At 43.4% G+C, this 121,896-nt stretch overlaps 2 long non-coding RNA genes across 2 annotated transcripts; one reads left to right on the top strand and one right to left on the bottom strand.

The window, feature by feature from the left end:
• Nucleotides 1-23,825: 23,825 nt before the first annotated feature.
• LOC115479307 lies at nucleotides 23,826-43,925 on the bottom strand. The gene is made up of 3 exons (XR_003943648.1): nucleotides 43,849-43,925; nucleotides 27,361-27,372; nucleotides 23,826-23,836 (listed from the first exon to the last, which is right to left on the bottom strand). It is a non-coding gene; the product is annotated as an uncharacterized LOC115479307 (long non-coding RNA).
• Nucleotides 43,848-60,958, top strand: LOC115479308. Its single transcript, XR_003943649.1, has 3 exons — nucleotides 43,848-43,926; nucleotides 57,181-57,191; nucleotides 60,948-60,958. It is a non-coding gene; the product is annotated as an uncharacterized LOC115479308 (long non-coding RNA).
• Nucleotides 60,959-121,896: the final 60,938 nt, after the last annotated feature.

The following is a 121,896-nucleotide window of genomic DNA, read 5'->3' as shown; positions in this document are numbered from 1 at the left end:
GAGTTTGCTCCGCGATCCCGTATGGCCGCATTGGCTGGCATCGCCCTGCAGAATTCATGTGCGGTTCCTGTAGCGGGGAAGCGGCCTAGTGGACAGGGGAGGAGACTCAATTCCAGGGGAACCGGGGGAACCAAGCCCGACCCTCACCCCATGCGCAGAGAGATCCACGAGTCTCCAAGAAAGTCACCCAATCTTCCACAGCCCCAGAACTGGGCATTTACTAATTCAATGGTTACATAATAACGCCCTGGGATCCCTGGAACTCGTAAGCTGCGCGGGCAACGTGGAGGAGCTCAACACAAACCCGAAAAGAGTACAAACGTGGCAGGCCCCGCTCCCGCTCTTGGTGACGTTCTAATTGTAGCTATTGATACGTCGGCAGGAAGACCCAACACGCACACTGTAACACGCTGAATTTAAGCGGGAGCCGCCAAAATGGCTTGGTCGACGCGGCAGCTAGGGCAGGATATAACATTAGCATCGATTTCGCTCGCCATTTAAAATAGCGCGTGCAGACTGGCAAAGGGGCAAAGACACACAGGAGTAGAAAGGAGAGAGATAATGCAGAGGCCCCCCCCCCACCCCGGAAGCTTGAGGGAGAAAGGGAACTCTCCCTTGGAATGAGGAGGAGCAGCGGCTCGGCGCGCGGCACCGGAAGGCACAGAAAGCCTGCATTGCTTCCGCTGGGCTCGGGGCATCGGGAAGATAGCAGAGCATCGGGCGGACGCCGCGTATATTCAAGCAGAGCTTGCAAGCAACGCAAGCTCCTTGAGCGGGGCTATCGCGGATGCAAAGGCGACGAAGTTCGGAGATCTACTCACGCTGCTGAAGGTTTCTTTCTGAATGTCCGCAGATGCACCGCGAAACCCTGACGCCGAAAGCCGGAGAAATGAAGGAAACCCGTGCGCTGCCTGCCCGCCGCCGAGAGACTCCCTCCGTCTCGTCGGCAAGCATTTAAACAGCGCACGGAGCCCGCCCGCTGTGGTCCCGCCCACTTCCGGTCTCCCCGCCAATGACGCTGGGGACTTCCCTCTGCGTCAACTGAGAGAGCGGGGAAGCCAGAAGCGGGTTAGATTCGTGCCGGGAGCTAACCCACGAGGCAGCCGCCATGTTATGTTCGGCTGCTTCGTAATTACATCGCCGGCCTCCTTTTACCGCCCGGTTAGTGGCGAGTGCCAGAAAATAAAAAATAATTTCCGACGTGCGTATCAGATGCGCTTAAAAATTAGAATTACCACCTGGGTCACTCAGTAGCCGGGCAGTAGTTCTAATTTGATGCGCATTGTACGGGCATAGGTGCCTATGCAGATGGGCCTGGGTGGGCCAGGGCCCACCCACTTAGGACACAGGCCCACCCAACAGTAGCACACGTTTAGCGGTAGCTGGTGGGGATCCCAAGCTTTGCCAGCTGAAGACTTCCCCGATAGTAACAAAAACGCTACTCTCCACAACACCAGCACCTATAGATGCTCGGTTTTCAGTGCATGCCTGCTGCAGACTGCCAAGCTGGAAAGAAGCGTTTTTCAGCCAGCTGAGATATTTTTTTTGGTGGGGGGGGGGGGGGGGGGGGGGTGGGGGGGGGGGAGAGAATGCTTGGTGCCCACCCACTTCTTGCCTAGGCCCACCCAAAATCTGTTGTCTGGCTACGCCCCTGGCCTATGCGCCTTAGTAAAGGGCCCCTCAGTGACTTGCTTAAGATTACAAGAAGCAGCTATGAGACCTGGTTTTCAGCCTTCTGCTCGAACCATTACGCAATTCCCCCACTTCACAAACTAAACACAACAAATGAAATAACAGGAACGGGTGAATAAAACGAAATAATGAAACATAATGAAAAATAAAAAAAAGTATGCCCAGCTGGGTGAATGTGTTTTTGTGGGCCTATCTGCGGTCAGAGTGGAGGGTGTAAGTTTTGCCCTATAGCGGCTCCTTTTCCTGTACCTCTCAAACATTCTTTGTATGGCCGTTTCAGCTATCTTTTTACTTGCCTAATATCATCTGAATATCTGCCTTTACAATGATTAGTTAGCTTTTTCCTTCTGATGTATGTCAACTGAGATTCAGAAGGATTTGAGTGAACCAAGTCAATTGAGTGTTTATGTTCAGTTGAGTGTCTCTGTCTGAGCAAATGCTGACTTTTCCCATCTTTGGGCAAAACTTAATCAAAAACAGAGGGAGGTACCCACATTAACTATTATGGGAGGATTGCTTGAAATGCATCTGCTATAAAGGGCTGCTGTGATCAAGGCATTATCCTTTGTGGCGCCCAGACAAAAGAATGATGTTCCCCAGCTACATTCCAATGAGTTTGAGCATTCCAGGTGGCAGCACAAACATAATAGGGCTTTTGGGATTTTTTTTTTCCTAGCTGGAAGCCTGAACCTCTCTATTTTTGACATTGTTTATACACTTTTAAAGAACTCATTTAGTTAACCCTCAGTTATTTTCTAGCATAAGTAAAATTACTTTTATAGCATGGCAGTAAAACTACCAATTAAAAAGAAATATTTCTTCTTAAACTGCTAACTGTGCAGCTCAAAGGAGCTTATCATGCCAAGAAGATGATTGCTGGTTTGTGTTCACTATATAGGAATGCAAAAAATTGCAGCAGACTATGTAGTTGGATATTAATGACTATTTACTGAATGTTCTTTTAAATTATCTGAAAATGAGAGAGAGAGAGAGAGAGAGAGAATACACATGGGGCTCAGTTTCAAAGCACTTAGGGGTCCTTTTACTAAGCTTTGGGAAAAGGGGCCCAGCGCTAGTGGTGGGGGCCGTTCTTCCTGCGTGTCAGGGCCATGTTTTCTGCAGCCGATAAAACCCCCCTCCAAAATTGGCCACATGGTGAAATAACTCTTACCGCGTGGCCATGCAGCAGGGAGCTCTTACTGTCATCCATTGACGTGGCGATAAGGGCTCCTGTGTTAATCTGGTGGTAACCAGGCAGTGCACGGCAATGCCCGATTACCACCAGGTTATCACCGTGCAAGCCGTTTCCACACTTGGGGCAGGACTACCACTGGCAGCCGCGTTTGCCTAGCGGTAGTCCTGGAAGAGCGAGCGATAAGCCAGTGTTCAGCTTACCGCCGCTCTGTAAATGGGCCTCATAGACTTATAAAGTTCCATAGTTTAATATGGAACTTTGTAAGCCTAAGTGCTTTGAAAATACGCCTCGCACATATAGGAGTTTGTACAGCTTTCTATACTGTGGATTTCTAGTACGTTTATTGTTTCTAAAGAGAACTGGATTCCTTGCAGGGTGTGGTGGCATTTTATTCGCTCATCTAATTGTTTGGCGAGAGCTCTGGTACATTCCTTAACAATATTCATTTATATATATATTTTCCCCATGGGTATCCCATGATATACATATAGATATCTATTGATTTGCAGATGTTTCTGATTAGCTATTTAACTTTCTATTATTATTATTATTATTATTATTAATTAGGATTTATTTACCAAATTTTTGAATTACATTATTTGATATGCCAGTTACGTTTTTGTTTTAAATTTGCTGTTCAATTGTTGTTTTTTTTAGGTTTTTCATTGGCATCTCTATATTATTTATAGTTGTACAGTACAGGTTTTGTTTTATGTGTCTAATTTATTAACTTTATTTGTAATTGACATCTTGTGGACACTTTTCATCAAAATCTTATCCCCCCATTATTCAGCACTATTTAACCAGCCAGAATGGCTGTTGACTAGTTAAATAGCTCTTAACTGGCTATCCGCCAATATTCAGCAGAGGATAACCAGTTATCCCCCACTGAATATTCGGGGTTAGCAGCTAGTAGGTAGCCGGTTATATTGGCCGATATAACTGGCTATCCGCTGATTTTTAAACCTGGTCTAGCAGCGATATTTGGCCACATGAAAGCATGGAATCCCATCTTTGGCCGATTTAAAGATAACTGGCTAAGTCTGAATATCAATGTAACTGGTTATATTTAAACCGGCCAAAAATAAGCCGGAAATTCAATGCTGGTCACCAGAAACTGCCCGGCATTGAATATCCGGGTTCAGCGCCAACTGCGGGAGTTAGTTTGTCTGACTCCCGCGGTCTGAATATCGGCCTTTATGTATACTCACTTGCCTTTTTAAATAGCATTTTCATAACTATGTGTGATACCACAAGCGAGGGTTGAGGGTGGGCCCTCACAATAACACCGCTGACAAAGGTGTAAAACAGAAAATAGTGCTTTATTAACAGAAAACCTAGAGCCTGTTACGTCACAGGACCAGGAACAAGAAGTGAAAAGTCTCTTTAGTTCAACAAATACAGTCTTAACCAAGGCCTGTGGCTGACAGGGCCCAAACACAGTCTGAGGATGTCGGCCATGCCCCAAACACCGCCTGTAAGCTCTTCTCTTCTCTCTCTGAGTTCCAGGCCTGGCTTTAGCCAGAGCTCAGGGCAAGGTTTACATGTCTCAAATCAAAAGTGGCTTACTTCAGCCAAGTCACGGTTACTAGATATAAGTTGTAGATGTATATGGTGGGGCTTCAATTCTTCCTTCCCTGGGCCTCCTTAATCCCAGTCTGGCCCCGCCTTACATTTTATATTTCCTCCTTCCTGTATGTTTGGCTTCACCTCTCCTGTCTCATTCCTCCCTGGGTGGGACCAATAGGTTTCAGGTGGCTCAGGCTATCTGAGGGACTATCCTTAAGGGTGAGGGGCAGTATTCTGTATACCCCCCTCACACTATGACTATATGTTTTTATTATATTTGTTTGTGTGCTATTTTTTTTTACAATTAATAACTGTTACTTTCTAGATGTTTCTATTTAATTTTATTTCAGTGCTGTTGCAGTTAATACTTTTTATTTATTATTTATTTTGTTTTTATGTATATTGTTTTTTAGTCTCCTGATGAAGGCCTAGGTGCCAAAACACGAGTTGTATTGAGTTTTGTTTGACAAAACTGTAAAATATTGACAATAACTCTTTGATTTCCTAGTCATTGTGTGCTCGTCTCCTTCGCTATTTCTCATTTTGGCATTTTTGGATCAACAGAAGCTTCCCAGCCTGATAGTCTAAAAACAGTGTGCAGCTAGATGTTTGAGTCTAATACCTAGACCTAGCTTCTGCTTATGAAGCTGTAGGTACATGCATGGAAAAATTTTCAGTACATTTTCAATGTATTGTTAAGTTTTAATTGATCTGATTGCCCACCTGTCAATACTTACATCATGGTGATATACAGAGGTTTCTATCCCCCCCTTCTCTTTCCTGAAAGTGAAACCAGAAGGGGATACAAGACTCTATGAAAGCTTCAGGTATTATAGGCATTCTTAACAGAGCAGGAAACAGGTCTGAGGGGTAGCCTAGTGGTTAGTACAGTGGTCTGTAAACTTAGGGATCCAGGTTCAAAAATACCTACGGTAGCTAAATATATAAGACGCCTGAAAGCCTGAAGACTACTGAAGTGGTGTACATTCAGGTACAGTAGGCATGTTGCTGTTCTTGGAGAGCTCACGATTACAAAATAAAGAGTTAAAGTGGGATTTGAACCCTGGTCGTTGGTTTCAGTCTACTACACTAAACACTAGGCTGCCCCTCTTCTCTACATGGATGTCTGTTTGGCCATTTTCTTAGAATGCTGCTATACATCCTTGTCCCTTAAGTACATAACTACATAAGTATTGCCATACTGGGAAAGACCAAAGGTCCATCAAGCCCAGCATCCTGTTTCCAACAGTGGCCAATCCAGATCACAAATACCTGGCAAGATCCCAAAAAGTACAAAAACATTTTATACTGCTTAACCCAGAAATAGTGGATTTTCTCCAAGTCCATTTAATAACGGTCTATGGACTTTTCCTTTAGGAAGCCGTCCAAACCTTTTTAAAACTCTGCTTAGCTAACCGCCTTTACCACATTCTCTGGCAACGAATTCCAGAGTTTAATTACACGTTGAGTGAAGAAAAAGTTTCTCTGATTTGTTTTAAATTTACTACATTGTAGCTTCATCGCATGCCCCCTAGTCCTAGTATTTTTGGAAAGCGTGAACAGACGCTTCACATCTACCCGTTCAACTCCACTCATTATTTAGTAGACCTTGTTTTCCTCCCGTTCAAAATTTGGACATTTCAGTTTGTAAAATTGATGTTTATGCTTGACATTTCCAGTGCATGTATTTTCAAACAACTACATGGGAGATGGACATTCCTTTAGGACCTTCTGACTTGCATATCTTTTGAAAATGAGTGGCGGTAAGGGCTCCCTCTGAAATGGCCACCTGGCAAGTGCTTGACTTGCCGCATGGCCATTTCCTGCAGGAAAGAGAGACTTCCCTTTTATCCATTGCGGTAAAAAGGGGCCTCAGCGTGTGAAAAACATGCACCGAGATCAGCGCAGGTTCCGTTTTGCCGCAGCTTGGTAAAAGGGGCCTTACTGAATTAAAAAAAGAGAAAAATTAAGACCAAAAAGTCAAAGCTACTAGATTTAAAAGAGTCTTGACAAATTTTGACAGTAAAATGAAAAGTTTTACCATGTAAGATTTTAATCAAAATTTTTCTATTCTTTTTAAACAAAGGGAAAAGACCTCAGAAGCCACAGCTGTAGAAATGTTTTAATTTTGTCATCTATCAGCTATAATGTAGCTCAAATCTCTTTCACTGGTCCAGAAAACCCTCTGTATTTTTCAAAATTATTTGAAGTGATATTTCCCAAAAGTGCTTTTGTCAAACGCAAACATCCACTAGCACTTATCTTTAAAGATCCGACAGGTCCCGTTTCACCTGCACAACAGGCTTTTTCAAGGATCTTGTCATTGCAAGTGTGTATAATTTGTCTCAAACAATGACTTTTCTACACCTTTACAGTGCTCATCTATAAAAACAAACATTAATATGTTAAAAAATTAAATTAGGTTATTTGAACTTCTTAAAATAATCTTACTTAATGCCAAACTGTGTTCAGCCCAGATTGTGTTAACTAACCACAAAATGGCGCCAGCTTTCATCTAGGACACCCACACATGTGCGTTATGTATTCAAAATACAAAAAAAAAAATGTATATATCACCTCATCAATATATTTCTCTTTGAAAAATGCAAAAAAAAATACCCAAAATAACCCCCCCCCCCCCAAATTCTACTCTGTCTTATATGGTAAAAGGTTTCCTTTTACTGTCAACATTTTTCAAGACTCCTTTATTTCTAGTAGATATTGCTTCCTCTCCTCACAACAGACTTTGGTGGGATATTTCCTTTCCACCAGGCACAAGCAGGACACTGCTCCCTCTCTCCCCCACCCGAAAGGGATGATTCTATGTTCCCCTGCCCTTATCCAGTTTAAGCAGGACCTTATTGCTTCTCTCTCCCTCACCAGGCCCTGGTGAAACACCACTGACTCTTCCCTCCAAATCAGAATAGGCTGCAAATAAAAAATGAGGTAGGTTTTGGAAACTATTTATTCATACATTTCCATCTTATATTCAGGCCTCTATATAACACAGTATATCACAGCGAAAATATGTACAAACAAAAGGGAAGGGCCAATATAGAAACAGAGAAATGAGAAAAGGGTGAATGACGGTTAAAGACTTCTGGAAACAGAGCTCAGTCCTGAATCCTAATTTCAGAGCTCCTTCTCCTTTTTACCATGCACTGTCTCTCTAAGATGCGGAGCGCTTACTTTACAGTGATCTTGATCGGAATATAATGAGTGAAAACAGATTCACTTTCTAATGCATATCCCATCAGCAGCAGAAGGGAATTAAAAGACGAAAGACTCCGTGCAAAATATCAATTTAATGGAAGATATTGTGGCCATTCCATTCATCTCATGCTGCAGAAATCAACAAATGCTGCATCGAGTAATAAACATGAATGCCTTGGCAAACAAGACATGTACAGTTTCAGTAATGACATTATGGTGCTGGGCATTGGAGAAAGGAGGAAAGACATTATCTTCTAGATTTAAGATTTGCTGGAGCTTTAAATCTATTTGTCTTCTGCAGGCATGTTTATGATTAAATCTACTTTTAAGAACTATTTTCTTCTAGTTTCTTATTGTATTAAAACTTGTGTAAGTTATCACCAGTTGATCAAATTTTAACCTTAGCTACAGATTGGCACAGTCTTTCATATGTTTTATTTTCTATGGGGGAAATTCTATATATGACGCCTTAAAAATCGGTGCTGTAAAACCACGCAGTTTGTGCGATTCTATAAACTACTCCTAAAGTTAGGCGTAGTTTATAGAATACACTTATGTGCCGTTCTTGCGCCTAAAATTTAGGCATACTTATCTAGGCCACCTAAAATCAGTCCTAAATACCTGTGCCTGATCGGGTGTGTTCTATAATAGTGTGCATAAATTTTTTTGAAAAGCCCACAACCTGCCAATTCCACACCCGTGACCACACCCCCTTTTAACTGTGCACATTAGAATTTATGCGCACCATGTTATAGAATACGCCTAGAAAGTTGTGCACATAAATTCTAATTAAAGCCAATTTGTGCCACTAATTGGTAAAGTACCAATTATTGGCATCGATTAGCTTATTAATTAATTAAATTGTGCATGCAATTTGGCTGCGCAGCTAAATTAGCATGCGCAACTTAAGGCACCGTATATTGAATTTGGGGGTATGAAGCTGTGGCAAAGGGGGCCTGTGCTGGCATCGGTGCGTGTTTTTGATGCTTGATACTTTATCGCAGCGGGTAAAAGGCAGTGAAGCACTTGCCACACAGCCATTTCAGGAGGAGCACTTACCGCCACCCATTGAGGTGGTGGTAAGGTCTCCAGCACTAACCCAGTGGTAATCGGGCAGCACACGGCACTGCCCAATTACCAGGGGGTACACACTAGTGCTAAAAAAATTGAAATATTTTTGCAGCACCAGAAATGGCGTACGCTGGGGGAAGGAACTGTTGCTGTGATAGCCCGGCAGTACTTCCCTTTTAGTGAGTGGTAACCCGTGTTGGGCTTGGTGCCACTTCATAAAAGGGCCCCTATGTTTGCAAAATATGTACATGAACATTTTATTTGAGAAACCATTAGGTATCCATGAGGGTTAAGAGAAGGAACACTCCAATTTATTAAATAGTTTTATAGCCTGGCAAAGTGATTTCTAAAATATAGGAAAAAAGTTTTAGTGAGTAGCAGATGGGCATTCACAGGCCTCTTCTGTTAAGTACATGCAAGCAGTTTTGTGTTAATTACACCATGGCCCTCATTTTACAAGCCCTATTCGCGTTTGAGACGTGCATTAACTGGCACTTATAAAGTTATCTTTCATAAATGTCTAAGCCCCCCATTTTATGAAGCTGGATATGTACATCTCAAACGCAATTGCGTGCAAATGGCAAGGGGACAAGGTCTAGGCATGTTTTGGGTGGGGCCAGGACTTGGCAGGTAAATACACATTTATTCCCCATTTCAGAAGGGGACTAAACATGGCTGTCCTAAAAGACCAATGTAGAGAGTTTTACCTGCTACCAAGAAAGTTTAGGATTTGGTAAACAGCTACTATTGAACAGCACTCCACTAGAGGGATTAGGGCAGTGGTTTTTTTTTTGTCCCCTCCCCTCCTCCCAATGCCAAACTAGTAAGGGAAACTGATCTCAATGATAGCATCAGGATAATACACAGTTATATTTCTAAAGTTGCAGGGATAAACATGTATGTGCTGGCACATACCTATTTTTAATGTTATGCAATATACGTGTGTCTATGCCGGCACATTCCTGTTTATGTGCTGGCTTTCAACCCTTTGCTATTTTCTCTGTTTATTTTTCTAAAATGAATGTTTACACTGCATGCACCCATAAACATCCATTTATGATGTATTTTAGGTAACAAATAGTAATAAAACAAAGCAAATAAAATAAAATAAAACCATTTTTGGTACAGGCAGATCTCTTACATATTCTTCCATAAAGACTGAAGCAAAGAATTCATTCAGTTTCTCCACTATGGCCTTATCCTTCCTGAGTGCCCCTTTTGCTCCTTTGTGATCTAATGGTCCCACGGATTCCTTTGCAGGCTTTCTGCTTCTGATGTACCTGAAAAAGTTGTTACTGTGAGTTTTTGCCTCTGTGGCAAGTTTCTCTTCATATTCTCTTTTAGCCTTCTTTATTAATGCTTTGCATCTGACTTGCCAGTGCTTATGTTGCTTCTTATTTTCTTTATTTGGATCCTTTTTCCATTCTTAGAAGGACAATCTTTTGGCTGGAATAGCCTCTTTTCATTGGGACTACATGGAATTACATCTTCACCTCATCTCTTTTGTAGAAGTCTATATTTTAAATACACAAATGGATTATTCTGTTTTGAGCATGTTTCAGGGACAAGTGGTTTTATAAGTCAAAATAATAAAAATAAATATTTTGTTTTATGCAGATCTCTCATTTGTTGAAACATAACCAAAATGGGATATAAGCCCTAACGCAGTCTATTGGTTTTCTTATATTTTGTTTTTGTGATGACCTATACTGTGCCAAAACTAAGAGCCCTTCTATCTATCTGGTTGATAATAAAAGAAGCTCATTGTGAACACTATCCACCCTAAAAGGTTGTCTTGTTGTACATGAGGAATTGTGATATTGCATAAATAAGTGTGTTTTTGTTCCTAGTCATGCATCCAAAGGTTATATAATGCTTTCAAGAAAGCCAGTTAATCATTTAACTTATGAGTGGAACATAACCACAAAGGCATGGTATGGAGCCCAGCTACGGAACAGGTTATTTTAAGTTAGTCTTCACTGGTCCAAACTTGCTTTCCTTGTGCCATCACCATTCAGTTGGATAGGCAGTGCCTTAAAAAGTGGAGGATAAAGGATTTTTTTAAAAAAAACTTGATATTTATGTCCCACATTATCCCGGGCAAACTCGGGTTCAATGTGGCTTAAATTTGGAAATAGTGAGACAGAATAATAGAATTCAGTGACATCGTGGGAGCAGGTAGATGGATATGTCTGAAACATTTAACAAAGTTGAGATGAGCATTAATACCCAACTGGGCATTTAAAAGTCTCGCCTTTAATGATGCTGCATGTTGAGAAATCATAGCCATAAGTGTAGACAGTTATTCAAAGATTATCACATGCACACACTAGAACAGGCATCCATACACACATTGCAAAAGTAAACAGCAACTTCTACAGAGTACATCCAAAACTTTATTTTTATGTTTTAATCACTTTTATTCAAACCACAACATGTTGGTAGATAAGCTTCATACAGAACAACAACAACAAAAAAATAGTGAACCATCCAATATGGCACAATATAAATACCCCAAGAACTCCGGCGCTGGGCCCCCCCTTCGCTCGCTTCTACCGCTGTGCCGAGCAGCAGCTTTTCCCCCTCAGGCGCATGCTCGGTTTTGAAACCGAGCATGCGCGACGAGAGAAAAAAATCAGCTGCAGGGGCAGGGCAGGCATGGAATGAAGAGCAGTGCTGGATTCTGCTGCTGGCAGGGCTTCGGGATCCCCGCCAGCCCCAAGGTACCTCAGTTGTGGAAGCGGTGATCCTGGAGGGAGAGGGGCAGGAGCGGCGATGATCCAGGGGACGGTGGTGATCGGGGAGGGGCAGCAGCACAGTCAATCTGGAACTACTTCCAGGTTACTGCATGAGTCCAATGGTAGTTCCCACCCCCAGCGTGCACCATTTCTGGTGCTACAAAAAAGTTTCTGTTTTTGTAGCGCTGGTGCTTACCTGGTGGTAATTGGGCAGCATTGCACGTTGCCCAGTTACCGCTGGGTTAGCACGGGAGACCTTACTGCCACTTCAATGGGTGCCGGTAAGTGCTCCCCCTGAAATGGCTGTGCAGCAATTGGTTCACTTACTGAACAGCCATTTCTTGTCCTCAGAAGAAGATAGCCTTTTACCCACTGCAGCAAAAGGGGGCATCATTGCGCATCAAAAACACACATTGATGCTAGCATAGGCCCCCTTTTATCACGATTTCGTCAAAGGACCACTTGGTGCACAAAGTTATACAAGCAAGTTACATAATATTGTCTGAATGGGAACATGTGGAAGAAGTTGGAAAGCAATGGGCAAAACTGAAAGGAGTGATTGTAAGGACAGCAAACCTTTTTGAAAGGAAAGCAAATAAAAATAAGAGGAAAAAGAGGCTGCTTTGGTTCTAAAAGTAGTAGCTGAAAAGGTAAGGAAAAAAGAGGTTAGCCTTTATAAAATACAAGAGATCACAGAAAGAGGAAGACAGGCGACAATATCTGGAAAAGCTAAGAGAAGCTGGTAAAGTAGTCAGGAAAGCAAAATTGCAAATGAAAAAAAAAAATAGCCAATACGGTCAATGGGGGGACAGTCCCTGAATAATTTTCAGAGGATTGTGCTCATGAGGAGCTAGCTAAACTAAAGGTGGACAAAAAAATGGGGCCGGATGGTATACATCTGAGTACTGATGGAACTTAGATAAGTTCTAGTGACTCTGCTGGCTGACCTTTTTCGATGCTTTAGAGGCATAAGTGGTCCTGAAGGACTGAAGAGCAGCAGATGTGGTCTCTCTCCACAAAAGCGGAAGTAAAGAAGAAGTTGGGAACTATAGGCCAGTAAGTCTGATTTCCGTGATAAATAAATTAATGGAAATGCTTTTAAAACAAAGAATACTAAAGTTTTTGGAGTCCATTGGATTACAGGACCTGAGGCAACAGGGTTTCAGTAAAGGCAGGTCTTGTCAGACAAATCTGATTGACTGGGTGATCAGAGAGTTGAATTGAGGGAGAACGCTAGATGTGGTGCATTTAGATTTTAGCAAAATCTTTGACACAGTTCCACATAGATGACTAATAAATGAACTGAGTGCCCTCATTATGGGTCCTAAATGACTGACTGGGTTAGGAACTGGATGAATGGAAGGTGAGAGAGAAAAAGGATGTTACCAGTTGTATGCCTCAAGGTTTGGTTCTTGAGCTGGTTCTTTTTAACATTTTTGTAAACGATATTGCTCAAGGGCTATCTGATAAGGTTTGCCTCTACGAATGATACCAAAATCTGCAATAGGGTAGACACCCCTGATGGTGTGTATAATATGAGGAAGGACTTATCGAAACTAGAGGAATGGTCTGGAATTTGACAGCTAAGATTTAATGCTAAAAAATGCAGGTCATGCATTTGGGCTGCAAAAACCTGAGGAGCTGAAGAACTTTTGTGCATGAAAGAAGAGTGGGACTTAGGTGTGATCATAGGTGATGACCTTAAGGTGGCCAAACAGGTAGAAAAGATGACAGCGAAAGCTAGAAGGATGCTTGGGTGCATAGAGAGAAGAATGGCCAGTAGGGAAAAGGAGGTGATGATGCCCCTGTATAAGACTCTGGTTAGATCTCATTTAGAATATTGTGCACATTTCTGGAGACTGCACCTTCAAAGATATAAACAAGATGGAGTTGGTCCACAGGGCAGCTACTAAAATGGTCAGTGGTCTTCATCATAAAGCATATGGGGACAGGCTTATAGGGGTTGATATTCAGACTGTGGGAGGCAACCTGGCTAACACAGGGCTATTTCCTGTCACTGGCATTGAATATCCAGTTTATTTTTGGCTGCTATAAACCTAGGGGGCCTTTTACTAAGACGCGCAGGCGCCTATGTGCATACAACGTGCGCCAAATTAGAACTACCACCCAGCTACCGTGTGCCCCCGGCAGTAATTCTAATTTCTACTCGCATCCAAAAAACCACATGGCACTAACCGGGCAGTAATCGGCAGTGTACGTGTGCTGACGATTACCGCCCGGTTAATGTGTGAGACCTTACCGCTAAGTCAATGGGTGGTGGTAAGATCTCAGGCCCAAAATGGATGCGTGCTGATTTTTATTTTGCCGCAAGTCCATTTTCGGCAGGAAAAAAAGGCCTTATTTGCAGCCATGCTGAAAAATGGACCTGCATGTGTCCAATACACTTGTCTACACCAGCGTAGGCCATTTTTAGCGCACCTTAGTATAAGGACCCTCTAGCCGGCTAAGTCAATATTCAGCACTGGCCAGCTAAGTTCATTATGACCAAAGATAGGTTTGCCATTTATGCAGCCCGATTTGGCTGCAAAACATAGCTGGCCAGCGTTAGAACATTCGTAGCTAGCCAGTTTTATTGCATGATACAGCTGGTTAGCAGCTATGTGCTGACCGCAAATATTCAGCGGGAGATAGCCACACCCCCTGCATTTACCAATTAGGCTTTGCAATTACCACACTTTAAGTTTTGCACTTAAAGTGGATAAAAAAACTACCACATTTTAGTAAGCAGGACCTAAATATTTAGAACAGCTATAACATAAAACTACAAGTCAGCATAACTTTTGAAAATATTTCCTATAGCATTTCACTTATTAATTTTGTTCTGCAAGTCATTTGCTAGGCTAAGGAGAATGCCTAGGTATGGGGAGTGATACTATTTCTTTTTTTTTTTTCATTTTTGTGATGAAATTAAAAAACTTATAAAATCAGACAGATTACAGCAGCCTTGATGAATGGCTCTGTCTGGATTTCTTGTCTGGAGACCAAAGCAGTCAGCATCTGAGGTGCAACAAAAGGCAGTCGAAGCAGAGGGAGAAAGGGAACATCCTTCTAGCAGATGGATTACATATGGCTGCTCCTATTATTAATAGTGATCTGTATCAACAGTGATGAATACCAGCTAGCATGCAGAAATACTAATGCGTTCATCCTTTAAGCACTAATTTCTACCTTTCTTTTACCGTTAAGATTAAGGAGGCTCTCTGATCTTGCAAGTGATGGAAATGGTTCTAATAAAGAGTCAGCGCTCCTGGGAGTAAAGACTATGTAAGATTTAATAGGAAAAATTAAAATTGACTTTATAACAGAAATTTGTGCATTGAATGCATAGACACTAACAAAGAATCAGTGTATGATAAAGAATGTCAGCATTTTCTTTCTTTCTTTCTCTTTCTTTATTTCTTTGTTGCATTTGTATCCCACATTTTCCCACCAATTTGCAGGCCCAATGTGGCTTACAATATTCCGCCCTGGCTATTGCCATAGCTGAGTAAAGATATAATTAATAATTACAAGAATATGAGTAACATAGTGAGATAAAGCATTGGGTATAACAAATCAATAGAACAAAAAGAACAATAACAAGGAATTGTATAGAAATTAACAGAAATATCTCCACTGACAAAACAAAACAAAAAAAATGTTATCCACTGATAGACAAAGAAATAGAATTATAAATAATCAAGTACATGACATTGTGGGGATGAATTCAATAAGAAAATGCAAAAGAAAATCTCTAAGGGCCCTGTTTACTAAGCTGCGCTTAGGGTGCGCTAGCGTTTTTAGCGCGTGCTAATGATTGGCATGTTCTAAATGCTAAGGGCCCCTTTTACTAAGCTGCATAGGTGCCTACACCCCCCCCCCCCAATATGCGCCAATTCAGAACTATTGCCCGGCTACCACGTGGCTGGGGCAGTAATTTCATTTTTTACGCATGTCGGCTACGCGATCCAGAAAATATATTTTATTTTCAGGCGTGCGGCGTTAACCAGGCGATAATTGGCATTGTACGTGTGAGACCTTCCAGTTCATTTTCAAAAGTGATCGCCGCCCAGCTTCCGACACAAATCGGGAGATGGGCGGCGATCTCCTGAATCCGCCCAAATCGGCATAATCGCAAGCCGATTTTGGGCGGCTTCAACTATGTTCCGTCGCGGGGCCGGTGAATGTTGAAAGGGGGCGTGTCAGCATGGTAGCGAAGGCGGGACATTGGCGGGACGGGGGCATGCGTTGAGATGGCTGGCTTCGCCCGAAAATGGAAAAAAGAAAGCTGGCTGTCAGGAGAATTACCACCAGGAGGACATGCTGGACTGCGGTAGTCTCATTTGGGCGTGTGCTGCATGTGCATAGAGCCTACCACGGCTTAGTAAATGGGCCCCAGCATGAGCCAACGGCAGTGCTGCTCTCATTGCGCATCATTTCCAGCGTATCGGAAATTACTTTTCATTTTTTTTCCTCTGGGGACTTACCCAGCAGAAATTGGGCAGTGCCATGCGCTGCCCGGTTACTACCGGGTTAGCGCGGGAGCCCCTAACACCTCCTAAATAGGAAGGAGGTGGTAAGGGATCCCCCAGGATATGGCTGCATGGCAAGTATATATTTATTTATTTATTTATTTTTATTTTTGTTTCATTTGTACCCCGCACTTTCCCACTCATGGCAGGCTCAATGCGGCTTACATATACAGGTACTTATTTGTACCTGGGGCAATGGAGGGTTAAGTGACTTGCCCAGAGTCACAAGGAGCTGCCCGTGCCTGAAGTGGGAATCAAACTCAGTTCCCCAGGACCAGAGTCCACCACCCTAACCACTAGGCCACTGTGAGTAGTCTATGACCTCTACATATTTATTATAGATATATGCATACACTGGTGATAAAGATCTACTTGGGTTCAGCTGTATGTACATACACAAATATTACATACGCACAGCCATTTCCTTTTTTTCACAAACCCCCTACTGTGGTAAAAGGTCCCTTGGCACGTGGCAAATCCACACACTGAGGACACCACAGAGTCCCTTTTACCACAGTATAGTAAAAGGGCCCCTAAGTCTCTTTTTAGTTAGATCAGGAAAACTCTTGATCTTAGATCCCAGGAATGGAATGTCTCTTTTCTTGAGAAACAACTTTAACAGTCAGTCACAGTCTGCAGGTAAAGAAAACGAAACCGTCTCCAATGGTTCAAGAATCTCGGAGATATTCAATGCATCCATCTGTAACACCAGGCCCCAAAGCCTATCTACATGCTATACCTTTTTCAACTTGAGGCAGGCTTGGGGACCCCTGTGGTATGAAAGCCTAGGGCAGATGCACAGTTTGCTACTCCCTAACACCAACCCTCTGTATAACGTGTATTTTTTTACAAGAAGCTTGAAACTAAGTTCCACATATTTTTTGAAGTTTGTTAAACCATGCAAGATGAATCATTCTCTAAAAGCAGTTATCTCCCTTTCAAGAAGTTTAATGTATTGAACAAAGTCCTTGAATTAAAGATGGAATAAGTTTGAAGGAAGGACATGATTTTAATGCACTACAGAGGTCATTAGTTGACATGAAAGTTTTCACACAGTAAAACTGATATGGGCAGAATCTGTTTTAATGTTATCTTGATAAAATATGATGCATGCTTTTTCTTAGGAGATGACATGTATTTTTACAGCTTCAGTTGGCATCAGTATGTTTTCTAATTTGCTAGTGAATTCTTTGAATTAACAGAATAAACATTTTTCTACGCCTTTTAATATGGTCATCTGAAAACATTATACTTAATCCACCCAATATTCAGCCGGTGGCGGTCAGCATTTTTATAAACGTTGATCGTTGCTGGGTAAATTATCCCCCGATACTCAGTACTAGGCCATGTCCGGGCACCGAAATTGAATATCGGAGAATAATTTGGGGCAGGCAGGCTACCGGAACTTATGCTGTGAGAAGTTGCAGCAGCCATTTTCCTTCACTGAAGGCAGTTGGGCACGAGTATTTACACCAGGTTTCCAGCAGGCATAAGTCCTCATACTCAAAGTTGGTCGCTGGAATCTGCTTTAAGTGCTATTTTATAAACGTTGATTAGTGTTTTTGGGTACCATTTACTGAAGCTGGCCTTATCCCCCGGTTTCTACATACAGCGCCTAGAGATCCATGCTGAAATCTAGGTGGATTCTATAACAACATGCATAACTTAATTGGCTTAACAAGCTAATCAGCATTGATAACAGCACTTAACAAGCAATAATGAGCATTAATTGGCAAAAATTAGAATTTACATGTACAACTTAAGTGTATTCGGTAACGCACTGCACCTAACTTCTAACATTCACAGACAAAAAGGGGTGTGGTTATAGGCAGGGAAATAGGCATTTTGTGGGCGTTCTGAAATTTGCGAGCATAGTTATAGAATATGGCCTAGTGAGCCTAAATCTACATGCCAGGATTTACGCCATGTTTTCGTTGGTGTAAATGGATGCGCAGTTTTAGGTGCTGGGATATCAAGCATATTCTATATACTGTGCCTAAATCTAGGTGCTGCTTATAGAATACACTATGGCTAAAATGTTTTCTACGTGGATTTTTTAGGCACCGTATATAGAATCCCCCTCTATATGCAGAAAATGGCTCTTATGCAGGTATATACACATTCATGAGTATGAATACAACAAGAACATAAGCACTGTTACATGTTCAGGGCATAACTGTGAAATATACACATAGGGCATGATATTCAAAGTGATTTAACTAGGCAGAAGAGCCTCTTGCCTGGTTAAATCACTTGTGCCTGCCTATCCACTGATATTCAGTGGCACTTAACCAGACAGTGCCGCTGAATATCAGTACTAATTGTTCCTAAGCTGTCTGCTTAGTGCCAGGGTAGTCTGTGGGCAGAACTTAGGTGGAGCTGGTACTTAGCAGTTAGCAGCGATATTAAGACCACTAGCTGGTTAAGTAAGCAGCTAAAGTTAAGACAGCAAAAAGGCAGTTCTAACTTTGTCACTGAGCTAACTGGGCACCGGTCTGAATATTGGCAGCTACCTGGTTAACTTCTGGGCAACGGCAGGAGGGGTTTCAGTGCCCCTTCCTCCCTCCAATCCTGATTCCCTGCTCCCAAGACAAGTACATTCCCTCACCAGTTTTCCCCACAACACACTGTAGCAGGAGCGTAGCTAGGTGGGTCACGGGGGCATGGGCCCCCACAGATTAAACCTTGGCCCCCTCTACATTTGACCCCCCCACTGCTGATCCTCCCCGCCGCTGCTGACCCTCCCCCGTCACCGCTGAACCTCCACCATCGTCACCGCCAGGTAACTTTGCTGGCGGGGATCCCCAACCCCTGCCAGCCAAAGAGTCTTCTTCAGCGCAGGTCGACTCCGGGCGCCTTCGCTGATGATCTCTTTCTGACTCCTTACGTCCTGCGTGCACCCCCGTGCAAGACGTGCATACAAGACCTAAGGAGTCAGAAAGAGATCATCAGCAAAGGTGCTGGAGTTGACCGGCACTGAAGAAGACTCTTCGGCTGGGGGGGGGGGTTGGGGACCCCCGCCAGCTAAGGTACTTGGTGGTGGCGATGGGGGAGGGTCAGTGGTGGCGGGGGGGGGGGGGGTCAGCGGCTGGGGGAGGCGGGCTAAACAATGCCTCCTACCTTGGGCTGTGGACCCCCTCCTGCTGAGGTCTGGCTACGCCCCTGCTTGTAGGTCCCCTCGGGCCTATATTTGATATCCCTGGGTGGTCTAGGGGGTCCTAAGGACATACACAATGCCTGTTCACTTCTGCCCAATGTGACTCTGGCTTCAAAATGGCTGCCACAACCTCTAGCGGCAGTCTTGCTCTACTCACTAATACTGCGAGGCTGCCGCTAGAGGTCATGTAAATATCAAGGGGCTGTGGTTTGAACATGGATTTGGCAGATCAAAAATCTTCAATAAATCCACAAGTGCATTCCTTATTTTATAAAGGGAATGCACATGTATGACCTGTTTATTACAATTTTTACAGCTACTCCCTTCCACATATATGTTTGTCAAAAGTACTTGTTTGGGCTAGCTCTTTACATGAAGGATTAAGAGAAGCACCCCTTAATCTTTCCTTGCATAAGACCCTCCTTCAAATAGAAAATTAAAAAAACAACAACATTGTGGCCTCTGTTGGCAGTTGGTGTCTTGTATACTTGTAGTTTGCAAATTGAGAGGTATACACATGTAATGTGGATCCTTACACAGGTAAATTGTGAAATAGTAACTTACATGTGTGTTGGCACTTGCAGGTATAACTTGCTGAGTTTCCTTCGTTCAATATTTCAACATGCATCATTATGAAATGGTTGCTCCTGCTGCACGTACATGCAGATACCCATGCACTCCTGTGTGTAGTTTAGTAAAGGCTCAGTATTATTAGATTGTTTTCTAAAAAATACCAGAATTGTACACATCCTGGCTTAGACATGTCAACAACCAAAGCAAAGTAGAGATAGTCCAGGGAAGGAGAAATCTGACGTTCAGCCACAAATAGATTTATTGGAAAATGACCCGACTCGGTCAGGTTTCGGCAATCATACCTTCGTCAGGGGTCTGTGAACATACATAAAACAATAAATAAATAAATAAAATATTACGAATAAGGCATACAAAATAAAAAAAAATGATTACAAAATATGAAAACATAAACATCATGTCAAGTCTGATTCCTATGTTCCATCTAAAATGGGCTTCAAATGCGCACACATTGAGTAAACACACACATTTATATCTGCATATATACTTGAAAATACACATATATTTTCTCACAAGTACCATAACACTCACCTTATGTAATGTTCTATCTGGTTTAGCCCAAAAACAGGTCCGGCATTAGGGGGTGGTAAACAGGGCAATTGCTTTGGGCCTCCATATCATAGGGGGCCCCAAGCCTGCCTCAAGCTAAAGGAGGCATAGGTTGAATGCCAATTTGGGCTCCCTCCACAATGCACTGCACCCACTACTAGGCTATTCCAGGGACCTTCTTGCCACTGTAATAGGACTGGCCATAATACCTGAAGCTGTTATAGAAGTTGGTATGTACTGTTTCATTTATATCTTTGCAGGGTGGGAGGGGGGTCAGTGACCACTGAAGGAGTAAGAGGGTGCCATTCCTTTATTTCTGCGGTATTCACTGGTCATTTAGGGTACTTGTTTGTGACTCATTTGTTAATAAAACAGGTCTAGACCAAAACGTCCAACTCATAGCCCTGGATGTTTTGTTTTATTTCATTATGGCAGAAAAAAGTCCGAGTGTTAGGAACGTCCAGATCACACCCTTAACATGCTCTCTAGTGATTTGAACACACTTCTGACGGATGTCATGGAAAAACATCTACAAATTGGTTTTGAAAAATACCAATTTGGACATTTTTGTGAGACATGCAGATTTATTCCACTTTTTGGATGTTTTTCTCTTTTGAAAATGAGCCCCAAAGTGTCCTGAAAGCAAGACACTGTAGCTAAATTACCTGTTTTGGTGAAACAGCTAAAACTTCACAAATTTCATTAGTAAAATATGCAAGGAGATTTCCAATGCTATTATATTAGCACACATTACCTTGCTCTTATTTTCTTAGCAGCTGTATTGCATAGCAAGGAGGATCAATCCAGTCACTAATATATCAGTTTTCCACAGTTTGGAAGTGTCTGATCCCCCACCTCCTAGAATATATGATGTACAGACAGCTCAGAATTTAAATATACAAACTAATCTGCTATAGGACAGCTTGGGGGGGGGGGGGGGGGTGGATATAGACAGCTCATTTGGCTCAAACAATAATGTAAACATCAACCTTCAACAGTCTACAAACTGAAACACACAATACAGGGCCAAGGCTGATCAGGCAGTTACTGTGACCTTGCACTGTGTCACATGTTAGGCACCCATGGATGCCTGTCTCCCCTTGAACATCTCAGCTGTATGATGAAATCAAAGCTAAAAGACAACAAAGATATTTACTTTTTTACTAGAAAAATAAAATACTCGAAGGAAGATGATCTCTGTGATGCTGCAGGGGAAGAAAGAGCTAATCTCATCCTGATGGGCTGAGTGGAGTAAACAGACTGAGGAACAGCTGCAGGGGCTCTACACATGGGACAGGCTGTACATGCTGTACATCACCCCCCACCTGTATGGTTAATGCATCCTGCTTATCCACAGACAATACACTGTTACCCATGATCCTGAAGAAGAGCTTACAAGCAACCAAGCAGCCAAGAGTTTTTGTTTAGGAAATATTTCCCTGTAAATATCTATGTTCCAGCTTGCATATTTATTTATTTATTCTTTTGATTTTTAATCCGCTTCTCCCCAGAGGCTATAAAGCAGCTCATAAAAATTAAAATTTTATAACATTACATAGGGAATATTACAATAATAACAGATTAAAATAACACAACCATCCAGTTAAAATTACATCATAAAATATTATTAAAAGCAATATCAAAGAGCCGTGCTTCTTATGCATTCCTAAAACAATATCTGTAATTAATTTAAGATCAAAACCAAATCGAAACTGTGCATGAGAAAGATCTTCTTTTAGTTTCATATAGGCAGCTTTGTTGGAACATCAACACTCACTCAGGCTTGTATTGTTTTTGTGTTACTTTTTGTTTACTATGCCGGTGATTCCCAACCTTTCTTATGCTGTTGAATTCCCACCCCATTCATTCCCTGGCATCACCTCCCCTCTCCTCTCCCCAGCTTTATCTTCCATCTTGTGTCCCACGCCTCACTGGCAACATCACTTTCTTTCCCTCTCCCACCCTCTGGCATCATCATCAACATCCCTTCCATTTGTCCTCCCACTCCCTAGCCAGGGCCGTGCCGATGCGGTAAGCGAGGTAAGCATGGCAGGAGGGCGCCATCCTCTGGGGGGCGCCCCGCCGCACCATGCTTACCTCGCCCTCTTCTCCCCAGATCCTTTTTTTTTTGGTTTAAATTTACCTCTCCGGCGCGCGGCAGCGTAAGTGAGAAGGAGGCGGCGCTCCCCCGGCCGCCCCGACGTGTCTTCCCTTCGCTCGGTTCCGCCTTCTTCTGATGTCATTTCTGATGTCAGAAGAAGGCGGGACACAGCGAAGGCAAGACACGTCGGGGCGGGGGAGCGCCGCCTCCTTCTCATTAACGCTGCCTACGCTGCAAGCGCCGGAGAGGTAAATTTAAACAAAAAAATGGATCTGGGGAGAAGAGCGCTAGTAGTGTAGCGCTCGTTTTCGGGGGGGGGGGCGCCGGAGAGGCGGAATGAGGGGGGGGGGGGCGCTGGAGAGGCCAACTGCAGGGGGGCGCCGGAGACCCTAGGCACGGCCCTGTCCCTAGCATTACCATCTTTCCTTTGTAATACCCCATGATATGGGTATTACTAGAGCCTACTTGAGGCCCTGTGTGTGTGTGTGGGGGGGGGGGGGGGGGGGGGGGGGGAGGGGGGGATATCCCTGCCAGCGTCAAATTTGCTCCCAGAGGAAATAATGGAAGTTACACAGCTGTGGCAAGCCAGCAACAGTACATATTATCTTGATCTCTTGCAAGAAGAAAATTGGTCTGGGTCTGCATTGCAACCTCCTCAAAGGAACTGAAAGATGAGTTTTGGTTAAAAGGTTTATTTGGCCATGTAATCAGGTAGAGTAGAAGGCAGATAAAATATCAATACTGACTCCTACTCCTGTTGGTCTCAAATACATTTCTTTCTTTTAGCTAATTATCTCATAAATGTCACCGTGAGGGGGTATACAGAATACTGTCCCTCACCCTTAAGAAGGATCCCTCAGAGCCTGAGCCACCTTAAGGTCACTAGTCCCACCTGGGAGGAAGTGAACCCAGAAGGGTAGAGTAAAAACCAGTTCCAGGGCCAGGGCAGGGCCAGACTGAGGTTAAGGAGGCCCAGGGAAGGAAGAACTGAAGCCTCAGCAAATGCTGCTACAACTTATGTTTAATGATCATGACACAGGTGACGCAAGCCACCCTTTTTTCTTATATGAGACTTGCGAGACTTAATGAACTCGGAGAAGGACAGAGAAGAGCTTACAGGCTGTGTTTGGGGCGTGGCAGTCCCACCAACCAGAGACTGTGTTTTGGCCCTGCAAACCAGAGGCCAGCTTCAGACTGTATTTACTGAACTGCAGAGGCGATTCACCTTGTGTTCCTGATCCTGTGACATAACAGGCCTCAGGATTCAATTAATAAAGCACTTGTTTTTGTTTATATACCTTTGCCTACTGTGTTATTTCGCAGGCCCACTATCAACCCTCGCTCGAGGTATCACACTCACTTTTCCTGACATTTGCCATTTGGAAAATTTCAACTCTTCTTTGCTGCTTTTCATTCAACACATGGATCCTCTTTAGATAAGTGGTGATAAAGACAATATAGGGTTTCTTATACCAAACTGCACTAGCGATTCATGGAGTAGCAATGTAGTCAAAGCCCATTCACTTTGAATGGGCTTCGTTGGCATTGCTGCACGGGAATCGCTAGCACAGCTTGGTAAAAGAGGCCCATAATTATGCTACCATTTTTACTCATTGTTCTAGTCAGGATTATTCTCCTTGATTTTTATAATCACTATGGAGCTCTTTTACTAAGCTGTGTAAGGCGCTAATACATGCCTAATATAGCAAAAATTGCCTAACGCAGGAAGTGCTAAAGTGGTCCATGTTAGTTTTGCCATCTGTGCATGCTAGCCACATGGTAATCATTTTTTTGTATTTTTTTTGGTGGAAGTGTGTCAGGGGTGGAGAATGGTCATGGATGTACTAAACAGCTGGTACCTGCACATCATTGCCACGGTAACAGGGTAGTGCATCTATAATGTAGGAGTCCTTAACGCCACCTAAATAGGAGACAGTAAGTGCTCCCGCAGTAACTTTTTTAAATGGCCACATGTTAATGCTAACATTAGTGTACAGTCATTAATGAAACAAACTGAAAAAGCCCTTTTGATGGCTAGGCTACAAATGGGCTTAATGTGCGGGAAAGGCCCCCACCATTGTGAGTATGTTTATTGATTCCTTGATATACCACCTTTTGTAATCAAATCAAACAATGTTGATCAAAGTAAGAACAGAACTCCATGTATGATAGGAAAACCTAGACATAAAAAGAAAAATTAGAGGGGGCTAGGAAAATAGGGGTCACTGAAGAGAAGGCCAATCAGAGAGTTGGGTTAGTTCCAAATAGGGGAAAAAATAGAGATATGCTGTCCATGGGAGAAACTAGCAGATGATGATCCAGGGAATGCCATGTTATCTGAAGTAAAACACACAGAGTTGAATCAGGGATGGAATTTGTGCACAATCAGTCTCCAAGGGTCATTTCCATCATGCACATTTAAGAATACTTCAGTGTGGGTGGAATATTACTTTATGCATATCCTTTGTCTCAACCCCTGTTCCTTCTACTAGCTAAATTTTGAAAAGGAGACTTTACGATGATTTTCCTTTAAAAATATCCTTGCAATCTCTTGCGTATGTTGCAGGGCAATTCTATAAAGTATGTGTTAACAGTTACATGTCAATTGAATGTGTAATTCATTAGAAGAATGGTATATGGGTGCATATGTGTGCACATCAATGTATAAATGCCACAAATTTGCCTAAGCCCTATTCTTTAAATACACGTATATTACATAACTTGTGTCTTACAGGGAGGCATTGCAGCCCTTATATGGAAACCTGCCCCCCTAGTGGTAGTACCCACGACTACTGCCAGACATTGTTTACTCCATATTGGATTAAAGTGCCAGTGACAGCAGGAGTGACTGGGCATTGCTCCTGCCCAGGACACTATGATACCAGGGATTATATTTCGGAAGGCCTAGAAGGCCGTCAAGAGGGTGAGGAAGGGGTTGGTGAGGGTTTCATGCTTTTGGGTGCCCTGGTGGGAGAGGGGTATTTCTGGGATGCACTACCACTTGATGGGATGATTTTACTGCCTGGAAGAATTGGGATGAGGAGACTGGTTGAGAGTTTATTTTATGGCATGGCCTTGTTGAGAAGGGCATCCTTGCAGGCTATTCAGCTTTGGGGAAAGGTGAGGCCCAATGCCCACATCTATTTGATCCAGTTCCAGCCCCTTCACAATGTGGCCCAGAAGGATCAGGCTATGGCTTGATTGTCCAATTCTTCCAGGCAGTAAAATCAACCCAGCAAGCCACAGTATAGTATTTACATAGTAATGAGCTGCTTTACATGCATTTGCATGTTTTGCATCTCATTACTGTATACCCAGTGTTGACTTAAATAATGCTGTGTTAGAGAAAGTCAACTTGCAGTAGTACCCTTTATGTTATGTTAAGGGGTAAATAACATGAGTTTTAAATATTTTATCTAGTACTTGGGACCCTTTTACAAATAATGTTATTGTAGTAGAACATTTGTCAGGATACAGAACATACAAGATGGACAGACAAAGCCTCAGGAAATACCATTCAATCCAATCAGACATTGCCCCCGTTTTCAGGGCAAGGCTTTTATCCCAAACGGAAATAGCGAGTGTTGTGCTAGTTACTCTTTGAAAGTAATAAATTAAGTTTCTAGTTACTTTTCAGCTTAATGTAATTAGTACAGTAATTAAATTACTCATTTAGGAAAGTAATTGAGTACTGATTACAGTTAATGCTTAGAGTAACTAATTGCTTTTCCTTTACTGATAGCACATCCAAGAATACTTATGGTAAAAGCCTTATGGTACGTGAAGAGGTAAAATATCCATCTTATACACAGCCCCAATGTGACTATTGCATAGCTTCATTGCTTGATGCTTATTTCAGTGAGGTTTGACCAACTCATGCCAACCATATCCTCTGTCATTTCATGTCATGTTGTGCTAGTTACTCTTCAAAAGTAATTAATTACAGTTACTGGGATAGTGAATAAGTAGCTGAGGGGTCCTTTTACAAAAGCGTGCTGAAAAATTCCTTGCAGTAGTGTAGGTGCGGGTTTTGGGTGTGCGCCAATCCATTTTTCAGCGCTCCTGTAAAAAAGGCCTCTTTTTTTTTGTTGAAAATGGACATGCGGCAAAATGAAAATTGCCGCGCGTCCATTTTGGGTCTGAGACCTTACTGCCAGTCATTGACATAGCAGTAAAGAATCCGGGCGGTAATGACCTACGCGCATGAAATGCCACTTGGTGCACGTCCATTATGCAAATCCGAAAATAAAAAATAATTTTCAGACGCGCGCCAAAATGAAATTACTGCAAGACCCACACAGTAGTCGGGCAGTAACTCCATTTTGGCGTGCGTTGGGTGCTCGTAGATGCTTATACGGCTTAGTAAAAGGGGCCCTAAGTATTTTATTGATTACTGCAAGAAAGTAATTAATTACAGTAACTAATTACTAGTAACTCAATATCGCACAACACTGGAAATAGCAAACATAACATGATAAAGTTTCTGCACTGACTGTACTGCAGGCATTTTGTGAAATAAGATCTCCAGTGCACACTTTTCATTAAGTAAAACTCAGTTTCTTCCTTTGTTATGTTATGTTATGTTATGAGGGACTTATCCCTAGCCAACTCTCTAATATAAGATTCAAGGCTAGTTACATTCAATTTAAAATAAATAAGCTGACAACAAATGTCAGAAATTACTCGATTTCAAAAATAATAAAAAGCAAATATTAAAACCCCCAGGCCTAACAAATAAATATGTTTTTAAGGCTTTGCGAAATAGAAGGTAACTCCCCAGCAAGCGTAATTTAAAAGGAAGATTGAGAAAAAGCAGCTTTAAACCACACATTTTTTGTTGAAGGAAAAGCTAACAGTAAGTAATTAAACCTTCTAGAGATTGTCCTAGATTTTAACACTGTAGCCAACTGAGATCCACCTTCAGGGCAAGTACCTTCCAAAAACTTAAATACTAAACAAAGTGCCTTAAAAATGACCTGCGTCCTTACAGGCAACCAATGCAATGTTTCTAACAAGACATACATGATCCAACTGAGTTTTCCAAAAGATAAGCCTAGTGGCTGAATTATGAATCATTTGAATTCTAGAAAGTTGCTTGGAGGACAGACCCAAATATATGAGTTTCCATAACCTAAAAGTGATAATAGTTAGTTGTACAATGATCTTAAAGTGATCTTCTAAAAAGTAAGATCTTAGCATAGCTGTTTTAACTTGACATAGGCTTTTCTAATTAAACATTAATCTGTGCCTCCATTGTTAAAGATGAATCCAGTATCACTCCCAAAATCCATCATCACCCAAGATTACCTATGTACAGATGCACTAAAGGGTAAGAGGCCACTATATATATATATATATATATATATATATATATATATATATATATATATACAGTATATATATATATATATATATATATATATATATATATATATATATATATATATATATATCTCAAAGTATGGATGGCAATAACTAACAATTAACGAATTAACGCATGGAGCAGAGTAAGAAAATCAAAAGAACTATTCCAATCTGAATTGCCTTGAATATCTGCCATAGACATTAAAAACCGAGGGGCCTTTATACTAAAGGGTTGGCGTGCAGCAATGGGCTTGCCTCATGCCAATCCGGAAGTACTACCAGGCTACCACAGGAGCTCGGCATTAGTTCCCACCCCCAGCACGCGCCATTTCCGGTTCTACAAAAATATTTTCTATTTTTATAGTGCCGGTGCTTACCTGGGAGGTGGGGATAGTGCTGGGCAGACTTATACGGTCTGTGCCAGAGCCGGTGGTGGGTGGCGGGGCGGGTGGTTGGGAGGTGGGAATAGTGCTGGGCAGACTTGTGCGGTTTGTGCCCTGAAAAAGACAGGTACAGATCAAGGTAAGGTATACACAAAAAATGACACATGTGAGTTTGTCTTGTTGGGCAGACTGGGTGGACCGTGCAGGTCTTTTTCTGCCATCATCTACTATGTTACTATGTTACCACAGGAGCCTGGCGTTAGTTCCCACCCCCAGCACGTGCCATTTCTGGTTCTACAAAAATATTTTCTATTTTTGTAGTGCCGGTGTTTACCTGGCAGTAATCAGGCAGTGCCATGTGCTGCCTGGCTACTGCCGAGTTAGCGTCTGAGCCCTTACCGCCACCTCAATGAATGACGGTAAGAGCTCCCCCCAAAATGGCCACAGGGTAAGTGGTTCATGTACCGCACGGCCATTTTTTTGTCAAGAAGAAAACACAGCCATTTATCCACTGCGGTAAAAGGGGACTCAGTGCATGCTAAGCGCAGGCCCCCTTTTACTGCAGCTTAGTAAAAGGACCCCTGAATTTTAGATACAACATAGAAATAGGACTTGAGAATTCTCAGTTGGGACTTGTCAATTTCCACTAGTATTTTAGAAAAGGATCAGCCAATATAGAGCCTTTACTAAAAACTATGAAGGAATGAATGCGTATGTGCCAGCTACATGCAGTAGGGGTATCCATTTTACAAATCTCAACTTCTAAAATATCAACAGGGCCAACATAATAACATACACATCTTGGTATCAGCACTTAAAAGTGTATGTTGGTATTTCAGAACATACTCATGAACGTGCTGATATATAGATACACCACCTTGGGTGAAACACTTTCATAAAGGCAGTTAATAAATCCCAATAAATAAAATAAATTAAAAAGATGTGTATCTGTGTCATTTTAGAAACCTCCACATCTGTATGCTCTCAGTTAAGAATAAAGTCTGCAATCATTAGGCAGAATCGACTGGGGGGGGGGGGGGGTAGGGATAGAACAAGGGGATTAAGGGGACAACCTTCCCTAATTGCTTCTGTAGAGCGTGCCGAAAACAAGCACTTTCAAAAATCCTAAATGTGCTCGGGAGCAGCTATAAATCCAGATGTTCAGAATGATGAGCATGGGCTTTCATTTTTTTTGTTACATTTGTACCCCGCGCTTTCCCACTCATGGCAGGCTCAATGTGGCTATAGAGGGTTAAGTGACTTGCCCAGAATCACAAGGAGCTGCCTGTGCCTGAAGTGGGAATTGAACTCAGTTCCTCAGGACCAAAGTCCACCACCCTAACCACTAGGCCACTCCTTTCTAAAATGAGGAATACATATGTTTATTTTGGCCCCTCCTTAGTCCCACCCTAACCGTGCCTCCTTGCCATATATGAGACACAATTGTATGCTATGCCATTATTTAGCTTTGTGGTTAAAATTTTATTTTATTTTTTTGTTACATTTGTACCCCACACTTTCTGTGCCTGAAGTGGGAATCAAACTCAGTTACTCAGGACCAAAGTTCACCACCCTAAACACTAGGCCACTCCTCCATGCTGAAAGGCATGGGGCAACTATATGACCACTGATGCATGTAATAGATATGAAATACTTAATTTTTCATTCTTCAAATGCACATGGACTCACACTGAACATACATGTTCTATGTAAGCATTTATTGATTTTTAAATTATTGTTTTTATATTTATTTATATTTTATATACTGCATTGCATAATTATTCATGTAATGAGATACTTTTTATGTATATATTCTTTGTTTTAGTTTTACCCTGATGCAACCCGTGGGTGAAATGTGGCCACGTCGGGTAATTGTTTAATAAACCACTTCTCTTTTTATTATTTTTGATCTGCTTTACTTGTTTGTTTGTGATCTGTGGGCAGATCTCATCCTTTTTGTTGGATTGTCCCCTTGCCATGTATACATATTTGCAATTTATACATGTATATCCCAGCTTTCTAAAAATGGGGATTCTCTGTTTATTTGATATGCACATGTAAATGCCAGTATTTACACATACAAATTGCAAATAGGGCTTAAAAAAACCACCTAAACATTGATTTCACCCCCCCCACCCCCCACAAAGAAGAGGAATCAAAGCAATACAGCTTTAGAGAAGGAGGGGAAAAGATGCTTTTAAAGTTTGCATATCATTATGTAAGATTGAGCTGGTAAGGTTGCAAGATCCACATGCAAGTGGAATCCCACAGATTTGCTTACCAAATTTACATTGTTGATATAGTACACCAAGAATGTGGCCTGCTGTGTTCTTAAAATATGTCTAAATGGGTTCTTTTGTCTAAGCTGTAGGTGGGAAATGGGTATGTCCTCTAGGTTTTCCATTTCAGTTGATGAAAGAGAAATAAACATGCTTCATTGCTAGCTCTGTCAAGCTGCTTTATCTTGATGCCCTTTTATTGCTCCCTGTCTTCTGACAGCATGCTTTAGAAACAAATATCTGATCTGGAGAAGGGGACCTTCCCCATGTGCCTACTGAAGCCAAAAGTTTATGATGGTAATGAACTGGGGAAAGCAGTCTTGCATAATCTCCATCACATATGCATTGCCAGGGAGGGCTGCATCCATATCAAGGACTTAAAGACAGAAAGAGCGGACATGCAAAAAGGCTGAGCTATCCCCTGGATTCTATATATGGTGCGCCGAGTAGTACGTGTAATTTTGTGTGTGCAGCCAATTTATGTGTGCTAAATTGCTTAGGGTTCCTTTTACAAAGGCACACTGAAAAGTGGCTTGTGGTAGTGTAGGCATGGGTTTTGGGCATGCGTAGAAACATTTTTCATCGCACCTGTAAAAAGGCCTCTTTTTTTTCCTGAAAATGGACCTGCGGCAAAATCAAAATTGCCGCGCGCCCATTTTAGGTCTCTGACCTTACCGCCAGCCATAGACCTAGAGGTAAAGAATTTGGGTGGTAAAGACCTACAGACGTTAGATGCCACTTGACATGCGTCTACTACATGTGTCCAAAAATAAAGATTATTTTTCATACACACGCCAAAAATGAAATTACCGCAAGAGCCATGTGGTAGTTGGGCGGTAAGTCCATTTTGGCATGTGTCGGGTGCGTGTAGGCACCTATACGGCTTAGTAAAAGGGGCCCTTAATGAGCCACTTAGTCATGATAATTGGGTGATCAACACTCAGTTATCAACACTAATTGGAATTAATTGGAATTTACGTGCGCTTCTTTCTAGGAGTATTCTATAAAGAGGCATGCGTAAATTCCCACATGTGCAGTCAAAAAAAGGGGTGTGGTCATAGGAGGAGTATGGGTGGGTCGGGTCCATTAATCAGATGTATGTGCATGGATACTGAATTCGGGTCTATGCACCTAGATTTAGGTTCAGGCCAGCTTTTCACTGGCGTAAATGGCTGCGCCTAAATCTAGGTGCACCCACTTGGCCTAAGCATATTCTATCAACTACATCTGAATGTAGGTACAGCTTATAGAATACGCCTAGATTTTAGGTGCCATATATAGAATCAGGTCCTATGTATACCTGTGTCTGTGTGTCTGGGGGGGGGGGTCAAGGATTTACCCACTGAGGTAGCTGAAATCCAGTTAAACTCCCTAATGCTTCAAGTAGAGAGTGACAAGAAGGAATAGAAACTAAATATAGGGGTCCTTTTACCAAGCTATGTTAAGAAATGGGTTTAGTGTGCCCTTAAGTGGGGATGGGTGAGAAGTTAATTAGCTCATGATTTTACATTGGCAAACATGACTTTGCTCTGCAAATCATCATGATTATTATCATCAGAACTTTTAATGGGATTCATGCTTACAGGTTTTTATGAAATTAACCAGCCCTTTGCCTGCAGATTAGTTGACTTCTAATTTTTGGAGCACGTTTGAATGTTTTTACAACATGACATAATTTATGGTATTCTTTTGTGGCTATATTTTCACAAAGTACCTTCCATTCTACACTCGTTATTAAAAACTGATTAAAATATTCCCCTGAGTCAATCATGAGATTGATCATGAGTAGTGCTGTAAGATATGCTGTTGATAATTTTTATAACCACCCTAAAACTGACAGTTAAAAGAGAGCGTTTCCTCTCAGAATGAAATTCCTCAGAATCATCAGTTTTGAGCCAACACCATAACGCCTCATTAAGATTGTTCAGAAAAGTAAATTAGTCGTAGCTACAACACTGAGCAGAGGATACTTCTAGCATATAGGTATTAACAGCAAAAACTGGCCCGAGGCTACAATCAGAGTGGGATCAAAGAAAGTAAAAGAAAAAAAGATGGATAGAAACCGACAGCTTAACTATTATAAAAATGCTTCCTGGGATGTCAACACCTATAAATCTGTACATCTGAGTTATAAGATTGGGTTGTATTTATCAAAGCAATATAGCATGAAGTATAGTGTGAAACAGAAAATATGTAATACTATGATGGGAGGAAAATAACTTGCACCAGTGTCACATCACTTACTTATTCATGAAACTTGGCTAAAATTCATCTTTAGGAAAAACTACTTCTGTATTGTACTATCAGACCTGGTTCCTTGTCAGCAATATCTATTTACAATTAATCCTGAATGTTGAAAGCCACGTGTAATGAAAGTTGCGCAATATAAATCCCACTGACATTATTATATGCATGAGAACAGGGCTCTGTCGTGTTGGCTAAGTAATTTCTTTATATTGGGTTACCTGAATAAACTCAGAAGCAAGGATGTAATGAATTTCAATTGAATATTGAGCAGTTCTGTGAAGTCTCTGCGTAGCATGCTTTACCAGCTATTTCCTTCACACTTTCAATGTCTTCTGATTCATTTTGATCATCTTGTTTAGAATAAGCCCAAGCGCATGAAAGAAACCACTTTCCTATGAAAATGTTAATAAAAGATTAACGTAGCCCTTCAAGTTTTCATGTAAATGCAATGCAAAAGTAACAATGTTAATTCTAATGAAGTTCTTTGAACCCCAAATTATCATATTTTCCACTGTATTAAGGAAATCTTTCATAGCTCCTGAGTAACAGAATTAATTTAACATGAGCAACCATGGGAAACAATATGCTGAATTAGAAATGGTCATACTACACTAGTAATAGTTTAATGTATGTCATTGAAATTGGCCCCAGCACTGGGCTTAAGTGGTCATATTATTTATTCAAGTGCCTGGTTTAAATCTATGTTTTTACTTCTAAGATGTTAAAATTTTGAAAATTGGAATGCATACAGCAGATCACATTGGACTATGACCTCTGTAGATTCACTACAATATGTAAAAGCCTTGTTTATCATCCAAACATTAATAATACTCCCCCTGATATTCAATATGCAATGGACAGTGTATTTTTCAAATGCTAGCTGCTGTATAATTCTCAGATATTTAGCATTGGTATCTGGGTGACACGATTTTCCAGGTAGAAGTTGGCTGGGAGAAGGGGGAGAAAATAGAAGAACCTTTGCAGAAACTCACAGTCAGCACAGCCAGTAAAAGGTGATCCAGAGAGCGAAGAACATGCAAAGGTTCAACCAATCAAATTTTATTGAGGAAAGACCCAACCTGGCCAAGTTTGGCTTTGCCTTCATCAAATTCGTTCAAAATAAATACTGAAAGGTTGAGTAAAAAGCACATCTTTGACAGAATATCAAGTCTTCACTTGCTTGTTGTGTGTCTTCAATGCACTACTTATTTGGGCGGTCTATTGCTCATGCTTGATTTATTCTTATTGTACACCGCCTTGAGTGAATTCTTTCGAAAAGGCGGTAAATAAGTCCTAATAAATAAACCAACACTCAGATATGTAAATAGGTAAAGGAGCCCTTTTACTAAAGGGTGTTAAGCCCTAACATGATTAGCATTGTGAAAAACATGCAACTGTAAAATTTGCACTATTTTTGCCTGTTAGTGCACGTTACTATTTACAAATTATTTTTTAGAGAGAGTATGTCATGAGCATGGAAGTGTTATGCTAGCATGTTTGCATTAGCTTGTGTGAACTGGTGTCACAACTGTCAGGAATGGTGAGCCCTTGGACCAAAGCTGGAGCTTTGGCAGACAAATCACCTGGGATGGCACAGGCAGGAATCAGAACAGACTGAACTAGGATAAACTAACAGACTCAACAAGGCAGGACAGAGGTAACTAAACACAATGGACAATGCAAGAACAGGATCCAGACAAGACAAGGGAAAGGGAAATGGGACTTAATATACTGCCTTTCTGTGGTATTTTGCAACTACATTCAAAGTGGTTTACATATATACAGGTACTTATTTTGTACCTGGGGCAATGGAGGGTTAAGTGACTTGCCCAGAGTCACAAGGAGCTGCAGTGGGAATTGAACCTAGTTCCCCAGGACCAAAGTCTGCTGCACTAACCACTAGGCTACTCCTCAAAGGGCCAGAAGTGGAACCCAGACAGGACAAGGCAAGACTTGGAACTGGATTAAAACTGGGACTGGGACCCAGAAATACAAGACAAGGCATGGAGGAGTGGCCTAGTGGTTAGAACACTGGTCTTGCAATCCAGAGGTGGCCGGTTCAAATCCCAGACAAAACACAGAAGTAGATTAAAATTGGGTCCAGAAAAGGTCAAGACAAGGACAATGCAAGGACTGAATCCGGACAGGACTAGACTGAAAAAGACAAGACAAAGCACAACTAGACAGGCAAGACAGGGTAGGAGCTAGGCAACAAGAATAACAGAAGCAAGACAATAAACAAGTAAGGGACAGGATTCAGGCTTCTCAAACAAGCTGGGCTGGAACAGGATTCAGGATTCTCAAACAGGATTCAGGATTCTAGAACAAGCTTGGCTGGAACAGGATTCTGGAACGGACTTAGCTTGGCTGGAACAGGAGGATTTAGGATACTCAAGCAGGCTTCAGGATTTTCAAACAAGCTTGGCAGGAACAGAAGCTGAAAGCAAACGGGCCGAAACAAGCAGGAAGGGGACTGGAGCTAAAGACAAACAGGGCAGACACAAGCAGGACACAAAGCTGACCCACACAGACAAACAACAGAACTAAGGCTGAAGCTAAGGTAGAGGGGACTAGAACAAGCAAGGCAGACTAGGCAGGACACAAAGCTGACCCACACAAACAAACAACAGAACTAAGGCTGAAGCTAAGGTAGAGGGGACTAGAACAAGCAAGGCAGACTAGGCAGGACACAAAGCTGACCCACACAGACAAACAACAGAACAATGGCTGAAGGCAGAACCTAGCACACAAATAGACCAAGAAGAACAGAAGCAGAAGTGTACACAGGCACCCTAAACAAGGAACAAGACAGAAGTGCCCACAGGCACACAGGCAAAGAACAAAGCAACAAGAAATCAAGGCAGAAGTGCCCACAGGCACACAGACTAGAACAAGGCAGAAGTGCTACACTGCACATGGACTAACCTGGAGACCTTTGGCATTACAAAGGCCCTGAATGAAAGTGCACCACTTCCTTATAAACAGGACAGAGGCAGGAAATACACAGAACCCAAAGTGAGGCTTGAAACACACAGGAAAGAAACAACCATGCAGAGAGTAGCCAGCTCAGCAGCTGACCAGCAGAAATAAGGTGAGTCAGAGAGGGATCACGACCACAGTCGTGACACTTCTATAGACTCAGAATAAACAGACAAGAACCACACACATAGGAAAGAGAACAGTGAATACAGAAACAGAGCTTGGCTACACACAGAGGTTGGCTTAAGCACAGAGCTTAACTATATCAAGAATCAAAAGCAGGGCTAGACTAAAAGCAGGAGCCAAGGGTAGAATCAAATAGATACACCAAGGGCAGGGTGTGGCTCTACAGTCAGGCTTTCAGGAAACAAGATTCAAAAGCAAACTCACAGAAACAAAGGAAAGCATTGAAACACAAGACTCAGAGAAACACAGCACAGACCTTCAGGAGCAAAACACTCAGGAACAAAGCCAAACATGGATATAATCTAAACAGGTAACACAAGATTAAGAGACCTCTTGTAAAGGCAACGTAGGAAAGCTCCCTGGGTCCTTATAAAGGATGTCACGAGTAGGAAAAGAAGCAGAAGCAGGGACACCAAAGCGAGGCTTGGCTAACAGGAAGAAGAACAGCAGGAAATGAAGCAGAAGCAGGGAGACCAAAGCGAGGCTTGGCTTACAGGAAGAACAACAATAGGAAATGAAGCAGACTGGAGAGGTCACAGAGCTAGATACAGAGAAACAGTAGGTCTGAACATAAGGGCATGGCCACAACCGTGACAACTGGCTAATGTTGAGTTAATGTGGGAGCACTTCCTGCCTTAGGAGGAGCTAAGTGCTCATGTGTTAATTTTTTTTGCAAGTCCTGTACACTAGCACAAATATTAGCTTGGAACCTGCAAAATAAAAAAACAAATAAAAGCCCTAAATACTGCCATGTTGAATCTGGGCTCAGCATGTAGGAAAGTCCCAGCATTAAGATCTGCTAAGCTCAGATTCTAATACCCTTTAGTGTTAGTAATTTTTTCTGTCCTAATTTTATGTGGCAGTTGCATAGCCAGAAGTGAATTTCTGGGTGGACTGAGCGAGTCCACGCAGTTCCTCCTGGATCCCCCCTTATGTTAAAAATTAATACCTGGGCGGTAGGGATCCACAAGTCGTATCAGCTGAAGACATTCTCTGCTGGAAGCCCCATGCCATGCACACACTGGTGACGTTGGAGGTGTACTTCCTGCCACCCAGAAGAACAAAATGAGGAGAACTCAAGGAGGATGTTCAATATGTCTTTAATTCCGACAAGCATACAAACGACCCAACACGGCTGTGTTTCGGCACTAGGGCCTGCCTCGGGGGTCAATATAGCTCTTATATTCTTGGCAATAGGACTGTATAAGAGAATAAAACAAGGTCCTTGCTGTGAAACCGCTGTACAAACTTTAAGGAAAAAGCTGCTGTGTAAGACCGCTGAACAACCGGTGATTGTCAATGACATACTCACGTTGTTCTTCTGTGCTCACATTTATGTGAGGGACTTTTCTTCCTCCTTTGTTTTGTCTGTACTTCCAGCCACCAACACCGGGGGTGCCAGCTTCAGTGTCTGGGAGTGTGCTGCCAACATCACCAGTGTTCAGATGACCTTGGGTTTCCAGTCAGCTACCTTGAGGATATTCATCACTGCTGGGTGGACCTGAACCTAAAGTGAGTGGGCCTCTGTCCACCCAGGCCCACCTAGGGCTATGGCACTGTTATGTGATCAGTTACCCAGTTAGTGGAATGAATATTGTCGCCCACCAGGTAATGTCCAACTCTGCCCACATTCAGCCACTGGACTGCTCCAGCAGTACCTGGTAGTTACTTTTTTTTTTTTTTTTTAATTTATCAATATTTCTAATTTACAACCAAGCAAAATACTTGTACAGAAAAGTAAGATTCCTAGCAATAACAAAATAATGGAAAAGAATAAAAAAAGAAGAAAATAAGAATATACATTGGGAATCAAACTCAAGTCCACATTATATGATCCAAGATTACTAACAATAGAGAATCTAAAAGGAGAAAGAAAAAAAAAAAAAGAGGAAAATATACACCTGATGTGTAACAGGGTTCCCAAATGCTCAATATAAAGTGAGCCTAGCATGAGTTAGAATTATACCCCTGTGATACGTTTAGATTACCTGGTAGTTCTGAGCTGGTCTGAGTGCATTTTCAATGATACTTTTGGAAAATACTGCTGAAAATCTGTGTATGGAACTGATCAGTGAGATTTATCTGTTAGACGCTGATGCTACCCAGTTAAGTCCAGCTGAGTATTGGCTCCATTATTTTTACTTTACTGCCTAGCCATGACAAAGGATTTGGGCAGTGCCCAGGAAGATTTAATGTAACATAGTAAGGGCCCCTTTTACCAAGCTGCAGCAAAAGGAGGGGGGCCTGCACTGGTGTCGGCATGCTTTTTTGATGCACACCAAGGCCCCCTTGTACCGCAGTGGGTAAAAGGTAGGTCTTTCTTTTTTTTTTAGGAAATGGCCGCGTAGCAAGTGAAGCACTTGCCGCGTGGTCATTTCATGGGGAGCCTTACCGCCACCCATTGAGGTGGCAGTTAAGGGCTCATGCACTAACCCGGTGGTAACCGGGCAGCGCACAACACTACCAAATTACCGCCAAGTACACACAGTGCTACAAAAATATATATTTCTGTAGCACCAGTGTGTACCCGGTGGTAATCGGGCAGTGCTGTGCATCATATCTGGCACTACAAAAATAAATATATTTTTTGTAGTGCCGGATATGATGGTGTGCTGGGGGGTGGGAAGTACCACCAGGCTGCTGCAGTAGCCCAGTGGTACTTCCTTTTTAGTGAGTGGTATGCCCGCATTGGGCTTACTGTCGCTTTGTAGAAAAGGTTCTAAATGATGGTAGATAAAGACCTGAATGGTCCATCCAGTCTTCCCAACAGTCACATTCATTCTCTATTTTAGATTAAATCAACAATGAACGTGATATTGATCATGGTCTTTCTTCGTTGTTTCTGGGACATAGACCGTAGAAATCTGCCTGGCTCTGTCCTTATGTTCTAACTGCTGGAGTTACTGACTATCCGAATCTGACTTGTCATTTGCAGGACACAGACCGTAAAAGTCTGCCCGACACTTTCCTCATGTTCCAAATTACTGGAGTTTCCATTGAAGCTCTCTCTACAACCCATCCTAAACCAGATTGCCATATCTGGATCACGGGACACAGACCATACAAGCCAGCCCAGCTCCAGTCTTAGTTGATATAGCCAGTGTTGCCATCTAAGCACCACTTGAAATGCAAACACATATGCAAACCTTTACATTTTTTATACCATTCATTTTCTAATTAGAGATCCTCTGTGTTTGTCCCGTGCCATTTTGAATTATGTCACAGTTTTTTTTCTCCACCACCTACCTTGGGAGGGCATTCCAGGCATCAACCACCCTTTCCGTGAAAAAGAATTTCCTGACATTACTCCTAAGTCTACCAAACCCGCAACCTCAATTCATTTTCTCTTCTCTGGAAAATATTTGTGTCTATATTAATACTTTTCAAGTATATAAATGTCTGTATCATTTCTCCCCCGTCCTTCCTCTCCTCTAGGGTACACATTTTCAGGTCTTCCAGTCTCTTTTCATATGTCTTTTGGTGCAATCCCCATATCATTTTTGTCGCCTTCTCTGGACCGCTTCAAGTCTACTTACATCTTTAGCAAGATACGGCCTCCAAAACTGAATATAATACTCCAGGTGGGGCCTTACCAACAACTTGTACAGGGGCATCAACACTTCCTTTCTTCTGCTGGTTACACCTCTCTGTATACAGCCTAGAATCCTTCTGGCTACAGCCACCACCTTGTCAGATACTGAGCAGAGATATCACTTGATCTAATTATATAAGATTTATTTATGCTTGAAGATTTCTGATCCACCCTTCAGGATTTACAACCCAGAAAAAAACATTGGGATTTCTTTTTAGGTTAGTCCCCACTCCCAACACCTGCTAAGCTCACCCTTCCCCACTGACACTTATGGATTAAACATATTATTTATTGTGAAACAAAATTGCCAAATTCCTGTCTTACTGTTCAGCCTTGCAACATCCATCATAATAAACTATTTGATTGTCTGTTGAAATAGGATTATATAATTTACTGTAGCAACAGAGGACTGAAGATCTTTAATTATGTGGTTGGATTTCTGCAAATAAAATGAATGCAGGTTTTTGTTATTTTTGGTGTGATGTTGATTTAATACAATTTATGTGCAGTAATGTCCATTGCCAAGGCCTGGTTCTCCTGCCTACGAGTTTCAATTGTCTGCCATTTTAGTACCTTTGTGTGTCTTTTATCCTGCCACTAATATGTGCTCATGCTGTTCTCTTGAACGTAAAGAATATGTAAAGGAAATGGCTACTGTAATTTACTGTATATTATCCATTAATAAAAATAACGCTCAGTGTTGCACTCTTCATTAACGATCAACAATGTGATCAGCATCTTTTGCAAGGATACTCTGGGGTACTATTTAGTAGAATAACAGCACACTAGCTAAATTAAACACAATTACATTTTACCTCTGATCCTTCTGTTTTATGGCCTGGTAATAGATCACAGCTAATAATAATATCTCCCTATGGAGCCTTGTTTACATAATCAAAATGGCCTTTGCAATGATCATGAAGAGTATCATTCGGTGTAATACACCGGTGTAATGCCAACAAATAAGAGATTGTACTATACCCCTTACAAATATAAGATTAAGAAATAAATACATAAATTTCTCTTAACAAATTTCAGCAAAAGTTGGGCAGAGTCACTGTACTCTTCAATGGGACTAAAGTTAATACTAGAGAACTGAACTTGCAAAAGAGGGGAGGGGAAGAAAGGTATATAACAGATATTTAAATTTCTGAAAGGTATAATTAATATACATTAGGCAAACATTTTTCAGGAAGTTTCAGAACAAGGGATCATGGCAGGAAAGATGCCCTAAATACTGGTCGTGGTAAGAGATTAAATGGGGTAGACATAAGGACTTAAGAATTGTCTTATTGGGTCAGATCAAAGGCTCATCAGTATCAATATCCTGTTTCCAATAGTGGCCAATCCACTATAATGGAATCTGAGCACCCTGATGCTACGATAGACTAGGTTCTCCCCATATGGCACTGGTAAATCTATAAGGGGGCACCCACTTATAGAATGGTGGTCCCTTCAATATCACACAACCCTTGCCCAACTGCAACTCCTTAGTCCAAAAAAGATTTTAACAAATAGAATGGCAAATATGGATATTTTTTTGTATTGAAAATGCAACAGGAAATTTCCTTTTTTGTTTCCTTTCATTTTTAGAACAAACATCATTTCATTTTCTTGATCCCACCCACTGTTCCCTATAAGTTGAGAAGGACTCCTCCAACTGCATTGCTTCCAGTGGAGGGTGCTACTTCAATATTCTGTTTTTAATTGCTAGGGATAGGCAGGTTATCTGGAGTCCCTCAGAGCTTGACTGTCCCTCACTATTGAAAAGGTGATAGCGAAACAGCACCCTCCACTGGCAGGACTGTAGGTGGAGGACTCCTGTTCAGCTTAGAGGGAACAGTGATCCCACCTCGCCATGAAAACAAACAAACAAAACAAAACAAAAAATACCTGCACACACATAAAAAGATTCCAGGGGCCTGTTTTCATAAATTTTTATGTACTTTGTAAAGGCAAACACAACTGTATTATAAAAATCACCTTGCAATTAAAGGCTAAATGCCAAAAAGAAATAGGAACAGAAACATAAATGGCTAGTGACTTGCATGTTTCAGAAGGCTGAAGTAGAGGAGTTATTATTATTATTAGCATTTGTAAAGCGCTACCAGACGCACGCAGAGCTGAACACCTGACACAGAGAGAGACAGTCCCTGCTCAAAAGAGCTTACAATCTAAAAAATACAGACAGACAAGACAATTAAGGGCAAAGGAAGTATTGGGTGAGAAGGAACAAGGGGAGGGCAATTGAGAAGTGGCTAGGAGCCAAAAGCAGTGGTGAAAAGGTGGGTTTTCAGCATAGATTTGAAGACAGGTAGAGATGGAGATAGACATACAGGCTCAGGAAGTCTATTCCAGGCATAAGGTGCCGCGAGGGAAAAGGAACAAAGCCTGGAGTTAGCAGTGGAGGAGAAGGGGGACGACAAGAGAGATTTGTCCAGTGAGTGGCGTTCACGGGGAGGAATGTAGGGAGAGATGAGAGTGGAGAGGTAATGGGGGGCTGCAGAATGGATGCATTTAAAGGTCAGTAAGAGAAGTTTGAACTGTATGCGGAAGCGGACAGGGAGCCAGTGAAGTGACTTGAGGAGTGGGCTAGTGTGGGTATAACGATTTTGGCGGAAAATAAGTTGTGCTGCAGGAGTTGGGAGTTGTGGTGGTAGTACTGGCCCTAGGAATGTACTTAGAACATTGTATAGTCCCAAACTGTATCCTATTATATGAGCAGTATAAAGTAGTGTTTTTCAGTGTAAGACCCACAAGCCAGTGGTGAATCTGCAGACTCTATGTGCATCTGCCATTGACATTAGGCTATGGATATTTTCACTGAAGGCGGCAACAAGATTTTCTGCATTTGAGCTTTTATGAATGGTTCTAATCTTTGTACTATTAGAAAATATGAAGAATCTGCAGCTTTTAAATTTCATCAATTGGCTACATTTAAGAAGTATTGGGCTCCTTTTGATCATTACATCAAAAATACAGCATCTCCTAGAGATTAGATTTTTATGGTTATACTTAAATTGTCACATTTATCTGTATGTAATGCCTTTGGGGGTTTTTTTTTCCATTTGTTCTTTGTTGTTGTATGTTATATTGGTTTAAATTTTCTTGAAAATTTAATATAAATGATTAAAAAAAACCCAAACATTTTCTGCTTGTATGAAAATAAGACTGAATAAGGAAAGGGGCAGAGTCAAGCCAAAGACATCCATACATGTACACAGAGCTTCTGCTTTCCTTCTTAATCCTGCATTCTTCCCTGTTCTATACCTCTTAATGCTAATCCGCACCTTCTTTCTCTGGGCACACACCGAAGAACAGAGTCCAGCATACAGCACTGCATAAGCCATGTACACAAGGAGAGAGATGAGGAATGGACATCTCACAGGTTAACCCCATATGAAGAAGGGAAACGGCTGCAGATGAATCATCCTTCAGGCACTGAAAATAAACAAATTCATAGAAACAGAGAAAATGATGATGAAAAGTCTAGATGGCCTAATTAGTCTGCTTATGCATATCACCTATTAAGCTCTACAATTCCTTCCTCTCCCTCAGATATCCTCTTTGATTTTCCCATGCCTTCTTGAATTCAGATACATTCCACATCTCCACCAGCTTCATTTGGAGGCTATTCAATACCTCTACCATCTTTTCTGTAAACAGATGTTTGCAGTAAGGTTTGAGGGAATGGTGTTGTACCAGAGACAGAAGCAGTGCATCTCGTATATTGGGGATATCATAAAAACCAAACTGGCTGGATGGTCCCTGAGGATTAGGTTAACTGGATCTGATGGTTACCAAAATAGCAGTCAATGAATTTTATTCTTAAATGATTTTCTCCCATTCTGTGATTTGGAAAAAAAATATTGATTAAGGCCCAATATGTTTTAGGGTTTCTCAATGCTCATACTCAAATGCCACAAACGGGCTTGGCTTAAAGCACATCCACAACAAATATCTGTTTGATAGATGTGTATTCACGTGAGTCTAGGTGCCATGCTCATTTGCACATTTTGGTTAACTTGTAAACCCGACCTGACTGTGGCCCTTGAGCATGACAATTGAAAATGTAGGGCTTTCTACTAACTACTTTTTAAGGCATGAGGAAATTTTGGATCACATGATCTAACTCTAACCTAATTATTTTCATGAAGTAATAAATATTATGAAGTCAATTTTCAAAAGCATTTATGCAATTGGCATCAGGTACCAATAGCATAAATACTTTTGTTTCACATTTGTTGCTCCTGAAACTGATACATTTTGACTATGTAAATCACATATATGGCCAAAACTTATTCATTTTGTGAAAGAATGGGGTCAGGAATAGATATATATATGCTATCTACAGAATAGTGATATTCAGCCATTAAAGGGTGAATTCTATATAGGGCACCAAATAAGCACTATTCTATAAGCCGTGCTTAAATTTAGGCATGGTTTTATAGAATGCTGCTTACGCTCGGGAATCATGCCTGAGTTTATGTGCGGACATTTTCACCAACTGAAACGAGGTACAAATCATTGTGTCTAAATTAGGCGCATTTCCCCTTTATTCTATAACTACATATATTAATTTTAGGAACACCCCAGTTCTGCTCATGATCCACCCATTGCTTCAGCACATTTTTGAACTTGCACGTAAACTTTTTACGTGCATATGTCCCAATTAAATCTAATTAGTGCCAATAATTGCTTGTTAAAAAGTCAATTATTGGTGCTAATTAGCTCATTATTCAATTACATTATGTGTGCAAATTGGGCATTCTGAAATCTATGTCCCTACTTATAGAATATGACCCGGTGTGCCTAAATCTACACGCTGAGTTTTATGCCACATTTTCATTGGTGTAAATGGATGCACTAGATTTAGGCACTGAAATATCAACTAAGCAAATTCTATTTACTACTACTACTACTACTTATCACTTCTATAGCGCTACAAGGCATGCGCAGCACAATGCACCATACATGAAAAGACAGTCCCTGCTCAAAAAGCTTACAATCTAAATAGGACAGACAAACAGACAGAACAACTAAGAGGTAAGGGAATTAAAGAGGTGGGGATAAAAGGGTACTGGGCAAGTGAGTAGTGGTTAGGAGTCAAAAGCAGCGTTAAAGAGGTGGGCTTTTAGCCTGGATTTGAAAAGGGCCAAAGACGGGGCTAGACGTACAGGCTCAGCAAGTAAATGGATGCCAATTATTATTTAGGTGCCAATTAAAGAATACGCTTTGTTGGCATTGATTTCAGCGCCAAAGTTTTAGGCGCCATATATAGAATCTCCCCCTTGATATGTAAACCACTTTGGTTATACCACAGAAAGGCGGTATATAAAATGCTTGAACCTTACCCTTACATATGCACTTAAATGCTGGTATTCTGGACATTTTTGGCACCTAAAAATATATGCAGTGCTGCAGAATTACTCTTACTGATTCACTGAATATTTGGCTTTGTATTTTATTAGAATACATCTCTAAATGTTCCCAAGACAGACTTCTTGACAATGGAACTTTTACTAAGCTGCATTAAGCAGCTAGCATGGGTTTTACTACATGATGTAGTAATTCAAGAAAGGTTGGTTGAAGTTAGGTGCCAAATATTGGCCTACTGATACTGAAAACTATTTAACCAGCCAGGAACGGCACTTGGCCGGTTAAATGGCACTTAACCAGGTACCCAGTAATATTCAGTGATGGATAGCTGGCTATCCCCTGCGCTACATTCCTGGGTAGCGGCTAGGAGATAACCAACTATATCGCACGATATAGCTGGCTATCCCATAATATGGCTGGTTCAAAGCCAGTCACTGGAAACAGACCGACTGCAAGAGTTAATTAGGCTCCCTCCTGTGGTCTGAATATTGGTGCCTTGGGCTCTAAGTAGTAATTCAATAACAGCAGTTCCACGTGGAACTGCCTTTATTGAATATTACCGTGTCTGTATCTTTGCATCTAACTTTAAGTACTTAAGCCAGCTCAAATGCTGATGTAAATGCTAGCCCCTAAGTACTGTCAGTTAGATGAATAAATTACATTATTTTATAACATTGGACACAATTTCCTGGCACGTTCCTGACCCACTCATGCTCTTCCCAGGTCCTCGCCCCGCTTGAAGTTGCGCGCTATAGAAATTAAGTGCTCAATTTATAGAATAACCGACCAGTATTCAACATGCAGGAGGCAGGCCAGATAAGTCCTGCAACCTGCGCTGAGCCTGGATATATAATGTTGGGCCATTTCTGGTGACCGGTATTGAATATCTGGTTTTTTTTTTGGCCAGTTTAAACTTAACCGGCCAAGTCAAGTGCTGGTCAGTTAAGTTTATAGTGACCAAAGATAAGCCTGCTATTTGGATGGCCCCATTTCACCACCAAGCTTAGCCGGCAATGAGCTGAATATTCGTTGCTAGCCAGTTAGCTGCTATGCACTAAGCACTAATATTTAGCAGAGATAATAGCTATCACGCATTGAATATTAGCTCTTAGACAGATAAGCAGCGGTGTACTGAGGGTGGGGCAGTGGGGGTGGTCTGCCCTGGGTGCACGCTGCAGGGGAGGTGCAGGGAGCAGTCACACATCTGTCGGCTCCGCCATTTCCCTGCTCTCTCTGATGTTACTTTCTGTTTTGGGGCAGAGGGAGCAGGGAACCTGTGGAGCCGACAGCCGCGTGGCTGCTCCCTGCACCCCGGGAGGTAAGAGCAATGCACTGGGGGGGGGGGATGACACTGCACCCGGGGGGGGGGGGGTTTAGACACTTAACTTACTTACTTATGCCCCTACCAGCCAATATTCAGTGCTATTTAACAGGCCAGGAATGGCTAATGGCTGGTTAAATACCACTTATCTGCAGTGGTGTACCATGGTCGACTGTCACCCAGGGCGGATCGTCACTGCGCACCCCCGCAGAATGCAGCGTCATCCCCTCCCCGGGTGACAGTCGACCATGGGACACCACTGCAGATAGAATTCTCCTGACCTTCGGGTTGGGTGGGCAGTGTTTGCCCTACTGTGGTCTAAGGGCTCACCCTTTGAGGTATTGTTAACTTTGCATGAAAATCACAGATTGTTTATTCACCTGCATATGAAACAGCTTGTTTTTTTCACAATATGTTTTGGGCCAGGTTTTCACAAATGACAAAATGACATACATTAGGCACAATTAATGTGTGTTATCAGCTTTTAATGCACAATACTTGCTCTTTAACATGTGTTACTGCCATGATATGGTTTAGTAAATAGGCCCCAAAGTTTGTGTACAGCAGGTCTTGTTTGCTTCTCCGTTCGGTTTTATAAGGAAGCAGACAAATATTCCCTCGAGAGTAGTACAATATATGTTGCCAAGAAAAATGTTTAGAATATAAAACAGATCATTTACTGTGGCCCATCTATTACTTTTATAATTTTATAGCTGATGCTGAAGGGAGTTTGCATAATTTATTATACACCATTTTTCTTGCTGTGCTACTGTGTGATAGTAATTGTCTTTTCAGGATAGCATCACAGGCTTAATCATACTTTCCCTCATAAATGTTGGATCCACTCTAGGACCACCTGCTTTTTCTTTGTCTATGCCTCATAAACTTGCCTGAGGTATACTACACTTCGAACATTAGCACAGCTGAATACAGATTTTGTTTGTCAGGCTAACATTTGGTTTTAGGATAATTTGTAGTCATTTGTTTTTACAATGGTATAATGTAACGTGACAGAGAGACATGTATTCATTCCTGCCACATTGCAAGAGGTCAATCACTCATGATAAATTAACGGACAAGGGCAATTATGAAAGGGAAATACTAGCATATTGTTATAGTGATAAGTGAAACATCATTTGAATTTAAGCAAACCATAGGAATATAGCCATAGAAGGACATTATTTTCTAATGATGAAAAGAAAGTATTGTAGTAGCAATCAAAAATTTCAATTAGTCAATGAGAACCAACAAAATAGCTGAGTTGGCAAAATATCTTCTTAGGCTAAAAATATGATTAAAGATGCATGCTTTTGGAATTATGGAGGTACGATGCTCGGTTAATATAATTTTGTTGCCTCGGTTTCTCATCGTTTAATGAAAGGGTCTTTAATCCTGAAAATGCATACCTTTAAACACCTGCTATCCGTATAAATCTGTGGTTCAAAACTCAGTACTTGGGGCACATCCAATCTGTCAGGTTTTTAGGATAGCCTCAGTAAATATGCATAAGATGGATTTGCTTGCACTGCAAATATACATATTCATTATAGATATCACAGTCTGGATGTGTCTTGAGGACTGGGTTGACAACCACTGTAATATGTACAGTAGCATCTACATTCAATTCTGCTGTTGCCTTTTTAAACTGTTATTATAGAATTACCCCCATTCCCCCTAATTCTATATAAATTGCTATAAGTTAGGTACCAATTAAACCCGTAACATTCTGCACTGAAATGGCATGGGGGCTCAGGGCAATTGCCCTGTTTTCACACCCCTAACGCTAGCCCTGATCTAAATGTGGCATGTATACGCGTAACTTACAGTATTCTGTAAGTTGCATGTGTAAGTGAGAGCTCTGCCTGTATTCCACCTATGCTTTGATCAAACAAAAAGTGGGAAGGGGATCAGGCTCTCCAAAACAGACCAAGGACTTTCGATATGTTGTTAAAAACATTTATTGATGACTTGACACGGTACCATGTTTCAGCACATTTGTGCCTGCCTCAGGAGTCTTTATGGAAATATTAAATAATCATAGCTATTTCTGTTGATGTATCTTTAAAAAGTGAGCATAGCTGGTCTTTATAAAGACCGTTGATGTATTGAAGAAAATGTGTCACTTATGGACACCACTGAAGTGCAAGAAAGTTACACTGTGTGCCAAGAGAATTTAAAGAAGATAAAAAAAGTGCCAAAATGAGAAATGCATTCACGCTGGTGAATAATCGGTATACAGCTTTGCCCATGTGTATACCCCCTGGGAAATATTTGCTATGCAAGATAGTTACGTATTTAAAAAATAGCACTTAGGTGGCATAGAGGGGCGTAATCGAATGGCGCCAGCCATCTATATGGCCGGCCGTCTTCAGGGCTGGCTCCGCAAAGGGACAGTGCCAACCGTATTATCGAAAAAGATGGCCGGCCATCTTTCTTTCAATAATATGGTTGGGGCCGGCTAAATCTCAACATTTAAGTCAAATGTTGAGATCGCCAGGTTTACAGATGGCCGGCTTCAAAAAAGTGGAAAAAAACCCAAGTGCTTGCTTGGCTTTTTCAGTAATATCAGTGGGATTGAAACTGGCCACCTCAGGATTACAAGACTGGTGCTCTAACCACTTGGCCATAGTGCCACTTATTTGGCTGTCCCTCCCTTTTGATTATGCCCCTTCAGGTCTCTCTCAGCCAATCATAGACAGGGGTCTCTCTCAGCCACTCACAGACAGCTAAATACACTGTGATTGGCTGAGAGAGACCCCTGTCTGTGACTGGCTGAGAGAGACCTGAAGGGACATAATCAAAAGGGAGGGACATCCAAGTAAGAGGAGCTGTGGCCAAGTGGTTAGAGTACCGGTCTTGTAATCCAAAGGTGGCTGGTTCAAATCCCACTGGTACTACTGAAAAAGCCAAGCAAAAATGCACTTGGATGCTTTTTTGGGTGGGAGGGGATTGGTGATAACTGGGGGAGTAAGGGGAGGTCACCCCCTGATTCCCTCAGATGGTCAGTTGGGGCTCCTTTTTGAAGTTTGGTCATGAAAAAAAAGGGACCAAGTAAAGCTGGTGAAATGCTCGTCAAGCCTGGCTTTTTTTCCCATTATTGGGTGAAGCCGGCCATCTCGTGAGCACGCCCTGTCCCGCCCCGTCTCACCTTCACTACCCTACTGACACGGCCCCTTGAAATTTCGCCGGCTCCATGACGGAAAGCAGTTGAAGCCGGCCAAAATCAGCTTTCGATTATACCGATTTGGCCGGTTTCAGGAGATCGCCGGCCATCTTCCGATTTGTGTCGGAAGCCAGCAATCACTTTCGAAAATGAGCTGGATACTGACATGTACACATGTGTGTACCTACATGCGTATGTGCTAGTATTTATATTCACAATGGCACATAAATGTTAGCATCCAGTTTATAGAACTGCCCTTTTACTGTACTCTGGTTTTTGAACATTAGTAGCCACTAGAGCCCCACTCATTTAGTTGGGTTTACTACTGCTACTACTACTACTTAACATTTCTAAAGCACTACTAGGGTTACACAGCGCTGTACAGTTTAACATAGAAGGACAGTCCCTGCTCAAGGAGCTTACAATCTAAAGGACAAATGTACAGTCAGTCAAATAGGGGCAATCAAATTGGGGCAGTCTTGTTTTCCTGAATAGGTTAGGTGCCGAAGGCGACATTGAAGAGGCGGGCTTTGAGCAAGGATTTGAAGATGGGCAGGGAGGGGACTTGGCGTAAGGGCTCAGGAAGTTTATTCCAAGCATAGGGTGAGGCGAGGCAGAAAGGGCGGAGCCTGGAGTTGGTGGTGGTGGAGAAGGGTACTGAGAGGAGGGATTTGTCCTGTGAGCGGAGGTTACGGGTGGGAACGTAAGGGGAGATGAGGGTAGAGAGGTAATGAGGGGCTGCAGACTGAGTGCATTTGTAGGTTAGAAGGAGAAGCTTGAACTGTATGCGGTACCTGATCGGAAGCAAGTGAAGTGTCTTGAGGAGAGGGGTGATATGAGCATATTGGTCCAGGCGGAATATAAGATGTGCTGCAGAGTTCTGAACGGATTGAAGGGGGGATAGATGGTTAAGTGGGAGGCCAGTGAGGAGTAGGTTGCAGTAGTCGAGGCGAGAGGTAATGAGAGAGTGGACGAGAGTTTGGGTGGTGTGCTTGTCTTGAGGATCACCTGACTTTTTCCTTAAATGTTTGCATTAGTCTACACTGTTCTACATTAACTTGGACTTGAATCAACTAACATGGAAAATATGCTAATGAGCAGCGTAGCATGCACATCTTTGCTAAGCAAACTCATTCATTATTCATAAGAGATGAGGTAAATCATATAAAATAATGTGATTTATGCTAATGTGACACTACTGTTTGAAATTTTAGGTCTACTTCTCAAGAACTCAAAGACAACCTTTTTGTAGCATCTTGCTATGACTTGAGTTAAATAGCTAGAGTACTATTCAAGAAACACATGCTTTTCTTTAGAGGTAAGGAATCTCTAAAACATCTCTTGAGCTAATACATAAATGTTTATCTTTGCAGAAATAGGTGAAGCAACTACAACTCTCCCTTTCCTATTAAACCAAAAATCCTTCACAGTGGAGAATCAACAGAACTAACAAAAGAAGGATTAGCTAGTCTTCATTTAAGACCTGATAGAGTGCAGGACATTTATACAGACCACTGAATTCTATAAAAAATATGTGCTAACTTGAGAAAAGAAGGAAAACAGATCAATATATTTGAAGCAGGGCTAAAAAGTATGAAGTATACAATATACTGTAAGCTTAGCCTAAGGGAAGTAATTCAGAAGGGGCTTCTAGCATGTATATACAAGAAACAGTTTGGTAATCACAAATAGCACCATTTATTTTTTTAAGTCACACAAAACACCATGTTGTACAGAAAAGCTCAGAAAACATATTTTTTTCTCTCTAGATAGAATAGGTAGATGTCAAAGAAGTTTTGTCTAAGCCATAATTTCAGTGTAGCGGAGAATCACTTATAGAATCCTTGTCACCCATGTATGTATGTAGGGTAGGGTTATCAATTTGCAATCCTGGAAGGCCACAAATCTGTCAGAATTTCAGGACATCCCTAATGAACATGCAAGGGGTATATTTGCATACAGTAGAAGTAGTGTATGCAAACTTATCTCATGAATATTCAACAGGGTAATCAATCACAAAAATCAACAATAATAATTACAGCATATATCAAACGTTGATCTAAACTTCAGATACACAATTTCAAATATAATATTATTTTATTTTATTCATATATCACAACTTCTCTTACAAAAACATAAAACCAAATAAATATCCCTCAGAACCCCCAGAGTGTACTAATTAGTTGATTACTATCTTCCCAGTTCATTAATGTTGATGAAAGAGTATCTTGCATAAATGATTTCTTCACTTTCAATAAGGCTTTATAGAATTTTCAAAATTTCGCAGTACTTTTCTCAGTGGAGATCCACTATCACACGCACTCACTCCTAACAGGTTCTGCAGGATTTGTTACAAAGTTTAAAAACTTCGATGATAAATTCTCTGTTCCCTCTCACTTGTGTGCGAAACGCAATAAGAACCTGGTCTCAACATGGCTCATGTTTCAAATACTTTCTTAAGAGACCAGAACCCGAAAAGCAAAAATTTCTTGTAATATCCTCAATTGCACGAGCTGTCCTATGACTATAAGATCCAAATGTCAAAGTGAATATAAATATAAAAATATATTGTCTGCATTGACTGAGCATGAACCAACAGACCATTCCACAATGGCGTTCCAATGTAAAGAACACTAACACATGCGCATTGTACTCTCAAGCGGATATATAAAAGCAAGCAGCCTCCCCTCCCTAAAAGGGGGCAGTATCAAATCCTCCCCGCTGGCAGTGCTGACCGATCAACCTCTCTATTAAGCCCATTATGCTCTACTGTGTCCCACAAAAAAAATACATTTTTGTTCCTTTAAACACACTTTTTGAGTAATGTTCCAACTTGTATTTGGGGGTAATTGTAAAAGTACTACAAATTGTAAATCATCCACTGAATGACTCTCAATCTGGTGTACAACCAATGGAGCTTCCCTGTTCTGTAATCATATATTACTAAGGTGTTGTGCCACCCGGATCTTAATTTTGCGAATAGTTTCCCTGATATACCATAAGTTTCAAGGACACTTAACCGCATGAACCATTCTGAAGGACTCACAGTCCATGGTATTGTGCAAAAAGAAGTATTTCCCCAGTTTAGGCACCCAAACCAGATCTACCAATAGGGCATATTTGCAATATACCCAATGACCACATGCTCTATATCCTGCTCTGTCTTGACATGTACTATTAACACTAATTCGCCTATATAACAGTTTGCCTATATTAGAACCCTTTGTGTAAGCAAATTGTGGAACCTCTTCAAACCCTTTAAAAAGTGCCAATATAGAGCAATGGCGAAGAACAGATCGCTGAATCAATTGCATTAGAGCATAAAAAGGTAAAATACATGTCATACGAGAAGTGGGACATAATAACCGCTCTCTCTGGATGTTACAGACTCTTTTCAGAGCTCTCCTGACTGTCTTCTTAGGATAACCCCTATCTCTGAAACATGCGTACAATTGAGAAGCCTGTGTTTTAAATTGTTTATCCTGAGTGCATAAGCGTTTCAGCCTCATAAATTATATTTGAAATTGTGTACCTGGAGTTTAGATCAACATTTCTTATATGCTGTAATGAATACTCATTAAGGGTATACTAAAAACCTTGTTGGTTTGTGATCCTTCAAGATTGCAGTTTGACACTTCTGATTAAGGGGCTTTAAGGAAGTGTATAGGAAGTTTCCAGTTACCCTTAACAACATTCCCTCACAGAATCAAATAAAAAAAAAAATTATTATATTCACAAAAAAGTACAATCAAGCACTTCCAAAAAAACATTCTAGTCCACATCATGGGAGAAGGAAAGAACAATAAAGGAAAGAAAAAAAATACATCTAGAAATCAAGACTAATAGTACCAGTCAGGATGGCTGCTGACCAGTTAAATAGTGCCTAACCGGCTATCCAACGATATTCATCGGGGGATAACCCACTATATCTGCTGAATATCCTGGTAAGCAGCTATCCACCTATTTTTAAAGCTGGTTTAGTGGCTATATTTGGCCACGTGAAAAGGTGGGATATTTTTGGCCAGTTTAAAGATAAACGGATGAAAATAAACTGGATATTCAATATTGGTCACCGGAAATGGCCCATCATTGAATACCCGGACTCACTGCCGACTATGGGAGTTACTTCCATGGTATGAATATTGGCCCCATAGTCTTTATCAACCTGGATATCAAGAAGGATGATAATTCTTACCACTCATGATAACTTTATTTAGCTTCCCTATCTAATATCAGTCCACCCAATATTCAAGTTATTTAACCGGCCAGACATGGCTGTTGACCACTTAAATAGCATATCGATGACTGTTAATATTCAGTTATCTCTGCTGAAGATTGCTAGTGAGTGCCTAGCATAGAACTGGCTATATCATGTGATTTATCCAGTGAGGCACCGATATTCAGCACCTATCTGGATACGTTTCGTGGTCAAATAGGACCGCATAAGTAGCTGTCTTATCTTTAACCGCTAAAAAGTTAACCGGTTAGAGATGAGTATTGACATAACCAGTTAACGTTATAGTGGTTAAATCCCCCAAGATATTCAATGCTAGTTGCTGGAAATGACCCGGCATTGAATATCTGGGTTTAATGCCAGTAGTGGACAATAAAAATGCTGCCCGCCGCCAGCAGAATATCGGGCTCACTCTTTCTAAATACTCTGGTTCAAAGAAGACATATTCAACATCTGATAGAGTAATTCAGAAAGAAAATAGCTGCAAGTGCTAAAGCCCTTGCTTTTAACTGAAGAAATTGTTTACGTCTCAACTGAGTAATCCTAGACACATCTGGAAAAATCTGAATTTCTACCCCCCCCCCCCAAAATAGGAAATCTTTCTTTCTAAAGCAATTCTTCAAAACTGCAACCTTATCTACCTCTGAAGAGAAAGAAACCAGGAGAGTGGAACATATTGTTATATCATCCTGAGAAGTTTTAAAAAAGGCAGTCAAATTTTCCATCTCATTAACCCCAGTGGTTAATACATCTGGTGACAACTCATCCTGGGCTTCCTTCAGAACTTTCTTAGGCAAGTAATAACATTTAGTAACAACCATAGTATCTGCATTAGGCAGAACCAAAACTTCTTTGAAATATTTTCTCAGTAATATCTCAGCAGACAATAATGGACAACTGGAAAATGTAAAAATCTCAACTAGGTAGCTCTAAACTGATTTCCCCTCCTCTCTACCTGTCTATGCAAATACAAACTATCTTTATTCCCAGATGTTCCTGCTTGTTTTATCACTCCAATTTGGGATTCAAATTTCTTACAAGCAATATCAAACTGTTTAATTCTAGAGTCCAAACTGTCCACCTTTGAAACAACTTGTTTAGAAAATTCATAGAGTTGTACTGGACCTTTTAACATTGCTTCAGTTCATACTGTTTGGTGGTGGGAGGGGGGGGGGGAATGAGGGTGGGAATAGGATTATTATAAGCAAATGTCATCTGTTGCTCTGTAGTTATGTTGGAGTTTGTTTTATATATTATTGTACTACATTAATATAATCTGTTCTCAGTGTAGTTGATGATGCAATACAAATATTTTGGCATAACATTGACAGAACAATCTACTCAAGCAGCCCATTCGGTGGATACTTTTTTACAACCCCCACAAGAAGAGATGAATTCATCGGTGACCCATAATGCTCAACCCAGATCTACAAACAGAAGTCACAGACCAACCAGAATGAAATATTAAATTCTAATATTTTAAACCTTTGTTCACCAGTGGTGACACCAAGCCAGATATCTTTGTTAGAGTTTGGGTTATCTTATGTTCCTACTACACAATATGATTAATTTGATACAAGAGTTGATCTATATAGATTTTTTTGGACAGTTAAAATTAAAAGTTTATTTTCAGGATACTCCAAAGGAGGGAGATTATCATATGGCCCATTAAAAAATGCATTCAGCTTGGAATCCATCAGGACCTCCAGATTTAATTATTCAAGCATTTGAAAAAAATTGATATTGAGGGAACTAGATATGTTAGAACACATTAAAATCCCATATCAACACAATTTATCTAAAGTTCAGAGTCAAGCATTGAAGATATTAGCTCATGATGAATCTATAGAGATAAGAAGAGCTGGTAAAGGAGGAGGTATAGTTATTATGGATCGGGAACGGTATGTGGAAGAGGCATATCGTCAGTCACATGGCACACAATTTTATGTAGAATTAATAGAGGATCCAACAATTCAATTTCAAAAGGAGATTGTTGTGGCTTCAGAGAAAGACATTATCCAGTGATTGCCGGCCATTTCCCGACATAAATCGGGAGATGGCCGGCGATTTCTTAAAAGCGGCGAAATCGGTATAATCAAAAACGGCATTTTTGACAGCATCGCCACTTTCCCATCGCTTTGCCGGCGAAAGTTCAAGGGGGTGTGTCGGTAGCTTAGCGAAGGCGGGACATGGGCGGGCATGGGCGTGGCTACCAGATGGCCGGCTTTTGCAGATAATGGAAAAAAAAAGCGTCGTTAAGCAGTATTTCGCCGGGTTTACTTGGTCCTTTTATTTTCACGACCAAGCCTCAAAAAGGTGCCCCAACTGACCAGATGACCACCGGAAGGAATCGGGGATGACCTCCCCATACTTCCCCAGTGGTCACCAACCCCCTCCCACACTAAAACAATAAAACTAAAAACCTTTTTTGACAGCCTGTATGCCAGCCTCAAATGCCGTACCCACCTCCATGACAGCAGAATGTGTTCTATCCTCAGACAGCCTTTCCCTGGTTGTGATGTGGCTCTTGGGTGAGTGTGACACCTTTTCTGTTAGGTGCACTGCAGAGTCACATCAGCAATGCATTGTGGTGGATGAAGGGTAGTGGGCTCTACTTCAATGGTGCTTTTCCCCCTGCTAACTGGTTCAGAGTGTGTCCAGTTTTGTTTCCGGTAGTCCATGAGGTAGTGGCCATTTTTGTCAGTCACTTTTAGATCCCTTTCATGTGTTACCCACGTTAGAGGACTTAGTTATTACCTTGAATGTAGCTGTAAGAGGGCATTGTACACCATTCTGCCAGCTCTGACCTACTGCTAATCTCAGTACCAGGGAGACTCTTTGCCAGTGGGGCACAACCTCTGATCTGCAGTTAACTGTGAGTAAACGTGCTTATTCAAATAAAGGACTTTTAAAAAGAGATTAGTCTTCAGGTGTCAACTGGTGTGGCAAGGTTATACAGCAGCAACAAGTCCTAGAGGCCTGCGTGTATGCAGGTCCCTGGAGCACTTTTAGTGGGTACCGCAGTGCACTTAAGCCAGGCGGACCCAGGCCCATCCCCCCCCACCTGTAACACTTGTGCTGGTAATGGGAGCCCTTCAAAACCCACTGTACCCACATGTAGTTGCCCCCTTCATCCCTAAGAGCTATGGTAGTGTTGTACATGTGTGGGTAGTGGATTTTGGGGGAGGTTGGGGGCTCAGCACCCAAAGCAAGGGAGCTATGCATGTGGGAGCCTTTTCTGAAGTCCACCGCACTGACCCCTAGGGTGCCCAGTTGGTGTCCTGGCATGTGAGGGGGACCAGTGCACTACAAATGCTGACTCCTCCCAGACCAAATGTCTTGGATGTCGCCGGGTTTGAGATTGCCGGCATTTTTTTCCATTATCGCTGAAAAACAAAACCGACTATCTCAACCCCGGCAAACTCTGGCATTTGGCCGGGCTAAACCGTATTATCGAAAAAAATATGGTTGGCCATCTTTTTCGATAATACGGTTCAGGCCAGCTGTAGCGCCGCCGCCAAAATAGATCGCCGGCGATCTATTTGGCTGGCGATGTTCGATTATGCCCCTCTATATCAGCCAAGGAATGTCTGTCTATATGAAAAAACTCCTGTTAAACCATGTATCTGCTGTTTTGTACCTAAGACACATAAATTGTTCAGAAGTCTACCATGGTGTCCAATAGTATCAGGTACAGGGTCTTTACTTGAACCATTATCAAAATATTTAGATGCATATTTAAATCCGTTGGTCCCTTGTATAAAATCATACCTAAGATATTCTACAGATTTAATTAAAAATTGCAGGGTTGTTCTTTACCAATGGATCAGTTGATTTTATTAGTTACTATGGACATTACAGCTCTGTATACTAATATCCCACAGGAACAGGAGCATAGTCCTCTGAAGAAGCCAATGGTGATGAAACTAGGATCCTTTTAAGGACAATGAGTGAATTTTGCACACACAACCTAATTGAATAATGAGCCAATCAGTGCAGATAATTGGGCAATAACAAGCCACTACTGGTACTAATTGGCAGTAATTAGAACTTAACACACACATCTATTTAGGCGTATTCTATTGAGGTATGCCTAAATTCTAGTCCGTGTATCAGAAAAAGGGGTGCACCCATGGCAGCAAAATGAACAGGATGTGGGCATGGACAAAAGATGCACGCTGTATTATAGAATTTAGTAGAACCACATCTAAATTAGGCGTGAAAAGTTACACCTACTGAAACCTGGTGTAAATCGTCATGCCTAACAAGAGGTTATGGATCCCAGCACTAGACACTATTCTATATATGGAGCCTATGACTTTTTGTCCTACTGTTGAATAGGATACCTTTCCTGTGGAGTTACCTGTTTGTAGCTTAGGATTATGATATATTTCCTCTTGTGCAAGTCATACCTTTCACTTGGTCACAACAATCAAAAAGATACTTGTCTAGATTGATCTGAATTGCTGGGTGTTTCTGTTGAGGGGAGCTTCCCGGTCACAGCTGTACTGATAGACTTAACTGTCCTGGAAGGTGTGTCTTCAATGAATAGTTAAGCTCTGGAATTCTTTGCTAGAGGATGTAGTAAAGCAGTTATCATAGCTGGGTTAAAAAAGGTTTGGAGAAGTTCCTGAAGGAAAAGCCCATAGTCCGCTATTGAGACAGACATGGGGAAGCTACTGCTTGCCCTGGGATTGGTAGATGAAATGTTGCTACTGTATGGGTTTCTGCCAGGTACTTGTGACCTGGCTTGGCCACTGTTGGAAACAGGATACTGGGCTAGATGCACCATTGGTCTGATCCAGTATAGTTATTCTTGGTTACTTCCTGTTCCGGGGCAGAGGGAGCAGGGAGCCAGCGGAGCCGAGAGCCTCGCGGCTGCTTCAAGCAGCCAAGAATGCACCCGGGGGGGAGGGGTTGATGCACTGGGGGGGGGGGGGGGGGGGAGGGGGGTCGTGCTGCACCCGGGGGGGGGGGGGGGGGGATGCGCATCGGTGATCTGCCCCAGGTGGCAGCCGACCTAGGATCGTCACTGGGCACAAGGGCTTATGCCTGCTGAAACTAGCTGTAAATCCTGACACATATGTTAGGCACATACCTCCAGTATTCTATGTAACTCTGCACCCAAATTTTCAGAACATCTCTGACCCACTCTTGCCCCTCTCATGGTCACACCCCTTTTGGGTTATGCACTAAGGGCCTCTTACAAAGCTGCGCTGCCGATTCTCGGTGCAGCAAATGAGAGGAAGCCCATTCAATTCCTATGGGCTTCCTCTCATTTGCTGCACAGGAATTGCTAGCCTGGCTTTGTAAAAGAAGCCCTATGAGATTTGGACACCAGTGTTATAGAATAGTGCACAGTTAAATGCACACACAACTCCTTATTGGAGCCAATAAATAACAATAATTGCTATGCAGATTTGGGAGTCCATGTGTTTCCATAGGTTGACGATTGACTGATGGAGAGCACCTACAGACGTTCAAATATTTGAAAGGTATTAATCTGCAAAAGAACCTTTTTCGGAGACGGGAAGGTGGTTGAACTAGAGGACATGAATTGAGGTTGAAGGGGGGCAGACTCAGGGCTAATGTCAGGAAGCATTTTTTTCATGGAGAGGGTGGTGGATATGTGGAATGCCCTCCCACGGGAGGTGGTGGAGATGAAAACAGTAATGGAATTCAAACATGCGTGGGATAAACACAAAGGAATCCTGTTTAGAAGGAATGGTTCTGCGGAATCTTAGCGGAGATTGGGTGGTGACGCCGGTAATTGGGAAACAAAATGGGAGCTGGGCAGACTTCTACGGTCTAAGTCCTGATCGTGACTAAATAGATAGGGATGGGCTGGAGTGTAAATTTTAAGGGGCTTCAACGTTAGCTTCAGAACTTAGTACAAGAAAGGCAAGGACAAATCAAACTCGGGTATGCATATAAAGTAAAATGAGTTTATCTTGTTGGGCAGACTGGATGGACCATACAGGTCTTTATCTGCTGTCATTTACTATGTTACACGTTACTATGTTAGCATCCAATTATTGCTTGTTAATGGCTCCTTAATGGCATCTTTAGATCACACTCAAATTTGGGTGACCTTTATAGAATCTGGGTGTAAGTGTTTACCACGGTTTAGTTTAAGGACCCCCTAGTCTGGCTTCTCCCCACAAGCCTGCCTGTTATGGGTGGCTCTGAAGCATAGCCCTCTTATTCATAGATGCGTACAAGCCCATCCACCACCCTTGGAGGGGATTATTGTTAGTAGTATTAAAAGAACAACCTTTCTGTTCCTAATTTATAACATCACAGTTGGCCAAACCAGCAACTGCTAGTGCAGAAATATCATTATGATAACAACAACAAAAAAACTGGCTTGGAGAAACAGGAGGAAATGATCTCTTTCATTTCTCCTTAAATCAATAAATTGTGCTAGAAATTTATTGCTGAAATCTCATTGAAACAGGTTTTGAAGATGCCTGTGGGATGATATATATTTATGATATCTTATTCATACTCTAATTGGCATTCCAGGCAATGTAACCTAATATAGAGTTACACTAAAGGTTAGGGCATATAAGTAAATTGAAACTAAGAAATGATCTGTATAATTCCCCCCTCCCCCGCTAGTGCAGATCTCAGAAAGAAATGGGTTCTGCTAGGCATTTAATCACAAAGGCAGAACGCTTGAAGAATACTCATGTACTGTATTTACAGGATTCACAGAAATCAATACGCCCACATTAAAAGAATTCCCTACTGGTAAGATCAATTCACCATACTAATTTCAGATCACTGTTGTTTGCCTTGTAAATTGATCAAATTAGACAATCAAAGGGAAATGTTCTTTTTGCAAGGTTTCTGCATTATTTATCCTTAGCACAAATTTCTGGCTGTTAACTAATTCTTGCAAGAACATATTATGTTTGTTGGAAGAGCAGTACTGAAGGCAGCATTTCATAACAAAAGCCATTTGGCAGGTAATTCAATTTTTTTGTAGTATTTCACAGAGAATAATAGAGCAACAGAATAAATGTGGGCATTCACGATTCAAAAATGAAAAGCTTCACATAAAGGAACCAAGGACCAAATGCATTTCAGAATGTCTCTTGGTCAGTGCGTTTTTTCTAGCGAAAAAGGTGCCAATACTCAAATGCCAGGCCACCCTTCAGGGATGGGGTCATCACTGAGGGGACCCACCCCACAATAGCCAGGCCCCCTGCAACCAGTCATAGAATCTATGCCAAAGCAGAATCGGTGTGTAGAGCCTGAGCTCTTTCATTAAAACTTGGGGACCATGGACAATAGAAAAGGTGCCGGTACTCAGTACCCCCAAGTACCCCCTCAAAAGAAGCCCTGCTCTTGGTCCTTATAAAATTACCCTAGGGAAATGAGATGCACGCATTTACACATGCACTGAGACATGCCTGAAACAATAGGCACATATGCCAATCCCAGCAGCCTTGCACATATTCTCCATCCCCAGGAATGCCTCACGTGTTTATTAGGTGAAAGTAGATACCATGTCTGTGTGCCTACTTTGTGTGTTTAACCTGGGCAATTATGTGCGCATAAAGCACTGCCTACATAGTAACACAGAAACAGAACATAGTGGCAGATAAAGACCATACATAGTATCATAGTAGATGATGGCAGATGAAGACCTGTATGATCCATTCAGTCTGCCCAACAAAATTAACTCATATTTATTGCATTTGTATCCCACATTTTCCCACCTATTTGCAGGCTCAATGTGGCTTACAGAGTTTTGTTATGCCATAGTCATTACAGAATATCAGATATGATTAGTAATAGACAAAGATTAAGTATGGGAAGAGAGAAGAAGGTTGTAGGCAGGATGGTATAGTAGGTGAACATTAATAGTTGAGTGGGTTGGTGAGGTAGTTTTGTAAGGTTATGGGTTCTCTTTGCAGTGGCATTCCTAGGGCGGCTGACACCCGGGGCGGATTGTCGATGCAGCGCCCCCCTCCGGCAAAACGACACCTTCCCCCCCCCCCCGGCGAAACCACACCTCCCCCTGGCAAAACAACACCCCCCGGGTGCATTTTTACCTGCTGGGGGGGGGGGGGGTGCCGCACGCCTGTCGGCTTCGCTCGTTCCATGCTCCCTCTGCCCCGGAACAGGAAGTAACCTGTTCCAGGGCAGAGGGAGCACGGAACGAGCGGCGCTGACAGGTGTGTGGCACCCCCCCCCCAGCGGCATGCACCCGGGGTTGACCGCACCCACCGCACCCACCGCCCCCCCCTAGGAACGCCAGTGTCTCTTTGTAGGCTTTGTTGAAGAGATGTGTCTTCAGAGATTTGCGAAAGTTAGTTATTTCGTCAATGGTTTTCAGGGATGTGGGTAATGCATTCCATAACTGCGTGCTGATGTAGGAGAAGGTGGTGGCGTGTGTCAGCTTGTATTTCAGTCCTTTACAGCTGGGAAAGTGCAGGTTGAGAAATTTGCGGGCTGATCTTTTGGCGTTTCTGGGAGGCAGGTCCACCAGGTTGAGCATGGTATGTGATACTTCATATGTATACCTGGTCTTGATTTGTCCTGGCCATTTTCAGGGCATAGACCATTGAAGTCTGCCCAGCACTGTCCTTGTTCTCCAACTTCTGAAGCTGAATTGTAACATGGAGTAAAGGGGGAATGAGGAAGGAAAAAAAAATATATTTACCTGGGGGTCCATTTTGCCTCCGAGGTTCGGGCTCCCGGGGGGGTGGGGACTGGTCGACAGGTTCGAGAGGCGCTATGGTGCGCCGCAATTTTGTTGTTTTGGCTCCCGGGGACAATTGAGCACGTCCCCGGGAGTGAAGAAATGCAGGCCGGCGATTCCAGGGCTGATTTTGGGCCCGTTCGTGTTTTTTGTTTTGCTCCCGGAGACTATTGAGCACGTCTCTGGGAGTGAAGAGGATTCTGTTCGGTAGGAACGGGGCATTCCCGGTATCTTCGGGCCCTACCGGGCCGTTTGTGTTGGGAGGCAGTGCTGCCGAAGCACTGTGTGAGAAGCAGCGAGCCTCATGCACGAATCGGGAACGCAAATTTCCCCATTTAGGCCGAAGCCGGGGCCTAAATTTTGGGCCAGCTTCAGAGGTTTTTTGTTTTTGCCTCCGATTTTGGTTGAGGACGTCCGGGACCGGATCCAACCGGAGTGGTCGTGTGTGAGGAAAATCAGGAAAGCAGGTAAGGGGTTTTGAACCCGAAATTTAAATTAGTTTATTTTTTATTTGTATTAATGCGGTTTTTGATTTTTAGAAATTAAACGGTTAATGATTTTTAAATTCTGTTTTTGGATTTGGGGTCGGGGAATTTTTTGGGATTTTTGTGATATGTTAATTTTTGAATTTGAATATTTTAAGGGGGTCATTTGGGAGGGGTCTGGTTTAAAGGGGTTAATTAAGGGTTAATGGGTTAAATTCGACGGAGTAGGTTTAGAGGGGAATATTAAAATTTTTGAAATAGTTTTTAAATTTTTTTGGAATTTTTACAGGGATTTTTAGAAGACTGTTGCGTGGCGGGGGTTAAATGTTGGGATATTTAAATTTTAAAAACACAGATTAATAGAGGATGGGAGGTTTAATTGGCATGGGAAATTTGGGGTAATTTGATGAAAGTTTATAGGTGTTTTATATTAATTGAAGAATTTCCCATTGATTTCTATGGAGATTTTTCAATTAAAATGGGGATTGAGCAGTGCTGCTCAACATTCTGCTTGTCAGCAGGGAGAGTCGGAATGTTGAGCAGGACTAGGGATTGGCTGGCTGGGGGCGGAATCCCAAGCCAAGCAGCCGTCTCCTAGGAAACGGTCAGTGGGACAGTTGGCAGAGCGCTGGTGACTGTGGAGGTGGAAGGAAGTGTGTTTGGTGGTGTGGCTAATGTGGTGAGTTTGGAGTGATCTTGAGAAGGTTGGAAGTGGTAGTTGGCTGAGTTTGGTGATAGGAGGGCATTGTGTGAGGTTGGATGCTGGGGAGAGGTGAGTTGGAAGTATTTTGTAATTTTTTCTGATGGAACGTGGAACGTGTAAGGAGGTGTATATATGTTTGTGCTCATTAGTTTAGGGAAAAATAAGTAAGGTTAGGGGGTTTAGCGAGGGTATAGTTATTTTCATTTTCTTAGTTAAGTGTTGCCCAGTGTTTTAAACAGTATATATTTAAGTCATTTAGTGTGGGAAAGGGGTTTGTTAGGAAGATAGGGTTTTCCTTCCATTTATTTTTATTAAGAGCGAGGTGTAGGGTGACGGTGACAAAGAATTCTGAAAAATACCTGGGCCCCTACGCAAGAAAGACCGTGGAGGATACTGCATCAGAATCAACCGCAGCTAAGTGACAACACAGTGACAGGACAGAGAAATAATTCCTACTTACCTGAGTTGGGACACTGGGGTTGTCTTACGAGGTCCTGTGAGAAAAGGGAAAAGAAAAAGGACACAAAGTATCAATTCTTTAAAGTTGAGATACAATGGAGAGTTAAGAAAGAAATTAGTCAAAAAGAAAAATTTACACCTAATACTTATCTGATAAGAATCTTGGTATCGATACCAGAGGGGAAATTCTGAAAAGAAGAAAAAAGTTATACAATTGAAAATACATTTGGTTTTGCATTAGAATATACAGTGGGGGAAATAAGTATTTGATCCCTTGCTGATTTTGTAAGTTTGCCCACTGACAAAGACATGAGCAGCCCATAATTGAAGGGTAGGTTATTGGTAACAGTGAGAGATAGCACATCACAAATTAAATCCGGAAAATCACATTGTGGAAAGTATATGAATTTATTTGCATTCTGCAGAGGGAAATAAGTATTTGATCCCCCACCAACCAGTAAGAGATCTGGCCCCTACAGACCAGGTAGATGCTCCAAATCAACTCGTTACCTGCATGACAGACAGCTGTCGGCAATGGTCACCTGTATGAAAGACACCTGTCCACAGACTCAGTGAATCAGTCAGACTCTAACCTCTACAAAATGGCCAAGAGCAAGGAGCTGTCTAAGGATGTCAGGGACAAGATCATACACCTGCACAAGGCTGGAATGGGCTACAAAACCATCAGTAAGACGCTGGGCGAGAAGGAGACAACTGTTGGTGCCATAGTAAGAAAATGGAAGAAGTACAAAATGACTGTCAATCGACAAAGATCTGGGGCTCCACGCAAAATCTCACCTCGTGGGGTATCCTTGATCATGAGGAAGGTTAGAAATCAGCCTACAACTACAAGGAGGGAACTTGTCAATGATCTCAAGGCAGCTGGGACCACTGTCACCACGAAAACCATTGGTAACACATTACGACATAACGGATTGCAATCCTGCAGTGCCCGCAAGGTCCCCCTGCTCCGGAAGGCACATGTGACGGCCCGTCTGAAGTTTGCCAGTGAACACCTGGATGATGCCGAGAGTGATTGGGAGAAGGTGCTGTGGTCAGATGAGACAAAAATTGAGCTCTTTGGCATGAACTCAACTCGCCGTGTTTGGAGGAAGAGAAATGCTGCCTATGACCCAAAGAACACCGTCCCCACTGTCAAGCATGGAGGTGGAAATGTTATGTTTTGGGGGTGTTTCTCTGCTAAGGGCACAGGACTACTTCACCGCATCAATGGGAGAATGGATGGGGCCATGTACCGTACAATTCTGAGTGACAACCTCCTTCCCTCCGCCAGGGCCTTAAAAATGGGTCGTGGCTGGGTCTTCCAGCACGACAATGACCCAAAACATACAGCCAAGGCAACAAAGGAGTGGCTCAGGAAGAAGCACATTAGGGTCATGGAGTGGCCTAGCCAGTCACCAGACCTTAATCCCATTGAAAACTTATGGAGGGAGCTGAAGCTGCGAGTTGCCAAGCGACAGCCCAGAACTCTTAATGATTTAGAGATGATCTGCAAAGAGGAGTGGACCAAAATTCCTCCTGACATGTGTGCAAACCTCATCATCAACTACAGAAGACGTCTGACCGCTGTGCTTGCCAACAAGGGTTTTGCCACCAAGTATTAGGTCTTGTTTGCCAGAGGGATTAAATACTTATTTCCCTCTGCAGAATGCAAATAAATTCATATACTTTCCACAATGTGATTTTCCTGATTTAATTTGTGATGTGCTATCTCTCACTGTTACCAATAACCTACCCTTCAATTATGGGCTGCTCATGTCTTTGTCAGTGGGCAAACTTACAAAATCAGCAAGGGATCAAATACTTATTTCCCCCACTGTAAATGTTGATATATTATTGTAATTGAGGGAAATTAGGGTATTGGAAAAGAAAACATACTGTTATAATCAAATGCTATAAGTTTAGTGGTTAAAGTCTGATAGTTAATAATTTATCCTTACAGTATTTGAATTGAATTAAAATATTGTTGTTTTTGGTTAATCACTTTTCCCGTTTGGTTATTTCAAAAGCAGGACAAATCCAAATTTAGCTTATTTTCCCCCTCATTTTCTTTGAGATTATGAGGCGTGGTTAGTGAACTGTCGGCCTCTCCGTCCTTGGTGAGGTGATTCTGGGTACTAATGGTAATTTTAAGTACTCAGGGACACTTTACCCTGAGGAACGAGGGGGGGTATAACGACAGAATCTGTCCAGCCACGATCAGAGCAAAAGTTTGCCAAGTACTAGCTTTGCTTCCCAGTTACCGCTAAGTTTGTTTTCGGATACATTCCTTCTAAACAGGACTCCTTTGTGTTGTTCCCACACATTTTTGAATTCTATTACCATTTTCACCTCTACCACCTCCTGTGGCAGGGCATTCCAGATATTTACCACCCTCTCCGTGAAAAAAATACTTCCTGACATTATGCCTGAGCTGGCTGGAGGAAAGGAGAAACAGGGGTGATACTGGGCAAACTGGATAGACCATACAGGTCATTATCTGCCGTCATTTACTATGTTATGTTACTATGTTATATGATACAGGTGTTCAAATATTTGAAAGGTATTAATCTGCAAACAAACCTTTTCCAGAGACGGGAAGGCACTAGAGTATGAATTCAGGTTGAAATAACGACCTGTATGGTCTATCCAGTTTGCCCAGTATCACCCCTGTTTCTCCTTTCCTCCAGTTGTATTCATACAGATTATATGTATGGGTAGATTGGATAGGCTGTATGTATACAGGGTATACATACAGCCTATCCAATCTACCCTTCTATACCTACTACTAAGCTCTTCAAAAATAATTCTATAAAGTGCATACGAACAGTTACACACTTATTATGCTCATAAATCATTAGACTAACTTTACTAGGACTATGGCATAAACGTGCACCTGTGTGGCAAAATTCTGCCTAAAGCACTATTCTGTAAATACACACATATCTTACATAACATGTATATTACAGGTAGGCAAATGTACATGCACAACTCAAAGTGCCATATATAGAATCGAGGGGTATGACTGTAAAACTATTACATGATTAAAAATTAGAATGAATGAGCATTATTCCAGTTTATAGAGGAAGAAATTAGAGGCACCCCTTGTGGCACATTGTGTTACTGCAATGCATAGTTTCGAACAGTTATGGTGCTTTGTGGTGGAATACATGCCAGTAGACATGAGAAGAGGTGATTGTGTGAAAAAATTGCTAATTGCTAAGATGTGAACAACGTTGGATTTACAGGTTAAGTACTTTGGAGCCCCAGAGTTTTAATGGAGTTATTAAGTGGAGAGCATTTCTGTGAGAACACATATTTTTATTTTTGCTTTGAAGACAAGTGACTTTGAGGTAGGGAGTCCATTGGCTATTTTGAAAGTTGGCGTCTTATATAATTACCAACACCTTTTCTTTAAAGACGTCAACCCAAGGTGAAGACAGTGTTTGAAAACTTACGGGTCCTTTTACAAAGGCACGCTGAAAAATGGCTTGTGGTAGTGTAGGTGCGGGTTTTGGGCGCACGCTGATCCACTTTTTAGCGCGCTTGTAAAAAAGGCCTCTTTTTTTTGCCAAAAATTGCCACACGTCCATTTTGGGTCGGAGACCTTACCACTAGTCATTGACCTAGCAGTAAAGAATCTGGGCGGTAATGACCTACATGTGACAAATGCCACTTGGCGTGCGTCCATTACACATGCCAGAAAATAAAAAATATTTTTCAGATGCGTGTAGCAGATGCATGCCAAAATTGAAATTACCACAAGGGCCACGTGGTAACCGGTCAGTAACTCCAATTTGGTGCGCATTTGGCACGCATAGAGGCAGGGCCGTGCTAACACGGTAAGCGAGGTAAGCATGGCAGGGGGGCGCTTCCCTCTGGGAGGCGCCGCCGCACCATGCTCACCTCGCTCGCCTGCTCACCCTCCCGCAACATCCCTTTTCTTTTCTTTTTTTTTTCTTTTTAAATTTACCTCCGTGGTGGCGGTTCCGGCAGCGCAGCGTCAGGGAAGGAGGCGGCGCTCCCGACGTCTAGCCTTCCCTTCACTGTGTTCCTCCCCAGTATCTCTCCACACTCGTCCTTCCCTACACCCCTTCCCGTGCACTCCGCTCCATGGATAAATCCTTCTTATCTGTTCCCTTCTCCACTACTGCTAACTCCAGACCGCGCCTTCTGTCTCGCTGCACCCTACGCCTGGAATAAACTTCCTGAGCCCCTACGTCTTGCCCTATCCTTGGCCACCTTTAAATCTAGACTGAAAGCCCACCTCTTTAACATTGCTTTTGACTCGTAACCACTTGTAACCACTCGCCTCCACCTACCCTCCTCTCTTCCTTCCCGTTCACATTAATTGATTTGATTTGCTTACTTTATTTATTTTTTGTCTATTAGATTGTAAGCTCTTTGAGCAGGGACTGTCTTTCTTCTATGTTTGTGCAGCGCTGCGTATGCCTTGTAGCGCTATAGAAATGCTAAATAGTAGTAGTAGTAGTAGTTCTTCTGACGTATGATGTCAGAAGAAGGCGGAACACAGCGAAGGGAAGGCTAGACGTCAGGAGCGCCGCCTCCTTCCCTGACGCTGCGCTGCCAGAACCGCCACGGAGGTAAATTTAAAAAGAAAAAAAAAGAAAAGGGATGTTGGGGGGAGAGAAGAGGGTGGGCAGTTGAACAATGGGAGCGGGAGGGCAGGGGAGAAATGAGAGCATGGATGCGAAGGGGGGGCATGGATGCGAAGGGGGGGGGGGAGAAGAGGGCGGGCCAGGCTGGGACATGGGAGCGAGAGGAGAGAGAGGAGCATGGATGCGAGGGGGGGGTCATGGAAGGGAGAGAGGGGAATTGCTGAATAGGGATTAATGGAGGGTGACAGAGGAGCATGGATGGGAGGGGCAGGGCTCAGGGAGAGAGAGGAATTGCTGGAAAAGGATGAATGGAGGGGGCAGGGGACAGAGGAGCATGGATGGGCATGGATTGGGAGGGCAGGGCTCAGGGAGAGAGGGGAATTGCTGGAAAGGGATGAATGGAGGGGGCAGGGGACAGAGGAGCATGGATGGGCATGGATTGGGAGGGCAGGGCTCAGGGAGAGAGGGGAATTGCTGGAAAGGGATGAATGGAGGGGACAGGGGACAGAGGAGCATGGATGGGCATGGATTGGGAGGGCAGGGCTCAGGGAGAGAGGGGAATTGCTGGATAGGGATGAATGGAGGGGACAGATGGGCATGGATGGATATGGATTGCAGGACAGGGCTCAGGGAGAGAGGGGAATTGCTGGATAGGGATGAATGGAGGGGGCAGGGGACAGATGGGCATGGATGAATATGGATTGCAGGGCAGGGCTCAGGGAGAGAGGGAAATTGCTGGATAGGGATGAATGGAGGGGGCAGGGGACAGAGGAGCATGGATGGGCATGGATTGGGAGGGCAGGGCTCAGGGAGAGGGGAATTGCTGGATAGGGATGAATGGAGGGGACAGATGGGCATGGATGGATATGGATTGCAGGGCAGGGCTCAGGGAGAGAGGGGAATTGCTGGATAGGGATGAATGGAAGGGCAGGTGACAGAGGATCATGGATGGGCATGGATTGGGAGGGCAGGGCTCAGGGAGAGAGGGGAATTGCTGGAAAGGGATGAATGGAGGGGGCAGGGGACAGAGGAGCATGGATGGGCATGGATTGGGAGGGCAGGGCTCAGGGAGAGAGGAGAAATTGCTGGACATAGAGGGGAGGGAAGAGAGATGAAGGAGATGAAATGAGGGAAAAGGAAGAGAGGAGAAAAACTGCACATGGATGAAGAAAATAGGCAGCAGCTGAGGACCAGAAATGAAGAAGAAAGGAGGAAAGGAAAGAAATAAATGGAAAGGAAGCCCTGGAAACGGAGTTAAGAGGACAGATAGCAGCAGAATCAGATACTGGGCCAGCATGATCAGAAAAAGAAAGTCACCAGACAACAAAGGTAGAAAAAAAATCATTTTATTTTCATTTTAGTGTTTGGAATATGTCCACTTTGAGAATTTACATCTGCTATCTTAGTTTGCAATGTATAGCAATTTGTTTCTAAGAATATTGCTGACAATTCCTGTCAGTGTGGCAAGTGGTGAGCGATCATTTTCACGGGGGGGGGGGGGGGGGGCGCCGCCGCCGCCAACTGATAGTCTGCAGGGGGGGTGCCAACTGATAGTCTGCAGGGGGGCGCCAGAGACCCTAGGAATGGCCCTGCATAGAGGGGCATAATTGAATTGCGCTGGCAGTCCCAAACCGTATTATTGAAAAAGATGGCTAGCCATCTTTCGTTTCGATAATACGGTTGGGGCCGGCCAAATGTCAGAGATGGCTGGGTTTGAGATGGCTGGTATCGGTTTTATCGGTTTTCGCCAATAATGGAAACCGATGCCGGCCATCTCAAACCCGGCCAAATCCAAGGCATTTGGTCATGGGAGGAGCCAGCATTTGTAGTGCACTTGTCCCCCTCACATGCCAGGACACCAACCGGGCACCCTAGAGGGCACTGCAGTGGACTTCAAAAATTGCTTCCAGGTGCATACCTCCCTTACCTTGTGTGCTGAGCCCCCCCAAATCCCCCCCAAAACCCACTACCCACAACTGTACAACATTACTATAGCCCTAAGGGGTGAAGGGGGGCACTTACATGTGGGTAGAGTGGGTTTTGGGGGGGGGGGTTGGAGGGCTCCCATTTACCACCACAAGTGTAACAGGTAGGGGGGGATGGGCCTGGGTCCACCTGCCTGAAGTGCACTGCACCCACTAAAAACTGCTCCAGAGACCTGCATACTGCTGTCATGGAGCTGGGTATGACATTTCAGACTGGCATAGAGGCTGGCAAAAAAATGATTTTTGTTTTTTGGGTGGGAGGGGGTTGGTGATCACTGGTGGGGTAAGGGGAGGTCATCCCCGATTCCCTCTGGTGGTCGTCTGCTCAGTTGGGGCACTTATTTGAGGCTTGGTCCTAAAAATAAATGGACCAAGTGAAGCCGGCGAAGTGCCAGTTGGTGTCTTGGCATGTCAGGGGGACCAGTGCACTATGAATGCTGGCTCCTCCCATGACCAAATGGCTTGGATTTAGTCATTTCTGAGATGGGCGTCCTCGGTTTCCATTATGGCTGAAAATCGGGGACCATCTCTAAGGTCGACCTAAATTTTGCGATTTGGGCATCCCCGACCGTATTATCGAAACGAAAGATGGACGCCCATCTTGTTTCGATAATACGGGTTTCCCCGCCCCTTCGCTGGGATATCCTGCGAGGACGTCCTTAGGAAAACCTGGGCGCCCCTTTCGATTATGCCCCTCCACATATCATAAATAATAAACCATAACCATAAACCAAATCTAGCCAAGAGCATCTTGCAGGCTGTATAAAACCACAATAATAATAATAATAATTATAATGAAGGCAGATCAGGGGCAGACTGATCATTCTGCCCAGTTTCCCGCTGCTGCACATTACAGCACCTCCCCCATCCTACCTTCAAGGATCCTGGTGGTCTAGTGGCCTCTCTGGGGGCAGGAAAAACCCCACTCTTTCCTGCCTGCTGCCACTACTCTGCCTGGTGGCGCTGCCGTGTTTTAAAATTGGCTGCCGAGACTGCCGAGACCCACAAGACTACTGCGGGAAGTCTTGGCAGCCATTTTGAAAACACAACAGCACTAGGCACAGTAGCGATAGCAGGTAGGAGCGAGTGGGGTTCTTTCCTACCCCTGATGAAGCCACTAGACCACCAGGGCCCCTTCAAGGTACAACCGGGGAGGGCCCACTTTGGCTCAGGGGTCTGTAGTGTGTGGAAAGGGGGCAGTGGTGCAGCAGTGGGGTGGAGGTCTGTGGCCAGAGGGCCCCAATGACCTTTATTACCCGAGGTCCCCTACCTAAATGGAAAGTTTGCTTGGAACTGAAATTCAAGATGGATTAATTTTTGCAGCTCAGGACCAAGCTTTACAAATTAAGGGAATCTTTTATTAGACCATGGTAAAGGTTGTACTCACCGCAACTTAATGTGGGAATAAACCACATGGTAACTGCAAATTTTATGTGGTAACCAGTGGGGACAGAGACAGTATTTTCTTATTTTGGTCCTGTGTTAAAATGCAAATTAGCATTTGGTACCTGGCCACAATTAACGTGGGAGAACTTAGCTTCTCCTATTTAGGAGGTGGTAAGTGCTTTTACTTTAACTGTGCATTAGCCAGTTGGCATGTGGTAAGTGTAGCATGCTAGCTGGCTAATGCTTCCATGTTCATTCTTCACTCATGCCATGGCCTCTAACTTGAAAGCACTTACCTCCAAATTCTATATATAGTGCACACAGATTTGAGCGTGAGTGCAATTTAATTGAACAATGAGCCGATTAGTGCCAATAATTGGGTGCTAACAATCAACTATTGGTGCTGGCAACAATTAGAATTTATATGCACATCTTCCTATTCGGGATTCTATAAAGATGCGTGCAACAATTTTTCTATATTGATCTGAATAGGGGGCATAGCCATGGGAGGGGCATGGGCAGATCATGGGCATTCTTAGAATTTGTGCACATGAATATAGTAGATGGAAAGACAAAAAAGCAGATCAGTAAAAAAATTTAATTAAATGACAACCAAGTATTCAAATCAGTCCGACACTGGCCATGTTTCGCCCAACTGGGCTGCGTCAGGGGCTACACAATGTTCTTTAAAAGTCGAGATGACAAATGTACAGAAGTCTGAAATCATGAATCTTCCAAAATACAGTAAAAAAAAACAGCATAAACTGAATGAATCATAAAAGATGATGACATGAGTACCGTCCTGCACCTTCACAATTCTAATTTTTTTTTCTTTCAGCATTTTAGAATTGTGAAGGTGCAGGACGGTACTCACGTCATCATCTTTTATGATTCATTCAGTTTATGCTGGTTTTTTTACTGTATTTTGGAAGATTCATGATTTCAGACTTCTGTACATTTGTCATCTCGACTTTTAAAGAACATTGTGTAGCCCCTGACGGCCAGTGTCGGGCTGATTTGAATATTTGGTTGTCATTTAATTAAATTTTTTTACTGATCTGCTGTTTTGTCTTTCCATCTTGGAGTTTGCAGATCGTTTGCCTTGCTGTTTTCATGAATATAGTAGATCCACAACTAATTTAAGCACGAGAATTTACACCAGGTTTTAGTTGGTGTAAATCCTTGTGCCCAAAATTGAGTGCTAAGGGCTATTCTATAAATGGCTCCCAACTCGGAGTGCTATTTATAGAACAGTGCTTAGTTCTCTTTCTTCGGTGCCCAATTTTGGGCACCATTTACAGAACCTAGTCCTTAATGCACAGTAACTGCTACAATAATGCAAAACCCCTTAACGCCATTGTGTGTTGGTCCCTAACTGCATGAAAAATATTCAAAATATTTTGACAAATTTGCAAATGTAACTATGCAATATAAAAGTGGAAACCATTGACCAGCTGCTTAGTGGATGTAATAAAATCAGCCAAAGTGACTACAAAAATCATCATGACAGGATAGCCATAATATCCCACTGAAGCTTGTGCAAGAAGCACGACTTATATTTTACACTTTATTTGAAAAATCAGTATGTCTAATTAATTCCTGCAGGCTTGCACTAGATTTCTTTGCTTTATAATACTGTAATCTTCTGCTTGCTTCTATGTAGTCACGAAGCTTTCTTCTCTGATTCATTCCTGTAAAGGGAGTGCGATCAATTCTATAACATGCAGCTGGCTCAGTTAGGTATCATAGGAATTGCATTTGCATGCAGTCGGTTTTAGTGAAATTACTATTCAGTGCCCCCCTCTTCGCAGATGGGTCCACAGCAGCAAGGAAACCACTACTGATGTCATAATTATTCAGACTACAACTGAATGGGAAATTGTAGCGAGATATCACCTTGATAACATGCTACACAACTGTTGTGGAAGGGGGAAACAGCAAATGGCAGTCATGCATGAACTTGATTTCAGCAATTGTATTAGCACATCTCGTTGTGGAAATTACCTGTAATTCATTTTCCTTTACTAGCTCACAACTTACCAATAAAATACCAAATTCATGCATAAAGAAATTTGTAGAAATACTTTTTAGAAAACTCTTACACATGAATGATTTAATACGAAATGCATTTTTAAAGGTAAAAGAAAGCAAACCAATCAGCCTGCTAGAGATCTCAGGAACAGTTTAAATTTCAGACATTAAAAGCATAAAAGTTCCTTGTGAACTAGTTTGCATAATTTTAATGTGATGTATATATTACTCAAGGATTTACGTTCTTTCAACTTTAAGAAAAAAAAATCTGCAGAAAAACCTGTGCAAACACTTCTAGACCTTTGCATGAAAGCACAAAAGTTACAGCACTTTAAAGACATGTTTTGCTTCAATATATTTTAGGTGGAAAGGTTTCTCTTCCTGATGCCAAAGGAAATTAAATCTCTTTGCAAAACTATGCAAGCAAACTGACTTAGCAGTGGCGCAGCTATGGTTGGGCCTGTGTGGGCACAAGTCCATCCAGCAGTAGCACCTCACTCCCCTTTCTTCCTCTGGCTCCCCGGCACCTGCTCCCTCTCTGAACCCCTTCCCCCTCCCTCTCCAGTGTATCTCAGAGGTGTCCCAGCGGCTGCAGCAACATCACTTCTTGTCAGGAAGTATTTTTAATGTCAGGAAGTATTTTTTCACAGAGAGGGTGGAGGATACATGGAATGCCTTCCCGCGGGATTTGGTAGAGATGAAAATGGTAATGAAACTCAAATGTGCGTGGGTTAAACACAAAGGAATCCTGTTTAGAAGGAATGGATCTACGGAATCTTAGCAGAGATCAGGTGGCGACGCCGGTAATTGGGAAGCAAAACTGGTGCTGGGCAGACTTCTACGGTCTACGCCCTGATCGTGACTGAATAGATATGGATGGGCTGGAGTGTAAATTTTAAGGGGCTTCGAAGTTAGCTTCAGAACTTAGTACAAGAAGAGTGCTGGGCAGACTTATACGGTCTGGGCCCTGAGAAAGCAAGGACAAATCAAACTCTGGTATACTTATAAAGTATCACATACCATGTAAAATGAGTTTACCTTGTTGGGCAGACTGGATGGACCGTACAGGTCTTTATCTGCCATCATTTACTATGTTACTACGTTTCCTCACTGGCAGAATGCAGCAGAGGAAACAGAAAAATGTAGGCAAATAAATATGATATGGCCTATCCAGTCTGCCCATTTATGCCATCTATTCTCCCTATCAATCCCTTAGAGATCCTATGTACTTGTCTCAAGATCTCTTGAATTCAGATATTGTTTTCATCTCCACCACTTCCACTGAGAGGAAAGTCTGTGGGGCCAGTGCAGGCAGCAAAGATGAATTACTGTGGCTACTGGGCCGAGGTAAACCGGGGACGGATGGGGAGATTCAGAGAGAGGGCAGCTGCTGGTTTTGTGTGGGTGAAAGGGGTGGGAAGGACAGAGGAAATGCTGAGCTAAGGTTGGGGGAGTTGGAAGGGCCCACCCAAGTTAACTGTGGACCCATCCAAAATAGTAGCAGAGCTGCCAAGTTACCCATTCCAGGAGGGAGACTTTTTGGCCAGTCCTGATTTTAAACTTACATCCCAAAGCAGTGTAGTAATTGTAGTCCATGATTCTAGGCATTGAAATCAGTGCTGCAGGTCCCGATAATAAACCAGGATGAAGTTGGCAGAAATCCAGGACTGGCCAAAAAGTCTCTCTCCTAGAATGGGTAACTTGGCAGCTCTGTAGTAGGTCTGGCTACACCACTGACTTGTAGGGTTTTTATTTTTTTGTAAGCTTTGCTTGGCTTTGTCCAAAACATAAATTTGTCTCTTTGAAATTTTACTGAATAGCTTTTCTTTTATTATTGGCATTCTTTTCTGTCTTGGTTTTATGTTTTGTAAATCTCTCTGACTTGTTCGCAAATAGGGTGTTATAACAAATTGCAGCAGACGTTTATTTTTTGTCTATTAGATTGTAAGCTCTTTGAGCAGGGACTGTCTTTCTTCTATGTTTGTGCAGCGCTGCGTACGCCTTGTAGCGCTATAGAAATGCTAAATAGTAGTAGTAGTAAACAATTTACATCAGCATCAAAGTTGAAGAGCAGTAGAGACAATCCCTCTGATACTGAACCCGTGGCAGTCAATGGTTTTCGTTTTTGTAATGCCAGCCACCACGGCTAAAAAAAAAAAAAATCCAGATATTCAGTGGAAGTATCCAGATATTGGCTGCTATTGAATATCTGGATACTGCAGCAAGTGTCTAGCGCTATCTGATTGTAGGCCGCAGTCCAGATACACGTAGGACAGTTTGGAAGGAAATGCTTAAAGCACCAATTACTTTGATCTAATTAAAGTTTGTGTGGGCAAAATATAACTGGCAGTGGAGGGGCAGAAATGTAAATTTCTTGGTTTGTCTGGTTAATTGTAAAAGTAAACAGAGAACATCCTTTGAATTTTGACCTCGTTAAGTAAAGAGGTGTGAAATTTATTTGTTGCCAAGAAAAATGCCCTTGGCATATTATACAAAAGCATAACTGTTAAATAAAGTACAGAATCCACAAAACATCTCAGTCCTCGATTTATTTTACTTGATTTCAAAGGCTGAATCCTGGGACAATCCTTCTCCTTCTCAAACTGGCTCTGCTGTGTACCTCTGCTGGCTTTACCTGGAATGAATGCATTTAAAACATAAGTCCTGACACCCTTTGATTCTTTGGTTAGGTTGCAGTTGGCTTGACCTCTGCTCTTGGGTCTATAGTCTTTCTGTTCTTGATGAACTCCGAGCAGACTTCAGATGTCATTTGCAGGGCTGCCGAGAGGGGGGGGGGGGGACAAAATTCCCGGGGTCTGAGCCTCCAAGGGGGGCCCGGTGCCGCAGTCCCACCTGCCACCAGGCCCCTTCCACCCAAACCCCCGCCAGCAGAAGTGCTATCTTCTGACTCCAGCGTGCACGGCCCACACTGAGTACATGCTGGGCCCTTCACTCCTACGTCTTTTTAAAAGGGAACTAATGCTGATAAAGTCAATGAGGGTTACATTTTTTTTGCCCACTTATAGATGCTGGTATCATTAAGTGAGCACTTTTGAAATCTACAATGGAACAATGACAGACATACATATTATAATAGTGCCAATAATTTAATATATAATTCTAGGTTGGGGTCAGATGAAAAATGCACTTAGGATAGGTTTATATTTTCTTTTCTTGATATGCTAAACTTCTGAGCTGCAGGGTATAGAGTAACATAGTAGGTGCTGATAAAGACTGAAATAACCTATCTGGTGTTCCTAGAGAGATGTTTAGGGTTATAACAGTTCCTACATTCAGGTTACCCTCATGTATTAGTTCAGGGTTATAATTGCTGCTCTGTGAAGGCTATCCCTTATCATCTTGAAAGCACACTAAAGTCATCTCACTACTGTTAAGAGTTACCTCGGTGCTTTGTTTCCATCCTCATGCCATGAAGGGATACGGTGTGTCTATTCCATGCCTGTTTGACTTCCATCGCTATTTTCATCTCAAATTCTCCATGAGGAATTTTTCCCTACCGAGAAAGTGCTTATTTTTATTTGCATACCCTAAGGAGAGCTTTTGAATATACATTTTTTTGAAGGAAAGGGTAAAAAGTAATGGATCTGATATACCACGTTTCTGTGGTACAACCAAAGTAGTTCACGTATATTATATGTAGATACTTTCTCTGTCCCTAGTGTTTGTTTTTTTCTGTACTTGAGACAATGGAGGGTTAAGGGGCCCTTTTACTAAGCCGTGTAAGCGTCTATGCACGCCCAACGCACGCCACAATGGAGTTACCACATGGCTACCGCATGGCTCTTGCAGTAATTTCATTTTTGCCTAGCATATCGGACGTGCGCCAAGTGGCATTTGTGGTACGTAGGTCATTACTGCCCGGTTACCGCGCGAGACTTTACTGCTAGGCCATTGGCTGGCGGTAACATCGCAGACACAAAATGGACGCGCGGCAATTTTGATTTTGCAGCACATCCATTTTCAGCAAAAATTTTAAAAAGGCCTTTTTTACAGGCGTCCTGAAAAATAGATTGGTGTGCATCCAAAACCCGCGCCTACACTACCGCAAGCCATTTTTCAGTGCACCTTAGTAAAAGGACCCCTAAGTGACTCACCCAGGGTCACAAAGAGCTGCAGTAGGAATACCACACCCAGTTGCCCAAGTTCTCAGCCTATTGCACTAACCCTTAGGCTACCCCTCCACTGAATTTGAGTTATGATTTTGAGTGAAACAAACCTATAGGTTTTATGCAAGCATATTTTGTTGGTTTAACCTGCTGCAGTAGAAGGAACATTTACAAAACCAGGCCACTTTTAATAAAAATCTCAGTATATGCAGTTACCTGCTAGCCATGAGCACAAATTAAAGTGGCATGTATGCAATGATGTCTTACTCTCTCTGTTGCTTTTATTTCTTGCATTTACCCATGACATTACATAAAAAATTCTTAAACCTCATTGTGATGAAGTAGAAGGCTATAATTTATGAGCTAGTCACCCAAAAAAGTATTATCTAAATTGGACTGACTCCATTACGGGAATGCTCATTTTGTTTTAAATGTACATCTTAACTCACATCAACGCAAAGCACTTTGTAAACAGGATTAGTGAAGTGTGGCAGCTAAATAAATCTTCCTTGTTCCTCTTGTGCCAGTTGCTCTATCATTTTGATTGCTTCTTACAATAATTAGGTGGTTCTTTATTCCACAAAGCCCCTTCAGCCCAAAACAAAATCTCCTTTATTTAAACTAATAAAACAAACAACAAAAAATACACAGGTTTTAATAGGTAAATATGTACAATGTTTTATGACAAAACTTATATCCTTTGAGGACCAATTAAAAATTATGAATTATAAAATTCTTATTAATAATGCATTATAAATCTATAAAATGTACATTTCTAAGGGTCCCTTTTGCTGAGCTGAGCTAGCATATGGGTTTTCTATGCACTGAGGACACTTTTAGCGTGGCTGTAAAATGGCCGCATTTTCTATTTTCCCCATTAATGGCTATTTTCTAGGTGGTAAGGGCTCCCATGTTAACAACATACTAATCGGTTAGCAGGTGTCGATGCTACTGGGCTAACCAATTAGCACTGGGTATGCCTATCTCTAACCTCAAACACACCCCCAGTGCTAAAAAAAGTATTTTTAGTGCATGGGACGTCTGCGCAGATGCCAAAACTACCACGGGACACCTGAGCACACCTTGTGGTATTTACGCCATGTTTTCCTTGGTGTAAATGGATGTGCGTAGTTCTAAGCACTGGGATATCAGCTGAGCACATTCTATATACTGCACTTAAATCTAGGCACTGTTTATTGAATATGCTTAGATGGAAATTTATTCCGTGCGGATTTTTCAGTCATCACATATATAATCTAGCCCTAAGTGTGCACTATAGGGCGTTTTCAGTCAATGCTCAGAACATAAAATACTTAATATACAGATTACTGGGCAATCAAAGAACGCAGATTCAGTAAACACTTCAACAACAATAACTAAAAGCTTGAGCCCTTCCTTGACACACCACTTCATTCACCAGCATGTTCCCAACATCCCAGTGTAAACTAGGGGTTGCTCACATTGCAGATGCACTTTAGAGGTAACCCACAGTGCCTGCCAAACAAGGTCCCCATTTTGTGTTTATGGGCTCCTTACAAGCCTCTATCGGGCTCATTTTCGAAAGAGAAGGATGCCCATCTTTCAACACAAATCGGAAGATGGGCATCCTTCTCCCAGGGTCGTCAAAATCGGTATAATCGAAAGCCGATTTTGGATGTCCCCAACTGCTTTCCATCGCAGGGACGGCCAAAGTTCAAGGGGGCATATCGGAGGCATAGTGAAGGCGGGACTTGGGCATGCCTAACACATGGACGTCCTCGACCCATAATGGAAAAAAAGGGTGTCCCTGACGAGCACTTGGACGACTTTACCTGGTCCTGTTTTTCTTATGACGAAGGCACAAAAAGGTGGCTGAAATGACCAGATGACCACCGGAGAGAATCGGGGATGACCTCCCCTTACTCCCCCAGTGGTCACTAACCCCCTCCCACCCTGAAAAAACATCTTTCAAAATATTTTTTGCCAGCCTCAGATGTCATACTCAGCTCCATCATAGCAGTATGCAGGTCCCTGGAGCAGTTTTAGTGGGTGCAGTGCACTTCAGGCAGGCGGACCCAGGCCCATCCCCCTCCCTACCTGTTGCGTTTGTGGAGGAAACAGCAAGCCCTCCAAAACCCACTACAAACCCACTGTACCCGCATCTAGGTGCCCCCCTTTACCCATAAGGGCTATGGTAGTGGTGTACAGTTGTGGGTTTTGAGGAGGTTTGGGGGGGCTCAGCACACAAGGTAAGGGAGCTATGTACCTGGGAGCAATTTATGAAGTCCACTGCAGTGCCCCTAGGATGTCCGGTTGGTGTCCTGGCATGTCAGGGGGACCAGTGCACTAGAAATGCTGGCTCCTCCCACGACCAAAGGGCTTGCATTTGGTAGTTTCTGAGATGGACGTCCTTGGTTTCCATTATCGCCGAAAATCAGAAACGACCAAGTCTAGGGATGACCATCTCTAAGGACGACCTAAATGTCAAGATTTGGGCATCCCCGACCTTATTATCAAAATGAAAGATGGACGTCCACCTTGTTTCGATAATACGGGTTTCCCCGCCCCTCCATTAGGACGTTTTGCGAGGACGTCCTCAACAAAACTTGGGCGTCCCTATCGATTATGCCCCTCCATGTCAACTAGCTAGGTGTCCTATAGGTCTACCATGTCACCAAATATTCTTCATAATGAACTGTAGCTGTGTCTTGGCTAACCTTGATATCAACATCACTGCCTTGATGTCAAGGTTCAGGTGCTCCTTCACCAATAAGCTGAAATGGTACATAAGCCGAAAACAGAATAATCTTGACATGGTAGCGTATGTTACAGAGAATAATGATGCAATGTAAAGAGTATCTATACAGTGAGTATAAAATTTAGATACAGTCACAGTGTTTCAGAATAATCATCTAATGTGAGAAATACTGATAGGGTAGATAGAAGGATCATATAAAATCACATTTCTAACAATTCCGTATGGGTGGATGGGGTGGAATTTGAAAGTCTGTCGCAATCCAAAAGATGGCGATGGGTCATCGAGTGCAGCTTTAAACCTCTAGAGGCACCACCCAGCCCATGACTGAGTTGGAGCAATTTTGTTTGCCTCTGGTGGACTTTTCTGAATCCCACCTGTTACTGGTGGGGCCAGTATTAGCCCCTTGAAAAATACCCCTATTTTGATTTTAAGTGTGCTCTACCACAGACGTGTGATAGTGGAGTTTGCCCAGGGTCCTCCATTTGAAAAGGACATGAGTGGTTTTCAGTAGAAGACTGCACTGCTATCTGGAAGACACATGTTTTAAGTTTTTTGATCACATTTACATCTTGGTTTAGTTAGTTGTTTTTTTTTTGTACCAGAAATTGAAGTGAGTGTTAAATCAAGGGCATTGCGCTTGCTTTCATCAGACCTAAGTTTTTTTTTAAGAATCATAGCTTTTATGCTCTTTATCTATATTGCTTTACTAAGTAAACCTTTCTTCTTATATGATTCTGATGGTCCATATTTCTTATCAGTGGATAAATAGAGCTCTTAAGTTTTGGGTCCAGTGATCAGGTGTCTTTATCCTCATAAGGGGCAGAACAATCATTACCCAAGGTATTAATTTGCCTCACCCCCTGTAACTTGTCCTCCAGTCAGCAGGAGGAGTCAGTGAGCAGCACTTCATACCTGCTACTTTCTCCTCTGTGGTTTTCCTCAGCAGTCAGAACCAGACGGGGACCTACTGGTGTGGGTTTTTAAATGTATTTATATTACAATGGGGAGCCCAACACATATGTTGCCTGTCCTGAGTGCAAAAGAGAGTAAGAGAACTGGCAAGCATAGAAGCAGCAGCCATCTTTGCAAGCCAAGGAGCGACAGCAGCTGTTTCAGTGCAATAGAGTCATGAGGAGCTGCAAAGACCCCCCTAGTGTGCATGCTAAACAGGTTTCAGAGAAAATTAGAATATTTAGCCTATGTAAATGAAGGAAAATCATATACATATTTAGTTATAAAAAGACTATTCAAAACAGTGCGGTATGCTTTCCTCTACCTACTATAGCATGTGCTCATTAAGGCCTAATTTTCAGCTCTTGCTTGAGACCAGATGTCATAATTTTAGTGTGCATTCTGTTTAAAGGACTCAGCTGCAAGTCTGCTTGTGACCTTGTGGCCCCTTCCCTGTCTTGGACAGTGCACGTGAAAACTGAGCAGTTCAAACCATGCAGCCGAAGTCTAAGTCTATAAAAGACAGTGGAACCAGATTCTGAGCAGAAGACTGATCTGTGATGAGCACCTGCCAATCCAAAAACAAAAGAATATAGGATAAGCCAGAAATGATAAATCAGTAAAGGTCACTACAATATTCACAATTCTAGTTGAGTGACATTCTAAAATCACGTGACCACATAGCAACGATTTATCAGGGAAAATGTACAGATGTACAAATTGGTGAAGAGACCATCAGTCTATTCACTGTCTTTACATGTAACAATATTTCAGCATTATACCACATCACTGACATCCAAAGCAACACTCGCTTTTCAAAATAATATTTTCAATGCAGTAAAAAAAAAAATCACAAAAATAGAAAAAAGCACTTATATTAATATTCCTCAAACTGTTCTGTGTACCTCCATTCATTTATTCATCTGTTTAAACCAAGAAATACATCTTCCTCCATCTCTAGTTCCTCTTATTTCAATAAATAAATATCTCTCTTTGTCCCAACAGTGCATTTAAAAACAAGCATTGCTTTGGACATTGAAAAAAATGTTTTAGGTTTCATATGGTGTCAGTTATGTGATATAATGCTGAAGAAATATCAGTATGATATGTAAAGACAGTGAATAAACTAATGGTTTTTCTTCACATAAGTACATAAGTAGTGCCATACTGGGAAAGACCAAAGGTCCATCTAGCCCAGCATCCTGTCACCGACAGTGGCCAATCCAGGTCAAGGGCACCTGGCACGCTCCCCAAACGTAAAAACATTCCAGACAAGTTATACCTAAAAATGAGGAATTTTTCCAGTCCATTTAATAGCGGTCTATGGACTTGTCCTTTAGGAATCTATCTAACCCCTTTTTAAACTCCGTCAAGCTAACCGCCCGTACCACGTTCTCCGGCAATGAATTCCAGAGTCTAATTACACGTTGGGTGAAGAAAGATTTTCTCCGATTCGTTTTAAATTTACCACACTGTAGCTTCAACTCATGCCCTCTAGTCCTAGTATTTTTGGATAGCGTGAACAGTCGCTTCACATCCACCCGATCCATTCCACTCATTATTTTATACACTTCTATCATATCTCCCCTCAGCCGTCTCTTCTCCAAGCTGAAAAGCCCTAGCCTTCTCAGCCTCTCTTCATAGGAAAGTCGTCCCATCCCCACTATCATTTTCGTCGCCCTTCGCTGTACCTTTTCCAATTCTACTATATCTTTTTTGAGATATTTTTTGTGAATCTCTCCAGTAGTTATGCTAATTCAAAAATAATTCACTGACAGCTTTTCTGTGCATTCAGTTCAGTCAGCTGTTCAATTTTGTGGGGTTTATATTATAGTAGCCAATTTTAGACAAAGAAGAAAACTCACTCACTTATACACACACAAACATACATACAGACAAATCATTGCTCTCCTTTTGACGTACCACACAGAGACCTTAAGGGGCTCATTTTTGAAACAGAAAAACATCCAAAAAAAATGGCATAACAGGCATATATACATCTTTCTCACAGAAAAATGTCTAAAGCATATAATCAAACAAACAAACAAACAAACAAACAAAAAACTGCCCAAGTACGCTAGCCACTGAAAAGAAGATATTCCCAGAGGGGGCGTTTCATGGGCGTGACATGGGTGATGAACGCTTATTGCTGATAATGGAAAGCATAATGACTTCCTGGAGACAGAGAGAAAAATGCCCGGAATTAGACCTGCTTTAAAAATATCTAGGGTAAGGCTAAACCTATCTTTAGACTCATTTGTGATTTTGCTGAGTTTGCATGAAAAAAAAAATCCCTTTTGAAATCTCCCCAAAAACAATCCTTAAAAGTCCTGCCAGAGTGAAGCTGGTGTTTTCCATAAGGTGAAAGGAGTCTCAGCTGTAACTTCCCCACCTTCTGGCTGGCCCTTATGAGCTGCACATGTTTTTAGTTCAAAACAGCTTTTTTAAGGTATCACTGTTTGACTGAAGTATGTAACACAACAGTTCTCTTTTACTTTTGGCCAATCTTTTCTTCAATGACAAAGCTGACAAATAGCTCCCCTTTGTTAAACATTTGCTACTTAGGGTGGAAGCATGGCAAACAGGGAAGGCACCACTCTCTTCATCTTGTTTGTTTGGTTCCTTCCGAAGCCTTCCCTTTCTCATATCCTCTATGTATAGCAGTGGCGTAGCAAGGGGGGGGGGGGCGCGGGAGGGGCGGTCCGCCCCGGGTGTCAGCTCGGGGGGGGGGGGGGGGGAGTGCTCCCTGCCAGCTCCCCCCCTCAGCGCATCGACACCCCCCCCAGTGCCCACCCTCCTCCATCCAACCAGCTCCCCCTACCTTTAAAAAAATATCGGAATCTGAAGCGAGGCGCAGCGCCTCGCGCCTGCACGTAAAAGAAATGTGCAGCGTCTCATCGGGCCTTCTCTCGCTCTGTCTGTCCCGCCCTTGCGGAAATAGGAAGTTGTGTCAGCGGAGGGTGGGACAGAGTGAGGGAAGGCCCGATGAGACGCTGCACATTTCTTTTATGTGGAGGCGCGAGGCGCTGCGCCTCGCTTCGGATTCCGATATTTTTTTAAAGGTAGGGAGCTGGTTGGACGGAAGAGGGTGGGCACTGGGTCGGGGGGGGGGTCGATGCGCCGAGGGGGGGGTATGTCATCGTGCTGTAACCGGGGGGGGGGGGGGCAATGGCAAACCACCCCGCCCTGGGTGGCAGCCCCCCTCGCTACGCCACTGATGTATAGTGCTACATGCTCTTAGAGCAGGGGCTATCTTTTTTGTGTATGGTGGACCACCAAGAGTTACACAAATTTTCTTTGTTGATGATAGTTAGGGACTCGACACGGCACCATGTTTCGGCTAAATGTGTCTGCCTCAGGAGTCTCTTGATGGGTGCGTAGTGTAAATGTTTGGTGCTGGAAATAGAGAATGCCTCAAAGGACTAGCAGATCCTGCCATCTGTCACCTTCATTTTGCTTGGTACACCTCTCAGCCTGGTAGATTTTTTTAAATACCTAGGCATTATTATTATCAACTTACATTTACCCCACAAGTGTCTGGCATAACCAAGTGCTGCCTTTATATTTTTTTGCACTTAAGTAATTTTGCATCATCCAGATTTTGGGGATAATGCCACTCATTGAACTCCGATCCATACCAGTTTAATCCCTCAATTGGACTACTGTAATGCCTGCAATCAGTTCAAAACAGCACCATTAGGATCCTATGCCAGGCTCACAAATATGGTCATATTATGTATCTGTTACTGCAATGTCATTGGCTCCCAGTATGTTCTAGAATCCAGTTTAAGATACTAACCCTGACTCATTCAGGCATTCCTTACTTATCATGCATACTTCTTTGCCTTGTCTTCACGTGATACATGACCATCAACTCTCCCTACCTCTGCCAGTGCATGCAAAGCTGGAATCTACAAGGCATTCCATCTTCTTTTTTTCTAGCTCCATCCTTGTGTAATGAATTACCGTGGCATTTGTGAGCTGAGGTCTATAAGCAATTCCATACAGACCTCAAAATGCATCTAATCTCCCTGGCCTTCACTGACTCATAAGGCACGAGTGGAAGTCGATGGGTATTGTCTCTCACTTCTTCCTTCACTACCTCTCTTCTGCTATCCCTGTTATATGAGGATCTGCTATCCCTGTTATAAGAGGATCTTGATTTTGTTTATGCTTTCCTGTCATGATCATTAGAGTTCTTTTTCTTTCTAGCTGATTTATTTTGTAAACTGCTTTGACATTTTGAACTGAAGGGTGGTATGGCTAATCCAATAAACATAAACATGGTGTACACAGCAGTTTTCAGAAACACATAAGAGACAGTTCCTACTCCCTAGAGCTTACTCAAAAAATCAATTAAAGATTTAAATCTGATCAATGCAAATCCTGACTCTTAGAGCACAATTGCATCAGATATTCACAGATTTGACCCTGGAATTAAACTGGCTCAGAGAAGTTTCATTAATCCCTACTGTTTATCCAAGAAGGTAAACTTTTCAGATGAAATTAGGATGACTTTTATTTATGAAACATGTCCAAGTCACTGGTATTGACTGTGAGAGATTGGAATCGAGATGTCTAGGTCAAGACATACTCAAGTCTGACGCAGATCCTTTTCTAAACTAACCTGCAGAAGTGTGCGAACTGCACGGATCTGTCTGCTTTTAATTGGAGATCTTGGCACTTACAAGTGGAAGTGGTGATTTTGCAGCTTCCACATAGTAAGTGCCAACACATCCATGTTGCATATGTTGCACCGTTTTACAAATTTAGGGGGCCTTTTACAAAGGCACGCTAGCGTTTTTGCGAGCACTAATCATTAGAGCATGCTAAATGCTACAGACGCCCATAGGAATGTATGGGCATCTCTAGCATTTAGCGCACGTATATTTAACATACACACTAAAAACGCTAGCGTGCCTTTGGACCTATTATTCTCTCTCTCGATAAACTCTGCGTAGCTTGCCATGTCTCGCGGCAGCCGCACTTCTCAGCCGGAGGCTCAGGAGAGGGGGACCCGCAGTCACCATCGGAGAGGAGGAGGCAGAAGACAGCAGTGAGTGAGTCAGGTCGGGAGGAGGGGGAGGGGGAGGGAGCTGGAGCGGAGAGGGGAGAGAGCCCGGCTATGAACTGCTGCATTCACGTTGTCGTGCCTTATTGTTGGTAGCATTTTTAACTAACACAAAGGAATCCTGTGTAGAAGGAATGGATCTACAGAATCTTAAAGGAAATTGGGTGGCAACACCAGTAATTGGGAAGCAAAACCAGTGCTGGGCAGACTTTTATGGTCTATGCCCTGAGAGTGACTGAATAGATAGGGATGGGCTCAGTGTCGTAGCCAGACCAGACATTTTGGGTGGGCCCAGAGCTAATATGGGTGGGCACTAGGTGTGAGTAGTGTTTCTTGGGTACCCCCTCCCACTCTGATTCTGATTGTCTTAACGCTTCTTTTTACACAGAAGCTAAAAAGAAATATTTCCTCTTCGGCTATACCCAGTTCTGCAACAATGAAAAATCCCTTCCTCCTTCTCAGTTCCTCAGATGTGGCACTGGCCTCCGAATTGTTGAAGCAGCATTTTCTTCCTCCCCCTAACCACCCCCCCAGCATGTAACTGTATCATCACACCTATCCATTTTTTTGTTTAAAAACTGTGCCTTCCAAGTTGGCAAGTGAAAGGCCACATGCGCGAGGAGGGGGAAGCGAGCATCCCAACCTGGCAATGTTCAAATACTTTCCCCTGCCTACCAGCTCCGTTGATGGAGGGCCAAACTGACCCTCTTCTGCCACCCAGCACACAGCCTTAAAAAAAGAATTGGTGAAGCGCATCGCGTCTGCTGCTCTGCGTTGCTGCAGCTGTAAAGCGATTTGCTGGTCGGCCCTTCCTTCACTGTGTCCCACCCTCGCGGAAATAGGAAGTTACATCAGAGGGCGGGACACAGTGAAGGAAGGGCCGACCAGCAAATCGCTTTACAGCTACAGCAGCACAGAGCAGGGCAGAGAGAGCAGCAGACGCGAGGTGCTTCTTTGATACTTTTTTTAAGGCTGTATGCTGGGTGGCAGAAGAGGATCGGTCTGTCCCTCAACGGAGCTGGTGAGGCGAGCAGGTGGGGACTGGTATGAGGATCTTGGCTGGGTGGGCCTGGAGGGAAAGTGGCTGGGCCTGGGCCTGGGCCTGGGCCCATCCAGGCCCGCCCGTGGCTACGCCCCCGGATGGGCTGGAGTGTAAATTTTAAGGGGCTTCAATGTTAGCTTCAGAATTTTTAGTGCAGGAACAGTGCTGGGCAGACTTCTGCAGTATGTGCCCTGGGAATGGCGAGGACAGATCAAACTCGGGTATACATATAAAGTATTGCATACCATGTAAAATGAGTTTATCTTGTGCAGACTGGAAAACTCTTTTTATTGGAAAAAACTAAAAACAAATAACATACAAATCAAAAACAAGCCCCTAGCTATACACGGTCCTCCTATCTATGTACACCCCCTCCCCCTCCTCAATAGTACAGTGGAAACTGTTTATTAGAAAGACCAAAGAAAAAAAAACCGGACATGCAAATCAAACCCCAGGCTCCTAGCTAGACATGGTCTGCCTATCTATGTACACCCCCTCCTCAATAATACAATGGATCAACCCCCCCCCCCGACCCCCCACAACCCCTTCAGACAACTGGCACACAATCCCCTGGGAAGCATGTCCCCTCATGGCGGCTTAAGCCTCACGTGTCTCCACCACCTCGAAGCCACCCCCACCCCTTTTTCCACCCTTTCCCACTTCGCCGCTTCCTGCACCGCCCTTACCACATCCCAGCTGACTACCTCCGCCGGCCGGACCTCCTGGTACAGGGACACCCTGCAGCGCGCCATCCAGAGGCAGTACCGCAATATCACCGAAATCAGAAAGCGTGTTACCGGATCCCCGCGTCCCTCTCCACCCTCTGGGCCATACACCCAGTCCGCATAGCTGTAGTTGCGGAAACTGGGGATCTGCAGCAACGAGGAAACCCGGTCAGAGACCTGGACTGTAAATGGGCACCTCACCAGGAAATGCTCCATCGTCTCTTCAGTTCCAGCACATTCCTCCCGTGGGCACCCTCTATCCCGCACATTGCGATATTTCAAATTTCCTCGGACGTACAGTCTACCGTGAAAGGACAGCCACGCCAGGTCTTTATACTTCACCGGGATGCGGTTCGAAGCAATCAACCGTAACCCCTGCTGCATCCGTGGGGCCAGGCGCGTCCCTCAGCGCCAGAGGAGCTGAGAACACCTGCGCCCGTACTCTGTCCATCCAGACCCCCCGTTGTCCTGCCTTCACCTCCCCCACCGTCAGCCCCCACACCCTCACCAATTTCACTAGGGTCTTGCAATAACTCACCCCCCCCGGAGCCCCCCTTCGCAGTGCCACTACCCTCCCCCCCTCCCTGCCATAGGTCCCAATATCTCGGCCACCACTGCAGGACACTCCTAGCCCACCCCGGTGGCTCCCGCCCTACCGCCCTCCCCAGATTGAACTGCAGGAACAAAGCGCTGAAAAACAGGACTGGGTTTATCATGCCCACCCCCCCCTCCCTCCTAGGCAGATAGGTAACATTCCGTTTTACCGGATTCGTCCTGTTGCCCCAGAGCAGCCGGAAGAACACCCCATACAAGGCCGCGTACCGGCTCTCCGGCAGCAGGCAGATGTAACTGATGAACAGAAACAAAGGAACTAAGTGTGCCTTGATGAGCTGTACCCGCTCCCCCATGGTCATTTTCCACCCCTTCCATCTATCCACCCTCCCCTTCACTTCTTGGAGACACCTATCCCAGTTGTAGAGCCTATAATCCCCCTTCTCGAAGTATATTCCCAAGACCCGTATACATTCCACAGCTGTAGGAAACCTACCTCCCAACTCAAATTGCAGCCCCTGATCCCCAACCCACAGGCTATTGGACTTTTGAAAATTGACCTGCGACGCTGTTGCCTGCGAGTATTCCTGGATCAGGTTCTGCAATCTACCTCCCTCCCTCTGGTCCGCTACCCACACTGTAACGTCATCTGCATACGCCACGACCCTTAACTGGTTATTGTCCCCCACCTCCACCCCTTCCAGCCCCTCCGCCCCCCCCTTCTCCAGCCGTCTTATAAAAGGGTCGATGGCGTATGCATACAACAGCGGGCTGAGTGGGCACCCCTGTCGGACCCCTGCCCCTACCTCAAACCCCTGCCCTCTCCACCCGTTAACCAGGGGAAAACACCCCGCATGCTGATAGAGTAGCTGTAATTGCTCTATCCAACCCTTCGGAAACCCATAGCGCTCCAGAATGCTCCATAGGACACCCCACTGCACTCTATCAAACGCTTTTTCCTGGTCGAGTGTTACCAACAGCCTACCATGCCCTCCCACTCTACTGCGTTCTATCCCCTCCCGCACCCACGCTGCAGCTTCCAAGACCCCTCTCCCTTTAACCCCACATGCTTGCGAGGCTGCTAGCAAATCCCCAGACACCTGCCTCATTCTCTGGAATAGCATTCGTGCGAAGATTTTTCGATCCGTATTAAGCAGTGCTATAGGCCGCCAGTTGGCCAGCATCGCCGGGTCCTTCCCCTTACTTAATAGGATAAGCGCCGCCTCTGTCAAGGAACTAGGCAAGGAACCCTCCAACTGGGCTGCCCCCCATACCCTCACCAGGATCGGCACCAGCTGCTCCTTAAAGGCCTGGTAGAACTCAGTTGTTAGCCCATCCGGCCCCGGCGAGGTCTTCCTGTGGAGCGCCCCGATGGCTTCCTCCACCTCCTGTTCTGTCCACGGGTTCAAGAGGGCCTGAAGCTGGGGTCCCCCGTGACCTATCCCCGGGGTTCCTTCCACATAACACTCCATCTGCTCCATATCAATCTGCTGGGCTGAAAGGAACGCCGCAAAGTGGTCCCTCACTGCCCCCAGAATCCCCTCCTTGGTGTCCTGCAGGACCCCCCGTGCATCCCGCACCCCCTCCATCACCCTGCGCGCCCTCCGCTCCCGGCAGCATGCGAAGGGGTCCGGGCTACACATTTTCCCGAAGTCCCGCTCATACACCAAGGAGGTGTAGCGGTTGTACTGTACCTGCTCCAGGAGTGCTTGGAGATCATGTATTTCTTCCTCCCTCCCCCCTTGTGAAATCAATGTGTCCCTCTTTTTCTTTATTGCCATGCCCAACTTTGTCCTTTCCCTCCCCTCCCTTCTCGCCTGTCTGAGAAAGAATCCCCGCGTTCGTCTTTTCACTGTATCCCACCACTCCCCCAATGACTGAAATGCCCCCTGCACTGACACCTGATCTTCCAAAAACCGGCGGTACTCCTCCCGCACCTGCTCGCTACCTAACCACTTTAAGTTTAGTCGCCATAACCCCCTCCCTGGCCTCTGCGCTGCCGCCCCCCCCACCTGAAGGAGGACCATGTGGTGGTCTGAAAAGTCCACGTCCACGGTTCGTGGACCCCCCAGACAAACCCCCTTCTTTACCAGGAATCTATCGATTCTACTTTTACACTGCCCTCGAAAGAACGTGAACCCCTCCTGTTCCTCACAGAAGGCCACATGCGCGTCTACCAGCTCCGCCTCCCGCATGATCCCTGCCAGCCTCACCCCGTCATAGCCCACCTGTACCGATCGTCCCCCACTATCCTTTTTCCGCAATATGGTGTTAAAATCTCCCCCCCAGACTACTTGGCGCGAAGTGTATAGGTAGGGCTTGATCTTCCCAAAGAGGAGCACCCTTTCCTTCTTGCTTTGGGGCCCGTACACATTCACCACCCTCAGTGCTCTATCCTCCCAAATCGCATCCACAACAACACATCTCCCCACCCCCAGCTCCACCACTCGCTGAATATTCACCCGGTGGGACTTAAATAAGATCCCCACCCCACCATACCTCTCCCCCGCCAACCCCCACACCGAGGGACCCCACTTCCAGGCCCGCCTTGCCCGCCTGATCACCTCAATGGACCGCAGCCGAGTCTCCTGGAGCAGGAAGCAATCTGCTTGGACCCTCGCGAACCAGTCATACGCTAAACCCTGCTTCTTCGGAGAGGCGATGCTGGCCACATTCAGCGTGGCAAATGTCAACACTAAGCCTGCCATCCTCATTGCGAGTCACGGGTCTGCTCACTCCCAACTTCTTTCCTTATCTCCTGGGATACCCCCTTCTTACCCTGAAGCAGGTCCTCTGCTATGCGGTCTACATCATCCCCTGCCAGATGCCCCTCCCCCCCCCCGCAGCCGTCCTGTCTGCACCTTACCCCCCCCTCCCCCTTTCTTCCTTCCTTTCTTCTTTGCTCTATCCGGACCCACCCCCTGATCCCTCCCTCTCCCCTCTTCACCCCCGCCCCCTACCTCCTCCTCCGAGTCCTCCACCTCCCCCAAGTCCTCCAAGTCCTCCAGATCCTCCTCTAGCTCCACTCTGTCCCCCCAAGCCTGCACTTGGGCCTTCACCACCTGCCCGGCCCCCTCAGCTTTCCTCTTACTCCCCTTTCCCCTCCCTCCCTCCCTTCCCTCTTCCTCCTCCCTCACCCCTCCCCCTCCCCCCAGAGCCTTCCCGCCCTTCTTCCTACCACCAGTACCCTCCTCCAGTGCTTCCTCATATTTCCGTTTGCCCTCTCCAATCCCCCTGCCGCCCCCTCTTCCTCCATTAACTCCACCTCTTCTCCTTCCCCCTGTTCTTCCTCCTCCCTCCCAACCTCCCTATCCTCCTCCTCCTCCTCCAACACCTGAAATCTGTTCCCCCCCCTCTTCCCCTGCAGCGACCCCTCCCTGCCCACCCCTAGTTTCCCCCCCCTCCGAAACTTCCCTTTCCTCTGTGGCACTTGTACCCACTCCCCCTCTCCCCCCTGCTCCACTCCTGACCCAGCCCCCTGCCGCCCCCCCTCCTGCATCCCCTCCTTCTCCCCCCCTTGCCCCTCCCTGCCTATCACCCCCTGCCCTATCCCCTCCTCCATTACCCCCCCTCCCCGTCCCTTCCCCCACATATCCCACTCGTTATGGGCCGCCCTAGGGCAGTTCCGATATGCATGGCCTAACCCGCCGCAGAGGTTGCACCTGATCGCGGTGCAGTCCTCTGTGGCATGCTGATCCCCGCATCTTCCACACTTTACCACTGGGCATGACATGCTGAAGTGCCTAAACGAACCACATCTGAAGCACTGCCGCGGCTGCCCCTTGTAAAAGCACAGTATCCTGTCACGACCGATAAAGGCAGCCGAAGGAATGTGCTGGACCACATGGCTCTCCTGTCTCAATTTGACCAGGGCTCCCCAACCTCCTGCCCAAACCCTGCTTGGATCCGGTAACTTTGTAAGTGGGGATCTCAGCTCCGCGTACCTCTGTAGCCAGTAGGCTAAATCTGCCCCAGAGATAGACTCATTTCTCACGAGCAGGGTGATCTGCACCAGGTCCGGCTTGCTGACTGGAATGGCCCTGAGGTCCCGCCACTCCCCCTTTCCCCTCACCCCCTCGTACCTTTCCCAGAATATTTCCATCCCCCTCTGGGTCATGAAGCTCAAGTCATATTCTGGGATGTTGATGGGGTGTATACACGCGTAAAAGTCCTCGGGTATAAACCCCATCCCCATCACCAGCCTCAAGACCCGATCCCTGGAGGGCATTGCCCCCTCCCCTATCCATTTGAGCTGTACCACATTTCGCCGCTTAGGCAGCTGTCCACCCCCTGTCCCCGCTCCCCCCCAACCCCTCCCTGGGCCCTCAAAACCACCCGATCTCCCCCCCTCCCTCCTTCCCCCTCCCTGGACTACTGCCGCAAAGGACTTGGACCCCAGCCCCCACCGCCCCCCCTCCACACTTGTTCCAGCCCTTCCCTCTGCCTCCCCCCCCTTCTGTCCCTCTGCCCCTCCCCTCATCCCTCTCCCTTCCTCAATATCCACCGCCCCCTCCCCCTCCCGTTGTCCCCCGTCCCCTTCCCTCTCAGACAAACATCCAGCAACGTCCATAGTCAGTTCTGCGGCTTGGGCTGCCTCCAACTGATTGTCCTGCCCATCTCCACTTCCTGGAACGTCCCTGCTCGTCCCTGCCACTGCAGGCTCCAGCCTCTGGGCTAATCGCCTCCTCTCCTCTGTCTCCTGGCGATACTCTGGCACCTGCCCAGTCAGGTCTGCAGCTGGCGATACCAGACTCCCTGCTCGCTCTGCCCCCGAACTCCCTCCAACCTCTGGCACCAGGGGCGAAGCCTCCGGAACTCCGCCGCTCCCCTTGGCTCCTCGCTCCCAGCCGTCCTGCTGGCAGGTCTGCTCCACCACCCGCTGCACATCTGTTAGACTTGCCATGTCCACTTCTGTAGTCAACGAAAGTCTCTCAATAATCGGGTTACTTCCCCCTTGCTTCTGGTGCAGTCCCTCCTGCGTTCTCCCAATGGCTGGCGCTTCCCGGGGGCATGGCTTGTCTGTTCCTGATTCCGCCACAGGCTGGCTGTTAGCACCCCCCGATTTCACCTCTTGTAATGGACAGCTGGTCAAATGAGCTCCCAGCTGCTGCCCGCTCCTATTCCTCTCTCTCCGACCCCTCTCCTGTAAACCGCCAGCTACTCCATGCTCAGGGAAGACCTCCCCTGCTCCCGGACTTCGTGGGCGGGGCTTCTCCAGATGCCATGCTGCTTCGGTTTCCACTTCAGTCATTGCAGACCCGGCCAAAAATACCGGAGTCTGCCTCTGCTGACCCTTTTCCAACAGGGCCTCCTTCACGGCAACTGTCTCTGCTGTTTGCACAACTGCAGGTAAGCCCTCTGAGACTTCGACCACCACCTCTGTAGAAAACAGGCTGCTACCTGCGTCTCCCTCTGCTGCCTCCATTATCTGGAGTTTTGAAAAGTTACTGAGTTCTGTCCTCCCCTCCACAGGTAGGATCTCTACTCCAGCCCCCACCTCAGAGCCATGTCCTGCCGCTGCCTCCTTATCCTCTGGCTGCTGGGTAAGTGCTCTGGACTGTGTTGCCAACTGTCTCATGTATTTTAAAGTGGGGTCACCTCTGAACCCAGACAACTCTTTTGAGTCTAATGCTGCTGAAGACACTGAAGCTTGCTGCAACTGTAGTGTTCCTGAACCCCCAGACTGTGGTATTGAAGCCATCCTTTCTCGGTTAACATAGAGCTCCCTCAAAGGATTCACAGAGCCCTTTTTTAAACAGTGCAACAAGTGTTCTTTTTTCCCCAACAACTTTGATATCCGGGCTTCCTCTTTAACATACATTTGTCTGTGCTCCGCTGGGGCAAATTTACACATAGTTCTTGCCATTTTCAGACGTTTTCCTAGCTCCACTACTTCTTTTTCCACCAGCTTAATTCGTCTTACAATATTTACCACACTACTTGCTGGATCATCAGGGTCATAGCTCACTTCAAGGAACTCCTCATCTGACGATCCACTCTCCTCACTCTCACTCTCAGCTGCCTCCAGCAAAGGCTTCTGGCAAACTTCCATCGCCTCTTCCTTCTCCCTTCCTTGGAAGCGCCCTTCTGGGGCCTGTACTATCTTCCTCCCCCCTCCACTGTCTTCTCGCTTACCTTCCGCAAGCTGGGCCATGGAGGGGGAAATGCTCTGGTGGCCTCCACTGGGCTGCTTCTCCCTTCGGTCCACTGGACTCCTTTCCCTTCTCCCGGTAGTCAAACCAGGGAGAGAGCCACTCCTTTCGGCCTTCTGGTCCCGGGCCCCAGGAGGCCCCATAGCCTGGGACTTTCCTGAGGCCTTCTCCCCAGGGACCCTCCTCATCTTTGGGGAGGGAGCTAGGTCTCACTCCCTTTCCACTGGAAGTCAGCAGAGCTCTCTAAAACACCTCCTTCCTCCTCAGCAGACTGGATGGACCGTTCAGGTCTTTATCTGCCATCGTTTACTATGTTTACTATTATATATATAAATGCTGCCATTTAAATAGTGAGGCTGGAACTGTAATGTGGTTTATTTTGGAAGTGAAAATAAACAATCTGGGATTATGGAGAATGACACCCTTAATCCCTCATGTAAAGCCCTGGCCAAAACCAGCACTTTTTAAAAAGCTATGTATGACACTGCGCTGGGGTAAACCCAGTGGAGATATTTCTCCTCATAAATGTGTAGTTTCTTTGTGAAATGGGGAATACAGTTATAGTTTTTTGTACCACTCAAGGCCTGCCCAAACCATGCCCCCATTATTCTCCTTGACATCTCTGCATGGTGTGAACCTACACTTGTAAACACTGTCTCTCTAAGATTGTTATTTGTACATGTATCTGATCTACAAATGTAAATGTTACTATTTACACATTGTGACAAGCAAGCTGGGTCAAAACCCCTGAGAGCCAAGAAATTAGGATGTAAACCTTGTGATCACCCTCTATTACCAGGGAAATCCTTACCTCCTAGCTTCTTTGTCTACGTCTAAGACTCCCTGTAATCAGGCAAAGCAGAATGCATAGGGGAGGGGTAGTAACAGGAAGCAACACCCAGGAGGTACCTCCAGCAGCCAGCTAGGGTCAGAGAGCAGAGTCTCTTGGGACAGTTAGTCCAGGAGCTAGTCTCTGCACAGCTGGGGCAAATATCTCATTAGCTGCCTGGGCAGGAGCATACACAAACTGGAATGCGGTGGGTAGTCAATAGACCCTAAAGTATGAAGAGTGCACATAGGCTGAAATTCCTTGGGTAATGGATGGACCCTAAAGCATTGAATCTACCAGGAAGGTAAAGAAGCTGGGAGAGAACAAGCCTTTGGGAAAGTTATTACAGCTTTGGAAGTTGGGGTAAGGCTGGGAGAACAATATATAAAGGATTTTTTTGCAGCCTGGAAAGAGAGTCTGGAAGAAGGTTTGGGCTAGGGGAAAAGCAAAGCTATGGTTGGGGAGAAACCTCTGTATGCTGAGATTTGTAACCCAAGGAACAGTACTGGTGGGATGAACCAGGGGCGTATCTGGACTCGGGCGGTAGGGGGGGCAAGAGCCAGAGGGAGGGGGCACATTTTAGCCCTCCCCCCGGCGCCACCGATCCCCCCCCTGCCATTTCCGGACCCCCCCTCGCCACCAATGACACCCTCCCCCGCTGCTGTCACTTACCTTTGCTGGTGGGGGACCCCAACCCCCCACCAGCCGAGGTCCTCTCTTCCATGCAGGCTGCGCCGCTGCAAGTTGCAACGCTTCCTGTTCTTCTGAGTCTGACGTCCTGCACGTACAACGCGCAGGACGTCAGACTGAATTCCAAATTCTGAGTCTGACGTTCTGCATGTTGTACGTGCAGGACGTCAGACTCAGAAGAACAGGAAGCGTTGAAACTTGCATCCTGCACGGAAGAGAGGACTTCAGCTGGCGGGGGCTTGGGGTCCCCCGCCAGCAAAGATCGGCGACGGGTTGGTGGCGGGCGGGCGAGGTGGAGGAGGGTCTGTGGTAGGGGGGTCCAGGGCGAAATCTGCGGGGGCCCAGGCCCCTATGGCCCCACGCAGATACGCCCCTGGGATGAACTGGGGAAAAAGGTTTGAGAGCTTAGGTGTGGCACATTTTATATGCATGAAAAGGTGGTTTAAACCTTTGTGCTGCGCAAACCATAGAGGGCACTGTTAGGCTGAACCTGGAAGAGAGGGATTGCCCTTATGTAACCAATACTGTGTGAAACCAGAGAAGGGCTTTGGTAGGCGTAAGCCCCCATTGAGATATGTTTGATGTTCTACTATTTGTAAGAAAAGAGGAATTTTACTTTGTTGGTGGTGCTTTTATGTATTCTAAAAACTCTATAAGCCAATGCTAAGAATAGAGGCTTATATTTTCTGTTTTTTTTTTTTTTTATAACCAGAGCTTGGTTTTTAGAAATGTTAGGAATTGTGGTCATTGTAGGAAAAGGCTTCCATAGGGCTAGACTGAGCTAGTTCCAGGGGGAAATAGGAATAGCAGGAAGGCTACAGTGCCTTCTCAGTACCAGTCATAGCTGTGGTTGAGACTCTGTCAGAGATCCCTCACTCCCCTTAACCAGCCATCAGGACTGGGACTTGCACCCTAGGGTGTCCCCTAGTGATGACATAATGATGATGCTTCTAGAATAACCCCCTTCATTTTATTCTTTCAAAATCAATGGAGATGCTTCTAGAATACCACTCAATTCAAACAACCTCACTCCTCCTCCCCCTTCCAATCAGAGGCACACACAGAAAAAAAACAGATATATGCATACATGAACTGGAAAGAGCTCTATGAACCATGCTCTGTAAGCTTTCCCCAGTTGTTCACATATTCAAAAGTAACTAGCGAATGATTGCCAATAAAAACCAGTTGTCCCATCTAGTTTGCTTAGTTGCCATCCTTTCTGAAAGGCATATAGCATGCATCATTCATGTACAGTTTAATAGTGGTATATGTACACTCAACCTCATTACCATATAAACAATTCTTGTGAGAAATTGCCTAGACTGCTATTGTTTTTCTTATTTCAATCTTTAAAGAAATTCAGCTTGATCAAGAAAGAGAAAAATGATTTCATGAAGGGCTTAGCGGTTTGAAATTGGAGATGAAAATACAATTTAAGGCAAAATTAAGCATTTTTGATATGGCTTTATAAGAAAAGAGGCTACAGAGAACAGAATTGCTGTGTTTGTGGCAGTTTAGTTGGTATGTCACCCTTACTGAAACATACCATTCTGGGCAAGAAGCTGCCTAATGGAGAGAAGGACCTATAAACTAAACTTTAGTGTACATGCTGTATAGTAGAACTAGAAAAGATTCAAAGGGCACAAGGGAAGCTGAGGCATTAATGTGCGCCTCATCCATTGACTTCTTCACTCAACAAGTAATTAAACTCTGGAATTTGTTGCCAGAGAATGTGGTAAAGGCGGTTAGCTTAGCGGGGTTTAAAAAAAAGGCTTCTTAAAGGAAAAGTTCATAGACCATTATTAAATTGACTTGGGGAAAATCCACTGCTTATTTCTGGGATAAGCAGCATAAAATGTATTGAACTTTTTCTGGTTCTTGCCAAGTATTTGTGACCTGGATTGGCCACTGTTGGAAACAGGATGCTGGGCTTGATGAACCTTTGGTCTGTCCCAGTGTGGCAATACTTATGTACTTATGACTTCCTTGCTGGCATGTCACTAGTGTGTGGGACAGAAACATATTTAGGGATGTGCCCTGCTTTTTTACTCACAGACTTTGTTCCAATTTTCAAAGTGAAAGTATGCACCTACTTTTTGAAATTTCTCTCAGGAAAACTACCCCCACACATTTATACCTGATATAATTTGTGTGATTTCTGGGAGCACAGTTTACAAATGAATGCAAGCAAATCATTTTTGAAGTAGCCTAATGGTTAGAGCAGTGGGCTAAGAACCAGGAAAGCCAAAATTCAAATCTCAATGATGCTCCTTGTGACCTTAGGCAAGTTACTTAACCTTCCCTTGTTAACTTATGGATCAATATTCAGATGCTATAATCTTGTTTTAAACTCCAGTCATGCCGTTTAAATTGTCTACATATATTAAAGAAGCACAAGGTAGTTTATACGGGTCTGACTAAAGAACAGCTGAGACGCCCCTCACTTGAAGGCTCCTTGTGCTTCTTTGCTCTTCACTTTGCCTTTGTGCTTTTGGATTCCCCCTCCTTGTTCTATATATATTAAGCATCACTATTCGCAGAAGAGGCAGCACTGACAGGCAGTAGCTATACAGATAGCAGTGATATTATCCGGATTGCTGTGCAGTTTTTGCTATCCTAACTTTATCTGTACAGCTGTCCTTATAGTGGATGAATATTGCTTTTACCATATGTAGTTAGGTAGAACACCCATGCTCTGCTCTCACTCCAACCCACACATAGGGCCAAGACAGTCTGTAGGAATTTTCAGCGGCACTGTATAAATAGTACCACTATAAATATATGTGGCTTGGACCCAAAGACCAACTGCTGCTATCTGCATGTTAGGCTGTTAGACTGTATGCTCTCTGTGACCAGGGAAGTCTACCTAACCCAGTGGCGTAGCTATGTGGGCCATGGGGGCCTCCCCCCCAAAACATTTCTTATGGGTCCCTGGTTTTGCTGGCAGAGGTCCTCAACCCCCATTAGCTGAAGCCTTGTCTGGTGCCGATCTACGGCACTGCCGCTGCATTGCCTGCCCTGCCGCTGTCTTCCCCTCACGTCCGGCACGCTTCTTTTAGTGAAACTAAGCATGCTCAATTTCACTAAAAGGAGCATGCAGGAAGAGAGGGCAGGCAACGCAGCAGCGCAAGAGACCGGCACTGGACAATGCTTCAGCTGGCAGGGGTTGGGGACTCCCATTAGCCAAGATATTTGCTGCGGCAATGGATGGGGAGCTGCAGGGTGAGGCGGCAGACCAAAATGTGCCCCCCACCTCGGGCTCTGGCTCCCTCCCATCGTGAGGTCTGGCTGCGTCCCTAACATAACATGAATGTAACTTACTGGAATTGCTACTGCAAAGGCATTAGCTAAATCCAAATTACCCGCCCCTCTTCTCATTTGGATACATTTCTGCTTGTGACAGTAGTACACATATGTTTACTTGCACACAGGACAAGTGATTTTCTAAAATCCATTTCCACAGAAATGGCTTGTAAAATGACTCTTCTTATGGTCAGATGTATTATGACTTATATTGTCTTGGTGGTGACCCCAAGGCCACTGACATCTAATGCTATTTTTTCCAAGTTACTGTAACCCCGCCCCCGGGTGCCAAACCACACCCTACTTTACACTCTTAGTGTAGTCAGTGGCCTGTACCTCAGGTGTGATTCTTTCCCAGAGGACGATGTCACATAGAATTAAAAAAAAAAAAAACACACCACAAAAATAAAACAGAAAAACAAGAATAGGGAAAATGAACCACCAGTAAGGGAAAATCCAAATGTACTTTTAACGCTTCAAGACATAGAACTAGAATTAAATATACTTCTCTTGGGTACCTTGCTGGTTCCACTTACAAAGTAAAAATTGGAACAAAGAAAACTTCAGATAAGTATTACTAATTTGATTTTTAAACACAAAGGATTAAAAAAAATTGTCAAAGTCTTTATCACCATCAAGAATTGATACTTTGTGTCAGATACTGTCTTTGGTCCCCATGTACACAGGCCAGGGTTTCAGTGCGCTCATAGTTCAGTTGTAGATGGTTGAGTACCTCTCTTGACAAGGGTCTTAACGCTGCCAGAGTCCACTAGGGTTTAATATCACCGTCCTTCTAGCTCCACTTGTAGTGCACAATTTCTGGTTTCTCGCTTGCCAGCTTCCACAAAACTGCAGTCATGAGTGGCTATCAAGTTCACATCCATAGCACTCTCTTTTATATCTTGGCAGTTTCTGGCTGTATGACATCTTCCTCCACATCTGAAGCAAGTGGGGGAGTATACTTCCTGTGCCCGGGAAAAAGGGCCACGATATGTTCATGGAGATGAGGGCTTCCAGCATTCTGACCCCTTCCTTGTTGACCCCAGACTGGATGGAGGTCTCGGGTCCCTGAAGGTGTCCAGTCTAGTTTTCTCTCTCTTCCTTCCAGGACATCTAGGTTGCTTCTTTTCTCTGTAGTGTTCTGTCTCTGAACGTGCCTGGTAGAAGGCTTCAGTGGCTTCTAACACACTCTGAGATCACTTTGGGGTGCTGCCACACCCACTGCTGCCAATAGGCCTCTGGGGGTGCAGCCCTCCCTTTCCAAGATGGCTGTTTTCATCTCCGAATAGGTGGCTGCCCTGGTGGGGTTAACATCTTGGAATGCTGTCTGGCTGCTACTGGTCAATAGATTCTCCAGATAGGCCAACCAACAAATCGGGCGGTTCTCTCGAAATTGATCAAGAAATAGTCTAGGCCATCTTCTGGCACCATGTTCTTTACTACAGAACCTGGTAGGGTTGCTGACAGGCTAGGTGCCTGGGCAGCTGTACCGGCTTGGGCCTGCGAGCTCTGTTGTAGCTTTATGAGCTTCTGCAATGCTTATTGCTGTATTTGTTGGTGCTGTTCAAGATGTGTCTACATAAACTGCTGCTGTTGCCATTGCAGGATCTCCTGCTGTCACTGCTGCCCTTCCACCAAGTCATTTGCAAGTTTTGCATCTTGTTGCTATGTAAACACGTTGACCCAAATATCACCACAGTAGGGTAAGCAAAGCTGTTTTAGAGCCCTGTAAGTTGCATTAAGGGGCAAATAATGTGACTTAAGGCTCTAATACGGCTTGGTAACTTCCCCTCTAGGTCTTGCTGTATAAAATGGGACCTGTTCTAAAGCCTCATGATGAGTTAGTGGTAAAATAACCTTACTTAATGGTAGCCCATGTTGACAACTTCTCCCCTTAGTGGAAGATATTGATGAACAAGTATACATTGTAATTCTTTGAAGGTTGGCAAGTAGTAAAGTCCAGAAAATCCAGTGTAATATCAGTGAATGGATTTTCCTTTGAAAGTATTGATTTTTGTTGCCATATGGAAAATTGACTTCATCAGGAAGGCATTCCATTAATTTCTCCATCTGTGCTTTCCTTCTCCTTATACATTATACCCATATTTAGACTGCGAGCCTTTTCCTTTTTCCTCTTTTCATTCAGTAAAATATTCCTGTGACCTAGACCTTTCCTTGCTGTTTGAAAGCTGACATTATAGTAATCCTGTAACCTTTATACTATATAATTATACAATGCCATTGCATTAATCCTCTGTCCTTTTCATGAGAATTACTTGTGTCACACTTTGCACATGCTTCAATCATCAACTGTTTGCGGGGGAGGGGGGTGTTGCAAATACCCCATCACCCCATGTACCTGCTTAAGTATTATTGTACCTCAGTAGTGGCTTATGTATATCTACTTTTATTGTAGTGTATTGTAAGGGGGCAATAGTTAAGCCTGCGGTGGTGGAAGTCGTGGGCTTTTTATACCTGGATATTCAGCTCTGGAACATATCCATATACTGGTAATGAAGATCCGGCACATCCAGGTACTAGCGGCATTCAAAGCGGTACCCAGATAAGTACCTGCATAAAGTTTCTGCTGTGCTGACTTTATCTGGATAGTTATGCAGTTACCCCCAGATTCTATAAACGGTGACAAGTTGTGCATGCAAATCTGCATGTTTAGCTGATTTGTACGTGGCAACTTAATTGTTTAACAACTAATCAGTGCTGATAATTGACCACTGACAAGCAACTGGCACTAATTAGAATTTATGCACACATCCTGTAAAGTGGTGCATGTAAATTCTAATGCATGGATCACAAAAAGGGCTGTGGCTATGGGCGGGTCGTGGGCATTCCTAAAATTTACACACACTGTTACAGAATATGCCCGATCCGTGCCTAAATAAGATGTGGGCATTTACACCAGGTTTTAGTTGGCATAATGGCTGTTCCTAAATTTTAATCGTTGGACAGCCACTAAGCATATTTTTTTTGGTGCCATGTATAGAATCCGGCCCTTAGCAGCCGAATATTGCCACTAACTGGGTAACTCCCGACTCCACCCAGACTCTGCCAGAGCAGTGTCAGGAGAGTGCTGCTAAAATTCTTGATTTGGCCTTGCCAGTAAGATTTAACTGGGTAGGAGCTGCGGCTGCTTTGATAATTCCCCCTGAATATCAGCTCTTATGATTTTAGTTTTAATAATGTGGCCATTGTATAACCTTCTTAGCATTCTCAGTATTCAGAAATTAGCTTGTGTCATTAGTCAGCATTTTGTCTGGTTTATGTTTGGTTTTAATTACCAGTTCATGCAAACCACCTTGATCTCACTTTGGCGATTTGACAGTATAACAAATGCTCACAATAATAAATGCTTAACTTGCAGTTTCAAGGTACCCCACCTTTCAAGAGTCTGCAAACTTTATCCCCCCAAAAATTCAAAACTATTTAACCAGCTAGGAACAGCACCTAGTCAGTCAAATGGTATTTGGCGCTTAGTTAACATTCAGCATGAGAGCCAGCTATCTTGGCTGAATATTAGCACTTAGCGGCTAGTCGGATGACCAGCTACAGTGGTGGAAATAAGTATTTGATCCCTTGCTGATTTTGTAAGTTTGCCCACTGACAAAGACATGAGCAGCCCATAATTGAAGGGTAGGTTATTGGTAACAGTGAGAGATAGCACATCACAAATTAAATCCGGAAAATCACATTGTGGAAAGTATATGAATTTATTTGCATTCTGCAGAGGGAAATAAGTATTTGATCCCCCACCAACCAGTAAGAGATCTGGCCCCTACAGACCAGGTAGATGCTCCAAATCAACTCGTTACCTGCATGACAGACAGCTGTCGGCAATGGTCACCTGTATGAAAGACACCTGTCTACAGACTCAGTGCATCAGTCAGACTCTAACCTCTACAAAATGGCCAAGAGCAAGGAGCTGTCTAAGGATGTCAGGGACAAGATCATACACCTGCACAAGGCTGGAATGGGCTACAAAACCATCAGTAAGATGCTGGGCGAGAAGGAGACAACTGTTGGTGCCATAGTAAGAAAATGGAAGAAGTACAAAATGACTGTCAATCGACAAAGATCTGGGGCTCCACGCAAAATCTCACCTCGTGGGGTATCCTTGATCATGAGGAAGGTTAGAAATCAGCCTACAACTACAGGGTCGTCAAGTCGCAGGAGGAATGTGAACGATTACAGGAGGACCTTGCGAGACTGGGAGAATGGGCGTGCAAGTGGCAGATGAAGTTCAATGTTGACAAGTGCAAAGTGATGCATGTGGGTAAGAGGAACCCGAATTATAGCTACGTCTTGCAAGGTTCCGCGTTAGGAGTTACGGATCAAGAAAGGGATCTGGGTGTCGTCGTCGATGATACGCTGAAACCTTCTGCTCAGTGTGCTGCTGCGGCTAGGAAAGCGAATAGAATGTTGGGTGTTATTAGGAAGGGTATGGAGTCCAGGTGTGCGGATGTTATAATGCCGTTGTATCGCTCCATGGTGCGACCGCACCTGGAGTATTGTGTTCAGTACTGGTCTCCGTATCTCAAAAAAGATATAGTAGAATTGGAAAAGGTACAGCGAAGGGCGACGAAAATGATAGTGGGGATGGGACGACTTTCCTATGAAGAGAGGCTGAGAAGGCTAGGGCTTTTCAGCTTGGAGAAGAGACGGCTGAGGGGAGATATGATAGAAGTGTATAAAATAATGAGTGGAATGGATCGGGTGGATGTGAAGCGACTGTTCACGCTATCCAAAAATACTAGGACTAGAGGGCATGAGTTGAAGCTACAGTGTGGTAAATTTAAAACGAATCGGAGAAAATTTTTCTTCACCCAACGTGTAATTAGACTCTGGAATTCATTGCCGGAGAACGTGGTACGGGCGGTTAGCTTGACGGAGTTTAAAAAGGGGTTAGATAGATTCCTAAAGGACAAGTCCATAGACCGCTATTAAATGGACTGGAAAAATTCCTCATTTTTAGGTATAACTTGTCTGGAATGTTTTTACGTTTGGGGAGCGTGCCAGGTGCCCTTGACCTGGATTGGCCACTGTCGGTGACAGGATGCTGGGCTAGATGGACCTTTGGTCTTTCCCAGTATGGCACTACTTATGTACTTATGTACTTATGTACAAGGGGGGAACTTGTCAATGATCTCAAGGCAGCTGGGACCACTGTCACCACGAAAACCATTGGTAACACATTACGACATAACGGATTGCAATCCTGCAGTGCCCGCAAGGTCCCCCTGCTCCGGAAGGCACATGTGACGGCCCGTCTGAAGTTTGCCAGTGAACACCTGGATGATGCCGAGAGTGATTGGGAGAAGGTGCTGTGGTCAGATGAGACAAAAATTGAGCTCTTTGGCATGAACTCAACTCGCCGTGTTTGGAGGAAGAGAAATGCTGCCTATGACCCAAAGAACACCGTCCCCACTGTCAAGCATGGAGGTGGAAATGTTATGTTTTGGGGGTGTTTCTCTGCTAAGGGCACAGGACTACTTCACCGCATCAATGGGAGAATGGATGGGGCCATGTACCGTACAATTCTGAGTGACAACCTCCTTCCCTCCGCCAGGGCCTGAAAAATGGGTCGTGGCTGGGTCTTCCAGCACGACAATGACCCAAAACATACAGCCAAGGCAACAAAGGAGTGGCTCAGGAAGAAGCACATTAGGGTCATGGAGTGGCCTAGCCAGTCACCAGACCTTAATCCCATTGAAAACTTATGGAGGGAGCTGAAGCTGCGAGTTGCCAAGCGACAGCCCAGAACTCTTAATGATTTAGAGATGATCTGCAAAGAGGAGTGGACCAAAATTCCTCCTGACATGTGTGCAAACCTCATCATCAACTACAGAAGACGTCTGACCGCTGTGCTTGCCAACAAGGGTTTTGCCACCAAGTATTAGGTCTTGTTTGCCAGAGGGATTAAATACTTATTTCCCTCTGCAGAATGCAAATAAATTCATATACTTTCCACAATGTGATTTTCCGGATTTAATTTGTGATGTGCTATCTCTCACTGTTACCAATAACCTACCCTTCAATTATGGGCTGCTCATGTCTTTGTCAGTGGGCAAACTTACAAAATCAGCAAGGGATCAAATACTTATTTCCACCACTGTATATTGCGTAGCATAGCCGGTCGGCACCGATATTCAGTATCTGGCTGGCTATGTTTGGCGGCCAATTATGGCTGTGTCAAGTGGAATATATTTGGCCGGTTTGAACTTAACCGGCCAGTGCTGAATATTGGGTTGGCCGGTTATGTTCAAACCAACCAAAAGTAAACTGGATATTCAATGCCGGTCACCAGAAATGGCCCAGCATTGAATATCCAGGCTCGGCCCTGACCACGAGAGTTAGTCCCGCTAACACCTGTGGTGTGAAAATCAGGCCCTGCGTTTTTGGCTCTGTAATAAGTTCCCAATCCAGATAGAGATGAGATAGAAAGTTTACATGAGTATTTATTTTATCATTTATCTGCTTATGATCTAAGCACAGTACAATAAGACAGGTATATTCATAAAACAAACACAAAACAAAATATGCCTTTTAGATATACCATCAAAACAACTGCCATAAAATAAAATAAACTCTACATTTATACAACTTTTAGCTCTTTTAACGCTTATAAATTCCAAGTGTAATCTTTTGCTCATTTCTGACCTGAAGAAGGCATTGCCTTTGAAAGCTAGTCAAAAATTATTGAAGTATCTTTTTTTTCTTTCCATTTATTACGTTTAAAGTGGACTAGCACAGCAACCACACTATTTTATATAGTATTAACACCGCCGGCATAATTACAAAGGGCTCCTTTTACAAAGCTGTGCTACCAATTATTGCTTTGTTTCTTTAGATGTGTCATTGGCATTTCACACAGTAGATATAGACCTATTGTTAAAGCTTTAAGAATAGGGATTGTTGGAGTTGTTTGGAATTGGTTTGCTTCTTTTTTGAAGAGACGTCAGATGCAGGTGATTAGTAGTGGGGAGGTACTGTGCAACCAGTTTCTAGGGGGCGTCACAGGATTCTGCCTTTTCTGCCTTGTTATTTAGCATCTGTTTGGCCTCTTTAGGAAGAGCTTTTAGGGATTTACAAGTTGAATACAGGATTTATGCTGATGTGCAACAGTTTTCCAGTGCATGGAGATTTGAGTGGATTGACTGAGCAACTGAGCAATTGTATAATAGCTGTTAAAAGATGGATATATTCATGTACATTAGTTTTAAATTTTAGTAAAAATGAATTAATATTTATTGGGGAGGATGAAAGTTTGTCAATCAGTGAGGCTGGGTGAGCCTGTGTTGCCAGTGCAGGAATGTATGCTTATGTTTGGTGTTATTTTAGACCCTCTATTGTCTATGCAGGATCAAGTATTGCATGTGGTTAAGTCTACATTCTTTCAGTTTCATTTACTGATTCAGAGTTTAGTGACTTTCTATATTGACTTCTGCAATGTGTTGTATTTGGGTTTGTTGAAACCTAAAATACAGGCATTGCAGGTGACACAGAATGCTTCTGCCCGAACGTTGGCAGGTGTGTCTCGCTTTGAACATGTATCCCCGATCCTTCTCTCACTGCATTGGTTGCCAGTTCAGTACGAAGTGGTACATTTGATCCACTAAGTATTGTTTTCTGATTGTGTTCCCTGGTACCTTTTAAAGATGTGATTCAAGAGCATCAGCCTGCTAGATCTTTGCGATCTGTGAACTTGGTTATTGTCAAATGTCAAAATGCAAACTGCAAGATATGCTGATAACCACTTTTTCGATAGGTCCACAAATTTGGAACAATTTACCAGGTTACTTGAGATTGTGTAGCAGCAGAGATCAATGTGGTAAAATATTGAAGACATTTGTGTGAACACGCGTGGTGGAACTGATGTTTGTGTCTTTATTTTGAGCAATGTACTGGTCTGTTCTGAGCATTTGTTTCTTATCTCTTTTATTGTGTATGCTGGTTTGTAATCCGCCTAGTTGTAGGCAGAATAGAAATTTTTAAATAAAATAGTGGTGTATTAAATTAGAAGAAGCCCATGGGCTTCTTCACATTCTACATGCCACTAATCGGTAGGACAGTTTTGTAAAAGGAACCCAAAACCTTTAGCACTGACAACAGCGCTGTATTTTGAAGTGAAGTCTAATAGCTTTTTAAAAAATCACCCGGATGGAACTGAAAGCTCATAAAATTTTAATGACATGAAGGGAAGGGGTTTATCTTCTCATGCAGTTCAGTGATATTCACAAAGCAATTTGTTACTTGCCTAGGTTTTTTTCTGCTCAGATTCATCACTGACACAGGGAGATTTGTTCAAGTTTGTTTTTAGAAAGTGCCTCAACATACAATTCTTTTTTCAAAGAAGCCTGTCTTACAATGCTGTCTCAATTTATCTATTTAAACAATCCATAGCCATAGCACTTTAAAAACCATGGGATTGATATTTAGCCTCTAGGTGTCAGCCTCCAGCAGTACAGTGAAACACCACTTGTACACGCACCATTATTGCGCGGGTCTGGATTATACACAATGGCAACATGCCTCTCGATGATGCTGTGTTTGTACACAGGACTTCTTGTACACGGTACAATGTGGTACTGTAGTCTTTGATGCCAACTTTTTTTTTTTTAATTCAGTTGCCAAAAAAGCACGCACACATTGAGGTTTTTCGGTGACCTCCCGCCTGCCTCTGGGGTTGTGTGCGTGCATCTTTGGTGACTCCGGAAACAGATTCACTTATAGGTGCACCAATAGTACATTGTTCCAAGGTCTTTGCCTCCCATCTACCATGTACTTTTGGTGCTCCATTGTAGTATCACAAGACTACTGGTAGAGGCTGCAGCAGCTATTTTTAATTTAGAGTTACTAGGGACGGGAGTGAGTGGGGTTCGTTTCTGCCCCGATGATAACTAGAACACCAGGCCTGGCATGGTAGGCCCGGGGGGAGGGGGGGGCAATTGAGAGTTGGGAGAGTGGGCCTTGTCCAGTGTGAGGGGCTCATTCATAACAGGAAACATTCAAACATCTTGACAATAAACAACAGTACTACATATTTTTATCCAAAAAAGGTTTGTCATCCATCGCTAAAAGCATCCGTGCAAAAATAAGTTTTTTGAGACTAGTTTTTAAAAATTTTAAAAGATGTTTCTGCACAGATTACATAAGACAAATTAATAGAGCCATAAAATAAAAGGCACTTCTTCTTGACTTCTAGCAGGCCGGAGATGGACTGGGTAGAGCAAGTCTGTGGTCATTAATAAAAGAATGAGATGAACAAGGGTATACGGAATTGTTAATTTTGAGAGACAGGTAGTCCTGTTCGGAGTGCCTTAAATGCCAGTGTGAGCATTTTTAATTAAATCCTATACTTTTCTGGGAGCCAGTACAATTTTCAAAGGAGCGGGGTAATATGATTGCCTTTTCCAGCATGATATAGTATATGTACTGCAGTGTTTTGTAAGGTTTGAAGCCTTTTTAATTCTGTAAAGTTCGCTCAAAGTTAGGCGGTAGGATGATACGGTCCAAGTGCAAGTTTGCGCCTAATTTAGGGCATGAGCAGTTATGCCAGCCAAAGGCAGGTGTAAATGCTTGCACCCAACTGTTAGGCATGCAAATTCAAGTATTCTATAGCTACGTGCTCAAATCCTGAGAACATCCGTGACCCACCCATACCCAACTCCTGGCCATGCCCCCTTGGAGTGCACATGAGATAAGGTAGGTGTGCAGGTTATAGAACAGGGATGTAGGGAAGATCTGCACATAACATAGAAAAATGGTGGTAGATAAGACCATTTGATCTATCCAGTCTGTCCATCTATGCCTGCCAATTAGTGCTTGCTATTTCCAATAATTATCACCTGATCAGCCAATTAGCTTGCTTTCGCATCTATGATCCACGTCCAATATTCATGCCCAATTTTGGGCAACCTATAAAAAAATTCCCCTTTAATTGTTTAACACACTTTAGTAAAAGGGCCGCTTAATATCTCAACAATCTATTCCAGAGCAAAATCCATTGATCTTGAAAAGATGGACTTCAAACATAAAGGCCTCATATTAATAGCAATGGCATTACAGTATGGCTTCATTATTAGTCCACTTCCATGTCACTTTCAAAGTTCTTCCTATTTCTCCTGTTATTTACTTTAGTTGATCCTTTTTTTTTTTTTTACACATTTTTCACTTTACTATGTGAATTTTTATAATTGCTTTCTGACCTCTAACAGGACGTGCATCAGTTGAACTAATTTATTATAATACATATTGCTGCCAGTTGTTTAAGTTCAAATTTGGGATCCCCAAGCAAATGTGCTGAGGACCCCACATGTCTGGGGAAGGGGAGCTACTAAGGGTGTGTTGGTTTTTTTCAGGCACTTAAAAATGTGTTGTGCATGCAAATTGTGCTTTCACATACCTACGATTTAACATAGGCACAGACGGTTTGAGCATGCAAAAAGGTTCTTGCCCACACACAATGTGCATGAAAAACATGACTGGGTGAAAAAATAAACGTACAAAAATATCTAAAATCTTCATTTAAAACAGACTAACCAGACTTCATTGTGGCTGTGCACACCCCTAGGAACTACCCCCCTGCCCCCAAAACCTTAAATTTAGAGGTGAATATAAAAGTTGGCAGATAAAGACCTACACTGTCTATCCATTCTGCCCGACAAGGTGGCCAGAGTTGAATCTGGCACACTGTACAGGTTCTGCTTCATGGTTTGTTTGTTTTTTAATCATTTATTTATAATTTTTCATTTTACAAGGGTCACTTGCAAACAGTAATACAGAGATGATAGCACATTAATACAATATAAGAAGAAAACAATCCCAACTAGATATATGGATTATATACAATCTTTCTCTTTCTTAGACCACAAAGTGAAGAAAAATAGGGAGAGTGAAATAAGACAAGTTGATCAATTAAACAGAAAAAGGAAAACATGGTATTAACCTGATTATCCCCAGATATTACTCATCTAATTCATTATTCCACATTGATCATCTGGTTGGCTTCCTCAAGACCAAATACGGCGTATAGTCAATTCATTTCATTGAGAACATATTTATTGTCCAGGTTTTAGTTAGAAATAATACATCTGATTACATTCTCTCTCTTTTAAAAACCAGAAATTATTTAAACGATACATATACTCAAGTCTCTAATTCAAATCCCACTGATTAAAGCAATCCCAGTTTTCACAGGCTTCACTCCTTTCAAGGTAACAATTAAGGAAATATTTCTGAGGAAAACTTTAGGAGTCATACCTGGAACTCTGGGAAAAACAATAATCTCGACATTAATCATCCGCAAAAACATCCATCTTATTATTCAAAGTTTCTGGTCCATTATCATTTTCAAGATCATAACCACTTCTTGCTTGTACAGAACTTCATCTGTCATATCAATGTTTTCACTCTCAGAGGGTTCAGTCAAATTGTCCATGCAACTCTCCAATAAGATCATATCTGAAACAAAGTTATTTACTACCGCCATTAGGTCCCGAAGCGCCTTCCAGATGGTATTCAATGTAACCTCCACGGGAGCCAAAAACTCCAAGATGATTTCTCTTGAGGTGTTTAGGAGTGGTTCCGCCGATTCGGGTTCTGCTGTAAACGTCCTCCGTTTCAGCATATGCCTCTAACTCACTCCTCCACTCCTTTGGACATGGTGGTTGAATAATTCTGGAGCGATGGAGTTGTTTTTCCAGGTTCAAGAGCGTTGACGCTCCTTCGCCGGCGCTAATCAAAGGACTCGCCAACCCTTTCATCTGTGGGCAGTTCGATGCGCAGCGGTCCCGCACTTGCTGCTCAGGGGACAAAACGCTGGCCATCAGTGGCTGACCACCGGTTGTTCCCTTCCTCTCAGTTAAGGAAAATGCAATTGCAGAGAGGAAATTTACATAAAGAAGACAAAACCTCAGATGGCAGCTGGGCCGTTGGGCATACGAACTCCAGGTCACCACTCTCCCAGTTTGGGACACTCTTTGTCTGGTTTCTCCTCAGAGGCCTGTCTGATATGGGTAGCCCTTCAGCATAGCCCTCTGAGTCATTGAAACACAGAAGCCCCTCCACCACTACAAGTCCCTTCGGAGGGGTCTGCTTCATGTTTAAACACTGGTATACTATCTCTTGTCTGCCTCGCTCCTGTCTTACTTCCTAGTTACTGGCGCTGCCATTGAAGTCCACTCCAGCCTTGATCCTGATCTGTCTTTGCCATTTACGGGACCCAGACTGTAGACGTCTGCCCAGCATTGGTCTTACTTCCCAACCTCTGAAGCTGCCATCAAAGCTTACTCCAGCTATGAGGTCATTTAAGGTTGTTTTTTTTTTTTTTTTGCTTTAATATACTGACCTTTAACAATATTAAAGCAGTGGCATGCCTTTTGGCATTTTTAGTCATTTACATGAGGCAAGTAAGATGCCATACTCTGCCTCTATCTTTGTACTGCAGGGGTCTTTGGGCCTCCTTGAATAGATTCCTCTATGCTATGGGAAATGCTCAGGCAGTATTTGAGACTGATTTTTGATCTATAATAAGAATGTTTTGACTGTTCTTTCTCTGTACCTTAGTTATTCCAATAGTGTTATCACTTAAGCAAAGAAATGCAGAAACAATGGTGTATAACTTTTTTTCAGATATTCCTTAATTGAAAGGACAAAATAGAAGCGATAACGTCTTTGTTAAATTATAGTGAATTCTAAGGCAGAAAGCAGTAATACACCCTGGTAAGAAACACTAAATAGAAAAAGCAGCCATTCATCAACCCGGCACTCTTTAAATAAACTTGCCGAAACGCTTTTCTTCACTCGGCATTAGATAATGAGGTCATCTCATTGAAACATTTAGTCTCAACAATTGCTTGATTCAGTGCTTTATGCAGATTTGGAAAAACACTCTCAAAGATTTATTCAGTGTGTACAGTTTACAATGACATCCACTTGAAGCATCAGGGTAGCACATATCTGTCACATTCCCTGTAAGTACGTTCTTCTGAAATGAAGCCAACAGGCACTTGGTGCTATAGAATGGCACAAGGAGAGAATCCCCTTCACCCCATGGAAAACACATGAAAAACAATTCTCTAAGTTTGTGCCTATTAAGCATCAACCTCTGGATTCTATATATCGCGCTGAGATTTATACTTGGAAATAGAAGTGAATTCCATAACAATGTGCATAACCTAATTGGTTAACAAGCCAATCAGTTTAATTACTTAAAAACAATTGACACTAATTAGCATTCATTAGAATTTACAAGCAGAACTAGCTAGGTATATTCTATAACTGCTGTGCATAAATTCTAAGTCGCATAGTTGAAAAGGGGGCGTGGAATGGGCGGGTCATGGGCATTTCTAAAAATCTATGTGCACTGTTTATAGAATACACCCAGTCTGCGCTTAATTTAGATGTAAATTAGGTCTGTGCCTAAATCAGGTTTTACTCGGTATAATTGCCCATAACTAAATTTAGTCACATGGATGGGTACTTGGTGTATTCTACGAACCGCATGGAAATTAGGCTTATTCTATAAAGGTACGCCTAAATTAAGACGTATTCTATAGAATGCGCTCATGCAAATTTCATTGTGGCATGGATTTTTAGGCATGATATATAAATCTAATCCCAAATGCACACGTAGGGCTAGAGTCTTTATATGGCGCCAAAAGAATTGGTGCTAAAAAAATAGCGCTATTCTATAAGCCGCACTTAGGCGCAGGTTATAGAATAGCGCTTACACCCAGGAATCGTGCCTAACTTTATGCACAGCCATTTGCACCAACTGAAAAGTGGTGCAAATGTATGTGCCTAAATTAGGTGCGTATCCCCATGATTCTATAAACTATACCCAAAGTTATGCATAGTTAATAGAATCTACACACGCGCACACCGCGCTATAGAATCTAGAAAGCTGATTGGCTTGTCAATCAATGAAGTCCATGCAATTTGGCCATGCGACCAAATTAACATGCACAACTTAAGGCACCATATATAGAATTGGCGGAAAGGGCTTCCACGCTAACCTGATGGTAATTGGGCAGTGCTGCATGCTGCCCAATTAACTTCTGGGTAAGCACTGGCACTACAAAAATAGACATTTTTTTGTAGCACTGGAAATGGTACACACTTGAGGTGGGAACTACCCAGAAGCGGATCCAGGTTGACGGCGCGGGGGGAGCAAAAGCAGCGCAAGAACAGACTTTTGCCAGAGCACATTTTCAATGCAACATGACTTGAGAAAAAAATAGGTGCTGGCACTGGCTGAACTCCATTTGGGGGAGCAGCTGCTCCTCTGGCGCCCCACCTAGTTACGCCACTGGAATTACCACCGGTGGTAGTTCCGGATTGGTGCACAGCAAGCCTGTTGCCGCACGCCAACCCTTTATTAAAGGGGCCCCCAAATGTGTTATAGAACACTAGCTTACGTCTGAAGATATTTACAATTTATTTATACTTATATACCGCTAACACCAAAAGTTCAAAGTGGTTTACAATAAGAAAAATTCAAGACAGTCACTTGAGAATACAATTAAAAAAGTCCAGAACTTCAATTAAATTACAAAATAGTCTTGAAAATAATGATTTCAGCATCTGCCAAAAAATATATCAAAAATTACCAACAAACCTAAACATAATCGATCAGACTTATCAAGAAAAATTCTAAAAAGTAATGTTAACATCTTCCTAAAGAGAGCGTATTGAGGATTGTTAATAAAACAAGAGATGTACTCGTGCCAAATTTTTGGAACTTGATAAGCAATTAGTCTATCACAGACCTTAAATCGTTTAATTCCTCTAACTGAAGGGAAAGCAAAAGGAGAGTTGGGTACCAGCCTTCTACTCCTAGAAGGAGGTTAGAATTCAAAATGGAACAATAGAAATTCGGGACAATTCCTGTTAATATTTTGATAGAAAACACAAGATAATTTAAACAGAATCCTAGCCTTGATCAGAAGCCAATGAACTTCTATATAGAATTTAGAAATTTTATCATGTTTGTATAAAGACAAAATCAATCTGACTGCAGTATTTTGGATTGTCTGTAATAGTTGGACAATATATCTAGGAGCAAAAAGATATACTAAATTACAGTAATCTAGCTTTGACAAGAGCAGATATTGAGCACGCAATCTGAACTGCTCAACCTCAACTTTCTAATTCTTATTTTTCTCAAAGAGCTTTTAAACAACGAATTAACCTGTGGTTCCATGAGAGAGGCTGATCCAGAAAGACTCCCCTAATTTTAATTAGAGAGAGAGAGAGGGTACTTAACTTTAGGTGCAATCACTTATGCCATGTCTGTAGCTGGTATAATAGTCATAACACCCATGACCTGTCCATGCCCCCCCCCCCCCCATGGGAACTCCTCCTTTGCAGGTATATGCTAGAATATTTAGACACCAAGTTATATAATAGTGCCTAAGTGCACTGTGGCGTCTAATTGCTGTTTTATTTTGGTGCTTAACCTCCCACCAAAGGTTTGGCACCTAATTCACGCCTAGCTTTATAGTATTCCCGTCTTAGGGGGTCTTTTACAAAGGCATGCTAGAATTTTTAGAGCATGTTAAAAATGAGTGTGCAGTGCATTACAGAATACGCTCATCGAGTTGTGCGCATAAACTATTGCCATTGCTTAAGTGCTGTTATCAACTCTAATCAGCTTGTTAAACCAATTAAGTTACGCGTTGTGTTATAGAATCCACCTGGATTTTGACGTGGATCTCTAGGCGTGCTATATAGAATCGGGGAGTTAGCGCAAGCTGAAAATTCCAATGTGCCTTTTGTAAAAGGGGCCCTTAGTGTGCAACTGCAAGGGAGGCATACATGTGGGCAGAACATGGGTGGGCCATAAATGTCATCAAACATGAGCAACTTCCAGAAACATAGTTGAGCGTGTTGTATGGGGCACTTAGGCACACCAACTTACACAAGTCATTGATCTATCACAAGTAGACATGCTTAATATTTGGTGCACCGATGCAGCTTTGCACTATATTATAGAATTGGTGCTATGTACCATTTTATATCACCATCAGCAAAGTTTAATTTGTCGTGTCATTATCTCTTCTCTCTAACTGGTCGATATTCAAAAGCATTTAACTGGCCAGGATCGGTACTTGGCCAGTTAAATGCCCTCGAGCTGGCTATCCACCGATTTTCAGTGGAGGATAGCTGTCTATTTTCCACTGAATATCGCCGGCTAGCAGTTAGTGGCTAGCCAGTTATAACGTGCGACATAACTGGTTATCCATTGATTTTTAGCGTGGGTTTGGTGGCTATGTTTGGCTGCATGTGTCGCTAGTATATCTTTGGCATGTTTGAACTTAACCAGCCAGTGCCAAATATTGCCTTGGCCAGTTAGTTCAAACCAGCCAAAATTAAACTGGGTATTCAATGCTGGTCAGCAGAATGGCCTGGCATTGAATATCCGGCAATAGCGCCAACCACGGGAGTTAACCGGGCTAACTCCCGCAGTCTGAATGAATATCAGCCCATATATTGTCTATCTATCCAATAATAACCTTGGTAGTAGTGATGATAGAGGCCCTTCACTATATATTTTCTGAAACTAATCCATTCCTTGGTATCTGTTCTCTTGCTATAGAATATGATATTGAAGAGCTTTTTCCTTATCTCTGGGGTTTGCTAACAAGAAGGTCACAACCATAATGAAGGGAGCAGGGTGATTCCAGCTTGCAATATGCATTGATTAAAATGCAAGCTGCCACAAAGGGGTGAGTTTTGTGATCATAATCTCTAAAATGACCAGGGGCATGCAATCTAGCTCGGTTTGACCCTGACATCTCTATCTAGCTATTTGCTTCCGCATCTTTTTGCATGATTAAGATGATAAATATACACAAAATCTAATCACCCATCAGTCTTGTGGGACCGGACCTGACCTTTAATGACTGGAGATCAGTAGACCTTCTGACACAACATCTGCCAGTTTCGGTGTCCCTGAATGGATGGTGATTTTGTTAACTAAAACAATGAAATCTCTCAAATGTTAAAGGTCAGTGACTATAAAATTATATGCTCAAAACGTGCTTTAGCACAACTTCAGTGTGATAATTCCAAATAGGAGAAATGAACTCAGTAGCTATGAAAATTAGATAACTGGATCTTTCTTAAGTGAATTATTTGTATTTATCTTCATTTTCTAGTTCACTGACCCCAATTTGGTTCGTAATGCTGTAAAATTAGTAAAGGATTATAATGCATATTTTTATTCCTTTTCTATTTATTTTTTGCAAGGCAAGTTTAGTTGGAATGTGATCAATATCAAACATTTCCCTTATCAAGAATACATATGTCATTGCAAGACTTCACTGTGAACAATTCAGCTAGCATGAAAATGTAAAAGACAATTTTTACCAGTTATGCTCTGGAAATGTATATTAAATTTGTATTCATATCAAAATGAGTAAATTAGTAGATATTCATGATATTAAAAATGTCTTGAGTAGTAATATCAATGCATTTAACATTGTACTACCTATATAAATTACTGCTTTAATTGTATGCCCTTGAAATACAGAAATCTGTGCAGGTTGGGGATTTTCCTCTAGACTGGTGGATAGTAAGTTTTTGCAAAGCAAATAAATAAAATGTGAGAGCAGATGGTATAAATGTAGAATGTTGTACATACTGACCCACATAAAAGTATAAGAGAAAGGAAATGCATTTCTGAAAACAACATAGTTCTTGTCACACAAATATAAATTCATGGGATTTGGACTATTTTCTGTGGACCAGAAAGTTCTACAATTACAATTAGCCTTTTTTTTAATTATTTATTTATTCATTTATATAGTTTACATAAGCATAAATCTTGTTACATGTAAATCAGAATACAAAAGAAATCAAATGAGTTATAATCTTGGTATATTAATCAAGAGAAAACATTAAAAAAATCTTTTGTCCCTTCCTTAGACCACAATAATCAGCTAAGGGTGGGGTGGGGTGAGGGGTGGAAAGTAAAGATCAGGGAAATCTAAATTAACAAGAAAATAAACAAACAAAAGAGGCTTCCCCTCCACCAATATATATTTAAAGCCTTCTGATGTCATGTCTTAAGTTACTCTTTTCAGGTCTATGAAGGCTTTCAGCTGTTCTGGCATAAAGAAAACATATTTAAGTCCCAGATATTTTACTATACATTTGCATGGGTACGCTAAGAGGAATGCTGCTCCCAAAGACCGTGTCTCCTCTCTTAGTTCCAGAAATTTCTTTCTTCTAGCTTGGGTGGCTTTAGTAACGTCTGGAAATATCCACAATTTCTGGCCACAAAAGTTTTGGTGCATATTCTTAAAGTAGAGTTTCATTACTGCATTAAAGTCCTGCTCAAACACGAATGACACCAAAAGTGTGGCCCTATTAGTTACTTCAGTTAAAGAGTCCTCCAAGATTAAGGAAATATCTTTCAAATCATCGGCTTTCTCATGTTCCAGGACTTCATGGGTCTCTTCTTGGTATTTTTTTGGGAGGTAAAATATCTTATTTACCGGGGGAAGATGTTGAGGTAATATATTCAATATTTCAATCAAATATTTTTTGAATAATTCCAGAGGAAGAACACCAATTGGTCTAGGAAAGTTTAGTATTCTCTTATTATGGTTTTCTATTTGTTCAATCTTTTGTCTAATATTTGAGTTGTCCTTAACGATCACCAAAATATTTTCTTTCATTTTTAACATATCATTCTGAGAAGTCCGTACCTGTTTGTTGAATTCTTGTTTCAAATTATCTATTGATTTGGAGAGTTGGTCTACAGTTGTCACCAGATTTGTCGTTTGTTGAGTGGACTTAATAACGATTGTTTTTAAGCCTTCCACAGCCTGCCAGAGAACCTCGAGTGTGATCACCGTGGGAGGTTCGGGATATCCTCCCTAGCTCCGATCTTTTCTGCCGATAGTTGTTCCAAGGGAAAACCTCCTCCGCAGGCTCCAAAGTCCATGTCTTCTGTGCTTTGTATACCTGCTTTTTCCTCCCGTACTATGGCAGGACACGGCGGGTTCTCAGGCGCCGGAGGAGAGAGTGTAATATCATTTTTCTGAGACGTCGGGTTCCCTTCCCCGATGTCTAGCGGAAACTCAACTCCGGTCACAGTTGGTGTGCGCCGAAGAGCGAAGCTGTCAAGCGTAAGTTGTTTCGGGGAAGAGGTTAGGGTAGTGGAGGATTTTTCCCTAACATTCCCCTTTTTCTTGGTATGAGGCATACTTAAAAGTGGAAATATTTGGAACAAACGCCCGGTCAGTCTCCTCAATTAGCTTTTACTTGACAAAATTCTTTGTCGTCTGCTTTTGGGCTCAGCAATGCTATTTAGGGGCCCTTTTACCAAGTGGGGCTAAAAGGGGCCCTGTGATGGCATCGGCACATGGGTTTGCTGTGCACCGAGGTCCCCTTTTACCGCTGCCAGTAAAGGACTTAAAAAAAAATTTAAAAGCTTGCTGTGTGGCCATTTCTTTGGGAAGCATGCGGCGCTGCCCGATTACCGCTGGGCCTGTCCTGGCACTAGAAAATGCAAAACTTATTTTCTTGCTCTGGGAATGGTGTGTGTGATGGGGTCAGAACTATTGCCCCGGGAGCCCAGCAGTAGAGCCGGATTGCCAAGCTTTCGGTAGGCTTGAAGCACTTTCGTTAAAGGGCCCTTAATTTGTAGACCTTATCACCAACTCTCTGAAAATGTTCATGAACCACTTCAGCCCCTTCAGAGGCTGTGTATTTTCATTTTAAATTTTTTTGATGGTGTACATAAGATCTCTGTGTGTTACTATCTGAGCACACACTAGGGTGTTTCTACACCAGCAAATACAGAGACTAAAATGGCTACTATTGCTTATGTCGGTGACTTTTTTCACACATCCTTGAGGTCCTATGTTATGAACCATATTAATTATATAAGTACCAGCCACTGTTAGGAATTGATGTTCAATGTGTACATAAGTACATAAGTACATAAGTAGTGCCATACTGGGAAAGACCAAAGGTCCATCTAGCCCAGCATCCTGTCACCGACAGTGGCCAATCCAGGTCAAGGGCACCTGGCACGCTCCCCAAACGTAAAAACATTCCAGACAAGTTATACCTAAAAATGCGGAATTTTTCCAAGTCCATTTAATAGCGGTCTATGGACTTGTCCTTTAGGAATCTATCTAACCCCTTTTTAAACTCCGTCAAGCTAACCGCCCGTACCACGTTCTCCGGCAACGAATTCCAGAGTCTAATTACACGTTGGGTGAAGAAAAATTTTCTCCGATTCGTTTTAAATTTACCACACTGTAGCTTCAACTCATGCCCTCTAGTCCTAGTATTTTTGGATAGCGTGAACAGTCGCTTCACATCCACCCGATCCATTCCACTTATTATTTTATACACTTCTATCATATCTCCCCTCAGCCGTCTCTTCTCCAAGCTGAAAAGCCCTAGCCTTCTCAGCCTCTCTTCATAGGAAAGTCGTCCCATCCCCACTATCATTTTCGTCGCCCTTCGCTGTACCTTTTCCAATTCTACTATATTTTTTTTGAGATACGGAGACCAGTACTGAACACAATACTCCAGGTGCGGTCGCACCATGGAGCGATACAACGGCATTATAACATCCGCACACCTGGACTCCATACCCTTCCTAATAACACCCAACATTCTATTCGCTTTCCTAGCCGCAGCAGCACACTGAGCAGAAGGTTCAGCGTATCATCGACGACGACACCCAGATCCCTTTCTTGATCCGTAACTCCTAACGCGGAACCTTGCAAGACGTAGCTATAATTCGGGTTCCTCTTACCCACATGCATCACTTTGCACTTGTCAACATTGAACTTCATCTGCCACTTGCATGCCCATTCTCCCAGTCTCGCAAGGTCCTCCTGTAATCGTTCACATTCCTCCTGCGACTTGACGACCCTGAATAATTTTGTGTCATCGGCGAATTTAATTACCTCACTAGTTATTCCCATCTCTAGGTCATTTATAAATACATTAAAAAGCAACGGACCCAGCACAGACCCCTGCGGGACCCCACTAACTACCCTCCTCCACTGAGAATACTGGCCACGCAATCCTACTCTCTGCTTCCTATCTTTCAACCAGTTCTTAATCCATAATAATACCCTACCTCCGATTCCATGACTCTGCAATTTCTTCAGGAGTCTTTCGTGCGGCACTTTGTCAAACACCTTCTGAAAATCCAGATATACAATATCAACCGGCTCCCCATTGTCCACATGTTTGCTTACCCCCTCAAAAAAATGCATTAGATTGGTGAGGCAAGACTTCCCTTCACTAAATCCGTGCTGACTTTGTCTCATCAGTCCATGTTTTTGTATATGCTCTGCAATTTTATTCTTAATAATAGCCTCCACCATCTTGCCCGGCACCGACGTCAGACTCACCGGTCTATAATTTCCCGGATCTCCTCTGGAACCCTTTTTAAAAATCGGAGTAACATTGGCTACCCTCCAGTCTTCCGGTACTACACTCAATTTTAGGGACAGATTGCATATTTCTAACAGTAGCTCCGCAAGTTCATTTTTTAGTTCTATTAATACTCTGGGATGAATACCATCAGGTCCCGGTGATTTACTACTCTTCAGCTTGCTGAACTGACCCATTACATCCTCCAAGGTTACAGAGAATTTGTTTAGTTTCTCCGACTCCCCCGCTTCAAATATTCTTTCCGGCACCGGTGTCCCCCCCAAATCCTCCTCGGTGAAGACCGAAGCAAAGAATTCATTTAATTTCTCCGCTACGGCTTTGTCCTCCTTGATCGCCCCTTTAACACCATTTTCG

This window comes from Microcaecilia unicolor, chromosome 10, assembly GCF_901765095.1.
Source record: "Microcaecilia unicolor chromosome 10, aMicUni1.1, whole genome shotgun sequence".
Lineage (NCBI taxonomy): Eukaryota > Metazoa > Chordata > Amphibia > Gymnophiona > Siphonopidae > Microcaecilia > Microcaecilia unicolor.
This window is presented reverse-complemented; position numbering and strand designations above follow the sequence as displayed.